This window comes from Emydura macquarii, unplaced genomic scaffold (genome assembly GCF_026122565.2).
Source record: "Emydura macquarii macquarii isolate MOO-44397 ecotype Brisbane River unplaced genomic scaffold, CSIRO-AGI_Emac_v2 contig_968, whole genome shotgun sequence".
Taxonomy (NCBI): Eukaryota; Metazoa; Chordata; order Testudines; family Chelidae; genus Emydura; species Emydura macquarii.
This window is the reverse complement of record NW_027131105.1, coordinates 1,551,025-1,695,203: the sequence shown is the minus strand read 5'-3', so window position 1 is coordinate 1,695,203 and position 144,179 is coordinate 1,551,025. Positions and strand designations below refer to the sequence as shown.

Genomic DNA, 144,179 nt, shown 5'->3' with positions numbered 1-144,179 from the left:
GTGTTGTGACAGGGTGCTCCATTCACCACTAGTCAGGTGCTTCCTCCTGGCTACTTGGGGATTAACTCATCAGGTTGACACCCCTTCCTGCAGTTGCACACCATCACTCTGTTGTTCTCTCTGGTCTGCAGCCCCTCTCTTACCACCTCTTCATGACTCAGCCTTCCAGGCACATCACTCTTTGTTCCCACTACATAGTACATCAAAGTCCCCTTCAGCATTCCTACACAGTCTTCCCACTCATTGCCTCAGGTACCACTCCTCTAGTAGTTGGAAGGGGAACCCAGGCCTGTCCTCTACTCAGGGTTCCAGTCCAGGGACCCTCAACCCAACAGTTCGGAGCTTTAGTCTCTCAGCCCTCACTACTCCTTCCCACCATATCTAGTCCCCTGCCTACTTCCCTACAAGTAGTGACTCCAAACACCACACCACACCACACCACACCACACCACACCACACCACACCACACCACACCACACCACACCACACCACACCACACCACACCACACCACACCACACCACACCACACCACACCACACCACACCACACCACACCACACCACACCACACCCTTCACAGAAAGTTGCCAGCTTCCTGGCTTTATAGGCCCTGTCTATTCCTGCACAGTTGAAGCTGCTTGCAATCAATTCCACACACACCCTCTTCCTCCAAGTGCAGCCTGTGAAATTAATAGGCTTACCTGGCCCCCTTAACCCCTTCCAGTCCTGTGTAGGATGGACACCCCACCACAGGTATAAACTTAATTACTTCAACTTGCAACTTTAAATATGAGGGTCCCTTCAAAACAAAAGCAGCTTCACAGGCCAATTTCCACCAGGCCATAGCAGTTCAAGCTACTGAGGGGCCTGCAATCAACTAGCTTTGCTCACAAAGTAGTGTGCAGCTAGCTGAGGAGGAGATTGTGCTCAAGGCACCCACAAAATGTGCTGACTCAGCCCACCTCCTAGGTAGCCCCTTCAATGGTTCAATGCTGCTTTCACTTGATATCCCTGCTTTTCAGGGATGAATCCCTGTTCAGGTGTAGCAAGGTGCAAACTGGGAGTGAATCAAGATGAATTTTTTCTCCCTACAGTTTTCATGAAAAAGCTGTAGCAACTAACAATGGTGGAAACTGGGGATTAATCAAAGGCAGCTTCTATACAAAGATAAAGAGATTTTTACCATTCAAAATATTTCTATTTATAATTGTTAAGACTCAATGGAACTAATAAAAGATCCCACATAGAATTACTCAAGTTATTATTTTATTATATAAATATTTATTTTTATGCTGTGTAGGGGACTTTTGTTAGAATTAACAAGGGGTTTGTGGATGATCAGCAGCAGTGACAGTTTAATGCAAGCTGGGGAGTTTTGTGTTGATCTGTAAGTATAACAATTAATTAAATGCATAATTCTGTGATAATACATCTAATTTTTCAATCAACCTACAACATTTTTTTTAAAGATTTGCAGACCAAGTAACATTCTTTCCTAAGAAATCTATTTCTCTAAAGTAATTTAGATTCAGACATTGATCATTTCAACAGCACAATGTAAAATAGAAATGAGTTAACAGGACACTGTACTTTAATAGCATCAATGGCTATTAGTCAGGATGGCAGGGATTGCTGTTTGCCAGAGGCTGGGAATGGCCAACATGATGATTACCTGTTCTATTCATTCCCTCTGAAGCACCTGGCATTGGCCACTATCAGAAGACAGGATACTGGGCTAGATGGACCATTAGTCTGAGCCAGTATGGCTGTTCTTATGGAAACATTTTATTTCCTTATTAAAAAATGTTCTTCCTTAGCTGGCCAACATTTTAGGGTTACACTGGCTTTTTTAACCCACAATCGCAGGCCACCACTAGCAGAAAGTATTCCTTGAAGGAGATGGGGTATCATAGCAGCACAAGATGCCTGCAACCTCCATTCTGCTGGGAGTCTGGAGTCAGCTGCTGGAACCCCAAAAAAAGGTAGAGACACATTAAGAAGGGTAATCGCCAGGGAACCCAGGAAATGTGTTGATTCAGTGCCAGTCCAAGGCAGCCTAGCTTGGTGGGCCTCCTCTGGTGTCTCAGTCATAAATTAAAGCTGCCATCCTCTGGCACAACCAGGTGAGGACAAACCTCATCCTGTGCCCTTTTGGATAATGCCACTAAACACATTCACCTTACAACCTTCTTAATTCGACTAATTGCACTTACAGCTATTGTCTTCTCAGTGGAGTTTAATGGATGTAACAGAGGTCGAAATTTGGCACACTAGATACAAATAAAAAAGATACTCAGGACTCATATTGTTAAAGTTCTTCAGTAACGATGTCCAGTGTTATTAACACATCTCAATTACTTCTGCCATACATTTCTCAAAGAAAAAAGCATATCTTTTAAAACAATATTTTGTGTTTTACAGATAATCTAACTAAAATGCAGATAAAAACACAAGCAAAGAATTTCAGATTGCTAAAGAGATGTATTTATCTCAAATAACTACCTGGCAAACTGATAACTTTTAATTAGCCTCAAAAGATATTGCCATTTTTAAAGATCTGTCTGGACAGCACAACATATTGCATTAGGTGCAAAAATATAGCCCTGAATATTATATTGTCAGCCTGGAAACAAGCCATACCCCCATCCACACACACACACACAACCCTGCAAATAAAGGCCAGGAAAATAATCAACATGTTGCAAGTGAAGCTGACAGATAATATTGTAACTGCACCGGCCTACTCATATGTACTACTATCAGTACAATATCTGGATATTTAATATCCAGAGTAGCCTGGATCCTACAGGGCAGATTCTTTCATGCGCATGTAACCCATTGCAGGACTGAGCCATGGTTTATGTAGGTCTCACTAAACATTATTAATAAGTGTACTCCCTGTCAATCCTTTAATTTGCTTTTTATCTACATAAAGAACTACTCATAATGGATGGGATGAAAAGTGGATTGTTTACATTTCTTTTTGACCTCAGCCTATAAACATAGTGAGAAAGAAGTTGACTCACTACAGTGAGACATCATGTATGACTATTGAAAATTCCCCTAAACACGTCATGAACACTGCCACCCACCCTTTTTCTTTATGGCCACTGGCAGCACCTTGATGCAGACAGGATATCTTAGTGTGTCTGGTTTCATAATCTGATTCCCGAAGCAGGTGGGAGTAAAACCAGACCACTTGGAAAGCCATCACCCAAGCGTAAGAGAAAAAGAAAAAAAAAAAAAGCTTTGTGTTTGAGGAGCCCAACACTCAGGCCATAAATCTAGTTAGATGGCACAAGATTGTTAGGCAAGGAGCATAGCTGAGATTTGGTAGCAGGAAGAGAGGATTCGCTGGGAGAGATGAAGGCAGGGATGCTGGGTTGGGGGAGATAGGGATGTTGGGTGGGACTTTTAGACTGGGAGGGATAGCTGAGTGTTAGGCCCCTAGAAGCCTATGAGGGAATTTTTTTCCACAGTGCAAGAGACTGTCTACCCGTCTAGACTAGGAATGCTCCCTCAAAGAAAGAGCCTATGTTTGCAGGGGAGAGGGAGTGGTTCCCTGGACCTGCAGTGCTAGATGAGGAGAAGGACACTTGCCCTTCCTGGAAAAGTTTTGTTTTCCATAACATTCAAGGAAGTGTGCAGCTCTGACGAGTAAAGATGGAGGGCAGGCCACCACCAAATGATGAGTGGGAATGAGAAGGCAGATTGTTATTGCTACCTACTTCCTTCAAAAATTCAGAAGGTAAAGCGGTGCTGAGTTGGAGGCTCAGTGGTGGGGATATATCTGGAGAACGGTCAAGGGTGTTGTAAAGACCAATGGGGCTGCTGAGTTGGATGCTCAAGAATGGCAGGAGGGCAGGGTTGGCAAGGGCAGAGCCTGGGGCAGTGTCAGAACAAGCACCTCAGTCTGATTTTGCCTCTGGTTATACATCTGTTTTTGCACCCTCATCAAAAAATGCATCCGGCTCAGCCCTAATTGAGGGGATACAATTTCTGATAGAGAGTGTGCAGTCAGAAATTGCATCTGGCTTTCCTCTTTCCTCAACTCCTAGTTGAGGTGATATAGCTTCTTACAGATGGGTGGCATTCCCAGTTTATCCTCAGCTATTTTCCAGGGGATACCATTTCTGACATGCTTTGCTGGCTTCCCTCAGAAAGGGCATCCTCTGGTCGTGAGCTGATGATAATCTGTAGACACAGTTTCTGACACACTTCTCTGTCATCTCCCACATGGAAACAGCTTTCCCCAGCTGTCCTCTATTCTTGTCCAGCAGGGGACCACTTTTTGACAGGTGTGTCTCATCAATCAAGAATTGCTATTCCCTTCTGAATAAGCTACTGTTTAGCTTTAAAGTTATACAAATTTAACTTTTTGTGATGAAAGTATATTTTTTAGCAAAACAGCAAGAGTCCTGTGGCACCTTAAAGACTAACACATTTATTTGGGCATAAGCTTTCGTGGGCAGAAACCCACTTCATCAGATTCATGAAGTCGAAACTTCAGTTTGGTAGGTATCTATACACATGCAAGAATGGGTGAGTTACATCACAGTGAGGAGGGCAAGTGATAAGGAGGTAAATTCAATCAGGGTGCATGAGGCCATTCACAACAGTTGATGAGAAGGTGTGAATGTCAAAAGAGGGAACAGTATTTTTTTATAGTGGGCTAGCCACTCCCAGTCTCTATTCAGACCTAGTCTGATAGTGTCAAGTTTGCATATGAGTTCCAGCTCTGCAGTTTCTGCTGGAGTTTGTTTTTGAAGTTTTTTTGTTGAAGTATGGCAACTTTCAAGTCTGTTACTGAGTGTCCAGGGAGACTGAAGTGCTCTGCTCTCTGGAACTTATCTTTTTTAGAACACCTCTAAAATTGAATTATGACCCAGTTGCAAATACTGTAAAAAGAAAAATTCTCTAAGTGATGTCTCCAAGTGGTGTAATTTATTAATATTGTTTGGGAACAATATTCAGGTGAAAAGAAATATGTATCCTACATTAAATAAAGTTTCTTCCCCCTTCCTCCCCCCCCCCAAAATCCACTGCTGTCCCACTTAAGTCTCTGAATTATTCAACATCAAAAAACTGGGGCCCAATTCTCTGCTGATGTAAATGGGCACAGCATCATCTCTAGGATAACTGCAGAGAATTTGGCCCATACTTTCAAAAGCCAGTAACTAAGCGAGGTTGGCCAGGAAAATAGGTGGGTGACTTACACTGTAAGCTGCCTGGGGGGCGGGGGGCAGCTCTTCCTTCCTTCTGTGTTTGGACAGTCCCTGGCAGGATGGGGTCCTGGTCCATGGTGCTACCATAATACAAATCAGAAATGTGTTTGGTGTGGGCAGCTCCCCCAGGGTCACACCTAACCTGCTCTGCATGCTCTGGGGTAGGTGGGTTTATCTTTTTACCCCGAACTAGGCCTGGAGGGAAGCCGGTAACCCCGGGGGAAGGGAGGCGAGGGGGGCTGGGTCAGGGTCCGAACAGGCGGCTGCTCCCCTTTTGCCACGCCCGGGGCTGGGCTGCGCTGAGGCCAGGGCCGCCCCCCCTCCGCGGAGCCCGCCAGCGCCAGCCCGGCCGCGTCAGGGACAGGGTCGGGTCGGGTCGGGACGTGACGGGAGGCGGCCTGAGGTGAGGGCGCCCGCTGGCGAGCATGCTCAGGCGCTCAACCTGACAGGGCCATGCCAGGGAGGGCGGGCGCCGAGAGGCGGGTCTGAGGCGAGGCCCAGCCCGGCGGGGAGGGCGCTGAGGCCCGGAGCGGCGGGCGGGCGCTGCGCAGAGCCCGGCTCCCCGCTGCGGAGGGTGAAGGAGCCGAGCCCGGCAAGGCCATGCCCGGGCCCCCGGCGCTGGGGGCGGCAGGCCCCGGCCCGGACCCGGAGGAGCGCTACGATTTCCTCTTCAAGCTGGTGCTGATCGGCGACGCCAGCGTGGGCAAAACCTGCCTGGTGCAGCGCTTCAAAACCGGGGCCTTCGCCGAGCGCCAGGGCAGCACCATTGGCGTGGACTTCACCATGAAGAGCCTGGAGATCCAGGGCAAGCGGGTCAAGGTGAGCCGGGGCAGAGCCGGAGCCGCGGGGCGGCAGGCGGGAGAGAGGTGGCCGCTCCGGAGGGGGACCACCCCCGCCCTGTACCGCCAGGGACGCCCCTCAGCTGGTTCCCAAAGCCCCTGGCCCCATCTCCGCCGAGGGCCACTCAGCAGCCGTGGATCCGTGCAGCCTGGTTTCCAGCCAAGACTGGCACCCAGAGGTGGGGTTTCCCCCCATAAGTAGGACATGGGCAGGGGAAGGGAGGGAGAGAGTTGTCCAAAAACAAGGGGGGCATCCTGCATTTCATATAGTGGCCTTTGTTTGGTGGGACTCATGTGGTCACCTGCGCAGAGGTGGAGAGAGCACTAGATCCGTGGGGTGGCTGTCGTCACGCAAGCGCTGCTGAGCTGCCCCGTTATTGGTGGGTGGGGAGAGGAAGAGGATATCCTGGCTGGCAGCAAACATCACAGCACTGGCATCTTGCTACTGCCCCGTGCCGGTTCACTCCACCTCTCCCTGGGCAGTGAGGTCCTGACAAACCATTCCTCTGCTTTTTCTAAACATAGCATTTCCAAGAAACAACTGCCACCGCTTCCTGCAGAGATGGCTACGTTTCAGTGCCATGTCTGGGATCCCAGTTAAAAGTGCTCTTGTGTTCAGAAGTGATACTTCTTTTTACTCCAGAGATCTACTGTGTATCGTGTGTGACAAATATAAGTTTACCTTTACTGCTTTTACCACTGAGGAGTCAACTCTGGCACAGTGAACTGGACTGATTTCTGTTCACCCTTCAGCAGCATTAGCTAAATTCTGCAGTCTTCAAGATAGTTAAGGCACAACTGAGCATAATAAAGCATCTCTGTCGGTTCAGGGTTAGTTGTGATAACGCACAAGCTAGAAAAAACAGCTTGAGTTTCAGATCCCAGACGGAGGTTGCAGGGCTGGTCGTTAATTTAAAAATAAAGACTTTTTTCTAAGAGCTTTACATCACTTTGAGACCTCAGTGTACAAGGAACACCACACAAAGCCACTTTGAGAGTCCTTTTTACAAGACAGAATGATTCAGTGGCCTTAGTTCTGGCTTCTGCTCCATCCCCTGTATATCAGCTGTGTGCCACACAAAACTGGCAGATCTACCCACTTGGAAATAGCCCTGTTGTATCCATGACACAGAGATGGTAGACCCAGGGCCCCCACGTGGGGGGGAGGTACACTTCACTGGGGCCCAGAGGCCCTGGCCCAGGTTGCAACCCCCATTACCATGAGGAAAAAATGTTTCATGGCTCATGAAATTTTATGTATGGGATGAGGGATTGTGGTATGTGTGTGGGAGGGGGCCCATGTTACAAGTTTGTACTAGGCCTGAAAAAATTATGCTTGGGCCCTAGGTAGACCTCTCTGGGGCAATTCAGAAAAGGGAAAGCATGGCTACCTCCAACTGTTTAATTCTTTGATGCTGAATAGCCTAAGCACTGGGGCTGCATTAGCTTATTATGTGGACTAACCCAGTCATCCAGTTACCTCCAGAATCTAGGTGGTATGAAGCCATCTTTGCTCATTTCCTTCCCTTTCCCCCCAGGCGCTGAGCAGAGCTCAGTTTGGTCAAAACCTAGAGTAAGGGCCTCTTTAGGGTGAGCATGTTATATAAATATGGTAATTATAGAACAATTGTATTTTGGTCTGTGTTGCTCCAGCTCTTCCTCCAGAGTGGCTTTGGTGAGCAAAGTGGGCAACAATCCTAGCACATAGGAAAAAGGTGGCAAAAGTGAATGCTCAAAATTACTGGGAGGAGAAGAATTAGGAGCTTACAGTCAGGGAGATAGTTCAAAGACTGGGACCTTTACTTCCTTTGCAGGTGTTTTGTCTTTCTGTTTTCAGTTCTGTCTGAACAGCTGGGGTACACAGTTGATGTTTCAAGTCTCCCTGCAAAAAGTATCATTTTGGTTTTTTATCTTATATTAGTTCCTCTTTCTTGTTTTTCACCAAGTTAGGAGGCACAGGAAGTAGGGTTTTCCCCTCTAAGAATGAAACTTGGCTCAGTTTAAATACCAGACACACACAAGTGACAAATGTCTCTCTCATGCCAGGTGTCTCTGCTAGGGACATTGAGAATTGGGCAGCTGCAGCTCAGGGGCTAAACCAGACTTCTTAGATACTGACTGACAATAAGAAAAAGAATCTCTAGTTCAGCACTAATAGGCATTACTGCAGGCAAATTAGTCTACAGTATTTATTTAGTCATGTCTACTAGTAGATCCACCTAGTAGACATACCTTAGTTGCCTCTACATTTTGGTCTGAATTAGAGATCAGATCAGAACATGCCCAGAATTTGATAATGTTTGGATGTGGGTCTTTTGTTTGACCTATTGAGATAGTGATTTATTGTGAAATTTGGATCCAGATCTGGATCTGAAACTTACCTAGAGGTGTTCAGTTCTTGAGAATAGTTCAGGCACCTCTAATCTAAATAGGCTTGTTCAGCATGCTACAGGAGGCTGAGAATAATAGGGAGGCATTTTATTTTCATTTTGTAACCACACTTAAAACTTGGAGTTAAATGGGACACCATCAAGCTCATAGGCCTCACATACTTGACAAACTTGGTTTCAGTGCAGGGAGAAGGGCAGGGAGAATTCCTTATTCTAACTGTATAAGCACAGCATCTCAAAGCCTGTGAGCAAACAAGCTTGTACATGTGCAGAGATGCCTCATGTTAACACATTTCCATTGAGATCATGCACCACATTGCAGTTTTTCTATTTTAAAAAGGTGACCTGAAAGAGGTTTCTGAAAAGGTAGGCTAATTGTATGCCTATGTACAGAATGCCCTAAAACAAAGGGATAGCTAGTACATGCGTTTGAAATAATTGTTGTTAGCTATTCAGATGCTCATGCCAGATGACTCTTGTGCTGCTTTGACTTCACAGCTACTGGGGATTTCTGCTACTGATAGGAGTTTCTCCGTAGGGGTCAGATAAGCGATAGATGGGTTTTTTAGCAAACGGTAGTTATGAGAAGTACTGAAAATTTGTTGTTATAACCTTTGGTTCATAAACTCATCTGTAAAAGGGCTTCTCAGAACTATAGCATGCACTAAAAATTCCTACCAGATATCTGACCCTCTGTGGCCTGCCTTCATTCTCCATCACGGTGGTGGTGGTATCACAACACAGTGGAGTGCAAGCCAATGTGATGTTGGGGTGGGGATTGAAACAAAAAAGTTTTTTGTTTTTTTTTAATGATTAATTCCCCCCTGCTATTTAGGACATTATGTGTCTTAATTACAAGTATTTAGGGTTTCCAGAAATATTTTCAGGTCAGGCTTTTATAGAAGTGCCCCTCCCTGCTGTGCCTTTGCTGGTCAGGGGAGAAAGGAACATATTGCAGAATCCTCATTTTTATTCCTGCAATCAACAAACTTTTAAATGAGGCTCTTTCTGTGACCTAAAGATTCTGTCCCTTTAGGCATCTAGAATGCTATTTTATGTGCTTTTTTCCTCACCGCCTTTTAGGTTTATTCAGCCTTTATAAAAGACAAGAGACATTGTGGGGCTTTGGTGCTTGAGAATGGTCCTGTACTAACAGCCCTGAAAACTTCTTTTTAGAAACAGAGCAGTTATAGCACTGGCAACCCCAGTACAAGCTTCCCCAGTGTGCCTCAGTCCTACTGCCTTCAGTGAATGAGATCGTTAACTCCCCTGCCTATTCAGCCCTTGGCTGCTCTGCTTGATCTGTCAATAAGGCTGCCACTTGTGGTGGTTTTGGTGAGGTTGATCTCTGTCCACTGGGAACTGCACCAGCCAGCCACTTGATGGTAGCCGCTTTTTGGTCACTACTGTCTCAGGCTGGATTTGAACGGACAGTTTAAAGAATAGAGCTGGGTGGAGAGAGGTACTTCAAGTTCATGGAGGATGTTGATATTTCAAAATTTGGTTTCACTGGGATTTGGAATAAAAATAAAACATTTCTAAATTCTTCATGAAAGGGAATGGAGTCTCAGCTATGGGGCTGTCCACTTGGTCGGTTGCTGCAGACCCTGGAAGTCGACCCCTCCCCACCTCAGCCAACTCCAAGGCTAGTAGGATGTCAAGTAGCCAAGCGGGCAAGGTGGCAGGAAACCAACAGAACCATGCTTGACTGGAACTTTGTCAAAAATCAAACAGTTTCTGCTAAATGTTTTGTCTGAATTTTTTCCAACCAGCTCTATTAAAGATGAAAAATATAGGCCCTATGTCTAGCATCAGCAGTGTCATGGAATCCAATTCAGCATGGTTATAAATTATAGTATACAAGACCGAACTGTATTCCGCTAAATGGATTAAAACCCTTCAGGACAGAGAGTGGAATTTTAACAGTATTCACATTGGTCTAACTGCTCCCAATTGAAGTAAATGGTAACACTCTAATCAGTAAAACAGTAGTTTGTTCTGAGTGAGCAGCAGAAAGCATTTGGCAGAGATAACAAAATACAAATCCACAAATCATTATTAGCATGGTAGAAAAATTTCCCTTTGTTTCTGTTCACTTATTACTACACAGGTGGAAATTCCCTTAGGTTACCTAACAGTGACTTATTTTGGCTAGAAATTTACAAAAAACATGGATTAAATCTGACATTAATCTTTGGGATTAGTTGTTAGACTGGACGGTTTAAAAACTACACTCACTTACCGGTTTGTGAGAAAAGCACATAACTTTAAAACGTATATCAGCTGATCTGTATAAACATCTGTTGGATTTCCTTAAGATGCTATGTCCTAAATAGAACCACTCAATTTACTCATTTAAACAGTCTGTGCCAAAATTAAAGCAACAGCAGGGAATAGTTCAGAACAAGTAGTGACCCTCCGATGAGCAGGCAAAGTGCATTTGCCTGTAACTGTCCATTCAACACAAACCCTGAGGTTGGGTACGGCAGCTTTAATTTATAAAATAAGTTTACATTAAGGCACACTAAACAGCATAGGCCCCAATTCTGTTGATGGATCTAATCAGACAGACCTTTGTGCACCCACAGATCTCTATCTTCAGAAATCTACCTGCAGACATTTGAATGAAGGATCAGGAAATTAGTCAGTAAGACTGACAACTGTCCTTGACTTAAAGGGACAACAGTTTATGAATGGCACTTCTAAAAACTTTATCAACTGTTTTTAAAGGTAACAATTAAGATTGTAATAACTGAAAGATTAGAGAATAGTCTTTCCCCCCTCCCCAATTTGCTTACTTTGTTCATTTGATAGCACTTTGTATGTAGTCAGTATTGCTATTTCCTTTCTGTAGTCAGTTTCCCATTTGTCTTTCTTAAAACAACAGAAGAGAGAAACTTTTTTTTTTAAACCAAGGAAATAGCTTTTGTAATGTGAATCCTTTTTTATGGAGTACTGAACTTTTTAATTCACATGTTGAAGAGACCACCAACCATCCTTCAGGAACAATCTCCCCAGAGCCACTTGTCTTGACTTGAAGCCACAGTCCTTCACTTGATAGTTTTTAAGTTTCTGCCTAATCACCCTGTCTAGGGCACTGTCAAATAACGAAATAGCTAATTATTTAATTTAAAAAAACTAAAGATTTTTAGAACACAGAGTTACAATATATATGAATCAATCTGTGACAAAGGCTTCCTTGTCTGCTCTGGCTTTTTCAAATTTTTTATTACTTTCAGTGGCACCCACAATGTGGGGGTCATTTTCCAAACATAAAAGGAGGCACACATTCTGTCCAAGAGCTTACAGTAAAAAAAATAACCACACCAAGCTGATAAAATCTATTGTGTCAATGAGATGGGGAAAATGGGAGTGTGATACAGGTAAAGGAGATAAATATTCTCAATGAGATCTAAAGGATTGGAGTCAGTACGAGGAGTCCTTTCACGTTCTTTTGAAACAATTTCATGGGTTTCTTTGGCTTGATAAATAATTTTAAAAAACTAAATTTTCAACATTATGATTATTGGGTTTGTCTCATATGGATTATTTTATCATCAGTTTATGTATGTATTACATAACGTACTCACAGTTGTGGAGTACACACATGTAGAGCAGGGGTGTCAACCGGTTGGATTCTACCTATATAATATGTGGCCCACATGGCATATATTTAGGTTCTCAGTTTCATTTAAAAAGAAAAAAGGAAGTTTCAGCCTGTGTGGCTGCAGTGACAGTCTTCCAAATGTGACCAAACCATAACAAGTGCAGTGACATCTGCCTGAGCCCTGGTCTAGACTTACCTGGAAATTCGGTGGCAGTCGACAGAAGTTATGCAAGCTACGCAGAGTAACTTGCGTAACTCCTGTCGACTGCTGTGCTTCCCTTCTGCGCACTGTCTTCCTTGCACCGCGCCACTTGAGGGGGTGGATTATCAGAGTCAACTTCCTGATCGATTGAGGAAGACCCTCAGTCAGTGTAGACCCACTCAATCGATCCAAATAAGTCGATCTGACGGTGGCGACTTTGCCGTCGTCAGTATAGACATAGCTTGAATCTTCAGACAGCCTGAAATCATGTGTAGTGGGCGTTGCTTAGCAGCCAGCAGGCCTAATGGGCTGGCTGCAGTTCAACAGTCCACAGTTGTCCTAGGGTGACTTTGCTGGGCAATCTGACGGCCTAGCAACCGAGTAAAAATGTGTCAGCCCCCAACCATCTCAGGGTCTTCCAAATCAAACAAAGGGTAGGGGGATCCAGGCCCTCTCTTTCCACCAGCTTTCAGGCCCTCTGCAGGTCAGCCTCCCCAGGCCACTCCCTACCTCCCCTGTTCTCTTCTCTCTTCAGTATGGGGTGTGATCACAGCATGCTGCTTCTCTCCCAGCAAGGGTTGCTCAAACAGTCTCAATGATTCAGATAGCGGGGGGGCTTTCCATCTCTCTCCTCAATGTCCATTTATTCTGCCTTGTCAGGGAGAAGACAAGAGAAAAAGGGGTTCAGGCCCCTGGCTGGCCTGTCCAGTCTTAGCACAGTCCAGGGCCTTCCCCTGAAGAGTCCTCAGTCCTAGAAGCTACTAACTGGCTTCCTTCCTGCAGATAGCCTCTTCTTCACTCTTCCCCTGCTTGATTGCCAGAGTCCCCATTTAAAAAAGTCTTCCATTTGTAGCATTCTGAGGGGCAAGGCCATTTTGGACCAGTACTGCTCCATCACTCTTTTAGTCTTAGTGAGGGGTCTGTAACCCTCATCACGCTGTGACTTAAGTGTTAATTTTCCTGATCCCAGTCTGATTGGAGTATCAGCTCTAAAGCCCAATGACTACATACATCAATGGCAACATGAAGTTGCAATAGAGAAAGAAATCAAGAGAAGAACAGATGAGACACAAAGATAGGGAAGGAAGAGGAGCAAAGGGCAGAAATAGCAGTGTCCTCCACAGACCCTAAGTTAAGTGCCTATGTTCCCTTTACAATGCAGGGGGGAGAGATAGGCACCTCAGAATGGGATCTAAAAAAGCCAGCAGGGAGCCAGCCACCTGAGCTAACCAATAACAGATACTGAGAAGGGCAGTGTTTCCTAAGCCCCACATGCTCCAGGAGATAGGTGCCTACATGTGGGCTGGAAGGAGGCACCTATATCTGCTTGGGATCCACAGTCTGGAACCCTCTTCTGGAGTCAGGTGCCTAAACCGTTTCTTGCAAGAATGGCAACAAAGCATGCCCAACTTCACATAAAACAAGGGTTGCAATGGGGAGATCTTCCTTATGCTCTGAGATCTGGGATATTCTGATGTGGGGCTCCTCTCAGTCTCTCCTGTTGAAACCATTCCACATGCTATAAATAAATAAATTAAATGTGCATTGGGCCAGAGAGAGAGAGAGAGTGAGAATGACTAGAGGCCAGTGGTTAGGGTACTCACCGGAGAAGTGGGAAACCCATGTTCAGATGGCTTCTCCACCTCTTGCAGAGGGGGAAATTGAACAGGGGTCTCCCACCTCCTGCATGAATGCTCTGACCACTGAGCTAATGGTTATGAGGGAGGCCCTTTCCCACCACCCATCCCTGGCCATTTTGTGTAGAGTTAGGCGTGCTGAGAGATGCCAACTGGATCAGACTCTCAGGCAGGATAGGCCAGGCAATGCCTGTTTTCATGTGGTTTGACGATACTGCTTGGGCTTAAGCATGAGCTAAGTGGCTGGGTACCTTGTATGCATGCCCAACAGCAGAAACTTAGAGGACTTTTATGGCAAAAAGATAGGCACCAAGGGATTTTAGGTCTTTTTAGAATTTTAGGGGTCTTGAATATCTCAGTGGTGCCTACATTTTGGTCTTAGACACCTAAACTGGGAGTTAGGCACCTAAGTCCTTTTGTGGATCTGGGCCTTATTTGCTATATATAGGCATATTCTCCCCTGGATCTCTTTTTATCCCAGACCATAAACAAAGGGAGAACTTGGCCCTCCCTTAGTGAAATTGACACCATTCCTATTAGAACAAACAGGAAATGCAACATTTCCAGCAAAGGGGAATTCAGCCTGGCACCTCTCTTTTCTTTTAGAATGTCACATGACAGGATGAGCCATTCATTTATTTCCCCTCACTGTTCTGTATATTAATATAATTTTTAATTGAAATGCATTAGTGGAAAGGAGGTCTTGCCTGATCAAACCTTGGTTTTGTTCCTGTTGGGGAAGATTAAGTTACAAAACAAAATTGTTTTGGTAAAGCTTTCTCCAAGTACATGTAGGAATTTGCTGGTGTACTGAAATCTATACTATTGTTTGCCACTTGATATGAAAGGGCTTAAACAGAGGCAGCTGTCAGAATCACTTAGGAAGAAGCACCCTTTGCATCCACTACCAATGAAATTATATGGAAGTTTCTATTCTCTGCAGGATTCATAACATGCAAACTCCCCTGCTGTGTTTGTAGTGGTAAACAATTAAATACTTTCTAGAGCTGAAATATTACTGATGCTGTTGCACAAAGTGAACAGGTAGCCACACTATCTCAGACTTCTTTAGGAACACAGAGTGAGAAGGAAGCCACCGCTTAGTAAACTAAATAGGGAGCTGGGGAGGCAAGACAACTTTATTTTCAAGTTTTTTGTGGGTCTTTGTTCAACATTAAACTTTGCTAAGCAGCATATTTCTCAGTACTAAAAAAGCTGTCCAGAACAACTTGAAAAATACTCATTTTGCTATCTAATTTCACAAACTTATCTGGAAATTATTAAGCATTCAAACTTTATGCGGCAATAAAGAACAAGAGAAACTTCTGTTGTTTGTGATGTTAAGTTTGTGTGCGGTATGTGCATTGTTTTTGCAATAGGAGGAGCTGCTGTACAAATAGGTGGTTGTGTGTCAAAGTAGTACACTCTGTTTAGCACATTGTTGCCAAGTGCCAGCCAGTGCTACGGTCTGTGGTGTCCAGAAAGCTCAAAGCAAAAAACAGACCAAAATAACAAATCCATGTAATAAATAGACATTCAGTAGTGAAACTATTATCACAAGACGGGTGGCAAGGGCTGTTCCTCTACTTTGTTCACTGAGAATATCCTCTTACAACACTTCCTGAGAACAATGAGTATTTATCCTTTCTTCTGTACCCTGTACCCACTCAGTCCTGGTGATAATTGTTTAAAAACATGGCCTCCTTAATGCATTCAGTTGAATTGAACCCTTATTCTTCAACTTCTCTATTTTACTGTCTTAGGGCAGATATTTGCTGCCGCTTAAGTTGATCAAACTTATGTCGCTCAGGGGTGTGAAAAAGACATCCCCCTGAGTGACACAAGTTACGACAACCTTAGCACTGTCTACACTGGTGCTATGTCAGCAGAAGATGCTCTCCTGCTGACATAATGTCCGCTGCTCACAAAAGTGGAGTAATTATGCCAACAAGAGAGCACTCTCCCGTCAGCATACAGCGTCTTCCCCAGATGCACTACAGCAGTGCAGCTGTGCCAATGTAGCACTTTTAGTGTAGACCTGCCCTTAATGTGAGTTGTTGCCAACATAATTACAAAAATAAAAATTGTTTAAACAGTTAAGGTTGCTAAGTGACAAATGTACTTTCTTATCACATCATTTACAAAACCCAAACACTTAACAAGGAAATAGTTAAGAACTTCATATCTTATACTGCGGTATGTGAACACATTGTTATGAAATAGAAATATATTTTATCACAACCTTAATGATGACCCATAGATTGTACAGTTCCTTTATTTTGATTTTAGTGTCTACATTTTTTAAGGATACTTTTAAATGAGAAACATTCATTATTAAGAGTAGAATTTTTGGTAAAGAGATTGTAATTGCTGTTTCTTGCCAATGAGGCTGTATATAAAGTTTAATGGGAGAATGTGTAATTGTCAGTTCCTCATAAAATTATGTATATGATTTGCATTTGAGGCTGACTAATGTGTACATATAAAGAGTGTTCATGATTCTTTTTCGATAGGGTTTGAGAAGTGTATTTAGTTGAGACTATTGGAGAAAATTGCATTTGGTTTGGATCAGAATTAAGGTTGTGACGATGTGCATTTTCAATCCTTGATAAAGAACAATGTGAGCAGTGTAAGATTTATCATAAATGATTACTTTCCTTGATTTGAAATGCTTGGGTTTTCTAGTGATGTGGTCTAAACAAAGTAACTATGGTGTTGCCACTTAGCAACCTTAACTTTGTTTTTAATGAAGTTGTTTGGTTTTTAGAATTTCCAGGGTGAGTTTTCATTTAATCTTTCTTTTTCTTTTTTTTTTCTAAATTAAAAGGAGAGAGTTGTGCAGGTCAGAATAATAGTGGCTTTGGCTTTCCTCATTCAGCATATAGCTGACAAGATACAAGATCCCAAGGAAGGTAAATTAGTCACACATCTACGCACAGGCACAGCCTATCATCATTGTAACATTGGTAAAAAGTTAGCAACGTTTAAGAGTCCTGTAGGAGGCTGTCTAAGTCTTTGTATAGGAACGCAGGGGGAATTAGGGAGGTAAGAGGTTCTAGAAGGAAACAATCCAACTTAGGGAGGAGGCTTAGGAGATCTATTGTGTTACTCTTTGAGCTACCAGTGAAGTCAAACTTCGGGTCTGTGCGCCCTGTTGAGGATGGCATAGGAACTGTGACCATTCAGAAGCCTGAACCTGCAAATAATTATACAGGTGAGTGAAGTCACTCATGTGCAGAAGTGTATGCAGGACTGAGCCTATAGTATGAGACTCAAGGCTAAAACTGAGGTTGCCTGGCCCCAAAGCCAATGCCTAACCTACTAAGGTATGTCTACACTGCAGCTGAGAGCAAGGCTCCCAGCCCAGGTAGACAGACTCAGGTGCTAACTCAACCCTCCACCGGTGCAACAACATCCACACTGCTATTTTTAGCATGCTAGTGCATGTCTAGCTCCACACGCTGCCGTGTAGACGTACCTTAAGTCACCTCACAGGTAAATCACTCTTGGATATGCTATCTGATAAGTGCAGCTAATAATTCACACTTCATGGTTATAAGTGGTTCTTCATCTATACAGTAAATCTCAAAGCTCTCCACAAAGATGGGTAAGCATTATTATCCTCATTTTACAATTGGCCGGAAAGTGCTGCAGTTAGAACCCAGGAGAGGCACTGTGGTCTAGTGGGAAAGGTCTGGGTCTTCCTTTTCAGAGATTAAGGTTTTGTTCCCAGAACTGTCACAAACTACCTATGTAACCTACAACTCTCCAGTGATTGCCCCACATACATAGCATCCATCATTTCCAAATCATTCACAGCCATTGCCTGGAGTTCTTCCCCATCCTGGATGTGTTCTAATATAGCTTCTGCCCTTTACCACTCCTCAGAAAATGCTCTCTGACCAAGATTTCTAATAACCTTTGAATTGGAAGGACTAATTTTAACTATCCATACACATATTACTGGATTTTCAACAAACTGTTACCACACAGGAAAAGGACACAGGTATACAGCAGTGATCAAAAAATGCAACCCCAATGTTAATATGAATAAGGAATGGGTTGGAAAATAATACTGATCCATGGTACATCCTGACTGGGATTTGTGTTACATTCTGGTGATGTCATCTCAAAAAGAATAAAACGGAAATGGAAGGGTTCAGAAATAGAAAGACTTCCATGTCTGTGGAGATTGAAAAGATTGAAACTGTTTACCTTAGGGAGGGGACAAAAAAAGAGAAATCACGATAGGAGGTATAAAGTACAATGAATGGTATCAAGGTAAAACTAGACACTCCCACTTATCCCCTCAGAATATAAGGAAAAGGAAACATTCAGTGAAACTGAAAGGCAACCGATTTAAAACTGAAAAGGAAATACTGTGGAAGTCATTGCTACTATATATTGAGTCCAAAAGCTTGGTAGGATTGAAAAAGGATTACAGATTAATACAGAGAATGAGAACATCCACAGTTACTTTAAATTAAAAAGCTGTATGGGATAAACTTTCATGCTTCAGGAGATAAGACAACCAATACGTGACAGGGTTTAAGAAGAAACTTCCTCTATGAGCAGGTATTCTGTACTATCCACAAAGCATTTTACTGTACTTTCTTCTGAAGCATCCCATACTGACTACTTAGACACTGCATACTGGACTAGATGGGCCACTAATGTGATCTGGGATGGCAGTTCCTATGTTACTGAATTTAAGTGAGAGCATTACAGTTTAGAGAGTCCTATTACTACCTGTGTATAACGTCTATTCAGCCTCCTAAATGAAGAAGGTGACTGACATTCAGTTCTGAGACACTCTTTACCTTCCTAGTTGTGTAGAGGGAAGATTTTTTAGGTAAAAGATTTCAATATCCAAGCAAAAGTAGCCTTATTTTTCAAGGGACCAAGCGCTCTGAGCTCCTAATGACTTCCATGTGAGTTGGAAATATTAGCACCCCCCAAAATGAGGTCACTTTTGCATGTGTCTAATTATGGATTTTGGTACTAACTTTAGGCATCCACGTATGAAAATTTTACCCCTGAGTACATAATTCTGATCACAGCTGAGGAACATGGGATTTTTTAAAAAAAAAATTTTTTTTAATTTTTTAAAAAGCACTACAGTTGTGTGTAGCTTTTCTATAAGGCCACTGAACCAACTCCTGTCCTGTTAACCTGCAGAGCTCAGTGTGTGTTTAAATCCTGAACCAGCCACATTTCATTCAGGAGAAAAGCAAGACCAGTTCTGTGTTTGTGAATAGCCAGTATCTCACTGCACGTTTTATTTTGTTTAGTTGCAGATCTGGGACACAGCAGGTCAGGAGAGATTCCGAACCATCACACAGAGCTACTACCGAAGCGCCAATGGAGCAATCCTAGCCTATGACATCAGCAAGAGAAGCTCTTTCCAGTCCATTCCTCGCTGGATTGAGGATGTGAGAAAGTATGCTGGTTCCAACATAGTACAGTTACTGATTGGTGAGTTTGGAAAATTAATCCCTTTCTGGATGAGTGAGGAACTCAAATAAAACTATACAGCATCAAAGCACTGTACAAACACTAACCACTCACACCACCTCTGTGAGGCAGGTAAGAGTTTTATCCTCCTTTTACAGAAGTCAGAACAGACATAATAAAGTTAAATCATTTGTTAAATCACTGTCAGAGACAAGGTTCTAACTCAGGGATTTCTGGGTTCTCCTATTTAGACATCACTGCCTCAGCATACATATTTATTCCCAACTTGCAAGGGGCTAGTTTTGAGATTGCCAGCCTACAATTCTGTCCTTTAAATACTTTACTTTTGGTGGAATACATAGTGTATTTGAATCAGTATTTCTCTTTCTTCAGTCATGGCTTCAGTCCAGTGTATATCATTTACACCACATTGTGTTATTATTTATTACTTGTATTACATAGCATCTGGGATCCCTAGGCATGGACCAGGACCTCATTGTGCTAGGCACAATACAAACACTCAACAAAATAACAGTTCCTATAAGTTTAAAATTTCTGGAGTTCATATTCTGGCAGATAGGTTTCCTTTGCTCTTCACCTTTTATTAACCCTGCTAGAGCATGCATTCTCTGACTTCACTCACTGTTCAGTGACATTCTCGTAGATCTGAATTTCAGAGTCTGACATGTGAAAATGCATGTACCATTGTGCACTTTCAGTTACTGCAGCGGTATGTGCAAGTTCAGTGTTAGGCACACAGTTGCACACCTGATCTTTGAAAAGCCAGTCTGTGTGTGTAATTTCATTTTTCAAGGGCAATGACTGGGTCAGCATGCCTACTATGTAAGCACCAGAAGACTAAACTGTAGTTCTAGAGTCCAAAGAATGAATGTTATTTTAATTGTATATAATGGCATGGGTGAGAGTTCTGCATCCAGCTCCTGCAGGCTGGCCAACAGTTTGCACTCACTCTCACTTTTACCTTCCTTTCCCTTCCCCACCCCTACAACGGTTTTGGCTTTGAGCTCCAGCCCATCTTCCCTGCCCCACGAAAGGCTCGTGGCTGCTGTACTCGAGCCTCATTTCCATGGCTCCTGCTGCTGTCTCTTTTCACCTTCACGCCCCCCCACTGAACATTTGCCTGCACATCAGTAACGATAAAAAAGTTAATCTGTGAACAATTCCACTTTCTTCTGCCAGGAAACAAGTCTGACTTAAGTGACCTTCGAGAAGTTCAGCTGGAGGAGGCTCAGAATCTGGCTGAACACTACGATATCATCTGTGCCATAGAGACGTCTGCGAAAGACTCCAGCAATGTGGAAGAAGCTTTTGTGAAGATGGCAACAGAGCTCATGATGAGGCATGGAGGCCCCATGTTCAGTGAGAAAAACACAGACAGCATCAAACTTGACAGCAAAGACATAGTAGAAGGCTGGGGGTGCGGTTGCTGATACAAGCGAAGTGGTATCCCCAACTTTACTGGAATTTAGAGGGATGTCTCCCCCTAAGACTGAGTAGCACAGTAGCTGTATCCTCCTCCTGTGAGACCAGCATTTTTGTAGAAATTAGACACCAATGCAATCAGGATTTTGTCTTTTACTTTTAAAAAGGGACTTCATTGAGGTTTAGACCTAAAAAAGTTCAACCTTCTTTGACACTGACACTGTATTTGCCCCCATTATTTTCTTTGCCTTCACAGTAAGTTATGAATCTGACTAAGGGAAGCAGCTTTGATTTGTTTGTTGGAGGGAAGGGGAAGATAACTAGACAAGAAACCACCCTTCAGTATGCGATAGCTGGCAAAGGAGGTCACTATTTCTACTTTTAGGTCAGTCAACCTTGACAGGGTTTTTTTAAATTCTCAGCATTCCACCAATGACCAGAGGTACCAGACAGATTAGACAGTGTCTGTGGCAAAGCTGTTTCAAGTATCAAAATGCCCGAGTGTTTTGAACACAGGATCAAGCAGCAGTCATCTGTCCAAGACACTGGACCGCCCTGGAAGCTTTCTCCTCAAAAGTGAAATGTGGCACATGGACCGCTAAATACTGTTGGTACAAGTCCAAGTGGGCTGTCTTCTCTGTGATTTTTAAAAAATCATCTTTCAAATAGTGAAATCAGCCTGCTTGTTTAGCAAGATGTCAGTACATTTCCTGTTTTTTAAATTCACACTTGGAAAAGGAGGGGTTTGATTTATTTCGTTACTTATTTGCACAGTGAATAGTTCCTTTTCCAGGTTGGTGTCATAGAGCTTTTACCTGCACCTTTATTCACTTCATTCCATAACTGAAGAACAGCACCACTGGAAATAAGAACTGGAGAAGCCTTGAACAGACTTTGCTAGCCATGACTGACTTTGGTGTGCTGTAGTATGCCTAACTAGTCACATACAAAGTTAGTTACAATCACATGTGATTAGCATTAGTTTTTGTTGCCAGAGGTTTCATTGCACAAGTGACTGACTGTGACTGTCTCATTCTTTAACTACAGCCTGGGCATTTGATGGGACAGTGAACTTCAAATTAGCTGAGGATTTTATGAAACATGACTTCTTGGCTATAGGAAAATATTGAGATCTCTCTGGTTCCCTCTGTCACAATCACAAGTTGCCAGTTGCTTTTCATTTCTTGCAGATCTTCAGCAAGAAAAATCTTCTTTTACTGTTGACCAAAAGTCTGCGTTAACTAAAATTGATTTAATAACCCAGCTAAGTAGTTGGCTTGAAAGATGTAGCTTTTTATTATGAGCTTGTGTTGTGTCTGCAGTTAGAAAGTGCTGACGCCAGCAACTATCCCTGGATTTACCCTCTCAAGCACCTTACAAACAGGGATTTACAAAAGGAACAGAAGCTGGATTTTTTAAACCTGCAGTTTAAAGCCAAGATTCTCAGAAGTGAATAGTGATTTTGGGTGCCTGACTCTAGATATTTTAAATGAACCTGACTTTCAGAAGTGCTCATCACTCACCCTCAAAAATCAGGTTCCCTTTAAGGTGTTTCAGGTTGCTGCACCTATAAAAAATTGAGACACCCAAAATCAGTAGTTACTTTTGAAAGTCTTAACTTAAAAGGATAGGGTGTATCTGGGTTATTTTTATTACCAGGAATACAATTTATGGCCATTCCACACATAGCATGAAAGTCAGGAAACTAGGAAAGGGCTAATCTCATGGACCCTATTTTAAATGTTGATTCATCAGAAAAATCATCTTCCCGCAGAAAATATTGAACTATTTTCTAGTCTCAGTCTTGATTTTAAACTGAAGTATTTGACTAAAGAATTAGGTAGGTTTTGTAGACTGTTTGTTTGTGATTTAAGATAGATTTGACTTCAAATTTTATAGTTGTAAGAGTAAAGGGGCCTTAAAACATTCAGTTTGAAATATGAAAACTAAACTGTTTTATATGGAAGGGAAGGGTGAGGCACAAGTACAGTTTTTGGTTTTAAAACAGGGCAGTTTTCCAGGATATTCCTGGGTCTCCTGCATCCAAAGATAAGAGGCACTGAGTGCCCAGAAGTAACTAAACTAAACCCCGGAGATGAAGTTTTTCCAAAATTCCCAGCAACTAACTTAATATTGATTAGTAAACAGCAAACCCCAACTCCACTCCCAAAGGGGGTTAAAAGTCAGTTTAATCCAGAAAAGAGGTCTGATTAACAACTAAGATTCAGTCCACTTTTTCTAGTGAAGAGATACTATAGCAAAAATATGTCAGATCCTCTCCTGTTTGTTGATCAGCAAGTATAGTCTGGGTACAGTTATTCCCTCCGTTTCTGAAGTGCTTATAGTAGAATAACTGACAAGTTCTTAAACCATAGAATAATTGCATCTTATCATATGTTTTAGTCTACATCAATAGGCCCCAATCCTACAGTTTGGTGTGCCCACACATGTACCCTTACATCAGTCCACAGTCTCATTATTTGCAGGATTGGTGCCGAATTATATCCTTAAAACCATGCTGGTAAAAATTCATATGCATATAAAAACAAGAGTATTGAAACTACTCAGATCACAGCTGACCTGCTGTAGCTTAGATAATGCATTCTAGGCCTGGATGAGGTATATCTCTCATCAAGAGCCAGAAAGGACCTGGACCCTACCTCCCTTTGCAGTCAGTGAAAGTTTTGCCATTCATTATAAATGGAGGCAGAATCGAGTCCAAAACGTTAAAGAATAAAAATGTGAGTTTCCTTTATTTTGACATATGTTTAGCAACTGAACAGAAATAAGTCAAGCACTTTATTTTTTCTTAAGCCTTTGCCATGTTCACCTGGCATTTCAACTACCGTGCTAAAGTTTGAGAATCTACCTGCAGAGCTTAGTCTGTTTCAGTCAGAAATAGTTATAAAATACAGTACCAGTTGTTTGTTCACTGGACCGTCAAAAGAAGAATACGCTTTAGCGTCTCGGCTTTTCCTGTAAAACTATAGTCTTTTAGTTTAGAGCAGCTATGTCCTCTCACTTTATAGTTAAAAAAGCCAAACAAACCATAATACAAGTGTGCATGCCCTACCTAGCAAAATGTCAGGGAATAAAGAAATGGAGGGAGGAACCTCATTTATCCAAACCAGTTTGGCACATATCAGTCAACGGCACAGTGTTGGGTTCGTAATACACTGCTTCAGCTACCCTAGCAGAGTGTACTATACACATGACTGACTGGACTGCATGGTTCTTTGTATTGAGATATATTTAACCGTGATAACAGAATTTATATCTTTTTCAATAATCCATTTTATAGACTTTACTGTTTAGCTAGCCTTAGATCCATAAATCATATCCATAGCTATGCAATTTAAACAGTAGGATTTAAATCCTGCTTGCTTTATTTTCAGTAATCCCACTGAAACCAAAAGGAGAATCGTGTTTGAGGAGGGTGAGTAGCATTTGGCCCTACATGTATTGTCACAAAACTATTTCTTGGAAATCTCAGGTTAGGAACCTGCAATGATGCACATCAAATGAATGGTTCAGTAGCATATGACCAGAGTTTAAGACATAAATATTTGCTAAGAGCCCTGTTTACTGGCAGTTGCACATTAGCAAGACAATGTACAGCCATTACAATTTTGAGTAGTGCATTAATTGCTTTAGGCAGATCTTCTTACCATTACTTGTGTAGCATTTATCGTTGGTGTTTGGCAGTGCCTGAAGTGTGCTAGGTATAGTAGGGAGTCAAAAAGGGGCATTGGTCCCTGCCACAACCAGTTTACAAGGTGACGTTCAATGGCAAACACCGAACTGAGAATACTTACAGAATTTTGTTCCCTTTGTGTGAACAGTGCTCTTCTCTGTACTGGTATAGATATAACTAACTTTTAAATTCATCTCTTGCTGATGCAGTCCATTGTGATGGGCAGAATTTGTGCAAATATTTATAATTGTGTCATTTACAAATAAATGTGTATTAGCACAGAACCCCGATAATATTTTGTTTTGTAAAACAAATTTAAAATACTTAAGACTGGAGGAAAAAATCCCTTAATTATGATATCAGTTTTACTACACTCAAGGTCATGTCACATTCTGCAGTGTTAACCTCATAAACAGTATCTGACCCAGTTGACGCTCCACTTCATGGAGTTTCACAAGAGCTTTGGCTTTACATCAGTTTTTTTCATTGCCTCAGATGTTCTGTAATGAATGGTACACTATCAGCAAAACTGCATAAGATCAGATTTACTAAAAGAATAGGTTTTATTGTTGTGTAGTGCTGATATAAATTGTTCAAACAGCACTATCCTTTAAACACTATTAAAAAGCTGTTTCCTGATTCTCCCATAACATGTATTGTTCCCACTGAGATCTACACTTCCATTATTTAATGTTATAGTTCAAAAAAATTATATATAATATATATATTCCCAAAGAAAGCTTGTGTACAGTAGTTAAGGTAAAACACACAAGCAGATTTGCATAATGTAAGTCTCGAATTTAAAGAGCATTTATTGGCTAATAAATTACTAAGTAGTTGAAATTATTTAGCTTCCAACACTGTGCCTCCTAGCACTCAGGTGTACATTAACAGATCAGCCTGTACACTGTATCATGGCACATTGTTTAAATAGTGGGCTGGAGGAAAACTCATTGAGAACAATCCACGCTGGAAGATAAAGAGAAGGGTGACTGATATATTCCTAGGTTGAAATGTACAGTTTAGCACCTGTAAGTCCTGTTCTCTGTAGAAACATTCAGGACATTAACAAGATTCAAGACAGGTGAACAAACAGCCACACAAAACATGTAGAGAAATCTAGAGAGAGTTGGAATGATTTTTTTTTTTTTTTTAAATATAGTTCTCATGGAAAATCTAAGGTACTTATATGGGTTCCATTACCATAGTATCTGAATGCCTCACAACCTTTACTGGATTTATACTCAATACCCCTGTGAAGTAGTGAGGTGGTATTACCCCAATTCACAGATGGGGTAACAAGCCCAGAGAGTCTAAGTGGTCTCACAGGCAGTCTATGGTAGAGCACCTGCCCCTCACAGCCATGGTGTAGAAGGCCTGGATGGGGAAAGGGGGCATAGCAAGAATGATAATGCACTCTGGCAATCCTCCAGAGCTCTAAGTTATTCCAGAGCTGACCAGTCTTTAGATTAGACCTTTAGGCTGCTCAGACACACTGCAGGACTGACCAGCATACAACTGTTCCAACTTTGCACAGTGGCCCGCTTTGCAGCCCCTTTCTGAGCTGCTCTGGGTACTCCTCAGCCATAGCCCTGGGTCTAAGCCATTGCTTTTATTGTGCATGAGAGCTTGCCTACACTTACAGCGCTGCAGCAGCACATCTGCACCCTGAGAGCTGGTAGCTATGGCAACAGGAAAAGCCCTCCTGTCAACATAGCCTGGTCTACACAAGGGGTTAGCTCAGTATATCTACGTGGCTCAGGGAAGCAATGTAGTTATACCGACATAAGTTGTAGTATAGACTAAGGCTGAGTCACACAGGCAAGTGATGTTTGGCTATTGTTTCACCAGTGCACATTGAAAGTCGTTGTGAAGTTGATTAGCAGCTATCTGTAAATGGGTTGGGGTGGGGGAGGAGAGTAAAGCTTCTTTCCCAACACCAGTTTTACATGGTTTATGGCACTGTCCATGTCCGACAGCCCTCGTGAAGTACAATTGGACTGGGCACACTCTAAGCTGATAGCTGTCTGTTGTAGGGAGATGTTTTGCCCTTGGTTACACTCCTGCATCATTCCCCTAGAAACCCTTATGAACATATGGGTAAAAATAAGAACTTACTGGAAGATTCTAACTAATGTACCTTGGCATTACACATAGGCCCCTTTGTTCCATCCCTTTGTTTGTCTGGCTGCAGACTAGCCATCCCATCACTCTTTTCGTGTTGCTGGACTGGCACAAGTGTTATCCTGGCCAACATTTCCCCTATTGGTATCATATTCAGTGCAGAGTGCACAGGCCATCCCTTTGGCCCGCACAGTCACAGTATCACCAGGATTTAAGTGACTGCTTTGTAATGTATTTTGAAATACTCAAGGGCAGATTTTCAACATCAAAGAGAGCAATTAAGCTCCCACCTCCTCTTTGTACCTTTGAAGGTCTCCTCCGGGAAAATTGAATCCTATGCAGTCATTTACACCTGTGCAAAGCAAATACAAGACCCTTCCAGGTCAGAGAAAGGTAGCATTTTACACTGACTTTTCACAGGTGTAAATGACTACACAGTGGAGAATCAGACCCCTGGAGGAAAGCTCAGAACTTTTTTTTTTTTCTGTTACTAGACATTGGGGGGTTAAATATCTGCACAACAAGTTGAGTCCTACAGATCCCTCCGTGTAAAGCCATTCAGCTTTTGAATTCTGGCTCCATTTTATTTAATTTAGTTTTTAATAAAAAACAGAACTGATACAGGACTGATACAGAAACAGAACTGATGCAGTCAGTCCTAATTCCCTAAGAAAATCTAGCCAGAGTAAGACAACGCACAAACAAATACTCCATTTCATCCCGGATTCCTCCCTTCTCTGTATATTCCACCCCCACCAAATGTGACAAAAAAATGGGGATGGGGGGGTGGAGGGGGATCTTGCAACATGTGCTGGATGTCAGCAGATTCAAGTCATTTTGCATCAAGTCTGGAGGTGAAATGGTCCAGAGAGACAAATATGTGCAATTGGACCTATTTCCATTGTGTCCTTCCTGCCATAAGCATCTTTTCCTTTATGGCAAAAGGAGATATTTAGATAATTGAAATAATGTCGGAGGTAAAGTTGAAAGCTGGCAGGTCGATGAACAGACACTCCTGAGAAGTAGAGAGGGGGAAACATTCAGGCACTGCATGTAATCATTGGAAGGAAAAAGGTGGCTTGAAGCCTGTCAGTGACCAATCAGGACTTACAATTCTTTCCCATGCACTCAAGTGATTTGTAGGCCTTTGGAAACTTTGTCTGTTTAGATTTTGAAATGTTTCATTTCTGTGCTGACCATCCTGTTGAGGAAAAGCTTTTAGGTGAACCATCAGTCTGCTGTCTGGCTCTTATTTGTTATTGGGTTACTAAGATTACACCTGCTTGAACTCCATAGCTGGAATAAGTTATGGAATCTTCTGAGATTGTAGAAGGTCTTGATGCAGGGTGATTCAAGTGTTCAGATACAGGGTCTATTATGTATTTTAGGATAACCAATCCTTAACTTCTTACTGGAACTGGATCCTTCTGTTTACCAGGCTCTCTTTTAGATTTACTCAAAAATATTGGCTACACACAAAAAAATGGATAGGAAATTTCATTTCCACATGAACACTGTCTTTTATGGTAAAATGAGAATGATCAGTGGGTGCTTGGGAGCTATTATTTCTTTTAAGGGTGACTAGCAAAGGGGAAACACAGGTTTGTGCCCTCTTCAAAGTTGATTTGGCTTTTTAAGAGGGACACACTTCTGTTTTGTACATTAGAAATTCAGATGGTGCTATAATTTGTGTGTGTCACTCATCATGCTAGGCGATGTATGTACGTATACACATACACACAGAGTTCTTGCCTGAAAATGCTGCCTTGTTTTTCCTCTAAAATTTTGTAGGCCACTGGAAAGACAAGCAGGATGACATCACAGCACAGACATGAAACCTGAGCAATCAGATGCAAGGGGATTTTTCTTTGTATGTTTAGGTTTAGTTATTTAACACAAAATTGGAGGAAAATTATTTTCTTCAGGATTCAGCACCCCACCCACTCAGTTACTATTTTTTCCTGCTTGCTTTTTTACACTAGAAATGCAGACATTCTCTACCCTGCAGTTCCATGGAGTGCTTGGAAAACTAGTGGAATTAGGATATGACAAGAGATTACAAGATGAACAATTGGGAAGGAGTCTGTTTGAATTTGGCATTTGTTGAAATCTGTTTAACTCCATGTGTAGTATTAAATATCCCTCACCCCTTCATTTGTGAGGTGAAAACACCTAATACCCACCAACTCCTTTCCCCAAACAACCTCCAGCAAAACCAGAAGTGATCAGACTTGACATTCCTGATATCAAAAATTAAAATAGTTTATGACAATCTTTGAGGCTTCCTTTATATATTGTAAGGAACAAAGTGTAAAAGCCACTTTTTTATTAAAAAAAAAAAAAAAAAAAAAAAAAGCCTTTGCAAGTCACCTTTAAAGCGTGGCAGCTCAGTCAAGTGATTTCCAACATTAGACTACATGCATGCAGCTAACAAAGGACAAAATCCTACAGTTCTCACTCACTCTCAGCTCTCACAGTGGGGGGCTGTGTCCAGTGGCCCATGAACAAGTGTTGGGGTTTTGTGGGAAGAGACCCATCCATCCCCTTTTATCTGGTAAATTATTGCTTTAGGGACCATGGTCCCTGGAGACCCCATCTCTGCCCAAAATTGTAAAAATACATAATGCAGCTCCAATAATTGATACAAAATAATACCCTCCTTTTCTGTTTAAAAACAAACAAACAAAAATCAACCCAAGTCCCCAGCGAAAAACTATGCAAGATAGTTAAGGTTGGAAATGTGTGTATTTCTCTCCTTAGTTACATCTGCTTGATGCACCCAAACATATATTATGCAGGGATACGGAGACACGAATTAATTGAATAATTAATTACACCCCAAAAAACCAACCTCCTGCAGTAAATTATCAGACAGCAGCAATTTCCATCTGCTCTAGAGTAGGTGAAGGTCAGTGTCATTTTTCTGCAGTAGAACAAGAGGCCATAAAAGGTTGCTGCTTTTCTTCCTTTAAGTACAAAAATCTGTCCTTTAATTCTCTTAAACTCATCTGATGTCCTCAGGTGATATGCATTCATCTGAGGACATCATGGGTGCAATTCTGGGCATCTGAAGTTGCAGGAACATGGGTATGAAAAACTGTGCATTGAAACCATGGGTATGCAAACTTTTACTTGCAATTTGAACTGCCGCCCCCCCCCCCCTTTCTTTTTTTTTTTTTTTTTTTTTTTTTTTTAAAGATGAGGCTACAAAGGCCAGTTTTCTTTTTCAGGTGTGTCGATGCCTAAAGATGGAGTAGGTGCATAGTGGAATTTTCAGTGGGAGTCAGGCTCCTAAGCACTTTTGAAAATCCAAGTAGGTGCCTATCTGCCTTTAAAAGTCTGGGCCTAAGAGTATAGTACAAAATGACTTGTGTTAGGAAAGGTTTTGTACTAACGGAACATGATTCTGTTAAAAGACTCTGCGCATCTTAAAGATGAAAGGCAGAGCTTAGAAGACAAGAGCCTCTTGTATTTTGTGTTAGTCATCTCCAGCCCATGTTTATTTCAACCCCTTGTGTATAAATAGGCATTACTTTCTTATTTACATATTTAAATGATATTTGTTGCTTTAACAACAAGAACGGATACACGGAGGAGAATAATGCTGATAAAATACCATCCCTTGTTTAATTTAAGAAACCCTGCCGAGAGGATTGAACATCATAACTGCTCCGTAAATTTGCTATCAGTGGAATAGAGTGAAAAGCCCATTTGAATGACAAATGTGCCAGTTCAAAGCCCTGTACGGATCGTGATTACACCCGTGTAAATCCCAAGTGTAACTCAGCACCTGAGATCAGACTCTAGCCCGCTTGTCATATTTCACAGTTGTGGATTCAGCCTATAGTGAAGAAAAGGGAGACTGCTTATTTGTAACATCTGAAGAGGAGAAAGCTTCTTATTTCATAAATCTAGACTGATAAATGTTGAGACTTCAGAGTTCCTAATTCTGCTCAGTGCTGTCACAGTGCTTTTTTCCTCTTTTGTAATAGTGCCTCACTTGGTGACTGATGGTTAGAAAATCCATAGTGTCCCAGGGATTCACAGCCCCCCAATGGCTGTCCAGCATTGAAAAGAGTCTGGCTTACACATTTGATTGGAGGAAAAAAAGCTCTAATTCATATTGAATTCACTTACTGCATTCCAAAATTACTTAAAGGTTTGGAAAATTCCAGTGTTACAAAGTAGTCTTCATTTACTACGACAGATCTGTTGCCAATTGTCAAGGTTTCCGGGAAGAGACCCAAGCCTCACATTTCTATCACTGGTAACCATTTTGCTTTTATCAATATCATGATAAGAATGTGAAGAGACAAGGGAGCAAGCTTGTGTACTATAGTGATTTTTGATATTTTACCTTCATCTATTTATGAATTTATAATAAAAATAAGTTTATTTTTAAAAATATGAAATCTGCTTTTTTGGGTACGTTTTAGCAAAGCTGATAGTGAATACATGGTTCTGTATGTCGTTAAACAAATTTAATTAAAATATGCAATTGGCTATTAGTATTTTTGTTGTCATTTAATACACACCCCACCGCAAATTTACCATCTGTTGGAAGCTTAAAATCAGTAATTTGAGAAAATACGTGCACTAACCTTCACTTCTTTGCTGATGCTGTGTATGGTCTTCCATTTGTGCAGGAATGGAATTTGCATACACTTCACATGACAGTATTAACTCCATCCCTATACTCACTTGTGCTTCTGTCTGAATTCAAGTGAAGATGGCTAATGCAGAGGATTCTTACTGACCATTTTCACTGGAGGCTCAAGGTAAGAAACTCTAGGTGGACACTTACCTGCTGGAAGTCTGTACTTTGTAGAGTGCCTCTCTGAGGATTACAGTTAATGCACTGATACTTCTAGCTGGCTGGAACTTTGAAGATCATAGTTGGGAGTTTACTTTCTCCAGAAGGGAACTTCTGAAAAAAACCCCTACACAATGTGGATCTCAGCTCAGTCAGCTAATTACATTAATTTGAGGAAGTCCCTCTCACACTGTCTCACCTCAATGCGATTTTAGCTCAACTGGCAGTAGAAGAAAGCTAAAGCAGTTTTAACAACTGATGCTACCTTTTCAAACTACGAGGCTAATTCTGAAAGATATCTAGCACCATCATCCCATATCACTTCAAAGGGAGTACCATATGCCCTTTTAACAGAGCAATGCAATTATCCTACTGTAAAATGGCCTGCCTTTGGTGCTACTGCTATAGTGTTTGAGGCTATTGTAAAATATACTAATAATTTTCTTTTTTAACATGATGCTGGGCATCTCAGGATCAGGACTCATAGACTAAGGTCAGAAGGGACCATTATGATCATCTAGTCTGACCTCCTACACAACGCAGGTCACAGAACTTCACCCATCCAACTCCTATAATAGACCCCCAACCTAAGACTGAGTTACTGAAGTCCTCAAATCATGTCAATACCACCCTTCTGATCACTGTAGTAAGACCATAGGCCCTTCCCACAGGAATAGGAAACCAAGTCAGAACACATTCAAGTTTCCCACCCTTAAAACAGAAGTGAAACTCACACTTTCAAATGCTTCCGTAACAGATGAATTCATTATTATAAGCAACATCTTGACTTTGCAACCTTAACTTTTTTTAAACAATGTTTTGGATGCAATTAGTTATACTTTGCCATTGGTGTGCATAATGCTTTGGAAAATTCTTTGGTACCACACACAACTGTAACAAAACTATGGCTCATAGCAGTAAAGTGTTTCAAGCCTTTGAGAGATTTGATCCAGTTTTAATATATAGTGATTACAAGGTAGTATCTGCAAATGCGTAAGATAATCAAAATAAATACGAGAGCATATATATGATCAACAAACGACTTGTGAAGCCCAGAGCTGTAATATGAAACCATAATGGGTGAAATACCATAGGTCTAACCTCTATACAAGCAAGACTAGAATTGTTGTAACACAATCTTGGCACCTCTGACACGTAGGTCTGTTCTCTGGGTTGGCTTTAGAACCATGTTTGCTGACTCTCACGGGCAATTCTACAATTTCACAGCACAGTAGCAACAAGGGAAGAGCCCATATGTCAGATTTGTACCAAGTTTGTAGCATGAATGTCAATCTGAAACCAGGATATAACAGTTCTCTGTGTACAAGGGAACACCTAACTGCATCTGTGTAACTCGGCTAGTATGACATCCTACCTCCTAGGTCTTTGGAAAATGCATTCCAAAGCGTATTACAGCATGTGAAAAACAGCTACTATCCTCTGACTGTGACATCAGGTGCTGAGACAGCATGTGATGGTTAGCCAGATGTCCCCAGAATGCACTTCATACAAACATCATTGTACAGCATTGAAATTCTGTACAGATAAGACTAGAACCATTACTTGGAAAGTTTAGATTTTTGTTTAAATCAGTAAATGTCAGTGAACATTGATTTCATCTCACTCACTCACTCACTCTCTCTCACACACACACAAAATATTTCCATGGATAATAATCAAAATGTACAGAGGCAAAGCAAGAAAAATGCTGCTTAAGAACTTATTACAGTTTGAATGATATTTACTTTGTGTATTTTGACATGTGACTTGACAATGTGTATTTTAATGGTTATAAAGCTTCAGCGTCTACTGTCAGAATAATTATTGTTTAATCCCCCCAATGTCTGACCTCCTCCCCCATAATTTCCCACAACCGTGAAAATTTAAATCAACAACATTCCTGTTGCTGAGATACTGACCTTCTTGCGTCTTTCCCAATCCTGGAAGAACAGGAGACTCAAACATAATCAAAATTCCTTCCATGCTTTCAGGTGTCCTCCCTTTATATATGCACACACACACAAATGTTTACCCATACAGTGTTTACCCAATGCTACCGCACAGCGTGAGGCTAGAACTTGAATAAGGCAGCCTACTGAAACTGTACAAATGTAATTTAGGATTAAAAAGAAAAAAAACTCCTAAAATGCATGTTGTTTATAACAACATTGCAGGCAATAAAAGGGTTACATCTCTCCTGCAGCAACTCCATGGCATGTAGGGTTTCCCAAGACATTAATTTAAGTTTATAATTTCCAAAATTGCTTACAGACATGATGATACAAAGGCAAAAGATCAGACACTGGGGGGAAGGGGGAATTCAGTACCATACCATGCATGAGAAGTATACACAGATCTAACTATCCCCTCAGGTATGATGTAGCACTGGAGTCTAAACTCTGATACAATATCGCAATTATATTCCTCAACTGTTTGCCTAACTGTAGCATCAACTGGAGAGTCACATCGCCTTCACTGTAAAAGTATTTCATCTGTAGTGTCTACCAGTGAGGTATCTAAACATTAGTGAAATGTTCCATTTATTATCTATTTTAATTAAGTTATCCACACCAACTCTGCTTGCATAAATAGTCCTGGCACAGATGCCCTGGTTCCTAAATCCCTCCTTTTTGTTATTCAAGTTAGAGATTGGCTCTTGATCAGTTCTCGCTGCTCTAAACTTCAAACCACTATTCATCCATCTCAGCCGCCTGGGAAGTCTCAGTGGTGGCAGAACTCTGGTTTTATGGGTCATAGTGGCTGAACACAACTGCACTAAAAAGCTTTGTGCTTGGTGAGTGCCAGAGCTGAAGCATCTAAAGTTGCCTAGGTGTTTCATTTTCTTTGTCTCTGACTGTAATGGTGTCTTGGATCATTTATCTGGCAAACTAAATACTAAGTTCCATGTGTCCTGTGCTCTATCAACCAGAGCAGAACATAGCTGTGAAAGTTTGTAGGTTGAAAAGCTTACTATTTCAATACGAAAGGTGATTATTGTAGAGACAAGGAGTCTCTAGCCATGGCTGGGTGTTAGAGTATGCAGGTGCAAGGCATGTGGGATTGATGTGGATGTTAATTTGGCTTTAACTGGTAATTTTCTTGAATTTATAATATTTCATTAATAGGAGATGCACTTGAGCACTCTTCCCTCTTAAAGTTACCACCGTGAGTTTTGTCCCTCCACCAGTTTTCTCTGTGACTACCAGCAGTTGTCGTTATTTCCACAGGAGGCTTTCATGAATGAGAATCAAAAAGCTCCTTTTATTGGCTTTAGAGAACTTTGTGGCCTTCCTTTGCTTCCCTCCCCATAGAAATGAGAGTGTCTTGCACATTGTCTTGCCCATTCTCTTGCCTTGCACATTGTCTTGCCCATTCTCCCTCCATTCTCCCACCATACTCCAGATACTGTTTAGACTTTGTCTAATTTAGTTCAAAGTTCCTCAAGCTTTGGGCTTCCCCTACATCCCTGAGAAGACCATTCCCCAGTCCAAGAGATGGTTTTCACAGTTTTTCCTGTCATTCAGCCTGCCTAGTTTTTCCTCTGCTCTCTCTTTTGAGCTCTACATTGAGGGACATGAAACAAAGTGTAACCCTCTATTGTAAGCCTCAGTCATTTCGCTAAAAAATCAGGGAGAGACCAATAACACTAGGAGGCTACAAATTCATGCTGATCATTGTACAGTAGAATCCCGTTTATCCGACTCTCCCTTACCCGCCTGTCTGAATTTACCGAACAACCAGGAGTCCAGAGCCATAAGTGGGTGATCTCTCCTGGTGCCACTAGATGGCGCTACAGCACCACATAGCCCCATTCTGCCGTTTATCTGGAGTTCTGATTATCTGATCTGGCCCCAGTCCCAATTAGACGGGATAAGCAGGGTTCTGTATTTTTTATTAAATACTGCAGGTCCAAGACATTGGTACATGGGCTAAGTGGGGCCCCATTTCCCACTCTCACAGGGTTCACTCACCACTGGGGTGCTTCCTTGTGGCCATGTCTCGGGATCAGCTCCACTCCAATCTGACGCACCCTCTTCCACTGGTTGCTCACACCATGTCTGCTCTCACTCTCCAGGACTCACATTGCTCCTTCTTTGTGACTCAACCCTCCAGCCAAGTCACTATGTAATCCCCCCCTTCCAGGCTATCAAAGTCCCACTGGATCAGCTATAGAATCATAGAATATTAGAGTTGGAAGGGACCTCAGGAGGTATCTAGTCCAACCCCCTGCTCAAAGCAGGACTAACCTCAGCTATATCATCCCAACCAGGGCTTTGTCAAGCCTCAGCTTAAAAACCTCTAAGGATGGAGATTCCACCACCTCCCTAGGTAACCCATTCCAGTGCTTCACCACACTCCTAGTAAAAAGCTTTTTCCTAATGTCCAACCTAGACCTCTCGCCTTGCAACTTGAGACCATTGCTCCTTGTTCTGTCATCTGCCACCACCAAGAACAGCCTAGCCCCATCCTCCCTGGAACCCCCTTTCAGGTAGTTAAAGGCCGCTATCAAATCCCCCCTCACTCTTCTCTTTTGCAGACTAAACAAGCCCAGTTCCCTAAGCCTCTCCTCATAAGTCCTGTGCTCCAGCCCCCTAATCATTTTTGTTGCCCTCCGCTGGATTCTCTCCAACTTGTCCACATCCTTTTTGTAGTGGGGGGCCCAAAACTGGACACAATACTCTAAATGCGGCCTCACCAATGCCGAATAGAGGGAAATAATCACTTCCCGTGACCTGCTGGCAATGACCCTCCTAATGCAGCCCAATATGCTATTAGCCTTCTTGACAACCAGGGCACACTGCTGACTCATATCCAGCTTTTTATCCACTGTTACCCCCAGGTCCTTTTCTGCAGAGCTGCTGCCCAGCTCGTTGGTCCCCAGTCTATAGCTGTGCATGGGATTCTTCCTTCCTAAGTGGAGGACTCTGCACTTATCTTTGTTGAACCTCATTAGATTTCTTTTGGCCCAATCCTCCAGTTTGTTTAGGTCACTCTGTATCCTATCCCTACCTTGCAGGGTATCTACCACTCCCCCCAGCTTAGTGTCGTCCGCAAACTTGCTGAGGGTGCAATCTACCCCATCCTCCAGATCATTAATAAAGATGTTGAACAAAACCGGCCCCAGAACCGACCCCTGGGGAACTCCGCTTGTGACCAGTTGCCAGCTAGACATGGAGCCACTGATCACTACTCGTTGAGGCCTATGCTCTAGCCAGTTCTCTATCCATTTTATAGTCCATTCATCCAAGCCATACTTCTTTAACTTGCTGATAAGAATACTGTGAGAGACAGTATCAAAAGCTTTGCTAAAGTCAAGGTATATCACATCCACCGCCTTCCCTACATCCACAGAGCCAGTCACCTCATCATAGAAAGCAATCAGGTTGGTCAGGCATGACTTTCCCTTGGTGAATCCGTGTTGACTGTTCCTGATCACCTTCCTCTCTTCCAAGTGCCTTAAAATGGATTCCTTAAGGACCTGCTCCATGATTTTTCCAGGGATTGCAACCTGACCTAATTTAACCTGCTCTGCCTGCACGGGATTGACTCCCCATCACACCCACTCACTCCAAGCCCAGCTTCAGGTTCTTCCAGTCTTAACCAAAGTCACTCCTACTGGGGTCTGTTTTATTCACCCAGAACACCACAGTCTCAAATGCAGCCAACCCCTCCCCACAACCTGGTTCTGCTCTGATCACCAAGTGACTTACCACAAACAAAGTCACACTTCCTCAGGGCTCTTGGTTACTCTCCATATGCACCTACTCAGGACGTGCTTCAGACAGGCCTCCTGCCACGCCTGGTCACACTCAGGAGCCCTCCAGGCCAAACAATTCTGTATTAGTGCCAGTTCTGTTTGCCCAAAGCCTCCTTCCACTTCCTTTAACGGAGGTGTGTAAAGAAGTCACCTGCAGTACCAACTCAGCACTAACATAGTTAACCCTTTCCATTAACATGGTGGAGGGCCAAGCTAACACGAGACCAAAGCTCTGTCCACAAGTATCTGCCTACATTTGCCTGAACACTATAATTTAAATGTCATTTGCACATGAAACTGAAGTAAACACGTATGCACTTTTGCATGCACAAGAGAGACTCTATTACAAGTTATGAGGTGTTGAAGTCATTGTATATAAACCTACTACTGGACTTGGATACGCTATAGTCCTAGGGTTCCTTTTTTTTAGTAATTCATTTGTATGGCTCATCTTTGTGGGTCAAGATTTGGATTTACATTATGAGAATAAAGTCTCATTCAAATAAAGCACCTCCATGAATGATTGTTTTTCATTTTCCAGATCATGCGTCAGTTTAACAACACAAGTTTTCCGAAGTTGCTACCTGACAAATTAGCAAGAGCATCACTTATAAACCCTCCAAAAATCCATCATGGAAGAAATAATTCTACAGCTCACGTCTAGGCTCTTTCCAGATCATTTTACTGGTGAAAAAAAGGCATCTTTTCAAGAGCATGACCCTTTCATGCTACACAGCAGCAGCATTCCTAGTATTATTTCCGTACCCTAGCTGCTCATTTTTCAAGACAAAACAAGCCTGAACAACTCTTGGCCTTTTTTAATTTTAAATACCTCTTATGCACCAAGCTGGCATCATTTAGATTTATCAATCCCAACCTACAGCAAACCAGTTCAAAAGTGGTAAGTAAACATCTCTAAAGGTCTGTGTATTTACCTAACATTCTGTAATGGGCTCCAACAGTCATTAAAGCTTTGGCTCAGCTCTCATATACTTGAATGCAAATTTTCTCATTCCTTAAAAAACAAAAAAACCTACTAGAGAGCAGACAAAAAAATTCAAACCACAAACTCTGAGGTACTACCAGGTGCTTAACATTACTTGGATTCCAGCCAAGAAAAGTGGGACATTTAGAGAGGAGACTAAATAGTAGCTGAAGTCCCATTGCACGTTTTAAACAATTTCATGATTTTTCTGGGATTTTTTAATCCTTAACGTTACTTACCAGGGTTGGAAGTTTAACTCACTGATGCAGAAAAGCCTGAAGTGCCTCCACCACGAAGAACTGCATGGAGTAAAAGTTTTGCATATTATTACTTTTGCCATCCAATCAGAGAGTACCTTCTGTATCACAGCATTTTCACTTATTTTTCCCTGTTCACACTCCCATTCTGTTTAACGTCTACCTACTACCAACAGTTCTCTCTCAATCACAGAGTTTGTCTGAAATGAATACAAAATAGAGGACAGACCTTTTATAAAAATGGTCCCTCCCATAGGTGGGATTATGTTAATTAGGGGCAGATCATCAGATTGCATCAGGAGCAGATCTACCTTTAAATGCAATCATTCTGAATTAATTCTGGAGAAGGTAAAAAGACTAAGGTTGCTTTTCTTAAAGGGCTTATTGAATTTCATAGAGATGAAACCAAAAGAGTACTATAGACATTATTCTAAAAACCTGCAGAATTTAATAGAGAATGATTGTCTTTCTCCTACCCACACAAAAAAAGGTTAACTTTAGACATAAGGATGCTCAAGTGCATTTCCTATTAATGAAATGCTATCAATTCAAGAAAATTACCAGTTAAAGCCAAATTAACATCCACATCAATCCCACATGCCTTGCACCAGCATACTCTAACACCCAGCTATGGCCAGGGACTCCTTGTCTCTACAACAATCACCTTTCATATTGAATAGTCAGTTTTTGACAATGATGGGTCATTTTCATGTTTAATTAAGGGGACCCGATTTTAAATGAAAAATGAAACCTTAACTACAGAGCTGCCCATATTCTTCTTCCATATTCTACTATTGATTCCTTTGAACACATCCAGTACTGCACATTATTCTATTGTGAAAGCTAAACTGACCATGCCTGTGCAAGTCAAGGCAGGCCAAAGGAAAAAGCAGAATAGCATACTGGGTGGATTGACAATAGTTTTCCTCTATTGCCCTCTAGTGGATAATGAATCTCATCCCATATAAAACCGACACCTAATAAACCCTATGCCCCAGTGAGAGATAGCTCTCCTAGGCAATGATATGTGAGGTATCTAGCTTTAGCAACACTTGTTATATGTTTCTAAACTAATCAAGTTATTGACAAAGGTTTGCTTGATCTCTGCAACTCTGATGATCAGTTGTGTGCTTTAAAAAGAAAGGTAACTCCCCAGTAATCTATGTTCACCCTTGTGGAGGTTGAGCCTGGTGTTGCTAAACTTATGGAATGTTCTAGAAAGCAGTGCCCATTGCAGCCACACAAGGATCTTCTCACAGCTCTAAACAGTGAGAGCTAAGGTTACAATAGAGTCACACCATCCCAGCCATTTCACTTTCTTCTGTTAGGGCTCTGGGGAAGAACACTCTACAACAAAGGTTCCCAAACTTTGCTTATTGTGTACCCCCTTCCAGATCTACCAGCTGCCTGCATACCCCTACCAGAATTCAGGTTTTATAACCCTTTTAATACCCTTTTATAACCCTTTTAATACACAAGCATTGTACAAAATATACAAAATATAATACACAAACAATGTATAGGACTATAATAATAATACATATTTACAGTTTTAGTTTTAATGTACTTTTGACCAACTTAAACAATGGCTTAATAATATTACTCACCATTAATGTGACGATCAGGTTTTTGTTCAAGCACAGGCACATAATGTTTGGTGTGATAGGAGATTGTGTAGGAAAACAATTTACGACTCAAACTAAGGTGCTGACAATATTTTGATTTCATTTCGGTGAGTGATGAAAATCCACTACTTTCACACAGGTAAGTCGTAGCAAGCAGCATCAAAACCTTGACAGCCCTGTCTGACATTTCAGGGAACTCTGCTCGCATTTGGATCCAAAACTCAACCAATTGCTTTTGTTGGAACTCAATCTTGAGTCTGCCATCAGTTCAGATGATTCTCTTATTCTTTTATTGACAAGTCTTGCAGCATGGGTACTACTGAAAAATTTGTGGAAGGACAGCAGACCCATCTGTTTGCGTTTCCCATTGAGTGAAAGTACTCATGTAATTGCCTTGCTAATTCAATGAGATGTTGGCTTGATGTCACCTTTAGCACTGTCCTGCAACTGTAGTTCATTCGTTGTCAGGAATTCATGCATGCCTGGGAAAATTTCAACCTTCTCCTCCATGCAGTGAGACCAGAATTCCAGCTTTTTTATCATTGACTCAGTTTTGTCCTGTACATTGAAGATGGTTGCAGTCAGCCCTTGAAGTCCTAGATTTAGCTCATTCAGGTGAGAGAATATACCTGACAAGTTGCCCAGACGTGAGAGCCAGGCCTTGTCATGCAGACGGTGAGAGAATGGGAATGGGTGGACTGTAAAGAATACCTTGACCTTGGAGTGAAGTTCAAAGAAACATGCTAAGACCTTGCCCCATGACAGGTATTGAACCTCTGCATGGAGCAATAGATTGATATGCTCACTTCCCATCTCATTACAGAGTGGAAAAGATTCTGGAATTCAAGGGGTGACCTTTTATAAAGTTTACCAACTTTATAGCATTGTCCAGCACCTCCTTCAAGTTGGTAAGCATATTTTTGGCAGGAAGTACACCCATATTGCATTGGGAGCAACTGCTCTGACACGTGTCAATACTCCACTATGCCTACCAGTCATTGGCTTTGCTCCATCAGCGCAGATGCCAATACATCATGACCAGATGATATCATGTTGATTTATGAAGCTGTCTAGCAACCAAAAAAATCTGCTTAGCTGCTGTTCTAGTAGGCAGGGACTGGCAAAATAAGATGTCTTCTTCACTTTTGTAAATGTACTGCATGTACAATCTGTTTCCTAGGCCAACAATGGGAAGTGGGGCAGAGGCTGAGGCTGGGAAGAATGTACAAAGCAAGGTAAGACTCTAAAGAAACAGCCCTGATACATACCCTTCCCCATGCTCACACTGCTTCCTAGTAGCGCTTCGTGTCCTTTGGGAATTGGCCAGTTTGCAGATCTCACCCAGTTGGGCATTATTTGCTTTCTAAACCCTAATACTACAACACACTTCTCTGTGCTCCCCCAATTTATCAAGTTGAGCTCTCACCTGTTTCTGAAGCAGCAGGGTCCTAACTCATGGATTTAAGATAGAGACAGACCGGCTCTTTTGTGCATTGTACTTTTCATTTATTTCAGCATTCCCACTTTCTGTTCTTTGTACTGATGGCTGCTAAGTCTGGCAATGGATGCTGTGGAGTAACTGGATTACTTTACCACAGCATGGGCAGCACTTTATTTGAAAGACATCTCTCATTATTCTTCTAACATGATGTCTGGGAAAAGAAAATATATTAAAAACAAAAAAAACCACAACCCCAAAAACCTCTGGTTTGTTCACTTAAGTAGAACTCAAGAGGCAAGTTCTCTTGATCTAATGTTTTACTAAAAATTATCCACAATTTGAAGAAATTCTTCACTTAATGAGTAGACAAGGAGCATCAGCTATTCCTACAACTAGCAGAACTCTGACTTAACAAATGTTGGGAATACAATGAAAGGAATTTTCTATTTGTATCATTTTATCTAGCCAAGGACTTCAAATTGATAACTTTTATTTTTCAGTTTATGAACCAATCCTTCGTGTGTGTGTGGGTGGTGGTGGTGGTGGTGGGGGGGGGGGGGGGGGGGGGGGGGGGGCGGGGGGCGCGCGGGCGCGGCGGCACAGGAAGACATACAAAAACTATTCATGTATTTTTGTTTTAAATATATAAATCCTGAGGTATTCCCTCATTTTGAGCTAGTTTTCCAACTTAAAGAAAGCACAGATTCTACAAAAATAAAGAGAGCACATAATTTGGGATTTAAAATATTGCCAGTTTTATTTCAGTAAAAATGAGTACAGGATACATTATTTTTCAAAAAATACAAAGATGAAGAATAAAACATATTCCTACCCAGAGAAATGAGGAGAAAGTTCTACTTTACAGGAACTCAAATGCTAACTTTCTTCTAGCTGTTTTAATACTAAAATTTTAAATCTGCAAATGCTACTATATCTGCATAATAGCCTGCTTAATACAGGGTTTAAATGCCACAGGAGCAATGTGTGGCAAACACTGCCAATTCCAGTGTGATGAATGCAGGAATCTCAGACAGATGGAAGGAAGAGATTCTGAAGACAGATAATAGGGCAAAACAAAGAAAAAGCACCTCTCAAAGGTTAGCCCCACCAGCTATACAATATCAGTTTCAGTGCTTGCCTTGGAAGTGTCTAGAAATGGTTGAACTCATGGTCGTGATTGTTTCATATGTCTGATATATTAATTTGACTCCTCAGTGGAATAATTAAAAGGAATGCTCCATTGCATGTCGTTACTATGCAGATCTATAAACTAAGGCCCTCTCTCCATTGTAAAGACCATTTGGAGATTATCCTTTGGGATTTCTGCATCTTAGTTTTAGCTATCTGGTTCCCGAACACAGGATTAACTAAACTATATTTTAGTTTAATTTATAGTACTTGGGACACTGCCCAATTGTGGTAAATTGCCAAAGGCTGTCAGTGCCTTTGGTGGCATTTATTGCTTGTACAATACTTCCTTCACACCCTCACCAAGATGAACAGAAGCTACAGAACTCAAAGGATTAATATTTTTTGTTAGATTATCACCTTCATGTGCATTAAGTTAAAAATAGATCCAAATAACCAAATACTAACCATAACTAACAATAACATCTCTCTCTAAGAGACCCCTCCTCAGAGGTGTAAACTGCTCAGGAGCTTTAATGCCAATAAATTCCTTACTTTCAGTTAAAGCTGAATCGACTACAAAAGGTAAAACAGAAAGCTTTGTTAGCAAGTGCATTATGCTAAATATTTTGCTATATCTCTAATATGATTAAATGTTTTCCAAAAAGCTAAAGTGTGAGTTAATATTTTTAGTTGGTTTGGATGAGCTGCATACATTGTTCTTACATAAGCTGTACCTCAGAGTAAAGATGTGAAAACCTCACACACACACACATCACAACAAATATTAAATTAGACTGCTTTCTGTTGTTCTTCATCAACCTCCACACTTTTCTCTTTGCTAAGAGGCCACTTTCCTGTATTAGGAGCTAAAGAATTCTACAACACGCTTCAGTACTAAAATGTGACAGAACTTTATCATAATCCTGCCATTTCAAAATTCCCTAACCATAGTCTTTATGTATAAGTGTTCAATACATTTAGATGGCACAGCATACTGTGAAGGAAGTAGGCATACGCTGTTTGTTACAAAAGAAAGAACCCATAAAGGCAAGCCACAAGCACAGTGTTGCGGTTGTGTTTTTTCCAGTGAAGGAGCAGGAAACATACCGCCCGCTCTACTCAAATCAAAGTGATTAAACCTAGAAAGCTAGATTCTGTTAACATTTGTTAGAGTCTGTTTATGGCAACATTAGAAGTGACTGAATCAGCAATGCTGATGGTACAGAAGTGACTCAAAAAGGCTTGTAAAGAGTAATAAAAACACTGCTTGAAAAGATTGACATCATCAGTCTTCTTTCCCCACCTCTCAATGACTTTACAGCTTTCAAGATTTCATGTTGCAAATGTAAATGAAGATGTGAGGGAAAAAAAAGTTGTCCAGGAGGTCTTTTTCACTGAACATTGTCAGGTTCCTATTTAAAGAGAGCAGATCAAGTGCCTCATCCATTTAAAAAAAAAAAAAAAAAGTTAGTTGCTAATCCTGGGATTTTCATCTATAAGAGTCTCCAGTCCAAATATGTATGAAGTTGCAAGAGAACTTGCACATCCTGCAAATAATTGATGTTTCTATATCACTGGTCCAACAATTGTTTCAGTTAGTTTGGCTATTTTTGCTCATGCAACATATGACATGGCCAAGGCATGCTTTGCAAGTACACCCACAAGTGTTAGAACCAGAGCCAAGTATAAATAATATTTCAGAAGACAGTCTCTTTGCGTTAAAACAATTAAACGTTTTATAAAAATGGTAACAGACTAAATACATTAAATCACTGTTTAAAACAAACAGCCATGGGATCAGTGACCTGTAAAGGCAAACATGATATTTAGACACATGACAAAGTCAGCTGCATATTAAACCTAAGGCAGGTTAACTACCACACTGATTTGAAGTTTCAAGTAAAAAAATAGGCACTGTTTGCCAAGATAGCCATCACATGCATTCTGCAGTTAAATGCAACTGACAGAAGAAGTGCCAGAAACTTAATTAACAAGTTCTTAAATATATGGAAATTCTACTTTCCTCATAACATTATTGTCAGTAAGTAGTTATGACAAACAAAGTCAGTTCTGCTATGCTACGTAGTAGATGCCAGTTCAGGAAAGTGTTTTAAAAGTATTGAGGTTAAACCGTTAAATGTGTTAGAAAAACATGTTTACTTACCAGTAACTAATGTTCTTCGAGATGTGTTGCTCATGTCCATTTCACCTATAGTGGAATGGACATGAGCAATCACTCGAAGAAGCAGCAATATTTTATATTGTGCTTTAAACCCTGGTTTGGTTTTGGATGAGAAGCACTATGTAATCCTTACAGGCAAGGACTGCTGTTTGCCAGAGGCTGGGAATGGCCGACAGGATGAATCACTTGATGGATTACCTGTTCTATTCATTCCCTCTGAAGCACCTGGCATTCGCCACTGTTGGAAGACAGGATCCTGGGCTAAATGGACCATTGACCTGACCCAGGATGGCCATTCTTATGTTCTTAAAAAGTTCTAGGATCTTGATTAGGTGCAAAATTTTCCAGTTGGAAGATAAGATCTACAGCAGCATCAACATCTGATACAATATGGTCTGGCTCTACCAAAGCAGGATCAAATATAAAATCTCTGTGACCATGGAATACAGTCTCAGTTATACTCTTCCTGGTATCAGAGAGCACCTCTGTGTGAGGATTGTAAACCCCAGTACAAACAAGAACAGACCTACAATTGGTGGCAGTAGCAGGTGCTAGTTCATTTTGCCAAGTGTGGTCTATTTCATCATCCTGAGAAACAGTGGCAGATCTGGTGCCAACAGCAACTTTGGCCCGGATACGGGTTTTGGAATCTTTTCTGGAGTTCTTCTCTTCAAGGTAACGATTATAAAGGTTAGCACCATAGATGTCAGTCATTAGGTTGTCCCTGGAAAGCCAAAAATATGGTTTCATCAGCAAAGCACGCTCAAATTAGCAGATTTCAGAGGTGTCAAAAAATTTTTTTGCAGAGTTTTGGTGAACAGATTTCCATCCCCCTACATAAATACATGAAAATATATGGTGATGTATTTGATCATGATCTCAAATCAGTACACAGATAGGAAAAAAATCAGTCCAACAATAGCTATTTTTATTATATTATTTTCATCATTCATGAGACTATAGATATGAATAATTCTTGCTAATGCAGACAGCAAGTCAGAAAAAACATGCATTTATTAACGGTCCTTACCAACAGTATGCACCAACAACCTAAAAATCAAACACCTTTTCCTTAAATACTTACCCAGCCTACTTCAGAAAATAAAACTTTTAATTGGGAAAAAGGAACGTGTATAAATTATGTCAAATTCTTCTACAGAAATTATTACATACAAAAAAGTTAAGAAAATGTTATTGGGTTTCAAAGTCAAGCAGGTTAAAATTGAGAAATGCCAGAATTACGTTTGCCCATACATCTTCCAGCATCTGGAATGAAATGAGACAGGAGTCCTACAGACATCAGCCCCATTCACTACACACAGCCCTCATTCATTCTGTCAGTGGCATCCATCCTGTGCACTGAAGGAGATAGGGAGTCATGTGGAAAAAATATAGTATATGGTCATGCAATTAAAGACAGTGAGGCATACATATAAGGGTTCAGAATTAAGGTTGCAAGGGCCACTTTACTTCTGTAATGTCCTAACTTGAGTTCTTGACTTGCAACCTTAGCTATATTCTTTTAACAATTTTAAGTGTATTTTCCTAGATTAAGAAAAAATACATTTTACTATGTATAATTAACAACTGTCCCATGATGACTGATCAGCAGGGGTTTGAACCTTAAACCTTCAGCATAGACCAGTGGTTTTCAGCTTGTGGTCTGTGGATCTCTGGGGGTCTGCAGACTAAGTCTAGAGATTTCCAAAGTGCTCTGCCCTTCCATTTGAAATGAAAAAAGGTTGAAAACCACTGGCATAGTTCTTTAGTTCAGTTGGTAAAAGTCTAACTACATCAGCTGGCAGAAGGTTGTTACGTTCCATGGACCAGCCACTGCAAGATGACATACAACACACAAACAGGGTTCCCTTATTCAGGTGTTGCCACATTTTATAGACAGCATAGGCAAGCACAAAGATTTGGAAGTGACACAATGTGGTTAAGTGGCTGGGACATGGGCCTGCCATAACCGAGTTCTGGATTAACTTCCCAGCTTGTGCAGACTTTCAGGATATGAGGCCTTGCTCAAATAATAAGGGTTCTGAAGGGCACGGAATTATTAGAATTGGTGTTGGACTCATGGTCTCCTCGTTCCCAGCATAGTGCACCTTTTGATAGGCCAACGGGATTTTGATGGGAGAACGCAGTTGCTGCCACCAATTTGTCTGAATCTCATTGAGGAGGTGCTACCTGGCATGTAGAAGTGACACCAGGTGATGTAAGCACTGCATATTGGAATGTTGAAGAGTTTTGGCATGCTGCCAAAAACATGCCGCACTGAGAAAAAACAGAAGAAAAATGTTGATTTTTGTATATCTTATAATTTGGCCAAATCTCAATGGATTTACAGATGGACAGCAAAAGGCACCTCCCTCATTCCATGACTATCCCTCTCCCAAATTTCAAAGTCTTGCTATAAACCCTGGAGGTGCCATGCCTTTTAAAAAAAAAAAAAAAAAAAAAAAAAACCATTCTGAAGAATTTTTATAATGGTGTTCAGCAACCTTGACATAGGGGTTGCGATCAATCCCCCTGTACTGAGAAATGCGACACCAATTAAACCACAAGGAAAGTGGGAATTATAAATTTCAGAAAGATGTAGCTGTTTACCCTGAAATACTGACAGTGTCCTGGGAGAACCTGATGCACAAAAAAAGGTTAGTTCATAGGGTGTCAGCCATTTTTATTTTGATTTAACATAAAATGTAACTTCTACTGGCAATGTTACATTTTTTATATTCCAAATGCATTGAAAAGGAAAAGAAGGAAAACGTTGGGAGACAAGAAGGTTCATTCTAAGGTCCCCATTTGAGACTAATACAACAATAACTTTCACACCACACAAATTTTCAAATTAAAAAAGATTCTTTTTAAACAAAAGATTAGGACAAATTAAGAATAAGACAGTGGGAGCCACAGAATTTTCCTTGTTGCTATTTGTGTTGTAAACAATTTCCTAACATTCATATTTAATATTATCCCTTACCCAATGGCATAAAGAGTTTGAATAGGCTTCTTCCAGTGTCTTTGCGCTGCCTGCATCCTAATCAAGTACTCTGCATAGTGATAGGTCAGTTCACTAGGCTTGCCCATCAAGGCCTCATATTTCAATTCTTTGCCAGTGATCTTCTTGTAAATATTTTCCAAACAAACCATGAATGTTCCATGCCCGAATCTGGTAAAGAGATTATTACAAATCAAACTGCAGTAAATACACGAAGAAAAAATTAGTTTCAATTTCATGGACTTGGTGATATGAAACAACAACCTGTATTATTAATTCCTTTTTCTTAGTTCCCATATAACCAGTTCATATATCAGTTTTTTTCCATAGTTGTTTCACTGAAATTTAGCATTGGTTAATAAAATGATAAATGAAAGCTCTTTTAATTATTGTCCATCTGGTTTCAGAGAGCACAGTAGTTTTACCCTGGTCTAGTTTTAAAGGTGGAGTGGATTACAAAAGAAACAGTGTCAATAGTTACTTGCATTGAAAGCACACAGATCTATTTCCTAAGATGATGGACTTACTGGGAAAAAGCCAGAAAAATTCTCATAATCTTTCCTTATCTGTTACACTACCAAAATCTGTTGAATTTCAGCAGTAGATAAAGAAGAAATGGAAAGCTGGGATAAGGCAGAAGCAGATTGAATTGCTCCTAGACAGAACATATTAAAATATGATGTACCAAACTTCATTCTGTGGCATACAGACAAAGCACATTTGTACTGTTCTTTTCCTGAAAAAATGCAGGGAGGAGGATTGGGGAGCCTATAATTTCCAAGTTGGCTTTTGGGAGCTACTCCAATTTTTTTCTGTCATCTAATGCCCTTGAACTGAGATAGTATATCAGCAATCAAGCCAGTAAAATAGCAATTTAGATTAGGCATTCTCAATACTGAAAGGCAATTTAGTTGCACTACCAAATTCAAAACTTGAGTTTAGGGATGAACTCCAACCTTTATGCAAAAGGAAATAAACCTCAAATATCAAACATCTTGAGAAGGATCATTGTCCAGTAGCTCCACATACGATTATTCTACCATCACCATTTTGCACAGGACAAGGAAAATTAAGTGGTGTGTTTGAATTGAGTTTGTAACCAAGCTTGTTCACAAGAACTTTACGATAAAGTTCATTAGTCACTGTTCTGAATTAAAATGTGACTTGATACCTATAATTTATCCCGACAGTATACTGAGAGACTGCAGGTCACACAGTATGTCTGAAGAAACTAGATCGCACTATTAGGGTCTGAAGTCACCAAAGCACTAACAGTTGGGAAAACATACTGTTGTATGTGGTTTTCTACCCCCTCACCCCTTTTTTGTGTTTTATGCTGTCTAACTCAGGGAGGAGGGACAGGTAGGAATGGAGTTAATTGGTTGCCAAACTGGTGGTCTGTTTGTGATGTCATAGATGGTGGGGACAAGTGGAACAGAGGGGATATTCTCGGGCTCTCGACCACACCTTCAAAATTGTTGTATGTTGGAAGGTGCACGAGACACTGCCCATTGTGCAGCGGGTTGTCTGCGATTATTATGATCATTGGGAGGGCGTTGGTTGTCAAATTGCTGCTGCAAATAAGAGGGTTGAGGTTGAGATCTTGGAGGAAGTTGGCATTTCCCTGATCTCTTTGGCAGCGGAGTGTATATACCCAGAGATCTAAGTGTAGCTTGGGAATCCTTTCGCAAGAGTAGTGCATTATCGGTACACTCTGAGAACAATTTTTGTCCTTCAAACGGTAGGTCTTCAACCACTGTTTATACCTCCCTGGGGAATCCTGAGAGATGTAACCAGGAGGCTCGTCATATTACTACTGTGACAGCAATGGATTGGGCTGCCATGTTGGCTGAGTCCAAGGAGACTTGAAAAGCTGTGTGGACTATGAGATGGCCTTCTCCTCCTGCTAGGGGCAGGAACTGCTCCTTTTTAGACTCTGGGAAATCTTAACATAACTCCTCCAATTTGAAGTAGTTTATATAACTGTATTTCGCCATGAGGGTCTCATAGTTTGACATTCTAAACTGGAGGGGAGGAGTGGAGTAAGATTTTCTCCTGAATAAATCTAATAATTTCCAATCCCGGTCGGGATGGGTAGATCAGGATTGGGATTGGTGGTTCTTTTCTTGCACCGCATTAACAATGAGGGAGTTTGAAGCAGGGTGTAAAAGTAAGAACTTTGCATTCTTTGCTAGTACATAATATTTTCTATCCGCACATCTGCATATAGGTGGAATAGAGGATGGGGTCTGCCATAAAAGACTGACCGGTTCAAGTACTGCACTATTGGCAGGTACTGCAATTTTTGCTGCTGAGGCGGTATGGAGAATGTCAATCAGCTCATGCTGCTGTTCTTTAACCTCCTCCAGTTGGATGTGCAGAGTGTCTGCCATTCTGTAGAACAAGCTCTGAAATGTCTAAAATCATTGGCCGTGGCACGATGGCCTCATCAGGTGAAGATGTTAAGTGCAGAGCCGGTGGTGCCTCTTCCTCTTGATTGTACTCATGTTCCTCTTCATTCTCCTGCACTGGTTCTTCCTCTTGTGCCTGTGGAGGCTGTACATCTGGAGATCATGAGATTGTTGGGGATGGGATAGACAGAGAACGTTATATCTGCAGTGTTGGTGGGTTACCAAATTGAGGATTATACATAGCCCAAGGATCCCAGTATGGCCATTTCCATGGAAAAGGAATGTCCAGGGAGGACCTTGCCAGGATTCAGTACCCTGAAGTGTTGAAGGATAAGTTTGCAAAGCTGGCACTACTTGCCCCAACGTTGATGGGGCAATAGATTCAGTGTACTCCTCCTCTGCATCACTCAGGAAGGGAGGAGCCATTCCCCGTCAGAGAGAGTGAGGCACAGCTTGACTCAGTTGACTGAGAGACTTGAGGTAAGTCTCATTTAAGGAGTGGAGACTCCAGAATATCAGATACTCTCAGGTCTGATATGTATCTGAACTCCTATGCTGCATACGGCATCAATGGACTGTCACAGTGTTTTTCAACATGGCCAACAGGTGGCACCAGACATTTTTTCGGAGTCGATGGCATAGCAACAGTTGAGGTTGGTGCCAAAGTCTTGGTCGGTGCTGAGGTCTTAGTGGCAGCTTCCATAGTGCCGATATCGGTGCCATCAGCTGTTTTGGAGCCACAAAGGGTCTTGGAACCATGGATGAGGTTGAGGGCTCGTTTCCATCACCACAAATAGAAGTTGGTGCTGATAGCTGATGATGTGCCCTAAAATGGTCTTTTGACCTTGTCTTAGAGGCTGAGGAACTCAGTTTCTTTGCAGTACCGTGCCCCTTCTCAGAAGCCGTTGACACCATGGTTCTAGCCAGGGACGGCATTCTTGGAGTTTGTGCCTAAGGGGTTGAAGAGGGGGCTGCTCTCCTCTTACTCTCATCTTGGTCAGAGGATGTTTTTCTCTTATGTGGGCATGGATAGTGAGGGTCGTTAGTCGATCTTGTCAATCATGAGGGCCTTTCTGGGGAGGAGTGTGAGCCAGGATTGGAGGCTGGACGAAGGGACTTCTTCATCAGGAGCAATTTAAGTCAGATGTCCCTGTCCTTCCTTGCTCTAGATTTCAAATCCAGGTAGTGGGAGCATTTTTGAGGAATGTGTTCTGCTCCCAAACAACAAATGCACTCTGCGTGGCCATCTGTAATCGGGCAGGCAGCCCCACGAGACGCACCTCTGAAATCGGAGAGAATCAGGCATAAGGGTGAGGTAATAGCTTCCTGACTGGGAAGGGAAGGAAGCGGGAAAATTGAAACCTACATTATTTTAAAAACTGTAGGGTCATAGAAATCAAAATAAAGTAGTAGGTAAAAAAATAATATTAATGATCTTTTTTTTTGAAGAAAGTTCTTTATTTTTTCCTAACTAACTCAGGGAGAGTTTACTACAGAACTATCTAAGAAGAAGACGAAAAATGGGCTCGGCCAAGAGTTCCATTCCAGATCGCAGGTGGTAGAGAAGGAATTGAGGACGGCTGGATCACACAGTGCTATATATACTCCCGCGCACTGCGCGAGGCAGGGGAGGTGCGCATGTGCAGTCCAATGGGCACTGCTATTGAAGATCTCCGACTCCAGATGCAAAGGCACTGCCGCACCTACAGTGAAGCACCAATGGGGACATCATGTGAAGAACAACTGTGGTGATTTTTTAAAAATGCAACACAGGTCACAATATAAACCATTTTGTGTTTTTAAAAGTGGTATATAAACCAATGCAAATATTTCTATATAAAAATCCTTTAAAATATAGATTGACATTGTTTTGGGCTGTTACCCTTTCATGTTACTATAATCCAATACTGGATGAATATTGCCAGTGCTAATGTCATTTTCCAAATCAGGAATATTAAAAACAACCTGAAATACTAGCTCTTTCCTGGATCACATACCAGGATTAAATAATATAGAGAGTGGATTTAAAGTATTAACCAACGACCCAGTGCAGCTGTCTCTGAAGTCAAGAACACCACTCCCACTGAATTCACTGGGACCAGGACACAGAATAGTGAGAGAAGTCAGGTTTATAAGGCAATAAATTTTACACCCATAAAATGAAAGTTCTTGTTTGAAAATACACACTTGGTAGTAAGAATTCAGTACTCACAGTTTACTATTCCCTTTTACATTTCATGCCACTTGGTCAGTGAAAGTCGATAGATCTATTTCACCTTTTTTTGGTAAGTTAGTAGCTTTTCAGGTTCTCCTGCATAAGGACATTGCTGCAACTTTTGGGATACAAACAGAGCAGGAGAACATTTGGGGAAAAAAGTGGTTTTCACTGTTGTTAAAAACCATTTGCATAAAAAATTTCCATCAGAAGGTTTTATAAAAAGTTTCAAATAATCCAATTTTCAGGCTGAAACTACATGAACAGCATCTCTTTAAATCTGATAAGTCTCCGATCTTTTTAGATGAACATTCAGGACTTGAATAGTCCTTCTCCTAAATGCAATGATCTTTGATGCCAGGCTGTTCTACAGTGAACTAAGTAGAAATATTTTGCAGTTCAGTTTTATTCCGCTCAAGCAGATATCTGATCATTGAAGTACTACATGCATTACGTTTTTCTACCGTCCTGCAGATTACAAGTCAATGCCTAACAAGCAGCATCACAAGTACTTACACTGGTTTTGGCAGTTTATTCCTTTTAACCTATAGTTAGACAGAACTTCCTACAGATGCACTGACATGACAGAAAAGGGCCAGTTATTTCCCTTTAAAAGCGATTCTACCTAAGGAACATCCAGGACAGACCAACATTCCTGGGTCAATTTGAGGTCTCAAAGCTGGCTGACTTCCTGCTCCTCCTCCTTGAGGTAGACAGCATAAGACACAAAAAAAGGGCGAGGGGGTAGAAAAGCACATAGTACAGTATATTTTCCCAACTATTAGTGCTTTGGTGACTTCAGAGCCTCAATATAAAAGCCTAATATAAAAGCATACCCTATGAAGGGGTCTACTTTCAAAGAATAATAGGTTCAGATAAGAAAAATAATTTACTCTCTAAACAGCAAATATTACTGCAAAGATCTTTACAGTAAGGAGTTAAAAGAGTCCGAGTGTGATACACACACAGAACATCCCTCTCCCAGAAGAGAGTGCTTTCCTAGAGAGGACGGCTTTTAAACATACCAAACTAAATCTGTTCACTTATGTGGCAAACCACCAGCTTCTCCCTAGCGGATCTCATGCTTCAACCCCTTGTAGTGGGCCAGGGAGTCCCCAGTAACCCTGTCTCCCCTTGGAGGTATCTTGCTCCAGCTTCCTTCTGCTGGCTGGAGCCAGGGGTTTTCGCCTTCTGTAGCTGCAGAGAAGCACTGTCTCCTGGCCTGCGGGGGGAAGTTTCTCCTCCAGCTGCTACCAGCCTTCTGGCAGTTTCCTCCTCCTGTGCTCCTCCCCCTCCCTTTAGGGAAGGCAGGGTTTAAGTACACCCAGACTGGCCCTTCATTGGGTCCAGGTGTCCCTAATTGCCCTGCAACAATCTCTCCCTTGCTTGCAGGAACGAGGGCTTTAGGCATTCTTGGGCTCACACTCTGGCCCTGGTATGCCTCTTTGCAGCCCTCTGGCCTGACTTTATCACACTTATCGTAAGTTTCCCTACCCATGTCTGATCAGTATCAAAGTATCTAAATACAGGCTCTCTTCCTCATAGCCTCTTCTTCTACAGTTCCATTCAGCTATTAAACCATAATACTAAATGTGACATCAATTTTCATTGCAACACTTACATCAGACTATGCTGAGAAGGCTGGTGAGGGGTCCTTACACCATCCTTCTACCTTCTATATGGCTATTTTTGGCTCTCTTTGGATAGACTGGAAATTGGTGCCACTTGCAGACTGGTGCACTGCTTTAACATCAGTTGGACACTAAGGAACACTGCATTTGTCCACTGGGAAGCATCTGGGTGGGATGAGGAGAGCAGCAACCTTGCACAGCATTTTGGGGAGGAGGAGAAATGGTTCAGGGCTGAAAAAGGAGTTTTCACTTGGGAAAGCTACCTTTTACAACTGTGAAAAAATTAGTGCAAGAAAAAAATGCATGTTTTTACAAACCCTGCAAGAACAGAATGTGACACTTTGCCCGTTTTGCCAAAGATGTGTTACTTTTGCACAACTCTGCTTGGATCCTTGATGCCTATAGTGAAGGCTACCTGAATGAAAAGTTAGTATGAAACATTGTTTCTTCTTGAATTTTAACTACGACCTTTTATTAGCAATGTGGAGAAGTCCAGAATGGTGAAACCATCTACATTACACTGTGTGCTATAACTGCACCTACCTTGGAGACTGTGCTTCAGCTACCCACATCAAATCCATATTACAAGCAAGCACCGGTATATGTGGGTAACTGGCCTGATGATGTGGCTTTCCAGGACAGCCACTGGTCAGCAGAACATCTATTATCAATTGAAGATTAGTCTCCCATCTGACTGGTTCTCCAAACAAAACAACAGCTGCAAGAACAACAAAACATTTGTGAAATATTAAAAATGAAAGATAGTTATAATCCAATAACTTTCTAAGATGTAACAAACAGCACCACACCCACAGGTCCTGCACATTAAAATCTGATATAAAAGACAAAAGGAAATATCCTAAATAAATATAAACAAACTTCTGTATTTAAAAATGCAGTAAAATGATCAAAGTGCAACATGGGCCAGGGGCCATCTTTTTGTTTTGTAAGGCACCTAGGCACTATGATAATACAAATAATAAATAATAAGATGATTGTGATTCAATCTACCTTAAATTTCACATCTCCTTTGTTACAGCACAATCGGCTAGAGGAAGACAAAAGGAAAGCAGTCCCTTATCATCCTTCTCTCACTCCTAGGAGGCACATGGGTGAAAACTGCACATTCACACAAATAGTTAGCTTACTGTAGCATGTGCACACATTTTGCATACATTTACATAGAAATATTAGGGTTCCCTCTGCCAACCATCCAAATCACCAATGTGGAGTTCAAGCATTTGTAACTGTAAATTAAATTTACAGTGAAGAAGAGATGACATTTAATCTATGCTAGGTCAGTTACAAGACAGATAAACAGAAGACATACCCTCAATTCTGGGAAGTTCCACAGCTGGCGAATGCTGCAATGAGAACAAGTAAAGTTATCTCCCCTAAGTTAAACATCCTCTGGTGCTACCAACAAAAAGAAATACAAAGCATTACTCCCACAACCGTTCCTTGGAAAACTGACAGAAGATGCACTTTACATTCTGAGATAGCTAGTTTTTTTATGTCACTTTGCTTAGAAATTAATATTTCCAAGCACTGAAGTGTGGTCCAGCAGCAAGGACAAGTTGGGACTAACGATTTTTGTGTTCTACATTCACAGCTCTGCTCTATTTGCGAGCCTTCAGGCAAGTCACACAATCTCTGTTCCTCAGTTTGCTCATCTGCAAAATAGGTATATTTACTTTTCTACCAGTGGCGTTGCAAGGTTTTAGTATTTGTACAACACTCTGAGATCTCAGCAGACAATATATTTGAGAACACTTCACATTTCTAAGGAAATCAACAAATGTTTTACATCAACTGCTACATTAGGTATAGCTAGAAGCTAATGGTTTGCTCTTCCTTCTCCATTCCTCCCAGAGATGACACACATAAATCAGCACTACCTTGGACTCTTATCTTTGTATGGTTGCGTGGCAAGCTGAGAGGTGACATGACTGAGTTAAACACAATGAACCTCAACTTGGAATTTCCTGGTTGATGCTAGTCTGTGTAGAAAAGACAGTTACTTACCTACTAACTGTTGTTCTTTGAAATGTGTTGCTCATGTCCATTCCATTATAGGTGTGTGCATGCCTTCGTGTACAGTTACCGGAACTTTTTTTCCCTTTAGCAGTACCCGTAGGGCTGGCTTCAGCGCCCCCTGGAGCCCCACACACATGCCACGATATACGAGGTGCTGCCGGCCCTATGCCCCCTCAGTTCTTTCTTGCTGCCAACTCCGGCAGCAGGAACAGGGGATGGGTCATGGCATGGACATGGGCAACACATCTCGAAGAACAGCAGTTACTAGGTAAGTAACAGTCTTTTCTTCGAGTGCTTCCTCGTGTTCATTTCATTGTAGATGACTCACAAGCAATACCTTGGAGGTAGGCTGGAGTTACGCTGCCTGCAGCACCGCTCTGCCGAAGCCTGCGTGGTCCCACGCCTGCTGGACAATGGCGTAGTGGGATGTGAAGGTGAGAATAGATGACCAGGTGGCAGCCCTGCAGATGTCTTGCACAGGCATTCTTGCTAGGAAGGCTGTAGACGAAGCTTGGGCTCTGGTTGAGTGGACTGTAATTATCCCCAGAAGCGCCACCTTCGCCTGCTCATAGCAGAACTTGATGTAGGAAGTTAACCACGATGAGATGCGCTGGGTGGAAACAGGCAAGCTTTTCATCCGATCAGCCACCACGACAAAGAGTTGTGTATATCTCCCGAACGGTCTCGTGTGCTCGATGTAGAATGCTAACGCTTGTCTAACATCTAGCATGTCTAACATCTAACCTCCTCTCCTCCTTCAAACCATGCGGTTTGGGAAAAAAACACAGGGAGAAAAATGTCTTGGTTATAATGAAATTGGGAAACCATCTTAGGCAGGAAGGCCAGGTGTGGCCACAACTGAACTTTGTCTTTATAGAACACAGTATAAGGAGGCTCCGAGGTCAGTGTCCTAATCTCGGAGACCCTCCTTGCCAAGATAACGGCCACCAGGAAGGCCACCTTCCATGACAGCAGCAGTAAAGAGCATGTAGCCATGGGCTCAAAGGGGGGGGCCTGTGATTTGCGAGAGGACCAGGTTGAGATCCCAGGGAGGCACCAGGTCACGGACCTGCAGATAAAGCCTCTCCACCCCTTTCAGGAACCTAATTGTCATAGGGTGGGAGAAAACTGATCTCCCCTCCAAAGGCCGGTGGAAAGCCGAAATAGCTGCTAGGTGAACTTTCAAGGAGGCCACGGCAAGCTCCTGGTGTTTTAATTGCAACAAGTACTCCAGAATCGCCTTTATCGGCGACAACCCAGACGAAATCCCCTGGGACTCTGCACAACAGGTAAATCGCTTCCATTTAGCCCGATACACGACCTGCATGGAAGGTTTCCTGCTACGCAGCAGGATTTGCTGGACTTGCACCAAACAGGCTCACTCATCTGCGCTCAGCCACGGAGCCTCCATGCCGTGAGATGTAAGGACTCCAGGTCCGGGTATAGCAAGCAGCCGTAGTCCTGGGACAGGAGATCATGCCATCTCGGAAGCTCCAGTGGGGGGGCGATCAATAGGTCCAGCAGCATGCTGAACCAGTGCTGGCGCAGCCAGGCTGGTGCAATTAAGATAACATCTGCCTGGTCCCTCTTGATTTTCAGCAGGACTTTGTGAAGGAGAGGAATGGGCGGAAACGTGTACATGAAGCTCCCCGGTCACTGCAGAAGGAAGGTGTCGGAAAGTGACCCAGACCATGGAGGGAGCAGAACTGCAGGCATTTCTTGTTCCATGCTGATTTGAACAGGTCCACCTGGGGAGAGCCCCACCGTTGGAAATTCATAGAGACCCACACTTGGATGCAGCGACCAGTTGTGATGAGGTAAAAACGACCTGCTGAGGTGGTCCGCCTCATCGTTCCTCACGCCCCAGAAGGTGAGAGGCTATTATGTGAAAATTGTGCCTCATCCCAGGTCCCACAGACAAATGGCTTCCTTTCAGAGGGCTGAGGAACGGGCTCCCTCCTGCCTGTTGATGTAATACATGGCCGCTATATTGTCTGTATCTGCATCACCTTGCCTGCAATAAAGTGGAGGAACACTCCACATGCTAGTCAAATAGCCTGTAACTCTCTCGTGTTGATGTGCAAGCCCCTCTCCTCCCTTGACCAAACCCCATGTGACTGAGGGGACTAGCTCTTTGAACGACACACCCCTCAACACTGCCTGGGGGCTCCGCCACCAATCTAGTGTGGCCAGGATCTGGGGGAGACTGTGACCACCTGATCCAGGGAATGCCTGCTCAGGACATAAACCGAGGCCAGCCATGACTGAAGTGGTCTGAGTCTTAGGCAAACCAGCCTCACCATGTAAGTGCAGGCCGCCATGTGGCCTAACAACTGCAGACAGTGCCTAGTTGTTGTCGGGCAGAGGTGCAGGTGAGCAATGACAGCAGACATCGCCTCAAAGTGTGGCTGCGGTAGGAAAGCTCTGGCTTGGGATGCGTCCAGGACCACCTCGATGAACTCTATCCACTGCACTGGGGTTAGTGTGGACTTCTGCTCATTTATTAGCAGGCCCAGCCGGCAGCAGGTAGCACATATCAGATCTACACTGCTCTGGACCTGGGCCCTGGACCTGCCCCTGATCAACCAGTTGTCCAGGTAGGGGAAAATTTGAACCCCTTTGCGACTCAGGTGTGCCGCCACCACCACCATACATTTTGTAAACACCCTTGGGACTGAGGAAAGGCCAAAGAGCAAAGCTGCAAACTGGTAGTGCAAGCCAACTATCATGAAACGGAGGAAACACCTGTGGCTGGGGAAGATAGAAATGTGGAAGTAAGCGTCCTTTAGATTGAGGGCGGCATACCAGTCTCCGAGATCCAGGGAGGGGATGATGGAGGCAAGGGAGACCCTGGGAAATTTCAGCCTCTTGAGATATTTGTTGAGACGACCCAGATCTAGTAGAGGTCCTAGACCCCCTTTCGCTTTTGGGATGAGGAAGTACCTCAAGTAAAACCCCTTTCCCCTCATGTCCGGTGGAACCCCTTCTACGGCCCCCAGGCTGAGAAGGGTCTCTACTTCTTGCAGGAGGAGTTGCTTGTGAGAGGGGTCCCTGAAGAGGGACAGGGAGTGAGGGTTGCTGGGAGGAGTAGAAGCAAACTGGAGGGCATAGCCTGCCGAAACTATGCCAAGGACCTAGCGGCTGAAGTGACCTTAGCCCATTCGGACAGGAAGGGAGCCAAGCTGTTCAAGAAGGGACGGGAGGGATCCAGGGAACAGGCTGGAACACCGGCCTCGGACACACCTTCAAATGACCTCCTTTGATTACTGGATCGCCTAGACGACCTTTGCTGGGGGGCTGAGGAGTACCCTGGTGTTGGTTGACATCTCCTAGACCCCCTATTTCTGTCCCTCTGTCTGTAGGGCATGAACTGCTGTGGCTGGTACCTCTGCTGTTGCTGGCCCTTAGGACAGAACCGGCGTCTAGAGGTCTGGGGCGTATAAAGACCCAAGGAGTGAAGCATGGCCCTTGAGTCTTTCAGACGATGCAACTTCGCATCCGTCTGGTCTGAAAACAAAGCCGACCTGTTGAAGGGGAGGTCCTGGATGGACTGTTGGACTGCCTGGGAAATCCCCGAGGATTGCAGCCACGAGCACCTGTGCATGCAGATGGTGGAGGCCATGGCTCTGCCCGCCAAGTCTGCTGAGTCCAAAGACGCCTGCAGCACTGCTCTGGCCACGTGATACCCTCTCCTCCAGGATGGTGCTAAAGTCCAGTGGCTAGTCCTGGGGCAAAGCGTCTGCAAAGTGCTTTAAAGAGTCCCAGAAATTGAAACTGTACCTGCACAGGAGAGCCTGCTGATTGGCAATTCAAAACTGCAGGCTTGTCATCGAATAAACCTTTCTCCAGAACAGGTCCAATTTCTTGTTATCTTTGTCTTTTGGCGTGAAACTGCGCTGTCCCTGCCTATCCCACTGATTGCTTCATCTAGCACCAGGGTACTGGGAGAGGGGTGGGTGAAAAGGTACTCGAATCCTTTAGCTGGGACATAATATTTTTTCTCGGCCCCCTTAGAGGTTGGGACTACTGATGAAGGGGTCTGCCACAAGGCCTTCACTATCTTCAATACCTCCTCATGCACGGGGAGGGCAACCCAGGCTGGGGCGGCAGCTGCCAGGACATTAAAGCGACTGTCTGACGCCTCCTTCAGCTCCTCCGCCTCCGACCCCGAGTTGGAAGCCACCCTCTTGAGAAGCTCTTGATGTGCCCTGAAATCATCCAAAGGCGCTGAGTGTCCCTGGGTGACCGCCTCATCTGAGGAGGAGGAGGAGGACTGGACGGGCGAAGTGGGTGGTAGCATCCCTTCCCGCTGACGAGGGGCCCCAACAGACGTCCCTTCCTGGGAGTCTAAATAGTTGTCGGAAGCCGAATGATGACCCTTCTCCGGCACCCATGGTGCACATTGCACCCCAGACGACCTAAGCGACAGCAGACCTGGCCTGACTGGAAACCCCCAGGGTCCCCAATACAGCCATTGGGGTAGCCACTGCCCTCGAGGCCATCCCGGGGCTGCCTGAACCGAAGGATGCTCCAGCATCTGTTGCTGGTGGCGACAACTCACCCGGTGGCCAGCCTCTCGAGAGGACACCAACTCACTGTCAGATGACCAAGGTGGGGCTGCCTCGGAGGCTCCCACTGTACAGTGCCGAGTGGCGGGGGAGCGATGACAGGATCTGTGGGTGCTCCAGCGCTCTGGAGAATGACCTCTCGGCGTTGTTGATCATGACGACGACAAGACCTGGTGCCGGTGCCGCAACCGGTGCCAACATGGGGAGCCATGCTCCAACTGCAAACTGGAGCCCCCGGAGCAGCACCTGGGCACCTATGACTTATGGCATTGCTTCTCTCTTGGTGCTGAGTCAGCCTCCGGTGACTGGGTTCTGCGCTGCACTGCTGTGGGCAAACTCCTTGGTGTCAGGGAGCGGGAATGGTGCCGACTTCCCTCTTGGGAGCGGCCTCCTACAGGCGACTCAGACAGGCGCAGCCTCCTGGAATGAACTTTGCCCGGTGCCGGGGATTGTAACCAGTGCCAGGAGGGCGACCTTGTTCCGTGTCCCGCCAATGCGAGGTGCTCTGGCAACTGTGACCTGGAGCAACTTCTGGGGGAGCAGCACTGTGTCAACCCCTCCACCCAGGGCATCCAGGCTATTGGAGATCTTCCTCCCCACTCCAGGGATGCCTGAGCCAACCAGGAGGTCCCAATGTGGGCTTCCCCTGCGACACCAGCCCCCTCTCTCTGGGTGGAGGCTGGTGACAGCATGGGCAAGGCCAATAAGGTCCGTGCCGCCTGAAACACCTCCAGTGTCGACGGCGCCAGCAGATGCAGAGACACCCTCCCACTCCCAGGAGTCAAGGGTGGCTCTCTGGTTGGAGACATAGGCTCCGGTGGTGGCGAGCGAGTCTCCACTGTCTGGCTTCGGTGTGGCCCCATGCTTAACCCCGCTTTCTTGGACAGTGCAGGGGAGCATCCCTGCTCTGTGCACTGCTTCTTCCTTGACGGAGAGGAAGAAGTCCGGTGCTGAGGCAGGGCTGGTGTTGACGGCACACTCTGCCCCAATGCCACGCTCGGTACCAAAGCAGAACTGGTTGGTTCGATGGCCGGTCTGAGTGCTGCCTCCATTAGTATTAATAAGGCTTTCAAGTGGATCTCTCTGTCTTTTTGAGTCCGAGGTCTGAAAGCCTTACAAATTTTGCATTTGTCCTTATGATGAGCTTCCCACAGGCACTTTAGGCAACTATCATAGGGGTCGCTCAGCGGAAAGGCCTTCCCACAGAAGGCACACGGTTTGAAATCCAGTAACCAGGGCATGCCCACTCCCAGCAAAGTCCCAGCCGGGACTATCCTAAGTGACTAACTACCACTATTAACAAACACTTAAGGTCTAATCTACCTAACTAAAACAAACAACAAACTATTAAGGAAAACAAAAGGGATTGAGCACTTGCGATGCAAGCCGAAACAGTTCCAGCAATCGTCAAAGGCAGAAAGAAGGATCTGAGGCAGGGCATAGGGTCGGCAGTGCCTCATATACCTCAGCATGTGCATGGCGCTCCAGGGGGCACTGAAGCCAGCCCTACTGGTAAAGGGAAAAGAAGTTCCGGTAACTGTGCACGAAGGTGTGCATACACCTACAATGGAATGGACATGAGCAAGCACTCAAAGAAGAATCTTCAGTTTTATCTAAGCATGGTTCTATTGATGGTGATAACATACAGAGGATTGCTCCAATCTCTCAAATCAATATTATTTAGGTCATAGAATCATAGAATATTAGGGTTGGAAGGGACCTCAAGCAGTCATCTAGTCCAACCCCCTGCTCAAGGCAGAGCCAACCCCAACTAAATCATCCCAGCCAGGTCATGTAAATACCTAAACTAAAGAGGCAAAATATACTGAGGTACTTTCCAAAGCATCTCCCACCAGATTCTAGCTCTCTTTTGATAGGCACATTCACTCCTTAGTTGTATTTTGGCCCAGAACTTGAAGTCCATATTTTGGCAGTCATTGAAAATGTATTTTCTTCATAAAAATATTCCAGAATTGCAAGCGCTCCAAAAGAGCACTTGAAGTTTGCATAATTCCTTCCTCATAAACAAATCATTAGTGGCTCCTCTGGAGCTGTTCCTAAACGCATCAATGTGCTTATGAAATATTTGTTTGGAAGAAGCAACGTGGAGGGGGAAGTGGGTGCCTCTGGGCAATAATCTGCATTTCCAAATGAAGCCATTTCATAGTTTATTTTGCCCCCAAGACTTCTCTACACAGTATGAGCAGATATTTGGTCTGCTTATGATCAGCAAGCCCTAGGTAATTTTTAAAATGGTTTTATGTTTGTAGCTCTTATTTTTATCTTTCAAAGAACAAAAAGGGGGGGAAATGATGTTTCCTGCACATTTTTAAAGCAAATTGTAGTGATTGTGAAAGATGCTGGATTGATATTAGACATTCTCTGTAGGTAGTTGGTAATCACAGTGCAAGCTACCTAATGCCATAAATGACCCCAAAACAAACCCAAAGGTTTATGGTGGGTGTTCATTTGCCACATAGTTAATCATGTGGAGTTAATCAGCCTCTGTGGAGACTGCCAACAAGAGTATCAATTAGTGGCATTGGTAGAGATGGTGTTATTTTGTGAAACCTTGCGTGATAGTTCTGATGACAGTTCTGTACTGTAGCAATAAAATGGGTTTATATTCAAAATGCTACCACAATTGGCTTTGCTATAATATCACTAAGAAAAGTGTGCTTTAGTTCCCATTGTACCCTTGTTGCACACTTCTTTGGAACACGTATACTTGGGCTTCCATTAGAAGATTTGCATATTATGGCAATATTATTCTTCAGGCTAATGATTTTGAATTGTGTACATCATGCCTATGAGTAATGTCAAAAATTATGTAATACTCAGTTGCTGCTTTCCCATCTAAAGTTTATAAAAACACTAACGGGTCAAAACTACTATTTAGCTATCTGCTGCAGGCGTTTCCAAGAGACAGGTAAGAGTTAGCTTGTACAAACTGTTTGGGTCACATAGTCACACAGCTTTTTTTTAATCTTTACAGGCTGCTAAAAATACTATATGTGCATTTTTACACTCAGGCAATTCTATCTTGCAATCATTTCCTGATGCTCATATACATGGCTGTTCTCAGTTGTTAAAATCTATTCTGTGATCAGTAAATACTGAGTACAACCTGTATCTGAACAGAAGTTAAAAAAAAAAAAAAAAAAAAAAAAAAAAAGCTTAAATTAATTTTCATTAATACATATCTCCAGATATATCAAACAGATTTGTACATAAGTTGGTAGCACATGTGCATGGTGTCAACAATACAGTGATGGCACCATTCCAAGAGCAGACAAAGGCTATCCTAGGTTGGTTTTTGCGGATTTGTTTTTTATTTTTGGTCAGATACCACATGAACAGCACCTGCTGTTGTAAACAAGTTATCAGTTATCAGACATTACCAGGTTGCACTGGAATAATATTTCATCAATGACAAAAAGTTACAAAATGACAAGCTGCTGAGTAGCCATACTGCATGTTCTCCACTGAAAAGTATAGATCTGGGTAAGCATTTCCAGAGCAGACATCAGGGAAACACCTGATGATCAGCTGCTGAGTTAGTAAATATTTTGACTTCAGGGCATAACCATTCGGTCTGTATTACACATACCTCAAATGAAGCATATGTTGTATCATATTCTGTTAGGCAACTGGTCATTAGAGTTGGGTGGGAAATAGTTTCTCCATTCCAAAAGAATCTGAGATTTCAGAAAATATTCCTGACCCAAACTGTGACGAAAAGGCAAAAATCTTAAAAACTTTCATGAATTGATAATCCAAAGAAAATTTCAGATCAGTTCAATCAAAACGTTTCATTTTGATAGTGTCAAAATGTTTCAGTTTTGACCTTTTAATTATTTTAAAAATTAAAATTTCAAAACAAAAAGTTTTGATCAAAAACAAAACTTTCATTTAGAAATGTTAAAATGGGACTTTTTGACAATTTCAATGCTTTTTGGCCAAAAAAAAATTGAATTGGGAGATTCATCAAAAAACAACCTTTTCCCACTAACAATTTTGGCCCTGGCAAATTTTTTCATTGGAAAAATCCTGACCAGCTCTACTAGCCATAAACTAGGTTTAAAGGAAACTGAAAACAGGACCAATAGGAAGAGAATCAGGGAGAATACACCTGAAAAAGCACATTTTGGAAAACTGTTAGTATAGCTCCAACTTTTACTAAAAAATGTGACTATGTAGATACCCACAGCCTATCAAAATTAAAGAAAGTGTTGAATTTAAAAAATTATATTTTTAAAGGAGTAATGCTTCAAATAATGAAATGTGCAGAGGAAACGTTACATAAAGAAATCTAAAAAAACTTCAAGAAAGGAGAGAAGGGATTTATTTGTGAGAGAGGAATTGCAGACAGTGTTCTGCAAATATTCGAGAATTAGCCTGAAAAGTTTTCTTTAGTCTGAGAAACTACAAAAAATAATATTGTTTTAAAAAAATAAGAGAGATTTCTTTTGAGTGCTTATGAAAGGTAGTGAAGTGAGAGCACTGCAGATTGAAGCAACACTCCATTTACATACGAATACAGTACAAGTTTCCTTACCAAAATGCCTCCATCTCAGAGGCTGTATTATGGCAATAATATTGAAGTAAATTTACAATGGGAATCCATTGCAGCAACTTCAGAAATCTTAGGCAATGGCACTGGCTTAACACTGGATCCCTGTGCTTAGAGAGTTGTGCAGTCAGTCACAGCTAGGGATCTGGCAATCTACCAGGAAAAATAATTCAAGCTTCGGAGCCTAATGCCTGAAGTTCAATGAAAGGGAAATTCAGCAGAACCACAACACACTGTTACGTGTGACAATGTATCGGCTTCATGTTTTAGTTAATAGTGTTGGTAAGCAGGCAATTGCTTCAGAAGGAATGCAACGATTTGCAAAACATTAATGTACAATCAAACACCACAGCTTAGTAGCAGTAACTTGCCACTACTGTCACACTCCCATGGGGAGAGGAAAAAGAAACAGTTACCCCTCCATCTCTCTTAGAAAACTAGTACTTTCCAAAGCAGTGGATATGTCAGGTAATTGCATTAAATCCAAAAAGTTTTGCCTGTTTGCCTCGATATTAGATAAAGACTGCAATACAACACTTTTTTAAAAAGCAATACATTAAAAAAAATGCCACAGACTTTATAGTGGAGAGTCAACATGAGAAGTACTGGCCAAGCTGACTCGTTAGACAGATCTAGTGAATAGCTCTTAAAAGTATTGCAGAGAAACAAGTACACAGGCAGAACTCATGAAGTCAAAGGCAAACACATATTACAAAATAGAATAAACTAAAAATTAATGTTGTGATTTTATACTAAGAAGTAATCTCCAAATGTAGAATGTCAGCCAATTAACTGATACAGAAAGGTTTCAACCTAAACCACGTACTCACCAACACTTTAGGCCGTCTGTCATGATCAACCATATCCAGCAAAGGGTATGTCTCCCGCAGTGTATCAATGGTAATAGGTTGACAAAAACCAAGACTGGGAAAGCACCAGTTAAGGATTCAGAAATACTTATTTTTATAGCTTAACAGATCTAAAAGTGTGTAAGGTCAATAAATTCTACCATATAAAATTTACAATGCTGGCAAAGCAAATCACATATCAAAGAACCTGACTTTTCTTGTATGAAATAGATAGACAAAAAATATTTCATATACAGAACTGGGATTGTCCTATAGATCTGCTGTAAGAATTCTCAGCGTGACAGTAATGATAAAAACAGTTAAACTGTGTTATTCAGGATCCTCAGATGACAGTACAGGGTGAGGAAAGAAATCAACACACTTGCAATATCTTATTTGTCTTTGTTTAAAGAGAAACTTAAATAAGTTAATCAGAAATCAAGGCTACACCAGCTAACTAAGCATTCTAAAATTGTTTGTCATTTGCAAAAACAGTTTGGCTACAAGTATTTAAAATAAACAACTCATTGCTTCTTAGGAAGGAATGAAAAGTAGGAAGAAAGGGAAAGAGAAATGTCTCCTACATTGAAAAAGAGATCTTATAATTTCTGTAGCAGTACCCTTAAATAGACAACTCCCATTAATCTGAACCCTAGTTAACAGAGTCATTTAAACCAAAAACGCCCTATTTAATTTGTGTAAAAGCAGCACATAGTTTCTACACTCAATACTAACTGGACTTCCTTTCATAATTCATGTGACAGCACAGAAGTGATAGAAAACTGTGTTTAATAATTGAAATTGAAATTATCAGAATTTGTTTTTTTCAAAACTATCATCTCAGTCATATGTTAAAGTTATACTTTAAAATAAGACTATCCAGTGTACAGGTATTATCTAATCATACCTGAGGCTTATACTGTATAGGTTTTCAAATTCAGTCTTGTATGATATCCACCATGCTTGGGTTCTTAATGTGACTAGTCTGAATTTTAATAGCTGTCCAAAAGTTTTCCTTGGTAATTAGTTCATATTTGAAAATTTGAAATATAAACTTATGTTGCTTGTCAAAACCAAGATTTAATTCAACCGCAGTGTGACAAAGGGGGAATTTTCTGTACTATTTTTATGAATGATACACATGGCAGTGATTTACATGACCCAAGATTGCTACCCAGTGGGTGCAAAAGGATTAAAAGCTGCTTTTGGGGCAGACTAGAGCAGAAGACATAAGGCATTTGTGTCATGTAACTGTCGGGTGGTATGAGTGGATCATTAAAGGTCTGGCTGAAAACGACCCATTGCAATGGACAATCCAGAAAAACAATGGGAACCCCAGCAACTGAACTGACACCCAACAATGGGAAACTCTGGCGGTGGTACAGATGAACTCAGCGTGGCTCTGCAGAAGAACAAAAGACCAAGAGGTGACAGGTGGCTAGGATCAGTGCTGATTTTTGGAGACACACTGTGGCTCACCTGGAACTGAAAGACAAAGAGACAGAAACAGAGAGAGGAAACCAAGATTTTTCCTTCAGCAGTATGGCTCAAGGGAACCCTGGCTTGGGCAGCATGGACTATGTCTTGACCTTTTACTTCTCAATGCTAACCTAAGGATTTCCCAATGCTGTATTCCAGTTGACTAATATATCTTAGTCTGTTTTGAAAAGGTTGCCTGGTGTCATTGCAAATACTTGCTGAGGTGCATTGATACCTGAAGAGTGTAAAAGTCTCTGACCAAGAATCTATCCCAGTTGCACTCTCTGGGCAAACCTCATGATATGAAACAGGAGTGCTGGAGCCTAAAAGCTAAGTCTCAGAGACCTTGAAGCTACGTGGCCTACCCTTTAGGAAGGGTGGGACCCCTTGAGGGTCTGGGACTCTGAAGGGGGTTCCTCCAAGGGACTGTTTAAAAACTGGGCAAAGCACAGATCCTGTGGATGTGAGACATTCAGTTCAAAAAGTTTTAGCAAAAATTTCAATTTAATAAACAATATTGTGAAAATTGTAAATAATGTAACATGGATAGAGAATGCCAAATTCAACTTCTATTTAGACAGTCATTATGCAAATAGATTAAGACAATTACAGTACAACAATCTGTGACTCAAAGCTTTGCTTTACACCTCGATACCTAATCATCCCCATAACAGACTGAAAAATCTTCCTGGTAACTCAGCAAAAACAGTTATATAATATTCTGAAAACATGGTTCTACTCTGAATAGGGACTGTGTACTAATAACTAATGGGTTTCATGTTTATCTCATTTCAAATGTGCTCAGCTCACAAATAAAGAGAATATTTGGAACTGCAGCCCTGAAAACAACCTGGGATTTGAGATCAAACTTCTTATAGATTCATAGATTTCAAGGCCAGAAAGGATCACTGTGATCAGGCAGTCTGACCTTCTGTATAATACAGGCCATTAAACTTCCTCAAAATAATTCCTAGAGCAGATCTTTCAGGAAAAGATCTAGTCTTGATTTAAAATGGTCAGTGATGGAGAATCCGCTTCAGTAATGACCCTGGGTAAATTGTTCCAATGGTTAAATATTTGTTCTCCATATAGATACTTTTAGACTGTAATCATGTCACCCCTTAACCTTCTCTGTTAAGCTAAATAGATTGAGCTCCTTGATTCTATCACTTAACAAAGAGAAGGTTAAGGGGTGACTTGATTACAGTCTAAAAGTATCTACATGGAGAACAAATATTTGATAATGGGCTCTTCAGTCTAGCAGCAATCCAATGGCTGGAAGTTGAAGCTAGACAAATTCAGACTGGAAAGTAAAATTTTAAAAGAGGTAATTAACCATTGGAACAATTTTCCCAGGGTCATTACTGAAGCGGATTCTCCATCACTGAACCCTCTTCAGTTTATCAAGATCCTTCTCAAATTGTGGGCACCTGATCTGGACACAGTATTCCAGCAGCGGTTGCATCAATGCCAAAAACAGAGGCAAAATAAACTTCCTCTTCCTATTCGAGATTCCCGTTTGTGTATTCAAGGACTCCATTAGCCTTTTTGACCACAGCAGCACACTGGAAGCTCATGTTCAGTTGATTATCCACCACAACACCCAAATCTTTTTCAAAGTCATCACTTCCCAGGGCAGAGGTCTCCATCCTTTGAGCATGGCCTACATTCTTTTTTCCTAGATGTATATATTTACATTTAACCATATTAAAACACATATTATTTGCTTGATCCCAGCTTACTAAGCAATCCAGATCTCTGGATCACTGAACTATCCCTTTCAATATTTACCACTCCCCAATTTGTGTCATCTGCAAAATTTATCAGTGATGATTTTATGTTGCCTTCTAGGTATTGATAAAACTGTTAAATAGCATAGGGCCAACAGCCCCATCCTTGCAGGACTCCACTAGAAAAACACCCACTCAATGACAATTCCCTATTTACAATTACATTTTAAGACCCATCAGTTAGCCATCTTTTAATCCATTTAATGTGCACCATGATCATTTTATATTGTTCTAATTTTTTTAATCAAAATATTGTGTGCTACCAAGTCAAACGCCTTACAAATGTGTAAGTATATTACCCTTTCTAACCAAACTTGTACACACATCAAAAAAGATATCAAGTTAGTCTGATAGGATTTATTGAATAAAATCATGTTCATTGGCATTCATTATATTACTTTCCTTTAATCTTTTATTAATCAAAGTCATATATCAGCCACTCCATTTTTTTTGCCCAGGACAGATGTCAGACTGACAGGCTTATAATTACTTGTGTCATCCTGTTTAACTTATTTAAATATGGGCACATTAGCTTTCTTCCAGTCTTCTGGACCTTGCCCAATGTTCCAAGACTTATTAAAAAGCAACATTAACTGTCCAGCGAGCTCCTAAATCGGCTCTTTTAAAAATCTTGCATTCAAGTTATCTGGACACACTGATTAAAAAATGTCTAACTGTAGCAGCTGCTGTTCAACATCCTCCTGAGATACTAGCAAAATAGAAAGAGTTATCGTATTTTGAAACTGCATAATCTTTTTTCTTATCTAAATAGAGAAAACAGAGTTACTTACCAGTAACTGTTGTTCTTCGAGATGTGTTGCTCATATCCATTCCAATATAGGTGCGCGCGCCCCATGCACAGATTCCCGGAACTTTTTTCCCCTTAGCAAGCCCCGTAGGGTCGGCTCAGGCACCCCCTGGAATACCACACTCATGCTGCGGTACATAGGGCGCCGCTGACCCTGCAGGCCCTCAGTCTCTTCTTTCTGCCGACTCAGACAGCGGGGACGGAGGGTGGGTTTGGAATGGATATGAGCAACACGTCTCGAAGAACAACAGTTACTGGTAAGTAACCCTGTTTTCTATCTTCGAGTGATTGCTCATATCCATTCCAATATAGGTGATCAAATAGCCATACCTTGGAGGTGGGTAGGAGTCAGCGTTGAGCCGCTCTCGCCAGCACGGTTCTGCCGAAGCCTGCGTCCTCTCTCGCCTGCTGCATGATGGCGTAGTGGGATGTGAAGGTGTGGACCGATGACCAGGTCGCTGCTCTGCAGATGTCCTGCAAAGGCACTCGTTCCAGGAAGGCTGCGGACGAGGCCTGGGCTCTGGTTGAGTGTGCTGTTAGAGCTCCTGGGAGCGGCACCTTCGCCCGCTCGTAGCGGGTCCTGATGCAAGCGGTGATCCAGGTGGAGATGCGCTGGGTGGAGACGGGTGAGCCTTTCATCCGGTCCGCCACTGCCACGAACTGCTGCGATGACTTCCAAAACGGACTGGTCCGCTCGATGTAGAAGGCCAAGGCTTGTCTGACGTTCAGCGTATGTCATCTCCGCTCCTCCTCCGAACCGTGTGGTTTAGGAAAGAACATGGGGAGGAAGATATCCTGGTTATAGTGAAACTGGGACACCACCTTAGGCAGAAACGCCTGGTGGGGTCTCAGTCTGACCTTATCTTTGTAGAAAACCGTGTAGGGGGGCTCCGAGGTTAATGCTCTTATCTCGGAGACCCTCCTAGCCGATGTAATGGCCACCAGGAAGGCTACCTTCCAGGACAAGAAAAGCAGCGGGCATGTATCCATGGGCTCGAAGGGGGTCCTGTCAGCATGGCGAGGACCAGGTTCAGATCCCAGGGAGGCACTGGGTCGCAGACCTGCGGATATAGCCTCTCCACCCCTTTAAGGAACCTGACTGACATGGGGTGGGAGAATAGAGACCGCCCTTCCATCGGCTGGTGGAAGGCCGAGATGGCTGCCAGGTGCGCCTTCAAGGAGGCCAGTGATAGACCCTGGACCTTCAAATGGAGGAGATACTCCAAGATCGCCTGTATGGGCGAACAGCTTGGTGGGATACCCCGGGACTCTGCCCAACAGGTAAAACGCTTCCACTTGGCCCGGTACACCACCTGAGTGGAAGGTTTCCTGCTGCCCAGCAGAACCTGCTGGACCTGTATGGAACAGGCTCTCTCTCCCTCTGTCAGCCACAGTGTCTCCATGCTGTCAGGTGGAGGGAGTCCAGGTCTGGATGCAGCAGGTGACCCTGGTCCTGTGAGAGCAGGTCGTAGCGCTTCGGGAGCGGGATCGGCGTGGCAATGGACAGGTTGAGCAGCATGCTGTACCAGTGCTGTCTCGGTCAAGCTGGGGCGATCAGTATGATGTCCACCCTGTTCCTCTTGATTTTCAAGAGGACTTTGGGCAGCAGCGGAATGGGGGGAAATGCATACATGAGGGTCCCCGTCCAGTCTAGAAGGAATGCGTCGGAGAGGGAGCCCGGCTCGCGACCTCGGAGTGAGCAGAACCTCGGGCACTTCCTGTTCCAGGACAACGCAAACAGGTCCAGTTGGGGAACCCCCCACTTGTGGAAAATGGAAGTCACCACCTCCGGGTGCAGTGACCAGTCGTGGCGGGGTAAGAAAGACCTGCTGAAGCGATCCACCTCGTCGTTCCTGACCCCCGGGAGGTGAGAGGCAGATATGTGGAAGTTGTGCCTCAGAGCAAAGTCCCAAAGTCGAATGGCCTCCTGGCAAAGAGTAGAGGAGCGCGCTTCCCCCACCACCTGTTCATATAGAACATGGCTGCTGTGTTGTCTGTGAGGACCTGAACCATTCTGCCCCTCAGGAATCTGAGGAAGACCTTGCAGGCCAAGCGGACTGCTCTGAGCTCCCTGACATTGATATGAAGACACCTCTCGTCTGTCGACCAGAGTCCCTGGGTGCTCAGGTCACTGCTGATGTGGGCCCCCCATCCCACATCTGAGGCGTCCGTAATTAGGGTTACTGATGGAGCCAAGTCTCTGAAGGGGACACCCCTCAGAACTTCCTCCAGGTTCATCCACCAGACCAGAGAAGTCAGTACCTGCGTGGGGACTGTGACTACTCTGTTTAAGGAGTGTCTGGCTGGCACATACACTGAGGCCAGCCATGCCTGGAGAGGCCTGAGTTTGGGGCGAACCAGCCTCACCACATAAGTACAGGCTGCCATGTGTCCCAACAGCTGGAGGCAGTGCCTGGCTGTCGTCGTGGGGGACCTGTGGAGATCGGCGATTATGGCAGCCATCACCTCGAAGTGAGGCTGTGAGAGGAAGGCTCTGGCCTGGGTGGGATCCAGGGTGGTCCCGATGAATTCTATGTGCTGCACCGGGCTGAGCGTGGACTTCTGCTGGTTGATGAGCAGCCCCAGTCTGGTGCATGTCGCGCAGGTGAGTGCTAGGCTGTTCCTCACGTGGGCCCTGAACCTGCCCCGGATCAGCCAGTCGTCCAGGTATGAGAAGATCTGGACCCCTCTGCGGCGCAGGTGGGCCGCCACGACCGCCATACGCTTTGTAAAGACCCTGGGGGCAGACGAGAGGCCAAAGGGCAGGGCCGAGAACTGGTAGTGGCAGCCAGCTACCACAAACCCGAGGAACCTTCTGTGACCGGGGAGGATAGAAATGTGAAAGTATGCGTCCTTTAAATCGAGGGCAGCATATCAATCGCCTGGATCTAGAGCAGGAATGATGGAGGCTAGGGAAACCATGCAGAACCTGAGGCATCTGATGAATTTGTTCAGACGGCAGAGGTCTAGTATCGGCCTCAGGCCCCCTTTGGCTTTGGGGATTAGGAAGTACCATGAATAAAATCCCTTTCCTGTGGAGGGACCTCTTCCACAGCTCCGAGCAGGAGGAGCGAGTTGACCTCCTGTATGAGGAGTTGCTCGTGAGAGGGGTCCCTGAAGAGGGACGGGGTGGGGCAGAGTCCGGGGGGAAGACCATAAGCTGCAGGGCATAGCCTCGAAGGACTATCCCGAGGACCCAGCGGTCCGTAGTGACAGTTTCCCACTCAGCATAGTACGGCCGGAGCCTGTGGGCAAAGGGCTGGAAGAGATCCAGGGGGAAAGGAGGAGTGTCACCCTCGTGTGCACCGTCAAAATTGACGTTTATTATTACTCTGGCCCTTGCCTGGGCCTTGCTGGGACTTGCCTGGGCTGGGCGGGTCTGAGGGGCAGCCTAGGAGGGGGCTAAGGGGTATAGAGCCCTAGGGACCTCAGCGTAGCCCGGAAGTCCTTCAGGGCATGGAGCTTTCCATCCGTTTTATCGGAAAAGAGGCCAGCGCCATCGAATGGTAGATCCTGAATGGCTTGCTGGACCTCTTGGGATAGCCCCGATGCCTGGATCCAGGAGCAGCGTCGCATGACGATGGCCAAAGTCATGGCCCTGCTGGTGGAGTCCGCCGCATCACTGGCAGTCTGTAAGGCCGTTGCCGCCACTGCAGCGCCCTCCTGGGTGACAGTGGCAAAGTCCGCAGCTTGGTCTGGGGGCAACACTGGAGCAAACCTCTGCAGCGAGGACCACAAGTTGAGGTTATACCTCCCAAGGAGCGCCTGGTGGTTTGCGATCCTCAGCTACAGGGCCGCAGTAGAATAGATCTTGCGGCTAAAGAGATCTAATTTTTTACTGTCTTTGTCTTTAGAGGTGTTGCCCTGGCCGCCCTGCCGATCCCGCTGGTTAGCGGCTTTGACTACCAAAGTCCCCGGGGCAGGGTGGGTATACAAAAAGTCAAACCCTTCCTTGGGGACATAGTATTTTTGCTCAGCACCCTTGGAGGTGGGGACCACTGAAGATAGGGTCTGCCAGAGGGCCTTGGCTAATTACATGACCCTCTCATGTGCCGGCAGGGTGACTCTTGATGGCCCTGCCGACCCAGTTACCCCGAAGAGGGGGTCCTCCTCTTCGGACATCTCTTTTAGCTCGAGATTGAGGTTGCTCGCCACCCTTTTAAGAAGGTCCTGGTGAGCCTTGAAGTCGTAGAGGGGAGCCCTGTGGTCCCTGGCAGCCGCATCGTCCGGGGACAAGGAGGACTGCAGGAGGGGCCCCATGGAGGGACCCTCCTTGGGGTCCGAATCCTCGTCAGAGGGGCAGCCCTGGTCCGGCTGACTTGGAGGCGAGAGCACTGGCTGGGCCACTGAGGAGTGGACCGATGTAGTAGTCTGGCCCACCTAGGTACCCCATGGCCCCCAGTATGGCCACTGCCAAGGGCCTTGGGCCCACGCCGGAGCAGGCATCGGTGCCTGTTGGTTCGCCTCTAGATGGTGGCCCCGGGACCCAGAGCCACTGGATCTACGCTTGCGGCTCCTGGGTGGTGAACGGCCTCGAGACAATGATGACGAGGACGACCGCTGGTGCCGACATCTACGGTGCCGTCGGGGGGTCGAGCTGCTGCAGGAGCTGGATGATGCTCGCCTCCTCCGCCTCGAGCTCTTGCGGCGACGCTTCCCACCTCGGGACTGGGAGCGGTGCCGCTGATGTTGCCATGGTGCCGACCGCGAATGTGATCGGCTTTGCAGTGCCAAGGCAGTCGGTGCCGAAGCAGGCAGCGCGGCAGCAGCAGCTGGTGCCGAGGCAGTTGGTGCCGGGGCCATCGGTGCCAAGGCAGGGGGCACAGCGGCAGTTGGCGCAGCGGCAGGCTGCCGGTGCCAAAGCAGCCGGCGCCTTATGTGGTGCGGACTGCATGCTGGGGATCTCAACCGGTGCTGTCTGTGTGTCGGGCTGCGCACCGGGTCGGGGATCGGTGCCGAGCAGGGCTCTGTACCGGGGTATGAGAGCTGGAGCTGCAACCCCTGTGCAAGGTGGAACTGGAGTGGCGTCGCCTCGCGTGTGTACCTCTCAACTGCCCTCAATGCCGTGGCGTCAAGGAGCTTGACGACCCGGAGTCAGAGCTGGGAGGGGAGCCCGCACTCTCGACCCTCCTTGACCGTCTGGGGGAAGACCTCGACTCCTGTCTCCGCCACCCACTGGGGGCACCCAGCGTGGGTTTTCCCCGAGACACCTGTCCCGGCACCCTCGGCCGAGGGGGGGATGGAGGCGTGGGCATGCCCATGAGGGCACATGCCACCGCGAATACCTCCGGTGTCGACGGTCCCTGCAGGGGCGCTCCCCCACCCCCAGGAGTCAGGGGAGGCTCCCTGCAAGGAGATGCCGGTACCGGAGCCCTCTCCACGGCACGTGGCATCTCCTGGGTCACCCCTTGCTGTATCGGTCGCAGGGGGGAGTCCATGTGGGAAGCCTCGGGCCGCTTCTTTTTCTTCGGTACCAAAGGCTTTGGTATCGGTGCTGGCGGAGCGCTCCGCACTGAGGAGATGCTCGGTGCCACCGGAGATCGAGATGGTTTGGAGTCCGGACGGAGCGCGGACTCCATCAGTATTGCCTTCAGCTGGGCGTCCCGCTCTTTCTGGGTCCGGGGCTTGAAGGCCTTACAGATCCGACACTTCTCTTTTCTATGCTGCTCTCCGAGGAATCGGAGGCAGCGGTCATGAGGGTCACTCACAGGGAAAGCCTTTGCGCATGCAGTGCAGGCTTTAAAGCCGGTGGAGCCGGGTATGGCTCAACCGCGAGTCCCTAAGGGCAACTATCTAACTTACTATTAACTACTGAACTATCAACAACTACTTAACTCAAACAATGAACCATACTAGAATGCTAAAGGTGTGCTACTTGCTACAGCAAGAGGCAAACGTTCCAGCAACCGTCACAGGCGGAAAGAAGGAACTGAGGGCCTGCAGGGTCGGCAGCGCCCTATGTACCATGGAATGAGCGCAGTACTCAAGGGGGTGCCTGAGCCGACCCTACAGGGCTTGCTAAGGGGAAAAAAAGTTCCGGGAATCTGTGCACGGGGCGCGCGCACACCTATATTGGAATGGATGTGAGCAATCACTCGAAGATAGAATACGTATTTATTCAACAACTCTGCCATTTCTGCATTACTACTGATAATTTTACCATTTCCATCTATTCTTAGACATCAACACAAGTAATAAATGTTCTGGAGGCCATGTTTGGGGCTCAGTCACATCCATGTAACCCCGGGGGCTTTTAATTTTGCCCCCAGTGACACTCGAGCAAACCCACTGTCTTCAATGTGTCTGCATAGGTATATCTGATTGTCTGTCATTTAAATTTAGTTAATATACACAAAAATAAAACAAAACTGATCTCTCCGTGTCTTGGATGGATTGGCTCTGCAGGTCTAAGAGGAATTAAAAGTAGTAAAAACAGTTTAGCCACTGAATACAGCTGATCGCATTCTGAACAGATGTAGGGAGCAGAACTGTTGAGTAATGTGGTGTCATTACACAGTCACTTTTCTGAGTAAAAAGGCATTTGCAAATAAATTAAATCTGAAAACAGTGATAATAATTTTTCTAGGAATTAAAAGGGATATATAAAATATCTTAATGGGCTTCTCCTCTCCCAGTGGCTGGGCTGCAGCTGGGTGTGGTTTGAGGGACAAGCTGGTGAAATGGGAAATGGAAACAAAACCAAAATATTCTTGTGATGAGAGCTGCCACCTGTTGCCAGCTCTAGGAAGAGCAGGCACTGCTGTTTTAGGGCTCTGATGACATTGAAGTCAGTTGGATTTTTAGATAATCTGGTCTCACCTCATTCCCTCAAACATCCGTAAGGTGACAATAGATCAGTTTCTAAAAACAAAATTTATTTGTAACCAAAGAGAAATTTTGCATCAGTGATATCTCAGAATCACACAGCCAAAATTCTTAACCAGAAACAGGTTTCTGAGTGGGACTGACTCAATGGAAGTAAAGATGCCTGAATGAAACAGAAGAGCATTGCACAACATGTCTAGCAAATTGGAATGATTGTTCAGGAATAGTTTGTGTGAAAAACGGAGCCCCTATAATGTTAAGGATGAGAGAGCTTTTGGTAATCACTGCTTTAATTTATGTATCAAAATACCAAATGCACTGGAGGAAAAAAAAAGCACAATGGACTAATTTCATCTCTATCTACTCTCTCTGCCAGATTTGAACAAGTAAACTACACCCTCATGTACATGTCATATTTCCTAACATTTGTATTAAGTACTAAAAAGAAAACAAATATCCATGCTGAGTGTCCCTCCATAATATCTCATTTTATTAGTAAATTTCACATCTCAAAGTCTGTAAGAAACATTTGGCCTTTACAGTGTTAGGCGTTAGTCATGTTAGGCATTAGACATCTTCATGACATAACAGGTAATGCACAATAGTATGTTACTAAATTTTAATGAGAGAGTTTAGTAGGACATTCGCTGACATAGAAGATAGTGTTACTGTTCATGTATCGTGTGAGTTCACATTAAATATTAACTATGGGTTCCCAGGAAAAGAAAAAATATAGGGGCAGTTTCAAATTTGAAAATGAAGACTTCACACCAAAAAACCTATTTCTGCTTTTAAAAAAAAAATATTCAAGTTAATTAAAATGATTCCATTCATGAACTGGTGTAACCTGAAACAAGTGGCCAAGCAAATTTGTTAGACCAAAGAATTCAGAAACAGGCCCTGCAGCCCTGTAAACTGGTTTCAGACATATTACATCATCCGTTAAATAGCATTATGGCATCTCAAGACTCATCCCTGAAGTAGTCAAAACCCTTAAACTGTGATTTGTCATTTTCATTTACGTTTAAGGAATACTTCATCACCCTTGCCTAAAAGGTGCATAATTAGAGAGTGAAAAAAATTGGAGGATATTACCCCAGAATGTCAATTTCATCACTTTTCAGTGCAGAAGGTGAACATTGTGTTAGGATTCCCTTGCCCTCAAAAATACACCATATACTTTTGCTGAAGTGACAGACGGCCTTTACCTTTCTACATGACAATCTGAACTGGCTAATTGAAAATACATAAAATCAGAAAATGTCCTTTCAAAAGGATACTATTTGGCAATATCAAGAAGCGGTCCTTGCCCAGACACCAGAACACATTTGTTATGGTAACGTTTGAACATCCGTAAAGGACTGTGAGACATCACAACTTGGTCTTGTGAAATCTGTTTGGGATAAAATAGGAATTCAAATCACCTTTATCTTCACTAGAATGAATCACTAATTATGCAAATTGTATATCAGTTTGATAACCAGAAGTCATTACAGAAAATAACGCCACCCCTCACCCCTCTGCACACACACACCTCTGCTAAGGTTCATCATTCCATTTGTTCCCAAATTTCTTGGCCAGAACACTGTACATGATACATGGTGGAAAAAGCATTCCAATTCGTAGTTTACATGTGCACACACCTAGTCTCCCTTTTAGCTTCCAGAATTCCTGTATTCAGCATGAGCACAAATCATATTTTTCCCTCCTGGGTCTGCACAATCATCAGATTGAAGCACCTTTAATAGACAGAAAATGGGAGCCGAACTCAGGAATGCCTTGGTTCTAATCCTCAATCTGTCATCAGATTGCAGCATGGGCCATACCACATCACTACACCACTCTCTGTCTTAGTATCAATATCCTGTCCTTGAATTAGTATCAATATCCTGTCCTTGAATAAGTGGGATAATAATCTATTATTCCGCAGAAAGGCGTTATGATGAACCAATGTTTGTATTAACAGGGCTTTGAAGATGGTCAATTCTAAGGATTATTATAATACTTCAGTTCAGTATAACACCATACTATTTCAGGCTATTATTTTATGTGTGAACACATATATTGCCCATGGCCCCTATTTAAATGAGGATCACTGGAGAGTAAAAAAAAATCTTGTTCTAAACTTTAAACATTTATTTTAGCAGGATTCTAACATCCATAATCTGATTCACAACAAGCATTTTAATCCCTATGGCCAGAACTGCCCAGTGGCTCAACCCCTCCACATGTCATAGACTGGGACAGAAGGGTCTTGTGTAGAAAAGGGAGGTAGGAGCTAGGAGCAAGCTACCATCTTGAATGTTTATGTCACTGCAGGAGATCAGTTTGCATGAGCAGAATTTCATGCCAGCAGGGAATAGAGCTTCTAGTGTGGAACTCGTAGGCACATAATTATTCCCAAAATAGTAATGTATCCTTTGATTTGGAGAAATACTATTAGTAGTAGTTAGCAATAATAATAATGCTTTGCACATCTATGGTTCAAACCCAACCAAAGACAACCAGAAGAGCTAAAATGCATTTAATGCAAGATCTTTCCCTCATTATATTCCTTCCAACACAATTTTAAAACCTTTAAAAGAAGTTTAGGTTACTCACTGGCACATCCAAAATATGAGACAACTGATCAGCTTTCTTCTGGCGAAGGCAGTTCCCAGCATTGGTGACAAATACTACAGGCACCAAGAATTGTCCCTGAGAATTAACTAGCTTTTGAAAGGCCTTTTTTGCAGCAGGAATTGGAGTCTTTCCTCGTACCAGTACCCCGTCAATGTCAAAGAGGAAGCCAAAGGTAGGTACATTGGGCTGTAAAGAGAAAAAATATTTCATTATTTCCATCACCGCACATATTCAATAAATTACGGTATGAACAGCTCAAATCTAAACCAAGAAAAGCTCTTTGAACATCTGGAGTTCTGTGAATGTGTCTTCTCATTCCATGCACTCCTGCTTTAAGCCAGGTGCCACACAGATAAAACGAGTCACTGCAATACTTATTATGGTTATGGGAATACAATTGCCTACATTAGGGGTGCAAAAAGTTTTCCCTATCACAAGTCCCTTTTCACTGTCCAAATAAGTGTGACCTCCCTAGGGATTCTTACAAATAAGTTCCAAAATATTTCAGAACATTGGCCCAAATTCAGCAAAACCGACACAAGAAGATGTAAAGTACATACGCCAGAGCCAGTTACGTTTTTTGAGCCTGAGGGAGATTTACCCCTCTACAGAGAACATAAGTTGCATTTTTCTCTAACTCTGCTCTGAATATTTATCAGTATTTTGCACGTGTCTAATGAGAGACTGGTACTTTCCATTAGCAACAAAATAAATACAATACAAAGCAAACGTGGTTGTCATGGTGGGTGAGTCATGCTGCAAGGGCAGCAGAGTGTTCATTGTACACAACACTTAGATACTAAAGCTTTTCCTTGTGACGTTTACATCACCTGGTTCCCAGGCATGTTAAACTATAGCTTGGCAAATAGGGCTTCTCATTCTCACACCCCACTCTGCAGGTGCTCACCTTCCCGAACACAAGAAATACCATACTATAGGAGAAATTGGGCAATGCAGCCTTTTAAGGTTGCCCAACACTTCCCATTACAGGACCCTGTTTTCCATAGTTTATAACTTTCCCAACCTTCAGCCATTTGGACTGAAGTTTTCCATGCTGGGCGTCTGCCACAGACAGAAATTTTTCAAAAATTTCACCCAAAACGATTCAGCCATTCCAAGGTGGTTGGGGAAAAAAATATGTTGTTCATGTTAAAAAATTCTGGAGACCTGTTCTTTAAACAACTTTAGTGCCTCCCCGCTTTCAAGTAGGGACTTGAAATTTGGCAGAGGGTGGCCTATTGCTCAGGGATGTGCCTTTTGCTGTCCCTTTGAAAATGTGTTCAAATTACAAGCCTTTGAAAAACTGCAGTTCACACATGCTCAGATTTTAGCAGCTAAAATCTGAGAAGTGTCCTCATTGAGCATGCTTCATCCCCTCATGGCTCCTGTGTGAGAAGATTGCACAGCCAGCATCCCCACACACTCCCTCTAGCCCAGAGCTACAGGGATAAAGCCAGACTTCCTCTGAAATGGCTGCTCAGGCTCGGCACTGGAAGTGAGAGCAGGGAAACTGTTTCACCCTGTGCTCTCAGTGACACCAATCCTTCATGCTGGTTCAATTTCAGGGGAAGCCAAAACTGTGTGTCAGTTTTTATTTTGCCTGAATCAGTTTATCGCATTCTTAAATCTACCAGTCCCCAGGTATAAGATAATTGGAAAAAGGCTGCTTAAGAGGTCATTTAGGGGTAATATTCCAGAAAATAAGGAAGAATCCTAAATAGCTGAGATCCCAGGTAAATCAGGATTCAAGACTCTTGCACAAAGTGAAGTCTCAACCTGCTCCACCTCACAGCTACCAGAAACCTCTCTCAATCTCCATGCTACCTACTCTCCCTTTGCTGCCAGTTACTAACTCACACAATCAGTCTGGAACGGGCAAATGGAAAGAGGGCAGGGGTTAGGAAAACAGCTAAAGTAGATGGCAAAGGATGTCAATGCTGGCAAAAGGAGATGGAGAGCTGAGAAGCTGAGGATAACATCTTCCACATTGTGAAATTTAATGAAGAGTGGGGTACTTCTCACTGCTCTAAGCTGTAAGGTTTGTGTAGGAGAATTTTTTGACATTTTTGTATTTAACTTCTTAACCTTAACACACTATTTTGCACAGGGAATATGCTTATTCTTTCATTGATGTGCAAGGCAGATATACATTTTAAAGCTCCTCCATAACAAGAGAACAGATCCATACAGGCTGGAAGATGTACTTTGCTTGTCAAGTAGATTTTTCTTTCAGTGGTTAAGATAAAAATCCTTCTGATTGGCTAAATAAAATTACAAGATTTCCAGAGCCTTAAGAATAAATTTCTTTCAACAATCAGGAAAAAAAAACCTGACAGGCTGAAGCTAGGTCATACTATATATACTCTCCCAAGGCTCAATCCACAGTACCATCTTGTAATAACAACCCTACATTTATACATGCAGGCAGAAGAGTGTGGGAGAGGATTAGGGTGTTGTAATATATTGGCAACACTAAAGTGTTTGTTGCCTTCTCTTCCTCTTGAATCTTCTCCCGAGATATACTATTTCCCCAAAGTGATACCAGGTTTGAAGATATACATTTTTTATAATTCTAAATTATTTTGAAATAATGGAAACTGAAGTAGTTGCTTCTGCAGGGAAAGAGGACCTCTTGCCCCACACCTCATCCTGCCAGTCCTACCATCTAAATTGCACCTAAACATCATCCCACATCTAGTCTGAATGATTACGTCAGGCCTGCTCCCAGATTATCCTACATACTGAAGTGCAGGTAGGTGAAGGAATTCCTTGTCACAGAACAGGCAAGAATTCTTAAGCTAAGTGACAGCAGAATTTATGTAAAAGAAAAGCTCCTGAAACCATGACCACCTCTCTTTTTGCATGACTCAAAAATCGACTCTTCATAACTTCAAAACCTATTTTGTTGTATAAAATTCAAAGTTAATTCAGATCTAGACTAGATTAACTTTCAAAAGTGCTGCAAACAGCTAGCAATAGAATTCTGGAGATTTTGTGGACTTAGGTTCTCTCTGCAGAATTTGCTGTTATCACCAGACTCTAAAGAAAATGAAGTACAGTCTTCTGGGTTTTCACAAATTGATTCCCTGCTATCAAAAACTTGATTCCCTGCTATCAAAAACTGCTGCCTTAGAGGAAAAAATGCCCACTTTAATTTCAATATACTGATAACTGCAACATTTTACAGGGTAAATGCCAACATTTCATTTAAAAACTGGTTTGGCAAAAGCACCCTACTTGAGTAATTACTTCCTTGATTACAAGACATGGTACTAATTTACAGTCTAGGTGTTCTTCAAAGTGCACATTCCCCATGATCATACAAATAAACTTTCTCAAAGCACTTTAATATGCCAGTCAACCACCACACAAGTACTGGAGTGAGATAAAGATAGCAATGTTGAAATCTTTAATACAGCAACATCTCAAAATTTCACAAGTAAAATCTTTGATAAGTGTGCCTAGAGAACAAGATTAAAAAGGAAAAGGGAATGGGGAAAGTCAGTTGTAAAGCAAAGAATTCTGATTTATTCAAAGTTAGATTTTGCTGTATAAGCTGCCTGTTGCTAAATACATAGAAAGAGCATATATAAAAGTACTGAATATCCAAGACTGTAAAACTATAAATTTTATTAGTTTAATTTTTCTTTCCAAAACACGAGAACTCTCTCCTGACAATGCTTGATTTCAAGAGCATGATCAATGTCTACTTCATCAAGCAATACTATGAGAACAAAGAGGGGAAATACATACCATGATATTCAAAAAGCACATGAGAAAATTTAGGTACAGTACTTAGTCTCTTTCTTTTGTTTGTAAGATCAAGTGAGCTATGCAAAAACAGACTGCAGTCATAAGACTGGCACACAGAAGCCTGCTTTATTAGCAAATAAATCCTTAATCTATTTGTCAGATTGTTTGCCAAATCTCATGATGGGTTTTTTGGAAGCTTTAGATAATCACTGCCTTATGACAGGTAGAACTATAGCAGCCCACCAGTGGATGAAAAAGGCTATGTCTTCAGTTGGGAAGGCTCACCAAGTGTGGCAGATATTGGCAAGGGAAAAGCAAATTACATTTTTTACGTAAGGAACCCACTTAAATAAATTAGGCTAACGACTTAAAAAGTGAATTAAATAGCAGCTGAAGCACTGGTTTTCTCTGAGTAAGATGATGACAATGGGAGCACAGTTGACTAAACTCAACCTACTTAAAGTTATGGTTGCCAAAGGAGTTGCTTTGGGCCATTTTATACAGCATTTAAAAACCACTGTTTCCACTGAAGACTCAAATTAGTTGCTAACACTGGTGAAAGCAATGGTTCAGTCTGTAACACTCCTTCCTCAACCCTAATTCTGCTCCAAAACATTTAGGATTAGACACTTGAATAGTTTTTTGGCTGAAGGTTACTTCTGGCTACACACCCAAATATAGCTTCTCTTCATGCTTTCTTCAGCTCATCAACTAATAAGTTCTAACAAATTTACTTACATTCTGGTTTTGACAACTCATTTAAAGATAGTAATTTCAAAGAGGCATTGGTTTCTCTTGCTTTGTTTTGAGGGGCTTCTAAAGACAGAATTAGTGAATAGAAAGTAGACAGCAATTCGATTTTTGTCTCTCTCTCTCTCTCTCTATTGGTTTTCTAGATCCCTTAGCCTCATGCACAATGGCAGGATTCTTAAATCTCCCACCACAGCACTAACATTAGTACAGTTCCACCAGTGATAGCAATAGCAGGAGTAAAGACAGCAGCAAATGGCCACTGGCATTTTTACCACTATGTTGCTTAAACCTTTTCTGAGCAGAAGCAGATGACAATAGTAGAAATGCCAACGGTTGAGCTACCCGGGTGTTTCGACTTCCCACTTAGGGAGCTGTGTGATTGACCATGCAATGCTGGGAGATTTCATGAAAAATGCCTGTGCAGACATTGTTGTGATTGCAAAACTATCTACTAGCTTTTCTAAACTCTATAAACTTCTTCTTCCCTATCCATCTACTCAGCTCTCTTGACCACTCACTATCCGCTTCTAATACTAACTGACCTGCTCTGTCTCCACCCCAATATAGTGAAAAAGAAAATAACCACTTGCTTTGTACTTCCCCATCCCACCTAAGTCACTGAACCATTACCTCTCACTACTGCTTTTAGACTTTCGCTCTCTCTTTAGCTTAAGAGTGTCTGTGTTAAGCACACTGTATAAAAGTAAGATTATATAAGCAAATAGAAGGAAAAAATAAGAAAAAATGTAAATGAATGTTTTGGAAGGCACAGCAAAGCTATTGTCTTGAAATGTATGGCGATTGTAGGGTCAAAATTTGAAAATCCCTTGATTTATACAGAACATCAATACCTTGTAGAGCAGCATTCCAGAGTCACAAGTGTGATTTTATACAATCTATAAAAAAGGGAATAAGGACAACCCAAGGAATTACAGACCAGTCAGTTTAACATCAGTACCTGGAAAGATAATGGAGCAAATAATTAAGCAATCAATTTGCAAACACATAGAAGATAATACAGTGATAAGTAACAGTCAGCATGGATTTGTCAAGAACAAATCACGTCAAACCAGCATACTAGCTTTTTTGACAGGATAACAAATCCTGTGGATAGGGAGGAAATTGTAACTGTGGTATATCTTTACTTTAGTAAAGTTTTTGATACTGTCTCGCGTGACCTTTTCATAAACAAACTAGAGAAATCCTATAAGCCAGTTGGTGCAATACTGGTTGGAAAACCATTCCTAGAGAGTAGTTATCAATGATTTACTGGTCAAGATGGAAGGGCATATCACGTGGGGTCCGGCAGGGATCAGTATTGGGTCTGTTCAATATTTTCATCAATGATTTAGATAATGGCATAGAGAGTACACTTCTAAAGTTTGTGGATGATACCAAGCTGAGAGGGGTTGCAAGTGCTTTGGACAATAGAATTAAAATTCAAAAATGATCTGGATAAACTGGATAAATGGTCTGAAATAAACAGGATGAAATTTAATAAGGACAAATGCAAAGTACTCCACTTAGGAAGGAACAATCAGTTGCACCCAGACAAAATGGGAAATGACTGCCTAGGAAGGAATACTGTGGAAAGGGATTTGGGGTCATAGTGGATCACAAGCTAAATAGGAGTCAACAGTGTCACACTGTGGCAAAAAAAAAAAGCAAACATTCTGGGATATATTAGCAGGAGTGATGTAAGGAAGACACAGGAAGTGATTCTTCCATTCTACTCTGTGCTGATTAGGCCTCAACTGGATAATCGTGTCCAGTTCTGGGTGCCACATTTCAGGAAAGATGTGGACAAATTGGAGAAAGTCCAGAGAAGAGCAAGAAAAATTATTAAAGGTCTAGAAAACATGACCTATGAGGGAAGATTGAAAAAACTGAGTTTGTTTAGTCTGCAAAAAAAGACTGAGGGAGGACATGATAACAGTTCTCAAGTACATAAAAGCTTGTTACAAGAAGCAGGGAGAAAAACTGTTCTCATTAACCTTTGAGGATAGGTCAAGAGGAAATGGACTTAAACTGCAACACCATGGTTTAGGCTGAACATTAGGAAAAGCTTCCTAACTGTCAGGGTAGCTAAGAAATGAAATAAATTGCCTAGGGAGGTTGGGGAATCTTCATCCTTTGAGATTTTTAAGTGTAGGTTGGACTGACACCTGTCAGGGATGGTCTAGATCAGTGGTTCCCAACCCTTGGCCAAAAGTTGCCCACGAGGGCTTTCAAAATGGCCCATGCTTCCCTCCCACTGGCTGTAGAAGGGAGCTGCTGTTGCCTGAGGACCAGGTGGAGCACATTGCCACGGTGCTGAAAGACGGTACAGGCTCCTTGCTACAGCCCAGGGGAGGGGAGATCAGTGCTCCCCTCCCCTGGGCTGTAGCAGGGAGCACAGCAAAGTGCTGTGGGACTCTAGGTGCTGGAGTCCCTGCTGGAGCCAGAGGGAGGGGAGATCAGCGCTCCCCTCCCCTGGCTTCAGCAGAGAGCAAAGCGCTCCGCCAGGGTCCCTAGGCGCTGGGTCCCTGCTGGAGCCAGAGCAAGGAAAGCACAGATCTCCTGTCCCTCTGGCTATAGAAGGGAGCTACTGCCTAGGGACCCAGATAGAGTGCAGGGTTCTCTGCTGCAGCCAGGGGGACAGAAGATCCTCCTTGCTGAACTCCTTCCCGCTGGCTGCATTGCTGGGGGGGAGGGGGTAGAGGGAGGGCGAGTGGTGTCCTCCTGGCAGAGACTGGTGCCCTTCAGGGTTATAAAAATCATATTTGTGGCCCTCGAGCCAAAAAGGTTGGAAATCACTGGTCTAGATAATGCTTGGTCCTGCCTTGAGTGCAGGGGACTGGACTAGAAGACCTCTCGAGGTCCCTTGCAGTCCATTGATTCTATAAGTTGCAATTAAGTTCTCATTATAAGTCTGATTTTGCTGCCCTCCATCACCAACTAAAAAAAAAGAGAACAGCAGCCTCAAAACTGAGAGCTGGATCAAGGTAGATTTTCTTCTTCAGATATCTGAAGCGACTAGAACAAGAGCATTCCAAATCGTAACGCTTCAGAAATAGAGATGTTTGAATTTCAAAAATGACTTTTTAAACCAATTTTCAGCATGACAGAAAAAGGAGAGAGGTAACTTAATTCATTGTATTAATCTTGTTGAGATCTAGCGCACAGAACAAAAATTAGCTAATCTAAAGTCTAATTTTGTAAGTCAATATTTTAAATAGGAGCTTGAGTTTGGTCCATCGGGCTCTGGTGAGCTACTTTTGCTGGTCAGCTCCAGAGACCAGATCAGGAAAAAGGCGGGCAACAGGAGGCGGCGCTCTTCATTCCCTATACACAGCCTGCTTCCCCAGTCCCATCCCACCCCAAATCTCTAACTCCTCAATGTTTCCCCTTCTTTCCTCCAGCAAATGAGAAAACAATTCCTATGAATGTTTATCAAGGAACATATACTCTCATGGCACAATTTAAATATTAAATAATTACAAACAGAAATCCACCGGAAGGCCACATTTATAGCTTAGGTATCAGAAGCAGAAGGAAATGTTTAAAAAAAAATAATAATAATAATAATTCTGCCGTGGTGCTCATCCATGTCATCTCCTCTTCCCTTAACGATTGCCCCTTTCTTCTCCATGACCTCTAAGAGTCTCAGTTGGGCAAACCACTGTCACCCACCTTGTTTCCTTAGTACATGTGGAAAACGTACACCCATCCTCAACCTTCCCTGCCAGTCAGTTTACAAACTACACTTTATAAAATATCTGAGTTGCTCCAATTTTCCGGTATCTATCTTATCACCTTTCCAACTATTTTCAAATCTAGAGTGACAACATTTTTTCAGTTTTGTCTTTCAGTCTCTTCACATATGCTTTTTTAAAAATTTAACTATTTACATTCTCTAAATATTGTGTTGTGGTACATTTTAAAAGCCAATTTAATCAGATTATTAAGTGTTTTAAATATAAAGACTTTTATGTGTATCCATGAATTAAGTGGCCACCACTGTGCCCCTATACTAACTTACTGACAAACATGCACCTATACAGCACCAGATGAGTTCAGATGCAAGTTCCAAGACCAACATCAAGGAGAGCTGAAGAAAAAACTAACAATCTTGTCTGGAGATGATGACAGGCAGAAGTCTACTCACATGCCCTTACCCATTACGATAAAAAATAAAAACCCTAATACTTTGCTCTTCTGGCCAAGAATAAAACACCAAACACATCATTTCTCACCTTCGGTGTATACAGTTTTGCAAGATGGCAGGCTTTCAAATATTTTGAAAAAGGACAATGTTGGACCAGTGCTCAAGAAACATGTCTGTTTTTAGTTTTTTTAAAGCATCTATGTGTAATGGTAACAACTAAATCTGCACCACTGAAACTGTGTTTATGTAACAGATGTATCTAAGATGATGGCCAGACAGCATGTATTTTGAGCAAAAAAAATATTTTGTTTTGTATTTTGTTCAGCATTCTAGAACAAATTCAACTACAACTCACAGTAGATTTTTGCAGACTTAACTTCCATTTATTACATTTAAACCATAATGAATTTGTACAAAAATCTGCGACTATTCACTCATGCACCACCATGCTAATAGTTACTAGGAGCACAGAGGGAGCGCGAGACAGGGAGCCAACCCCATTGTTGTGCTGTCAGAATAATTATGATTCCCACCATAGAAGCATGCTTATGTACGATTCCTATCACCTCTAGCATGGCATTACTGTTTGGCATCCTATTTGAAGACCAGACTGTGAAAGTTTGCAAATAAGGCTCTCTCAAGTACTTATGCTTCACTTCCACATATCTGTGTTTGAACAAGAATACATCTCTCAGTTTTATAAGCCTTTCTGTGTGTCTTTGAGTAGAAGTATTTTGCTTTGCAGTTCTTATTCCCTGGATGTTTATGGAGCGCATCAAAATATGACAGAAGTATAACAGAAAAGGTTTTCATTACCATGTAATTAAACATTTCATTATTTTCCATCAATTTCCACGGTTTACAAAAATGATTAGAATATTCCTGTTGCTTGAAAAATTAAATTCTTACTTTAGCAGAAGAGATGATTAATAGTTTTGCTAATCCAAAACGGATACCATCACTATCAACAGGGCGCCAGCAAACAGGATTTTCGTTATTCTTGCCTATCACCTACTCCGGTTACCTTCAGTCTACTATGGGCATCATTACAGCGTCCAGCAGTATCTACCGTGAGGCACCATCCCAAAGCTTCATCAACATACATCGTGCCTGACAACGGCAGCATTCATTATTACAGGAGCTTTTATCCCCAGGAATGAACTGCTCGTCCCCAGGGCAGCACCCGCATGGCAAAGAGGGAAGAAACCCTCCAGACACGTGCACCCCAGGAGCATCTCTGTCCTCGGGACGCTGCGAGACAGGCACAGACACGGACGGGCCCACTTCGGATTCGAACTGCTTCGGTTCTACTCCGGTTCCCCTCCGAGCCACGGTAAAGCGCAGCCAGCCGGGTGGGACAGAGCTGGCCCGAGCTGCTGGCCCGGGCACCCTCCGGCCACCCCTCATCTGCGCGGGGAGCGCCCGACACAGCGCCCGCCCACTCGCTCGCTCGCCCGCCCCCCCACGGACCGGTCCCGGCTCCCCCGGGCCGCCCAGCCGAGGGATGCAGCGAGCCCCGGGGTGCGGAGGAGGCCGTGACGCCTCGCCCGGCTCTGCTCCAGGGGCGCCCCCGAACGCCGCTTCCCGGTTACCTGGGTGCCGCCGCTGCTCTCCCCCGGGGGCGGCGCGGCGAGGCCGGCGGCGGCGCTGCACAGCCCGCGGAGTGCCGGGGGCCCGGCCGACCGCCCCCGGAGGCAGCGGCGGAGCGGCGGCAGCGCCCTCCGCATGGCCCCCGAGAGCGTGTGCGGGGGCCCGCCGGCCGCCCGTGCCGAAGAGTCGCCGGCACAGCGGCTCGAGCCCTGTCCCCGAGCCCGAGCCCAGCCCACGAGCACGCACGCCAGCGCTCAGGGGCGAGGCCTGTCCATCTGGACACGCCCCCTTGCGTTGACCACCCGGCGGGGCTCACCACCCACCCCGCCCACGCCGCGGAGTGCTCGCCTCTTAACCCCAGCCCAGCGCAACCGGGCTCCTGCGCCGGGCAGAGCCCCGCCCCACAGCTGACGAGGGTCGCCCCTCAGTGCAGCTAGCTCAGGTGGGCTGCTCCTGTGACTGACAGGCGGCTGTAGCCCTCTGGGTCACAGGATATTAGGGAGACAAGGTGGGTGAAGTAACAGCTTTTAGGGGACTAGCTGCTGCTGGTGAGCGAGAACGAGCAGCTCTTCTTCAGGTCGGGAGAGGGACTCCCAGCCTCACACCAACATGCAGGCACCTATTGCAAACAACGAGGCAAGGATGAATAGCCTGTTAACACCCTTGCAGTCAGAGGACAAAAAAGGATTAAGGCAGGTCTACACTTAAAACACTTGCAGGGTAGCCACAGGGCTGTAGCGCTCAACTGAAGATGCTCTTGTCAGCGTAGTTATCCACCTCTGTAAGAAACAGTAGTTATGTTGATGGGAGAAACTCTCCCAGCAACATGGCGCTGTCTACACAGTGGGTTAGATAGGTGGATTTTTCACACACCCCAAGTAACGTAGTTATACCAATATAAGTCTATAGTGTAGACCTGGCTGTAGGGGGTTACTGATTGTTGTAGCAAGCCATAAATCCAGTGCCTTCAATCCATGATTTTTAGTGTCTAGCAAAGTAATGAATTTAAGGTCCCAGTGAAATTAAAAGTAACTGTCCATGGGGACCAGGACACACCAACTCAAAGCAGCACCAGACCCTGCCAGAACAACAGATGCAAAACCTGCAGACATATCAAAACTGCTACTATGATCAACACCTTCTACAACACACTTTTCATGATTCACAAGTCCTACACATGCCCATCACAACGTATGGTGTTCAAATGCACTAAATGCCCCAATAACTATGTGGATGAAACAAGATAATCAGTACATGCTTGAATGAACTCACACAGGACAATTATAAAAGACAAACGCCCCATCACCAGTGGGAGAATGCTTTCCATAAACCGATCCCTCTATATCTGACCTATCAATCCTCATCCTCAAAGGAAACCTGCACAACACTTTCAAAAGGCGAGCCTGGGAGCAAGACATTGGATTTAAACAGTAAATTTAAACTAAATCTATTCCACCTTGCATTTTGCTGTGATGCTGGGAGTACCTTTCCCAGACCTGAAGAAGAGCTCTGTGTGGCTCGAAAGGTTGTCTCACACACAGAAGTTAGTCCAATAAAATCTATTACCTCACCCACCTTGTCTCTCTGGCACACAGATGTCATGCAGCTCTGCCTGCTTCACGCTGTCAGTGGCACCCATGCTGCCCGGGGTCACTGGCTATGGGGCCACTGCATTTCAAACATGAGATCAAGATGCCTGGTGCAGACTCATCACCATGACATCTGTATATGTGTGAAAGCATGAAAGAGGTTCTCCACTCTCAGCTCCTGCACAGATCAGGTGCAGGACAGACCTGTTTGACCTAGGCGACAGAACAAAACCAGACTTGTGTACAGGTGGTAATCTCCTTGATAAACCACAGACATTCTGTACTTGCTTCAGTGGTAATATAGTGCCTATAGTGGTAAGCATTATACAATAGATGCAACAAAGCACAGGACTTATGAGGCTTCCATGGAGTACTGTGTGCCGATAAGACTCTGGGTGCTGTCCAGTGCTCCAGCTACACTGGTGAAAAAGGCAATAGTGCAATTGTCAAATGAAGATGTACCCTAAGACTTTGGCTACACTAGCTAACTTCATAGCTGTTCTTGCCACTAGCAGTTGCATCACTGTAAGCTGTAACCCAAACAGGATGCAGGCATTTTTACTACACTGGTATCTGCAGATAAATACCACCTATGGAGTTTGCAGCCTAAGAAAACATTCAGCATAAAAGAACAAAGCTGGTGCCAGCCACAGCTGGTATCTGAGCACCTGGGAACTGATATTCTGCTCAAGTCACTTCTGAACAGGGATCTGCTCCTCAACAGGGGTTCAAGCAGCAGCCACTATTTGCATTTTACCATCACACTCTTACATCACGCCTTTTTATACATCTATTTAGTCCTTTCCCTGTTGCACTGCATGGTGGAGCTTACTGTATATATTTTTTTACTTTGCCTTTTCTGCCACTTCCTCTCAGCCTAATTGTTTAATCATTTTGACATGTGTTGGTGCTTCCCTCTCCTTCCCATTTTGCTGCCATCTCACTTCACTTTAACATGTTTTCATAGATTTTTGCCTCTTCAGTTTTATCCTTCCCAACCATTTTATATTTTCTTTTCCTTTTACCTGTGTTACCATTTTTCTTTCATTTCCTAGCATCTTTCCCCTTCTGTTTCTTTCTATTCTCTCCTTCCTCTATTATTAAATAGGTATACTATCACAGTACTGCCAACACTAAAGTTCAAAAGTCTGAATTAGACAACCCCCAAAACCATGCAATTTTTAAAAAAGTGGTTTTGGTCCCACTGTCCACCTCCAGCACGTGACACAATTACACCTTCTGTAAACTTATATTGAGGCAATGGTGGCCCCTGATGCAGGAGTTCTCACTAGAAAATAACCAGAATCAGGGCCCCATTATGCCAGAACAAACGCAGAATGCCCCTGCCCTGAAGAGTTTACAATCTAGTGCAAAGCATGATGGTGAGTTTGTGACATGGAAGCTGGAACTGGGTCTCACCAAACTCACTTCATATAGGGGCTATCGAACATCCGTTAAATGGGAACAACTGTTCAACTCTGCTGAGCTGAGAATTCAAATTGGTGACCTACAGGTGAAAAGCTCTGTAGCTCACTGTCAATATCCCAAGGTATCTGATCAACTACAAGTGCTAGTTTTATACTGTCAAGAATGAGGCTTGCTATCCAGAAAGATAAGCTTATTAAGTAAAGTTCTGACTTTTTGGAGCTTAGACAGGTAGAGTCTTGCACTCTCTGAATTCACAGGCGAGACCTCCAATACATTGCTCTCCCTCCCAAACCATTAAGTCTGCAAAGCCAGATTCTTAAAGGAACAGGTCATATTAAACAAATATAAATAATAAAAATGCAACAGTAAAACAAATACTAGTTGTGCAGCCTCCAAATTGATAAATAAAATGTTTGCAATACAAAATAATTCAAACAATCACTCCAGGGTCCTTCACTATAATGCATAGTATTTTTTTTTCACTCCCACATGGGTCATCATCTTTGACTCTACAACCTGAATTCCCTGGGTTAGACAATCTATGCTGTGTACACATGTAGACACATGCTGTGCAAAAATTTCTTCCCACCCCCTCCGCCTTTTATTTTTTTGCTTGCCATTGAATTAGTGACCCATTCTCTTAATAAAGAAAAGCATAAATAGGAAGGACTGGTCCATTTTCACCAAATTCTTCATACTCTTAAAAATACCTCCAACTTCTCCATAAGAGTTCTCCTGAAAGGCATGGACATTGAATTAAGCAACCTTGATAAGTGGGGGATAGCAACTGGGCTGTGACTGTTCTAGCATGCTTGAGATCAACAGAATGGTAGCAGAGAAAGGGATGATGAGACAAGAAAGGGAATGGTGGTCTGAAGTAAGGGAACAAAGGAAGGAGGGTCAGGTTAGATAATAGACAAGAGTAATAGATGGGGGAATGGTAAGTATTTGGAGCATGTTGGGTGGAAACATGAAGTGCAAAGGCACCACCCGGTGCTGATCACAATAGTAAAGTTGACTGAGCAGCAAAACTAATCATAATTTAAAGAGACTGGAGACAGGAAAGGAAACTAGCCATCTGGAAGAGGTGGAAGGCGGTAAGTGATGATAGCTGGTAAACAGTCAAGGAACAGTTCATAGCATGTACTACTAAAGAATCTACAGTATGGCCTGCAGTCATACCTGCAATGCACTTCACAACATTCACAGGTGGAAGTTCTGGCAGAGCCAAAAGGAAAAAGCTGGTGTGAGCAGCACTAAAAGGGTATTTGTGGGTTCTAGACTGAGAAATTCACAATAGCTCAGGTCATAAGATTACTCCATTTCTGTTTGGTATCATTAGTCAGTAGAAGATTAATATGCTAACTGATGGAAGGAAAGTGTTAATGCAGATGAAGGATGTCACATCAGTACCCCGCTGGCAAGAAGAACATGAACAACAAATAATGGTGCAGAAATCCTATTAAGGACTTCTAGCTCTCTCATTCTTATTGGTATAGTAATGAAGGCAAGGGAAGGTAAAGCGTCATAGTGGAGCCATAGAAGCATGCTAAATAAATTTGCTAAGCAAAGTCTCTAGAGAGAAGGAAGCAAAAAAAAAATGAGACCAATTTTAAGTTGTCAAGGACTTTAAAGTGGAACTGAGTTAAGGAGGGGATAGAGAGTTTAAGGCATTATATACACACACAAGCAGGCAAAAGAGTGAGTATCCTAGGAGGCCAATTGATTAGCATGCAAGAGGGGAGAGTCTCTCAGAATGTCATTTATCTTCTGTATCTGCATTTCAGAAGGGAATGCAAAACTACTTTCCACCCCCAACTTCCCCATGTTATACTTAACGCAAACAAAAATGTTATGGTAATTTTTTGTTCAACAAAAATTGATGGGCTTGAACTTTAATTTTATACTTTATCATGTGAGATATAGCCATGTGGTACCATGACTGGCCAACACTAATGTAATTTTATCTAATTAAGTCAGCAGACATCTTAAGGGAAGGCATGTGCGCAATACAATAATTTAGAACACACATTTGGCACCAGACTATCTGCAGGGTTTCATGATCAAAGGCATAACCAGAAAGCATTCTAGACTAGGGAAGACCAATTAGAGGGCCCAATTTTGGAACGTGTGTCAACAGTTCCATTGGCCTCACTGGAACTACTCACATAAATAAGGGTTGTGGGATGAGGCCCAGAACTACTGTGAATGATCAGAAATACACCTGAGGAGGTAGGCGAATTTGCTGAAGGTTTTGAATCCTAAGTGTAGGAATACGGGGGCTACAGGATCTTTCCAGACATAATCTGGAATAATTTTAACAATCAGTTTATTTTGGCAAGTCCTTCTGGTCTCTCTTCCTTCTTCCCAGGATAGTAGGATTTGGGGACTGGGACTGACAAGGCTATCATAAGCTGTCTGCTATTTTACCAAACTCTATGAGCCCCATTAATGGCTCCTTAATGCTGAGAGGAGAAACTGGCTCTTTTAGTACCCCCCTCTCACATTTCCCTTAGCTCAGGTTCAGGAATCTTAGTTGATCGAATGTTGCTGGTCCATAAATATGGGTGCTATAGCACTTCTGTACTCAGCATGCTCTCTTAAAGGGCCTATTTGTAAGCGGTATCCTGAGATTCATTCTTGCTAGCCAAGGAGGCTTCAACACAGGAGCCCTGAGGAAACTGTATTGGCATCTGTCTTGTGTAGTAAAGGAGACAACAGCTCCTATCTGCAAAGCAACAAAAACCTAAAGAAAATAGGTTATCAGCCAAAATTGACAGCATCATACCTTCCTTAGTTATCTGCTCAGGCATATTTAAATATTAATGTAGGCCACTCCTCAAGAGTCAAACAGGTATTGCTAATCACCCTGCCCTTCCTGTATCACTAAGTGGAAGACAGGTCCCAGCATGGAAGAGATTGATAACCATGACTAAAGAATTGCAGTAGCTATAACCTTCATACGGCCTAACAATCAAACAATGTGCAATGGTTGCATTCTGTAATGTCACAAACAGGAACCTACTTAGGAGGTTCATTTCTCCAGAAGATGAGCAGCTTTTCACAGACTCCTAAGGCCCCTTAAATGATGTACTCTTTGCTCTCCACCTCATGGCTATGTTCAGTGGGATGTTAATACTATGTTTTTTGCATAAATTGAACTCTTATGAGCAAAAACTGTGCAAAGGCCTGAAAGAGCTGTGAATGTCTTTAAATGGACATGAAAGGGCTATATTATTTAATGTTATAACATGAATACTTATGGTGCTCATGTCTCCCATTCATTAACCTTCTACAAATATTACCATGACTTTCCAAACAGTGTTCTTTGCAGAGAAAAGAGGGGGAACCAAATTAAACAAACTTGCTGAACAAACTGGTTTAGTCAAATCTTGGTCATGAGCCTAGAGTCAGTCAAATGAACTCAATAAAGTAAGACATTAATGCAACAGACTACCTAGAATTATGTTCTATAATTGCATATAGTATCTGTTTAACACATTAAAACTAAGTGAGCTTTCTTCAGTTGCCAAGTGGAAATAACACTTTTCTGCAGCTGTTCTTCTTCTCATGATCCATTTTCAAATTTCTTCTGAGAAAACATCTTTTCTCTTTACCTCTTATTTGCTCTCATTTTACCTTAATATACTGCATTTCCAAGTGTTTGGGGATAAAAATCATTGCATATAGCAATTTTCATGAAATACTTGAGTCATGTTGCCAAAACACATGGAAGCCTGTTACATAAACCAGGTTATGATGTAACAAACACGACTCTGAAAATACCTGAGGTCCTTATAGGCTTCATTGACCCTATTTAATGCAGTTTTAGACTAGAGTATAGCATGGACATTGCACAGGATCTTGGTGGTAGGTTTTAGTGGAAATGGACAAAAAAAAATTATTTTTTTTTAAATCAGGTGTTCATGTTGCCTTTATTGCCATTGAGCATAAGATGGTGTTGAGAAGTTGCAGACCCTCTGTTTTAATAGCTCCATTTTCAGAGAATCCAGAAGTTAGCACTGAGCAATTGTTCATCTGCTCCAAGGGCTCTCTCAAGCAGGTACTGCGGTTCTCTGTCAATCAGCCTGTTCAACACATATGAGGCTGCCAGGAAAATTAATGAGGTGGTACAGGCTGACGGGCTTTCAATATGCAGGTCATGCACAGCTTTACATTTTTTTCAATGGACTGATATGGTAACAGCTGATGGTTCTTACCTCAGTGCCTGACCAGGATCAGAATTAAGATTAGGGCAAAATGACAAAAACTCAATCCAAATAAAACTGAGCTTATGCTGGCTGGCTAGGGAAAAGACTCAAGAAATACTGGTAGTATTATCAACTCCTTTGATTGAGAAGGATGTGTACTTGTTACTCAGGTTTCCAATTTATGTGTTGCTGGATTCTCTGCTTCTACTCAGATTCTCTACTCTTCTTGTAGGTCCAGAAACAGCAGTAGTGACCCTGAGTGCTTTTATTTTTTTAAAACAGCATCTATACTGGAACCTCATTACAGTAATCCACACCTTTGCCACCTTCGGACAGATTGTTGCAATGCCATATACAGGGGCTACTTTTTAATACTGTCTGGAAACTTTAGCTAGCACAGAATCTGCCTGTTTGTTGAACACTACATTTCTCAACACTATGCTCTGTGAACAGGAGTAACTTCCAATTAGTCTCCATTCCTATATATTTTAAGATATTCATGTTTTATAGATTTTTAAAACTAAATAGTTTGGGTACCTTAGAGATTGTTTCTTGTCATATGTTACAGCAGCCAAGAGCAGCTGGTGATGAGAAAGTTAATAGCCCTCTGGCTAAGGGACTTCCCTTCTCTGGTGGAAAGAACACATTCTTTTAAGTCAGACTGAAAACAATACAGAAAAAAATTAGTTTGTATAAAATGCTTTATTAAAAATATCCAAGTAACTTATTACAAAGGTGAAAAAAATATTTACAATAATTGCTGAAATATCCAGCACTCTAGCAATCCATCCAGGAACAGTCATGAATCATAAAAGGAGAAGAACTTTAGACATACTACAGGAAAATTGCACTGTTTGGGCAGAGAATTGAGCGTTTAGTTTTAGACTGATTTTTCTAAAATTTACAAAATAGACACGGAAACCATCTTCAAACTCCATCTCAGACAAACAGGTTATAGGCTGTCCTAACAGTTTAAAATTAGCAGACCTAGATCTAAAGGTCACCATAGGAGGGCAAGTATAAGGTAGAATTAACAGTCAAAATGTGGAGGAATGAAAAGCATTTGCCAGTCATTTCACTCCTACGGCATCTCCTCTGGCTTCAGAAGGAAATTCTTTTGTTTGCTTTTCTATCCAAGAGTGGTCACTATGGAAGTGATCATTAGAGAAAGGGAAAACAGGGAAGTAGGGGAAATGAATGGAAGCCAAGAAAAAAAAAGGGGGTACTGAAAACATGAAAGATTTTGGTCATTTTGTTGGTCATTTTTTGAGACTGAAGGACAACAAATACATCCCTTAGGGTGGAGATAGATGAGAAAACATACCTATATGGGAGTAGGCTACCTAAAAAATGGAATGTTTTAGGGAAATATGCTATAGGAGGATCACTTTTTATTCCCAGCATTAGCAGAGAAGAACACCATTGCTGCTGAGTCTATATTTAAGGGATCAAAGTTTGACTGCTGTCAGGATGGATTATAAAAAACAAACCATGCCATTAAGTGATGAGACACTAAAATCCTAGGAGCCTTTTAGCTTCTTCACTTTGTGCCATGAGAGTTTCACTGGCATACTTCTGGAGAAGCTCCATCTTCTTTCTCCGGACCAGCGCTTCTTCAATCTGTAAATATAAAATATAAAAACATTCAGCCTTCAATTCAAATCACTAAAACCCAGAGATTCCAGATCAGGCAGAAAAGAAAGCAATGTGTGAAGGCTAGAAGAAGTTGTCCTATTATCAGAAAGTGGTACTATGCAGGGGCAGAAGTAGTATTCATACTGCTCCCAACATTCAGCTAAAAAAATAATGGTGATCAGCAAAGGCTACCATTGAAATGGAAGTGACTGATGACTTTAGAGCTTGCTACTGCACATTAGTATTTAAAAAATTTCTGTGGACTGACTCATTTTCCATCACATTTTGAATATGATGATCTGCTCAAAACTCGGGTGGATAAAATAATTCAAGTGAGCCATTTTCCCATTACAGGGCTTTGCAATAAGATTTGAATGCACAAACATGACAGCTGTAAAAGAAGGCTAAATCCATACAACAATAGGTTTATTAATTTGTACTGTTTGCTCTTTATCTGAAAGTCTGGAAAGCAAGACTAATTAATTTTTTTAATGAAAAACTGTCTGCATATTTTGCAGTCTTAATAATATCATCTCTACATTCTCCACATAATTACAGGATTAAACATCCACACTTGAACTCTGTATCTATGCTCAAACACATGCAACATTTTTTAAAGAGATAGCAAAATCTGGATCTGCAAAATCTGGATTTGAACTTCCAAACATGAGAATATTCAGATTCCAGATTTTGGTTTGGACCAACCTATAGTGTTGTACCAGTATTGTGCAGAAACACCAATTGTATGTAAAAAATATGGACTTTTCATTATTTAAAAGGTTGCTAAGGAGAAAATGCTCAACAAGTTCTGCATTTGTCCTAAGGATGTAAATCAACAGGTAAAATTCTGCTTGTTTTTACAATGAGTGTTGTCATTTATTCCCTCCCCCCACCCCCCACCCCCCACCCACCTTCTAATTGTTTTCTCTGAAAGTCAAGAAGAAGTGGAGTTGCAGCCACACTGATTTAGATCCTTAGGATAAGGCTTTATTATTGATCATGCCTTTTTCGGGAACCGTTACATCGTAAGAGGTTCAAAATTTAATGTAAAACTGGCATTTCTATACAAACATCACAAGTTAACTTAAAATATGCTCCTCATTCCTTTTGAAATCTACAAAGTTATCCACAATACACTGTAAAATTAATTTTATGCCTATTAAGAAATATTAGATATTGGTCTGAATGAGATTGTATATTGTACATGCCTTGTTTTAAAAGTTCATTCAATTCCAGAGGATGAACACCATTATAAATTACAGACACACTGATTTTGATTAAAAGTAACCCTCTCTTCAGCTCTAGCTCTAGAGCATGGCAAACCCCATGTAAATAAGGAATGGATGGTTTAGTAATTAGAAACAGATTATTATATTCCAGTGAGTAACACTGACAATGGAAGAGGGTCTGGTCCATTAACGATTGCATATATCTCCCCAAGAGACAACTTTTCTACTTTACAAATGGAATCCCCCTATAATTCTCCTTGCCTACATCATCAACAGTAGTTCAGCATCAGATACCTTGTCCTGACTGTTTCACACAATGCTGTGCTCGCTGAATTAATAGTAATGGTACTCAAACTACAGCATATCTCTCCCCTATAATTTTGCCATCTCATTTTAGCATTTTAGCTGTTCATATCAACAGCTTCATGTGGATATATATTATTGTTTTTTCTTTTCCCTAATGCTCTGGTGCCAAGCATTAGGGGGCATCTGTGTAAAGTAGAGGCACATCTAGTGCTAGGTAAACGTAAACTGGGTGAGAAATTTCAAGGGTTGTTTCAGGTAAATTGGTAAAATTAAGCTAAGTGTATATCCTAGAAGGTGTTTCAAAAGTGAATGCAAAGAGTGACTGATGAATGGTCATTTGATTCTCTAGACAAGCAAAGCAATCAAAAATAGAGGGATTAAAGGTTAACAAGGAAAAAAATCAGATGCTAAAACGCCAACCCAAAAACGTAGTTAGTTATTGGTAGGAAACCAGGGCTATTTTTTGAGTAACCCAACACAATGTATATTCTAATTTATATAGCACTTTATAAATTGTTTGAGACTTTCAGATGAGAGCACTCGAAACTACAAATGTCATATATAACACTCCTAGAAGGTAAACATCCCCATTTCAGAGATGAGTAAACAGAGGCGAAGACCTTAAGTGATTTCCACAGTGAGCCAATACTCAGGAAGAGACCCAAGGAGTCCTGCCCCTCAACCAGTAGAAAACACTTTCTATAGGATGTCTGCCATGAATTAGGTCCTGCATTGCAATAGCCTGCAAATGTCCCCGTGTGCCTTTGTCTCCCCATTATTTCTTACCTCTTGCTGTGATGGCACTGGGACATGAGCAATAAATTTCTGCTGGCCTTCTTCACCTTCTTTTTCTTTGCCACTTTCCTCATCAGACTGCAAAATTAAAGAAGTTTAAACAAGTTTACTTTGCAGTTTCCATTAACAGGTCACTACATCTAAACCTCACTGATCTGCACTAGTGGAGGCAACCCCAAAGCAAATGAGAAATTTGCGAACCACAAAGTGCCAGGGGCATGACCACTGTAAGAGACACTGCACTCCATGTAGCAATGGGGAAGTACCACACCACCGAGACTTAAAATCCTGGAACAGAGCTGCTTACATTCCTCTGTACTAGGGCCACCTCTCATGATGGTCTTACTTTCCCCACATTGCTCAGCCGGGGCTGCCATGAGTGCAGAGGAACTAGTTAATTCAGGCAGAGGATTAGGGGTCTTTACAGAGACAGCCATGCTATTTTTCTGTACAGTGATTGCTCAAGAGCTGTCACCACCACCCTCCTCACTCCCCACAGCTGGGCTCAATGTAGCCATGGGAGATAGCATATGTAGAGCAAGGTAGGGGAGGAACAGCTTAGCAAACTCTGAAAGCTAAACTAGTTCCTATGACAGGCCCAGCAGAGCTGCATGCAAGCAATAAGAACATGTTCCTGCAATGCTGCTGACCTTACAAGAATAGGAGACAGCAGTAGCCCTATCTCAGGGCTTCAGTGAGTGCGGGGTGGGGTTGGGAGTGGCTTGCACTCTCTGCAATGCCTTGCAGGAAGCGTGATGTCACAGCAGTACCCCTGCTCATTAACACCAGCAGAACCTTGCTAATCTGTGCTTCACAGAAGAGCAAAGCTGGAGACCAGCTTTCAGGGAGGTTTTGCAGTACATCAAAGTCAAGTTCTACTGTACACAAAACAACTTAAATTCAACTACAGACACTAAGTATTCTACATACTGAGCACTATTGTATCTGTGCTGGTAAACAACAACTTTCCAGATAGAGACCCTTAGTCTCAAATGCCGTCTACGTCAATATCCCCAGTTACTAAGAGTTCACCACAAATAAAAACCTCAAAATTAGTCATCTTATTTGGTTTCGTTCCAACCACTGGAAAAAGCCTTCCCAGGCTGATTTTGCTCACACTTTAAACATGATTTAGAACTGTGGTCCCCAAACTTTTCCTCTCATGCCCCCTACCACCCCACAATTACCAATGACAGAATGAGTCCATGCCCCACCAGGCTGGGAGTAGAGTTGCAGCAGGGTGTCATGGCTGAGAGCAGGGATGAGACAAACTCCCTCCCTATCCCCTCGTGGGGACTGGTCCAGACACTGCTGATGCCCCCCAGACGTTCCTCGGTGCCCCACAGTTTGAGGACCACTGACTTAGAATCAAAAGCCCCATTCTAGCATTAATTTGTATCAACCACAAACACTCATACACTAAAACATGCAGAGAGTACAGAGAGTAGCAAAATTCTCCTAAGAATAATGTAGTCATTTTGCTTCCAAGTAATTAATGATGAAGACATCTAAAGGATACTCATGCTACCCAGCCTAACATTAATTGCTATCAAGACTTCACAGTCTCAGTCACCGTGGTACCTCATCATCGATGGCATAGATGTTTATTTCCTCTTCTTCCTCCTCCTTGTCACCTCCTGCAAGTCGTGCCTCTCTCTCTACTTTCCATTTTTCCACTGCTTCTGCTATGACTGGTTGGAAAAATACAGTGGTGATAATACATTACTTTTAAACCTAGTTATATCAGATAAGATAGTCAGTTCTAGAGCTCTTGTATTCAGACTTTTACCATGCTCCTGTAATGACACTCCTGATCAGATCCACAGGGATTGAACCTGAGACCTCTCAATCTAAAAACACGAGCTTCTACTGGTTGAACTAAAGAAGTAGGTCTATTAATTCAAAGGTAGAGGCAGATCCAAAACAAGTAAAGATAGTTATCCACCAGATAAAGTCACACTTAGTGTGAACTGCACTGTAACCAGGCTAAACCTTGGACATGCTCATAGACTGATTACAGAATATGGTTAATGGCCTAAACTCCACACTACAATTGTGTTGTAATCAGATCAAGGGAACACCTTTCTAAATGGATTCCATACCACAGCTGTACTTGTAGTGCAAGCAGGCACAGGAAAACAAGCCACTTGATGGCAGTTAATGTACCAAAAGACTGACAAATACAAATTTTCTCTTACTTAAATAATTACTAGATGGCTAAACCATGTTCTGCTTGACTCATTTATTTTCTCCATTTTATAGTCCATGCCAAATGAAATGTATTTTTATTTGAGGTAACTGGAATTGGTTGCAGAGACTTTATGTTGTGGATAACTGCTTTTGGGCTACTATATCTGGGATACAGAAACCTGCAAGTGCTAATACATCCTTACCATAACGATAGCTGTGCTACTTCAAGTTATAAGTAGTGTAAACGTTGCTATACTCCTCTTTTCTTCATGCCTTTACCCGATATTGCAGCCTTCACGTTACTGTCCACATCTATCTCAAATGAGCCTGCAAGTATCCTGCAAGGACTACCACGTATGTAATGACAGCCCATCTCAACTATTTAAGGTTAGTCAGTCTCCTAGCAAAGAAGACAGCAATGTCTCCAGAAAGCCCACAGAGATTTGCTAATAGCTTTCTTATCATGCAATTAGAGTTACAATACCTAGAAGGCAGCAATTTTTCATCTCTGACAGTGACTGCGGAATTATTAGCCCTTCTTTACTCATTTAAAGAAACAAAGGTACGGGTGGAAAACTGATCAGGATCATATAGCTGTAGGGCTGTGTGACAGCATAAGTGATGAAAAAGAAAGCTATTGCTAACCAAGAAAGTGCAAGTAGTGTATATAACCTTTTAATTCTAAACCTCACATGAGCAGACCATAAAAAAGCCTGGATAATGTCTCACATAATTGGTGACCTTTAAGATTCTTTTAATAGAAAAATAAAGATGTCATGTGCTATTACTTTGGGGCAGTCCTTTCACATTTATTTCTCCCAGTATATTTGAAGCACCCGCCCCAACAATTCTAGGACATTACATAAGCTTTTGAAACAGAAACAAAGGTTACAAATCCAAAACATGATTTGCCCGAACCAGCAACTGCCCACCAAAATAAACACCTTCTTCATAGAACCCCATAACCCTTAGTCCCCAACTACTCAAAAGAAGCTAGAGAAAATAGATACTCCTTACTGCATGATCCAGAGGCCAACAAATTCCACCTCAGATGAACAATTAAATTCCCTGCCTCCTCCCTTCCAAACCAAGAGGCTGTTTGCTTGAGCATCTCCATTTATTACAAATGGCGTAGTATCACTTGGGGAGAAAGTTTCTTAGGTAGTCATGTGAATCCAGTCAACTACCCCTCCAGTCTGTGCCAATGATGCCAAGATAACACTAGAAGTTTTTAATGTTTGCAGCAGCCCCTATATCCTCAGATCTTGTTTACACTCTAATATTTCACCCCTTCCTCTCTACTTGAGCTCCCAGCTCCTTCATTTTGCCAACTGCTACGTTCCACTCACTTTAGGCTCCACCCATTGCTACTCTCATATCTCTACAAAAGTCTGAACCACTTCTTCCCACTGTGCTCTCACTATTCCCTGCACAAAGGGTCCAATTCCATTCCTGCCAAATGCTTCTACCCACCCTTTTCTATCCCTCTGTCAATGGCAGCCCATTCTCACACCATTACTGCTGCCTTTGCCCACTCCCCTGGGGCACCCAGTACCCTCCTCTCACCACCCCAACCACTGATGGATCATTCCCCCTCTCCCTTAGATCAGCTTGATCTATTCTTGATCTACTTCTGCCCCTCCACATTCTTCCCAGCACCCAGGAGGAAGCCAAATTATGATCTGACAGGTTTGCAGCAAGACGTGTGATTTGAGGCACTAGCACTATATCCTGTAATAAGCAGGAAGCTAGGCTGTAGCCTGCAGTATTTAGAGGCTCTCTTTTAACATGGTTTTCTATATACCTCTCACTGCTGCACAGCTTTCGGCATTTCTGTGCAACTGAAATTGCAGGGAGTGAAAGGGGACCGGACTCTGCAGCTGAATTCAGGTGCTGTGTACTGTGTAACACATGGGGCCTGTTCAAACATGTTACTACAGAATGTTTGCGTCTTCTATCTGCAGAAAAACAGATAGAAGTTGATGAGTACACAGCCTGGATTAGCATTTATGGTAAGATCAGGTCACAGAGTGTCTATCCAAAAAAATTGCTCTGCAGGAAAAACAAACCTGCAGTTAGAAGTGGGGGAGGAGGGGAAGCCAAGAAAAAAAGGCTACCATAAGGGACTTGAAAAAAGGCTGAGTTTAACTCAAATCCCCAATGCACCACCTGTGGCTTTGTCTCTACATATTCAAAAAGAATCTGAAGTAAAGCAAAAAGGGATTAAATCAATGGAATAATATCAAGTCTACATACTAACTAGAACTACACAGGTATTCAATTCAAGAGGGTAGAACCTGAGACTTTTACTGGTTGCTATGCAGAATAGCTAACTCAAGTCAACCAAATGTTTTTTCCATAAATACTAAAGTCACAGTGGTGAGAAAAGCCTGTTGGAAGGCAGTATTTCATAACTATTTATAGAGCTTCCCCCCATAATCAATTACAGCAGCATAGTTATTTCCTCTGTGGCTCATCTAATTCACTTTAGGCTCATTCCTTACATAATATATGAATTAAAATTATTAGTTTCCCCAGTATCCTTGTGATTACAGACATAACAGAATTTAGAGTATGCATAGATTAACTGGAGTCAGATGGTAATTCACACAAATAGTTTCTACTCCTTTATGCAGCAAGCCATTTTGGGTCAATAAATAACCTAACCAGTCTTACCAATGCACATTTCTGAACGCTAAAAGTTTAGGCTAGATTCCAATGGACTTTTTTTTTTTTTTTTTTTTTTTTGCAGGATGTTCTACTGAACTCATCTATACCCCACTATAGTAATACTAGCACTCAGGTCTAGTATAGTACTTTTCCAGTGGACCTCAAAGTGCTACACAAAAGCAAGGAAATCAGAATCTTCACTTTGCAGACACAGAACAGAGGTACAGAGAGGCTAACATGCCCAAAGCCTGTGTTAGTGGCAGTGCCTGGTATAGTACCTAGATGTTGTGACTCTGAGTCCTGTGTCCTTTTCTCTGGCACCCACTGGCTCCAGTGGAAGCTATAAGCCAGCTGGCTTCCAAAAAAAATGAGTTCCTGCAGCTGGACACTTGTGTTTGGAAGCAGATGAAGGAATGAGAGATTTCATCCCCTCTTTAAAGGAAAGGATACTAGGTTTCTTGAATTTGGTTTTCATATAACTGATTCAAAGGTTGCTGAATCAAGTTTTACATTGAGATTTCTGCAAGACACATCCAGAAAGAGTGACAGGAAGATGCCTGCCTCCCTTGCCTACTCTTATTTTTAATGGAAGCATAGTGTTAAAGGGGACAATAACAAAAATTCCTATTAAAGAACATTACAGTGCACTAAGTTAAAAACTTACCAAAGGAAAGAGTATTGCTTATTCACTGTAGGTAGAACTATGTAGAACAAAGATCTATAAACTACTGAAGAAAAGGCAATGACGCACCATTTTAAAGAGTAAAGGCTAAAACACCCCTTCTGCTCTAGTAGCCTGTAACTTGAAGATGGTTATAGGTGGTAAGCTGGAGACACCAGAAGAGAGCCTTAAAAGCACTGCATCCAAAATATATAGGACATTTTTGACATACCTTTCTTTTCGTGTTCCTGTTCCAATGGCTCCAAAACACCATCATCTTCATCCCTGTAGCCGTAATACTCTGCATCAATAGCCTTCATGAGCTCAGCTCGAGTCTTCCTTGGAGGAGGGAGAGCTGAAGAAACAAGTGACCATCACAGTCAACCACACACAAAAAAAGTGAGATTCTACCAATCTTAACAGCTGGTCCTGCCCTCGTGGATCACATCAACCCTGTAGCATTAGTCTAGCAAGGCAGATTAATTTAAACCAAAATGATCACCACACATAGCTCTTGGAGCACTGGTGACAGCTGTTAGGTTCTTCCCTGGACTGCACTGACTGTCCACTCTCTGCTCACCATCCTAATCCCTCACATTCCCATCAGCTTCCATTTTCTGGCAGTTTTCTTTAGGTTGATGCCAACCTTCATGCTGCCAACCCGTGCTCCTAGAAAGTAGTTTTTTGTTTTGTTTTGTTTTGTTGTTGTTGGGGTTTTTGTTGTTGTTGTTTTGTTTTTGCCAGGGGAGAAGGGAGTGGAGTTTCTAAAAGCTCTACTTCAGCAGTGGCTGACAATATCTAAAAATGGATAGGGAAATCCCATATGGCCCTCTGCAGGTATGTCTACACTGCAAGAATACACCTGCAGCTGGTCCATGTCAGCTGACTCAGATGCAGGGGCTCAGTCTGTGGGGCTATAAAATTGTAGTGTAGAGATTCGGGCTCGGGCTAGACAGCAGGCTCTGGGACTCTGCATAAGGGAGAATCCCAGAGCCTGTGCTCCAGCTCAAACCCAAACCTCTACAGTATAGCCCTGCAGCTAGAGCCCCACAAGTCCAAGTCAGCTGACACAGGACAGTTGCAGGTGTTTTGCAGTGTAGATATGCCCCCATGGGATTCTGGAGCAATGCTTCCTGAGGAAAAAGTGTAAAATGGTTCCATTTTTCAGCTCTTAGGCCCACGTGCCTCTTGACCATATTATGTAACATGTATGCATGAATTTGGGTAGGACCAGCCAAATGATCAGAAGGTCCACTAGACACACATTACAGAGATAGCCATTTATCACCTGCCTCTTAAAAAAAAAGAGTGTCTGAGATAGAAGGCTAACTAGGCCATTAATCAGAAACAGGATACAGACTGCTATACTGCTATTGATCAATGGCTTATCTAATTCACAAGAAAAAGAAATCCAATTAATTATCCAAATAGGAAAAAAATCCTTTCCCTTAGAATATTTACCTTCTCCTTTGACTACAAAAATAGTTAGCTTCACTAAGCATTATAGTGAATGCAAAGAAGCAGCTTCTCATGAAGATGTAGTCAATATGAAACTTGTAGTGGAGGGTTGAACACAGGGAGATTCATTTTAACGGACCGTGTCAAAGTTTTAACCAAAGGTTAGTTTTATGAGCTTTCAGGTGTGCCATCCTGCCGTAGAAAGATAGTGTGTTCCTACTTCATACTAAAATACAGGAGTTAGAGCATGAATGCAAAGTAAGGTAGGGAAGAGAAGATAGATATGCAGTTTTCCCCTTTATCCATATTTATCCATATGCACACATACACATATATATATTCATATTCAGTATTCGAGCTTCAGGAGTGAAGCAAAACTATTTTATCTAATTCCAGTCAATATAATCATGACTGTGATAAAATAGGCATGTAAATAAATGGGTTTCTTCTCAGTCAAGGAAAGAGCTTTTAATGGATGACAACTTAGTTATACTGTGGTAAATGTTTAACTAGACTGATTGCTAGCCTAACATGTGTGCCAAGAGATTCTTTTCCCCACTTCCTTTCCTAGGATTCACCGTATATTTCAGATGACACATTCTGTATGACAGGAGAGATGCTAGTGAAATTACTCTGATGTTATCCTGGCTGGAAAAAAACACAATTCTGAAGCAAGGGAAACATCACATCTGTGATAGTCACATATCAGTACAGAAATAAGTAATTCTGAAAAGTAGCTTAAGTTACTTACGTTCCTTTTCAAAGAGCTCTCTGACACCCGGTAAATCTTTAGCAGCTCCAAAATATTTGTAACCTCTGTTTCCTGGAACTTCTTTTCCTTCATGATCTAGCATTTTAGGACCAACTCTCTTTAAAAAGAAGAGATAAAAATCATGACTCCTGTCAACTGTCATATTTCTTTCCCTATGTCAATTAGCCTTACCCATGCTCTGGTTTACTAAGCTAAAAAAACTACCGTCTACCCTTGTCAGATGATTCAGGAGTAACAGCCCACTTAGCAGACGTTTTTAAAAGAAAATCTCCTTTCTTTTTTTGTGTACCAAGCAGTTAGAAGGACTGTGTGCAAAGCATGGAGTACTGTGACCCATAGTAGATCCACCTCGTCACCCCACATGCTGGATTTTACATTATAGGGACAAGATAGGATTATAGTGCCATACATAGAAGTTTAATAGTTGGCACCCTATGTGGTTAAAATATTACCAGTCCAAGTTTCAATAGAAGGGCCTAATAAATCAGCCCACATTACATTTTTATTTTTCATCATGAGAGATTTTTTGTGTCAGAGACCTTAAAGACAAAAGTCAAATGTTTCATTGTTTCATGATCAGTCAGGGCATTTACTCTCTGCTAACCACCTTTACACACTGACTGACATGTAATTACAGGACAGTGGAGCTACAGAAAATTACAGGACGCACATAGAGTTTGTGCGTCTCTTCAGATACTGAACAAAAAGTACTAATATCTTTATCTTAACAAGAACCTAAGGCTGAAAGAAATGAAAGAAATTTCATCAGTCATTTGCAGAACCTGAGAGAGGGAGAGAAAGATAGGACATCAATATTTAATGTAACAAGCCATTCAATATGTTTAGAAGTTGAACAAGATTTATTAACCATTGAAATACCAGCCACTCAGAAAAAATACCCAAGGGTGTTTACTACATCTCTGTTGTGCGTATTATGAAATGCTGGTCATCAGATATTCAGTAGATTAAATTTTCTAGTCTTGGGTCGATAGGCTCACTTTGCTAGCCATTCACAGTTAACTGCAGAGATATTGTTTGCAAACACAGTTGTTTTATACTTACTGCATAATCAGGACCTCCCAGCTCCTTTATCCGGACCTCCCAGTGTCCCTTCTCTCTTAGGAGTTTGTTAATTTCATCATTCAAGTCTCGAATTCTGAATTCACCTAAACCAGCTTCAAGATAAAACAAACAATCAAGAAGCTCTTACAGAAACTGTACATTAACCACTTTGGAAAGACTCATTTCTCTCTGTTCCCCTAGGGGGAATGTCCCCCAAAAATTCTTGTGGAGGCTCAGCACTTCTCTTGCTTTAGCCAGAGGCCTCGCCTCATAACCAGCAGTTTTGGGGCATGAAAGACTTAACTTGAGCACACCACCTCTCCTCAGAGAGAAAAAGAGTTGGACCAGGTACTGACCCCTCCTATATTTTTTCTATAGGAAACTCATTTTTATCCACTCTGCTAGGAAGCAGTATCTTAAACAGGGACCAAAAGTGTCTGCTCACTGATCGATGACCAGTATTTAGAATATGTTGTTCCTAAAAGCACTGGCCTCTCCATTTCTAGTCCTGGCAGGTCACAAAGTGGATAAAGCATGAGTGTCATTTAACTTCATTTTCTTAAATATTTGTGGTAGAATACTGACACCTAAACTTCAATAGTTTCACAAAACTAAATGAATGAATCCTTGAGACGAGCTTCAACAACACAGTTCAGTGGATAAAATATTGGACTTTTCTCCCCTATTTAATTGGGCTATTGTAGCTCCTCCTGAAAGCAGAAACAGGAACTGTTCATATCAGTAGTTGACATAGCATCTCAGATTTCCTATACAGATAACCCAAGTGGCAATATAGTTTTTTTAATTTGTTAATTTTAAGGTAAATATTTACCAACAAATACTGAAAAAAAAAGTATAAGAGTTAAGCTAAGCAACACACAAGAACGTTAAAAATCAGGTTATCCTAACTGCCATCTTACTTTATTCCTTCCTACTTGGGTCTAGCCATAGATGTTCTTAAAAGCATCCACTAAAATCAGGTCAGAATTGACATGAGGGAAGGAGGTAAGATGGCAAACAGAATGATGCAGTTTTAACATCAAACCATTATGGCTAGAAACAAGTGCTACGGACCACTGAAGAGGTGGAGTTCCTTCTAGCTCTGGTATCAGATATTGAGCATTACAACAGTCACCAGACCCATTGTCCAGCAGCCAACATGTTGCAGCAGTCAGTTAACTGACATTGGAACTGAAGTTTCACACAAGTCAACTGTCATTAGAAGATGCTCACCATTTTGAATCTGTGCCACTTTCTTGGAAATTTCCCCAATAATCTATTTAAATAAAAACAATTATGCAAAAATGAGTTTCTTGATGAGTCAGAAGTCAAGCTAGTTTCAACTATTAAATCATTCTATATGCTTAAGAGAACTCATATTTGAAATATCAATAAGATGTTAATAAAAATTTAATTTGGACACAAACACTGTATTTATGATTAAAGATCTAAAGAACTATCCATACTGGGAAATGCATTATCCATTATTCTTTCCCGAATAGGCATATCCATGTTTGTGCTAACAATAACCTGCAGTCTACTCTAACTTTCTGGCCATTAAAATTAAAAAAAAAAAAAAAAAAATCACACTCTCTTAGCTCAGACCTCGGTCAATCCTTAATTTAACTATTTACACAAGAGCTAAGGAGAACAATTCTAGCAACAAAAAAATATTAGATTTAGTACAGTGTTCAGTACAATTACCTCATTTTAATTGTATAAATATTTTGCTACAATTATGCATATTTTCATAATTTGATTACCAGTCCATCCTCTACAGCAGTGGTTCTCAACCGGTGGTACGCGTACCACCAGTGGTACTTCGAAGAAGTCTGGGTGGGCGAGCCGTACCGCGCCGCCGAATCTGCCACTGAAAGTCCCCGCCCCGCCGCGAAACCCCCCCGCCGCCGAAAGTCCCCCCCCCCACCCCCCGCAAAACTGAAAAGAGGCAAACGGCTGCAGGGTTTTGGCAGAGGGCATTGTTCCCCCCAGTAACCCCGCCGCCGCCAAAAGTCCCCCCCCCCTTTTTTCCCCCCAAGTGGTACTCGGGTCAGGTACAGTCAGGTCAAGTGGTACTTGACCTGACTGTACCTGACCCGAATGGTACTCGGGGGGGGGAAAAAAAGGTTGAGAACCGCTGCTCTACAGAATTAGAAAAGCCTGATGTTCGCAGCCTATATATGTGATGCATACCTGACGTCTCCATTTCTCAGCTTTAGGCAATTCATTACATTCTGATGCAAGAAAAGGTCTTCGCTCCTGTTTGGCAGAAAGACATGTACATTGTAATGCTTCAAACCACCTGTCACACTGGTTAGATTGGAGGGAGGAGGGGGAGGGAAGGGGGGGGGGGCGGCATTTGTCATATTGGTTAACACCAGTGTGTCAAAATCATAATAATTCATGTAAGATATGCCATGTCAGGTACTATTAGAAAGGATGTAATGTGCTAAGTAAGATGACAAGACTTACGTTCATGTGTTATATCTGTAATGGAAGTTATGGACATATTTGATGTACCTGTGTTTCAAACTATGTTGTATAAAACACACCCAAGAAAGGATGGCGGCAGGACTTTAGCCTGCTTAATGGCCCATTAAGACAGTCACGGAGGCAAGGGGCCCAGGAAGAAACTAAAGACATACCTGAAGAGTTACCAGGATTGGCCCATGTGACTCTGGACTCCATTTTGGTTCTTGTAACATTCCACAAGACAGCATGGCCAAGGCCAGGGGGTATATAAGACCAAGACACAGAAACCATTTTGTCTTTGTTCCTGTTCAGCTACAGACATATAGCTGCCTCTGGATCAATTCTTTTTACAACTGAACTGAAGGACTTAGACCCATCCAGGTACTGGATGTGTACCAGAAGAACTATACAAGCCTGCAACTCCACAATTCTTCTAGAAACCTGATGTATATGGACTTTCAATCATTTGTATGTATCTGATTTGCTTTGACCCTTTAACATTTCTCTTATGGTTTATTTGTTTCTTTTTGCAATAAACCTTTAGTTTAGTTACTAAAGGATTGGCTGGCAGCGTGGTATTTTAGGTAAGATCCGAACTTATATTGAATGGTACTGTGGCTGACCCCTTGGGGTCAGAGGGAACCTATTTAGTAAAGAACACAGAGTTTAAATAACTGGTCTCTTTACTGGACCTAGTGCTGATTTGGGAGCCAGGAGCTGAAATGCAGTAAAGGGGGCTGTGTGTATTTGTATACTGGCTTCTGTGGGGATTCAAAAGCGCAGTTTGTGGCTGGTTGGGAAGTCTGGCTTCAGTGCCACCCACCAGTGCTGAGAGAATCTGCTCCCTTTTTACAGCCTGCCCTGACCTTGGCATTTTCAGGTGGGTACCCTGGGCACAGGACGGGTCACACCACCTAATACTGAAGTTGAGACATTCCCAAAGCAACTGATATTTCACACTTTGAGTGTAACATGGCCTAGTTGTTGCTGGATTAGTTGCAGGCAAATCAGCCATTCATGCCTTCTTACTCCAGTTTCCCATCCCCATCTTTAAAGATTTAATACAACAGCTCTGATGAAAGAAATGCTATTTAATCACGGAACACAGCAACCAATTAAAGCCCAGCATGTACAAAATAGAGCCTGTCATCTTTCCATTCAAACCCTTTTTCCTCCATTATCCAAACCTTATGGTCTCCATTCTCCAACTCCAGCAACACTCCAGTCAGTGTGGCTCAAGTAGAGTATCACTTTTGACTCCTCTGCCTACATCTAGTCTACTGGTAGATTCCATTGCTTCTCTCTACATCTATAAAGTGTATCTCTTCCTTTCTATTGCTACTGCTAATATTCCAGTCCATGCTCCAGTTTTCTGCATTAACAACTGGCCTCTTACCTGTCCAGTTCATCCAAAAAGCTGCTGCAAACATTTTCCTTTCCTGCCAGTAGCCACTTCACCATCTTTTTTACATCCTTCCATTGACTTCTGTTATTCCATACATACCTTCCTCGCCTTCAAATCTCCTTACTTACATATTTGCCCCATAGTTCTTCCTACTTCCAATACTCCTTCCAGGCCTTACTTTCACATCTTTTATGTCTCCCTTTATGTTTGGAACAGCCTCCCAATTAGTGTGTACCCTCCTCAACACACACACACACACACACACACACACACACACACACACACACACACACACACACACACACACACACACACACACACACACACACACACACCCCCCCCCCCCCCCCCCCCCCCCCCCCCCCCCCCCGGGAAACTCTTGAAAAGCCACCTGCTCTAAGTTTTATCTGCAATAACCACTGTTTCCTATTGCATTACTCTATATTCCCCTCCTAGAAGTTTATTGGGGATTCTTGGGGAAAAGATGCAAAATTATAACTACAGAATAAAGCCCTTTACTAGGTTGTGTGTGTCCTCCTGACAAAATTACTCTGAATAAGAAACTTTTCCTCGTTTTGAAAAATAAACATTGATGCAAAACCTTCCATGGCTTTGCTCCTGCAATCCACTTGAAGTGGGTGGACTCCTGCATCCACACACAGCTCCAGTGGAGTCAATGCATAGCTCCACCTGAGGAGTCAGTTAAGAACCAGGGCCTAAAATTATGGGTTCTTTTTTTAGTTTCAGGATCTGTAACATAACAAAGCCACTGAAGTCAACCATTTTTCAAGCCATGTGCCAATCTAACTTGATTTGAGGGTTAAATGTTTCTCTTACTGTGAATGGTTAAATTTAAGCATATATGTGATATGAGACACCACGTGGCTAAATAATGGCACAGCATGCTGCCTCATGTTCAAGCCTGGAGTTTGGAATAGCCCTGAAAGTGGAATGCTTAGTGGTTGCTTCTTTGGTAGTGCAATATTAGGGAAGTGAAAAGATTATAAAAGGGCTGTTTTAGCTTTCCTGACCTGACTGGGAAACAAGCCAAACAAAGCCCATGATCAAAACCAATGACAATGAATGAATGTACAGTCAGTTAGCAGAAGGAAACTTCAGTCACTACATTTATATTTTTAGAATTGCCCTCTGAATTACCTTCCTTGTATCTCCTTGTTATTCTTCCAATATGAAGGTATATTGCTTCTACCACGGAATGCCAACTTGGCTTTGGTCATATGGACTATCTACAGTATTAAAAGTTGATTTAAGCATGATTCACTGTATATCTCTCCAGCAGAGTTTTTCCAGCCCTTGCCCAGCAATAACTGTTACTTGTGGGTTTTGTTACCATACTACTTTGCAAATCTTCTCCCAATTTAAGCCCCTTTCCTGGGGACCACCACCTAGCCCTTGTGCAACAGTTATACCTGTCATATACCCTCTGCTCGCAGTTGTGAAGCAGTACTGCATGTGGCTTTGCATTATGTGCCGATGGGTGAGGACTAATTTCTTGGAGATTCATTTAAAAACAACATAAAAGACCTATTTCTCTCCAGCTTACCTTAACTTTTCCTTCCTCAAGTTGAGCTTGGCGAAATCTCGCCAACGCTGTCCTGAAAGGAAGAAAGGAAATCAATTTACTTTCAAACCTCTTCATTCCAATAGCAGTGAGCTTCTAAACCAAGGTTTTCAAAGGATTTAACTGGTTAAATTCTCCATGGATGCACCTATATTACCTATAAGCTTTCAAAAAAGAAAACGATAGCTACTGTTTCCATTGAGAACATTCCAACATTTAAGAAGCCACCTGTCAAAGTAGTCAACATCAGTTACTAGTGCAGTCACCCAGCCATTAATTTTGTGTAGCTTAGTATTAGAAGTGCCAACAACCAGCTGGGGGGGCCAGTGAGACAAGGATATCAAGGTTGTTAATTTTAAAGAAACATTTCTCTCTCAACAGCTCAGGTACAGTCCACTTATATTCTGTGGCTGATTAATATACATACCTTTTTCTATTTTAAAAAATAGGTATGTCAAAAAATTTCTTCAAGTATCTCTTCCGCCCTTGCCACCTCCAACAAGGGTTTTTTCAAATGTTTGTTCTCCATTGTCCCTCAAAACCAAAGTTACAGTGCCCCTGATTCTAGCCAAGAGGAATGCAGGTTGCTTCAGAATGGTGTTCCTCTAGTGAACTAAAGAGGACAGAGTGCTTGAGACAGTTGAAATAGCTCCTAAAGGTAGGGGGCCTAAATACCATAATGCTGCAGTCCTCCCATTGCAAGAGTGAGGGATTGAACCAAGCCTTGGTTGCACAGCAGCGTAACTCCAGCCTACATTAGTTTCTTGTTAATTAAAAACCCAAGAACAAAATACTTTCCTCATTTTTGCAATGAGATAAGAAACTCTCACAGGCCAAAAGCACTTAGCAATACTAACCAGTATCGCAAAGAATAAAAGGTGTTGCAAACTGACACACTGCATCAATTCATAATATATTAGAATCTAGGTAAGCACATGCCTCCAGTGGGGGTTTGCAATTCTGTAATCAATTCATGCTTACAGTGCTGAAGACAACTTGACAGATAAGAGGCACAGGTGCCATGTTAATGCAAGAAGATACTTCAAACCAAGGGCTCACCTTTTGAATGCTCAATGCTAATCTTGTATGTTCATCTCTGGCCAGCCACAACAACAACATGGCTGTTCCAGTAAGGACCATTAAAAGCACTATCACACCTGAGTCTGACATCTAAGTTAAGTAACACCTCTAGAATCCAGAGGCTAAACAGCATCACTAATTTATGATGTCCATAATTGTCGTAACACGCAATTGATTAAGTAGGGAGGAAGCATTACAGAAGTCCTAGTGCTTCAAGTGCCATCACAAATTATACTTTGCAAGTATGTTTATCATGGATTATTATTATGTATTAACCAGGGCTCCTCGAATTTAAGTCAGTGTGGATAGAATATCAATGCCTTTTAAGCATGGAGCAGATTATCAGTCCAGTTAATACATCAAAATACATCTCTGAAAGATTCATTTGCATACACACACACACAAAAACAACCTTTGAAATAAAAGTAAGTACTTGATTTAGACTGTAAGCAGGTGCTGGAAGCACTGTACAGGCTGACAGAACTTAATAGCTAAATAAGACATCTAGGAGCTCAGTTACCATGGTGATGAGCAACAAATACCAATGGGAAGTGCACTATGACAGACACTTTGAATGACAGTTAATACACCCAAGCTCAGAGCTGTACTTACATAGCCTTTTCCGCATTTCGAGCCTAAAGGGGGAAAAAAAGAGAAATTGCTTAATATGCCAGCTAATATTTCAAAGTTTGGCCTCAATCTGGTACAAAAATGATGAACACATATATATGCTTTCAAATAGTGAAAACGGGAACAAAATGCCCAGCTCTGTCCAAAAGCTGAAACTAACACATCCCCCAATCTCCCATCCCAGGCCTTACTCTTATGGATATTATTGTAGCACCTAGGATGGGGCCAGGACCACATTGTGCACTGTACAAACGCAGAAAACACAGTCCCTGTCCCAAAGATGCAATAATCTAAGCATGAAGACTGGAGAACAGATGGTCCCAGGGGAGCCCAAGGAAACAATGAGACGCTGCTCTCAGAACTCGGCTTAACTCTCGCAGAGAGTGAACAAAACGGACTTCCCCGGAGGCTCATGCACGTGCCCTGGGAGCTGCTGGCAAAGGGCAGGCAGCAATGAACCCAGTGGGACCGTGGGCGGGCACGATGCCAGGGAAGTACGTTTGTACAGGACCTAACACAAGGGTCCTGGCCCGCCCGTGTGTGTCCATGGCGGAACAGGGCCGCCGCCGCCGCCCCGCAAACCGGCGCCAATCACTGCACAAATGCCATCGCCCCAGACGCAGCTTGGAGAGACGCGAGGGCGCGCGGCCGGCCGGACAGAACACAAGGAGCCCGAGCGACGGCACGCGGCTTCCCCGGCACGGGCGGAGCTGCCTCGAGGGAAGGCCGAGGCCTGTCTGGCGGAGGGGACCGCGGGGAGCCGGGCGGGGGCGAGCCGTGGGGATCCGAGGCCCAGGAGGGGTGTCACTCACCATGTTCCCCGCTGCCTCACGTCAAGGCCCCGCCAGCGGCACCTTCGCGCCAGCCGCTTCCCACGCGCCGCGCGGAGCCGGAGAACAAGAACCGCCGCTTCAACGAGAGAAGGGTCGAGGACAGCGGTCAGCGAGCGCACGCGCGCCGCAATGCCCCGGAAGAAGACTGAGGATGAGGCAGAGGCCAGCAGCGGACGCAGAAAGTCAGCTACGGAGAGTGGGGCGAGCCAAACCCTCCATGGAACTTCCTCTCCAGACTACGCCCAGCCGCTCGCTGGAGCGTGCCACGCTTGCGTCACTTCCGGCTCTGCGTCCCGTGTGCATACTCTTGCGCATGCGCGAGTTCTGTCTCCGCGCCAGTGTAACTCTGAAGGGTATGCGCAATGGAGCTCTGCTCCTGTGTGGACTGCTGGAGGGCGCATGCGCAGTAAATGCGCTGAGTGAGGCGGTTTTATTTTTAAAAGCCCTTTAATTATCTTCCTTCCTCTTTCCCAGGGCGGCCCGCCCAGGCTGAAGGTCTCTTGTGCTGCGCCAGAGTCTTGCCCAGCGGTGGCAGGCCTGGCACGTGCCATCTTTCACCAGCAGCTTTCACCAGGCCCAGATCCTCAGGGGGAGTTCGGTGCCTAATTCCTATGGAGGAGATTGGTCGACAAACATCCTCCACTACCCACAGGCACTGAAAACGTTCTTGGGACGCCCCAAAACTGGGCAGTAAAACTGAGGCAAGTTAACTTTGTTATCCAGCCTTCTCAATAGCAGCGGAGTGCAAAACCCTTCGTACATGAACAGCGCCTCATCATCTAACAAGTACTTTCAGGGTTCTACTAAAATAATGACTATGAACCAAGTACTGTGGGTTTCCCTGTTCAGTGACCCTGCCTGATTCCAAAGCACATTTGCTTTATGTGCTCTCTTTATAATTGCCAGCTCCACAAACTCTGGCAGTCAAATAGGGTTCTATTCACCTTGCTCACCTTCTCCAGTAGTACTTGACTACAGATCAAATTATGCCTTCTATATAACCTCCATTGTTGTTATGCAACCCCATTATTAATTTTATTATTACAGTAGTTCCCAGAGACCCCAACCAGGATTGGTATCTCACTGCATACTGTCTGCAGATTATGCCTATCTGAAGCCTGGCACGTGCCTACAGTTAAGCTAAATATACCTTGCTAAGTAAATCATGCTCAGTATAATTTAAGATGTTCACAGGTGAAAGACTGCAGTGCATGGAGTTAATATTCCCAGATGTTAGGCCAAAGAGTATCCAGGTTTTAACATGTCACAGCAGTTCCTCTGCTAAATCAGCAAAACTCCATTGACTTCAGCTAAAATCAGTGGAGACCTATGCCAATTTATACCAGCTGAAGATCTGGTCCATAATTTAGCTGTACTTTGATACCTGCTTTTAGACGACACAATTACCTTCCATGGAGTCAAGAGACTAAGACAAAGCTAATGAAGGGTACTCCGAGACTGGTGAGGACCATGTACACACATAGATAGATGGCTATATGTGTGGGGAACTTTAACGTTGCATTTGCATTTTTGCGTTTAAAGTGTAACCATAACAATGAATTTCCTGGCTCTCAGACACTTATGCTTTTTCAGACTACAATTAAATTTCAAGCTCTTCAAGCACAATCGTCAAAGGAAAGATTGTGTCTTCTTGTGTTTGTATAGCAACTAGCACAAAGGGGGCCCAATCCTGACTGGAGACTTAGGTACTACCATGTTACAAATAAAATAATATGTTTATTATGGGTTTTTCCCCTGATGTTATTACATTGATATTATACGCTGACAACTTAACAAATTTTGCTCTAGGAATGCTGTTGTACACTTAAGCTTTCGTCTAAAGAGCTTTCTAAAGTCTTAAGTGTGACTTGTACACAGTTCTGTGCTCTTGCTGCTGAATTCTGTCATGAGTATAACCCAAAACACATGCCCAGACATGTCAACATGCTAAATGCAGCACCTGAGTCAGCAGCAGTGGAATCAGATTTTGAAAACAGTATCTCACTGTATTAAGAATTGCAGGAATGGAAGAGAACACTCAGTTGAATCATGATTTATATACATGTGCCACTAGATGGATGTTTGCTGTCACTACAGCAAGAGCAACAAACCACAACGCTGTAATAAACCCACTCACTTGCTGATCTACCACAACTGATTATATTTTATTTCAGCATTATGTCTAAGGCTCCAGTTCAGCAAAGCATATGCTTATCCTTAAGCACATGCTTAAGTCCATCCCTATTCAACAGAGCACATAAGCACATCAGAGAGTCAGCATTGTGTCAATTTCCCAGGTCAGAGGCAATCTGTTACTGAAGGTGCTGTCTTCAAATGAGATGCAAATCTGAGGTTCTGACCATCTGTGGTCATAACAGGTTCTTAGTACTTGGGAAAGTTTAGCTTCTAGCGAAATTCCAATATAAGTGATGACATTGTGCTACCTACATGTCTAATGGATTCGACACAGGCTGGGAGAGGGACGCTGTGGATTTTATCCTTTACTGAGTGACCTTGGGCACGTCAGATAAAATTTCTGGGGGGAAATTTCAAAGGCACAGATGGTAGTTAGGTGCCTAATTCTCATTGAAAGTCAACAGGAGTTAGGTGCCTAACTTCCATTTGTGCTTTGAAAATCTCCCTCTCTGTGCCTCAATATCCTCATTTGTAAAATAGAGATAACACTAGCTCATCTTTGTGAAGTGCTTTGATTAAAGGTGTTATAGGAGTACAAAAAACTCAACAACCCTATTTTAAAAGAAAAATGCTTACTTACCTGTGCAGTAACTGCTGTTCTTCAAAATCATTGTGCACATATACATTCCACTGCAGGTGTATGTGAGCCCAATGCACTCAGGTCACAGACTTTTGCCAGCAGAACCAGGAGACAGTGCATTCGCTCCCACTTTCTTGTGCATTCATCCAAGGACATAAAAGGGGCATGTCTACCACATGGGTTTCCGTTCCTTTGCACTGCTGTGTATCTAATGTCCGAAGTAGTGGGGAAGGTGGCAGGGCTGTGAAATGTACATGTGCACAACACATCTCGAAGAACAACAGTTACCTCAGAGGTAAGTAACGTTTTTTTCTTCTTCAAGTGATTATGCACATATACATCCCACTGCAAGTGATTCTCAAGCAGTTCCCTTGTAGGTAGAGGGACTGCAGCTCACCTGAACAGATTGTTACACCAATTTGTGGAAGTTTACATCATCACAAGAGGCTTGAGAGATGGCATAATGTCTGGAAAAGGTACGTACAGATTACTACATGCGGTTTTGCACATCTGATATTGGGATATTGCTCAGAAAGGCTGATGAAGCAAACCGAGCCCTGGTGGAGTGAGCTGTTATTCTCAGTGGAGGAGAGACTTTAGCAAGATTGTAGCAGAGCTTCTGGAGTCAGAAATCTAATGTGAGATTCACTGAGCTCACACTGATTGACCGTTAATTCTCTCAGTGTAGGCAAGAAAAAAAGTTTGGGAGAGGCTCTGAAGGACTTAATGCAGTCCAGGTGGAATGCCAAAGCTCTGTGAATATCTGAAGTATGAAGTCTTTCTTCAGCTTTGGAAGAACGGGGCTTCGGAAAAACAACTGAAAATGAATAGTTTGGTTCAAATGCAAAGGTGACATTACTTTTGACATAAATTTAATAGCTGCCTGATGACAAATATGCTGTTTTGGACTTGGTTGCTTAATGTTCCATGAACTAATCAATCATCCAGATAAGGAAATACATGAATGCCTAAACAGTGCAGGTGGGCCACTCCCCCGCCATGCACTTCTGAATGACCCGTAACCCTGCTATGAAGTATATAGGGTGATCTAAAAGATCTTTAAGGTGATATGGGTTCCTTCCTTTCAGATTCTGAAGAAGAAATGTAAATTTCTTCAGAAAAGAAAGGAGCAGTCCATGTCAGGGTCTGAGGTGGTCTGGGCATGGGAGAACCCCAGGGATTCAAAGAAAGCAAGGATCAAGGCAGTTGGAATACTGAGATGATCGGTGCTGGCAGTGTCAGCATGATGGGGTGGAGAAAAAGTGCTTCCTGTGGAGACAACATTGAAGGAGCTGGCAGTGCCAAGTGTGTCAGTTGTGCCAAAGATGCTCCTCACACAGGCAAAGACACTCTAGTTACCCTGACTAGAGTCAGACGTAGCAATGGAGAGTCTTGTAGGGGGAGGCACAAAAGATCTCTTGCACACAAGAAAACTTGCGGAGTGGAGGGCATCAAAACAGATAAGCTTTCATCCATCAGTGCTGATGTTGCCAAGATAGACTGGATCAGGTGGAATTATGAAGGACCCAGTAAAGGTGAAGACACTGTTCTTGAAGGCCCCAAAAGAAGATATGCACCACCTATAATATCTAAAGTATTCTTCTTCTCACCTAACAAAATATCTCAGCCTAGAACTCCCTTCAGACCTATATTGCAAATCTCGAGTTTGCAATTGTATTTTTTAGCTAGAAAGCTGCTTGAAATGTAGCTAAACAGTTGGATTTACAGGTATTGTATCGTATTTCCAAAAGTAAGGGACTTCAGATATGAATCTCATTTACTGTTATGATGGCAGAGCTCCAAAATGAGGCGAAAGTGGATTTAGCAAAAACCCATAACTTCTTCATCTGCTGCTGTTGGTAACAGGATGATCTGGAACCAATTTAGGGAACATAATTCATTTCAGATCACTGCTGGAGTAGTTTACACCTTGGAGCCTCTTTAGATATATAACTGAAATTGAGTTGTCTGGCTACATGCATTTTAAAACATTTATCATCTAAGTCAGAGATCAAAATGCAAATTCTAACTCACAGGGACATCATTTTGAGGTCAATATTACAATGGTTGGATTACATTGTGATCTAAGTGTCTTTTTTTTTTTTGGGCTCTCAGATAAAATGGAAAATATTCTTACTGTTAATATTTAGTAATAGCTTGGAATGTAACCTTTTTTGTTTTTTTATGCTGAATACTGTGGATGCCAGACACCTAAAAGTTATATACAGTTATGTAGCCTTGCCATTTTATTAGGTAGGGTTTGTTATGAAACTGGAAAAATATGTAATTAATATTTTTCTATTGTCTAAGTATTCTCTCTCTGCTCTCTCTCTTTGCTGGAGGACTTTGGCAACATCTTTGGAAGAAATGAATAATGATGTCACATGAGGCTGTAGTAGGAGGAGGTGGACCTGCAACTCATGTTTGAGCCACCAAATAAAGCAAAAAATGAGCACTTGATAGGCCAAAATTCCCTCCTCCTCCCCCTAAATCATTTAAGGGTGTCTTTATACATCATAAAGCAGCAGTAAAAAGCACTATTTTGTTAACCTTTGCATTTTACATTTAACTGTTGTCCTGTATCCCTGAGTCTATCCAATCAATCTTACCCAGTCTGTAGTTTCTCAAAAGATCTACACACACACCAGCACCTAAGCTCTACATAACGTTTGTGAACTATCTAACCCCCACACAACAGACCCTCCTACTGCCCAACCTCTGATACAGTCCATGGATCAAAACTTCTGCATTTTACCCTCTACACAGGGTCCAAATATTTCACTGCATGCTGAAGACTCCAATTCATCCCTTCCTTCCTCAGTATACAGCCGAGAAACCATATTGGGGTAGATTCAGATGCAATAAGGAGAGAGGCTATTGAGAATCTGGTTATGGCTCCCTCATCTCACATGTCCGAATCCCAGAGCAGGTTAGACTTGCACAGGAGCACCTCAGAACTCCACTCCATGTGCCCCTTTCCCTTCTACTCTGTAACTGGATAAGGGGAGGCAGATGGCACAGGAGGCAGGGGAGCTGCCTCTGCAGCAGACTGGAGAATCCAGCCCACTTATATCTAGCTCACCCATGGTACACATACAAGCTAGATTGGCCAGTGTTCACAGAGCATAAGAATTTGCAAATTCTAACTCCCAGGGACATCATTTTGAGGTCTATATACCAATTGTTGGATTACACCGTGATCTACACAAGTCCTTTTTTTTTCCCCAAGCTCTCACAGATAAAATGGAAAATATTCTTCACGTTAGTATTTAGTAATAGCTTGGAATATAACCTTTTTGCTTTTTCTATGCTGAATACTTTTATGCTGTAGAATTGTGCTTCATAATCTAAGCTTTTATTTTTTCCATGAAGAAACCTTCCAAACATGAACAAAGTGCAAGTCAATGCAGTTGTCTTCCTGCAGTTCCAGGCACCTTGATGCAATATCCAAGAGGGATATGAAATTCCCTCATTCCTCTGAATGGGGTGTTAAAGCTGAAACATAAATGATGAAATTTTAAAGGCCAACATTGTTAACTATTTAACTTCTGATCATTTTTCAGAGGCATCCAACTATAGTGCTGTCCTTATCCTTCATTGCTGATTGCAGTGGCAAATATTGGGGTGAGGATAGGGGGAGCAGCTGGACGCAAGGTTGGGGAGACGTAGTTCAAGCCACTCTCCTCCCTCACCCTACCTCCCAAAAAAATCCACTGAAGTCACAAGAGATATGATTAGTCTATTCTTTCTGTGGTCTCATGCTGCAAGACTCCTTGGTTTCTGTGGCACTGGTGCAGCAGACTAGAAATTTGGTAGCAGACAAATTCAAAAAGGGAGGATTTACTGAATTAAATATGAAAATGATATAACAGCTTAGTTTAGAAAAAACCTCATGCAAAAGTACCACATTCACTGAAACTAAGACGTTATCACTTCTATGGTAGAACCTCAGACTTATGAACACCTTGGGAATGGAGGTTAGTATCCCTGAAATGCTAGTAACCCTGAACAAATCGTTATGGTGGTTCTTTCAAACATTTACAACTGAACCTTGATTTAATACAGCTTTGAAACTTTACTAAGATGAAGAAAAATGCTGCTTTTAACCATCTTAATTGTTTATGTTTAACACAGTACTGTATTTGTGTTTTAATTTTTTTAGTCTATGCTGCTCCTTGACTGTACACTTCCGCTTCCAAGTAAGTTGTGTGGTTGACCTGTCAGTTCGTAACTCTTGAGTTTGCAATTCTCAGGTTCTACTGTATGTGGAAAAGAGACAGTTCTCCTAACACATGTACAGAATATATCACATTAGAATTTATAATCTATGATGTGAAGAGTTTCTAAAGCTATCATAACACTTTGATGGCAAATGATACTGAGCCAGTTCAATGTTTATGGAACCTTAAATGCAAAATTCTTGACTTGGAAATTTTTTTTTTGGAACTACAAAATTCCAGTGAGGTTTTCTGTAATTCCAGCCTTAACTCACTCTTCCGAAAGATTTTGATCTAGAAATACATTGTTTACTTTCAGGGAATTATTTTTTATTCCTTCTTAAATAAAACCAAACTTCTTAGGTGTCTTTCTTACACTGTTTACAGTGCTGATTTTCTTGTAAAATAACTTTCAGGAAAGAAAGTCGTCTTAGTTTTCAGACACATACAAAAATGAAGCAGGTGACGCAAAATGACGTGTCAGTAAAGACAAAGCGCTGGGCTACACTTAACTTTGAGATATCCAAGGATCACCAGCGACAGCTTCTCTCTTCAAGCCCATAGACACTCCTGCTCAATCCAAAGGGAGCAGGTTTAATTATTCTCCCATTACTATCATGGAATATATCAGATTTTCAACCCAGTGCAGCACGTAACTTCCTGAGGAGGCATTATTAAGTCTTCACCATGACTGCAAAACTTTAAAGCTCCTTAAGACATAGCTATTGGTTTGACAAAGCTACCAGGATCTACAAGTGTTGCCTATGGAACTAAAAAGGCCTGTAGGCACAGCCAGGCCCTTACAGTATTCATTGGTCCTGTCTTGTAAGAAATATGAGGTGTCCATAATGACCAGAATGAAGTTTACCATCTGCCAATACTGTAAATTCCGTATCAGTAGGCAAGTAACTTCTAGTTGCAGAACTGCACACCTTATAAGACACAGGTGATACCTGTGGACCATGCAAGACCTGGTAAGTCCTGCTGACCTCAAAATTAGTAGCACTGGCTTTCTAAGTTTCTTTAACAGAAGCTATTGAGTTTTCAGTCCTAGAAACTAAATCAGTTGTGTCCAAAGGCTCTAAATTCATTGATACAATTTGTTTTTTGAAGCTTAATTCTGCAAGGTGTACTGTAATTAGTTCTCTTATACTATGAATGAGAAGACATTCACTTCAAGTGGTAATATTTTGCCCCCTTTTCAACTATAACAATTTATTAATCATGTTCATGGTTTGTTTTAAGCATCTAGTTTCTCAGAAGTGACTCTTACCTGATCATCCTTTTCTGGGGCCGGCTGCAATGGTGCTGGTGCAGATGAGATGGGCTCTTCCTCAGTGTGCATATCAGAGATGCAGTCTCCATTAGGAAGAGAATATTTGCACCATCCAAATAAGAACAGAAGGGGATATACATATATACTAGAAGAAAAAGGCTAAGCTATGACAGTTTCCTGGTGGCCTCCCTTTGCCCGGCTCTGCTGTAGAACTTTTGTCATTTGCAATTTTCATCTATAGCATATATAAGTCTATGGCTGGATTGTCTAGAAAAATCCACTACTGTTTGGGAAGTCCACATTCAGATGGATTTCTCTGTGGCTTTAGTTTGACATCAGGTTTTATTTCCCTGGAATATGAAGCACTCATAAATGGACAGATGGTAACTTGAACCTGGGTTTCCAACTTTCTGCCCCTTGCTGACTTAAGTCATTACAACAGCATTGTATAACCTGCAAAGAATGTGCTTATTCTGGCCACATTCTAATTTAACCAGAGCTATTTAGGACATTTCTGAACTAGAACATTTGTTTGGAGACATGCCTCTGACCAAAACTATTTTCTTTGAACCAGATGAGGTCTCATTAAGTTCCCCAAACACGGGGAGTTGAGTCTCATCACATGAAGCCTTTCACAGGTGATGTGGCATCCCCTTCATTGTTTTCCAGTGGTCAGCCAAGCAACATATCCTGACCTGATTTGATACTATCACTTCCAGTTTGAGAAGCTGACTGGGTGGATCTTTCCTGAAGAGAAACCAGGCAGCCTTGCTACTTATGTGAAGCTGAGCCCTTGGCACTACTTTGATAAGAGACCATTCATTCTAACAGGCATCAAACTAACAGATTTCTGGGGGAGGATGAGACAATCAGGGTCCAAATGGTTTAAACCCCAAAATGAGCAGTTGATCTGATTGCATGCTGTATTATTGTACTATCAAAGTACATTGAATAAGCTTTTATGAAAGCATGTCATGTTCTGAACTTGGTCATTAGTAAATATATATAGTTATGAATCTATGCATATAAAAATTGTGCTCATAACCCATACTACATCTTCAATTACACCTCGCAGCAGTCCCAAGCCAGCTATTTACATGAAACCAGTTCCAAGTAACCATCCACTGTCCAGCCCAAGAAAAAACAATGATGGACCATTAGAGTTAATGGGAAGACAGACATCCCGGCTATCAAGTCAAGAGGGAATCTTCCCCACTCTCTCTACAAAAAAAAAGTGGACTAGGTTGAGACTTTGTGAGCAAGGCTACTGCTACAGACAATTGAACGATAGCAACCCAGCATAACCCATACTACATCTTCAATTACACTTCACAGTAGGCAATAGGTCTATTATTGGTGACCCCCCATTGTCTGAATGTCATGGAGTACCGAATCGATCTCCCATTTGTGATCATGTGGGAATCTGTAGCAGAGACTGTGACAGTTGTCATGTTGTGTATTCCCAGCAAGTAGACTGCTGATATTAGGATCTTGTGGATGATGCACCAGTTCCATAGTTTTAGTGGTTTTACACACACGGACTGAGACCTGGCGCCGCCCTGATGGTTTACATAATATATTACATATTGTCCATCATGACCCTCCTGTGTGTCTATGATCAGTGGAAGGAAATGAGCGCACGTGTTTCTGACTACTCTGAGTTAGAGAAGGTTGATGTGGAAGGCATGTCTCTGCTGGAGAGCATTTGCCTTGTATTGTGCGACGATTGAGATGCACACTTCATCCTATGAAGGATGTATCAGTGGCTACAAGTAGAGATGGAGAAGACCGAACAAACTCGATTCCTCTACAGCCGTTTACTGAGTTCTTTCATCAGTCCAAAGATTACTAGACTTTGGTAGGCATCGATAGTAGTTTGCTTATGTTGTGTCTCTTCAGCCTGTAAACCAAACTGAACCATGCTTGGTGGCATCCCATGCACAGTCTGGAATGAGCAATAACCAATGTGCCGCCCTTGGCCATGTGCCCGAGCTGGAGGCAATGTCTGGCTGAAATTTGGGGGTGGAATTGTACTGACTGTCTATCAGTGAGGAGGAATTGAGAAATGTGATGTGGGAGGAGCGCCTTCACCTGAATGAAATCAAGGTCAGTTCCTATGAATTCTAGACTGGCATACTCTGTATTCGTAATGGTCTTGATCTAGTGTAAATCTGAGGTAACATCTGTGGCTTGGTATGATCAAGATGTGAAAACATGTATCTTGAAGGTCAAGGGCCGAGAACCAGTCTCCTTTTTCTAACACTGGAATGAGAGTTGATAATGTGACCATCTTGAACTTCTGAGCCAGGACAACCTTGTTGAGCACTCTGAGGTCCAGTATGGGTCTCCAGCTCCCAATTTTCTTTGATATCAGGAAGTAATGAGCGGAAGCCTCTGCCTCTTAGATGAGTGGGCACTGGCTTGATGGCTCCTATGCTGAGGTGGTTTAATCTCCTGCTGTAACAGGTCCCTGAAGAGGGATGGAGAAGGGTGTTGGGGGGAGGAATGAGAAATGGATGGAATATCCACGTCAGATCATCTCTAGCACACATTTGTTGGAGGTTATCTATTCCCAGGTGCTGCAGAACGGGGCGAGATGGTCTCCAAAGGGATGGGTGGGGATTACCAGCATGAAGTGAGGAGAGAGTTCTATGGCCACCTCACCAACCCATTAAAAATTGCCTTCAAGATGGAGCATTGAGAGAAAGTTGACTGAGATCCTGACATCTTCCACTTGGCGACCCTGGGTTTTTAACTCTGGGTTTCGTATCTCTGTGCATATTGAGGTGGATGCTCATCCTAATTTTGTGATCAAGGCTTGAATGGTGGTTGAGGGCTGTACTTTTTTATGCCCAGGTGTATAGATACTGAGGGATCAAAGAGTGGCCCTCAAATCTTAATGTATGGAGATAGGCATCAGTCTTCAGCAAATAATTTCATCCTTTCAAAGGGGAGGTCCTTCACCATCATTTGTACCTCCTTGAGAAAGCAGGAGAAACGAAGCCACAAAGCCTGTCTCATCACAATGGCAGTCGAAATAGAATGAGCCATCATGTCAGCTGCATCAAGTGCAGACTGGAAAGATGTTTTCACTGCCAGCTGGGCCTAGTTAATCAAGGCTTTAAATTGGTTTGTGAGATAATTGAGGAACTGTTCAATAAAAGAACTAAGTTTCACTTACTTCTGCTAGTCATACTTAGCCCAGGCTTGATAGTTCACCACTCTGTATTGCAGGGTGGCCAAGGAGTAGATCTTCCTGCCAAGCAGGTCCAGGCACTTCCAGTCCTGTCATAAGGTGGGAACTTAGAGTGGTGTTGGTGGTCTTTAGCCTTAACCACATCCACAATGATTGAATTGGGAGGCAGGTGTGAGAACAGGAATTCCACATCCTTTGCTTGCACATAGTATTTCTCTTCTGCCCTCTTACAAGTTGGTGGGACAGGTCTGCCATATGACCTTGAGGGGGGCCAGTAGACCCTCATTAAGAGGGAGGCCACTCTGGAGGAGGAATGTAGAATGTCCACCAGCTTGTGGCACAACTCCAACACCTCTTGTAAAGGTATATGGAGTGCCTCTGCCACCCTCTATGCAAGTCCTGAAACAATTTAAAGTCAACAGGCAGAAATGGCATCACCATCTCAGCTGGTGACAGAACAAGTGGGCTGGAGAAGGGCCTTCCTCCTTGAACTTTGACCTTCAGTTCCTCCCTTGCCTGCTCAGGGAGTTCAAAAGCCCTCAAGGCAGCAGAAGGAGGGTAGTTCCTCAGCTAGTGGTAGATCACATAGTAGGTAACAGAGGCCTGTTACTTTTGGGCCTGACAGGTCCCACTACAGCTATTGTTGCAGGAAAGGGCCTGCTCATTGGTACTATGGTTGCCCAAACCAGGGAGGCTGTGGTTCAGAGGGGTGGTGAGCCTAGATCCACTGTGGATACTGGCTCATAGGGTAGGAAAGAAGGGCATTGGGAAGGTAGGTCCTCTTACTCACTTTCTAATTCTGACAACAAAAAGGGTAATACATGGCAAGAGATCATTGATGAGCCAAGGGCTCTAGGCCCCACTACTGAGCAGAGTCCAGTACATGGACATCAAAAGATTCATTGGGCACCCAAGTCTGTTGGTACCACGGGAGGCTTTTGTGGGAGATGTGGACCTGATAGCAAGGTCTGTTGGTGCCTGGTGTATCGCTGGCTGTATTTGATCTTGATGTGTATATCAAGAGCGCCGGGGGAAGGGGGGGCTGGCAGCGGCGGAGCAGGCACATCTCCTGTTTCCTCACACCCGTGATGCTTCTTTGCTTGTGCCCTTCAGGCATTCTGACCTATCAGTTCAGTACAATGGATGCCCTGGGTACCAAATTTAGATGGCTTCAGTGCCATTGATACTGATTATACTGACTGAGCTGGGGATAGTTTCCAGTTGAAGGGGGCTTGCTATGGGGACTCATGCAGGCCTTATATGAGTAGCTCTCAGGTGTCTGAGCTCACCTCCCTTTCAAGGGGAGGGGTGCAGTGAGGGCTCCCACTGAGTGGAGCTTTGTGGTGAGCTAGCCCTCCCCCCTTGTCCTGATCCCCCACAGGGGGATCAGGGGAAGAGTCTTTTTTTTAAAAAAAAGGCAACAGCTAAAATAAATAAAAAAGGAAACTAAAATTAGCAATTTTAAGAGAGAGTTAATGATCTGTGAATGGACACCTCAAGCTCAGTCTCTAGCCAGGGAAAAGAAATTGAGGAGGGGTGGGGAGCAGTGCATGCCCCTGAAGAACTGACTGCTACTAAAGCTCTCCCATCAGCAATACAGGGGACAGGGTGTCACACACCTATAGGTTTGCATTTAGCAGCTCTTGGTGACAGAAGCTTAAAACTACATGTTGGGGCACTTAAAGGTTGAATATTAATTCTTCCAAAACATCTAGTAGTGACATGCATGCCTTTGAAGAGTTAAGCCATGCTAGCATCTGACAGCTTACCAGGCTACTTGACAGGAGTTAGTATTGCAGCATTTATGAGTTCATGATTCACAAAGTGGCAGTGAAGAGGCCAGCTTTATTCTGCCCAATCACAAATCAAGAAAGGCACATACCTATTAAAACATCAGTTTGTCACAGTGCAAAGGTTGACCAGAATGTAGAAGTCTGAACCAATGTTTTGCCCAAGTCAGTGTATGCAGAGAAATGAAGGCCTGTAACTAGTGCTGTATTTTGTGATTTTATGAAATTCTGAATGTTATGAGACTGTACTTTAGACCACAAGACTTGTACAAAAGAAAAGTCCAAACTGTAAGCTTTTTAACACCTCCACAGTCCCCTCTTTAATATGGCGGTTTGCACTATGTACATGAAGAACAAAAGCTAAACAAAAAGGAACTTTAGCCAAACTCCCCTTCCTCCTCCAGCTTTATTGATAGTTTAAAATTACATTTCTATGTTCTAGGACTTCAATTGCTTTTACCATTTTACTTTAAAAACTGATTACAAGCAAATGAAACTCAGTTGGTCTAAGTGATATAGTATACAAAAATAACATCTTGATTTCTGTGAAAATGCTTTTCTTTGCAACTCTTGAATAGCTCCAAATTGTATATGTTATGAGCACTCGTGTTCTGGGTTTTAGATTTAGTTTGAAATACTTATTCAAAAGCTTCCCATTACCTTCTGTATCACTGACATTAACATTCACTGACTGAATTGTTACTTTGTTTTTATTATTCCTGATTTCTCTCTCTCTCTCTCATGGCCATTAACAGACACATGCATCTGTTTCTTTTGTTTACTCCCACTCATCTATATGCTCTAGGAAGGGCCTGATAAAGACGTTACTTGATGTTATTAACAGCTACTGAGGTCAGACAATCCAAGGCCATTATTGTAATAAAATTAAAGTTAGTTACTTGTGGAAGTTCAGATACTTCCAGGATTTATTCTTCCTCCTACAAAAGGATCTCCCCCATGGAACCTGGAGAGTGTTTGCTGGTCTGACTCAACTCTTCCCACTCAATCCCTATTCACCAGTGGCACGGAAAGGGGGTTCTTTAACAAAGCATTATACATAACACCTCTACCAAACTAAACATAAACATTTTTGTAGTTAAATGCAGAAAGTCGATTTTTCCACCCCTTTCCTCCTTTTACACGGCAAGTAAAGCTCACTGGCCTGGGAGTAGCCTCTATCTGCCAACCTTTGGCCAGTGAAGAGGATTCAGAGAAAAAATAATACAACCATCAATCAGAAAAAGGAGGGGCGACAAAGGAAATAATTAAGCTGTAGCTTCAATCGTGCATTCCCGTGCAAGGTGCCCTGACTCGCCACAGCGATAGCAGTTGACTTCACTTGTCTTGCTGCAGTTGATGGCTACATGCCCAGTTTCACCACACCTGAAGGAAAGAAATATTAATATTTTGTTACTGATCATATACAAGTGGACTTGCTAGACTCTTCAATAGCAACAAGAACTACTCCTCACTGCCATCAACAGTACAGCCTCATGTACTACTAATTAACTCTGCATTTGAAGCTTCTGCTGTGTAACTGTTCTAATATAGTCTGAAATACTTCAATATTAGGCAAGCTCAATTCTATACCAGAGCAATGTGTGCAATTTCTAGTATCTTCACAGATATCACAATCTGTTGCACTACTGTACATGCTGAACCCTGCTTAAGTCAAATGCAACAGAAATAAACTTGTATACATCAAGCTACACATTTCAACATGACAGATTTACTGCCTTTAAGTCAAAGTTCTTTGAAAAGTTCACAAGAGTCATGGGACCCAGAACACCAAACACCTTCCCCTCTGGCTGGCTTGCTACTTTTTAAAATGTCATTTAAAGCTTTTGCTGCTGCTAAACTCAAGATGCTATTCTGAGCATCCAGGAATGCATTTCAATAAACCTTGTTCCTTGGTTCTATAAAATGGACATGTTGCCAATATTACTCAGATGTTTGATCAGACCTCACTTATTACAATCTTCAATAAGTATCCTAACAAGTAGTTCTCTAATACCTGAAAGAGGACAGCTTTTAACAGTAATAAAAAAAATCCTACAGAACTTGTGAGTGCACCTTTGAAAATGTGGGCCTGGTCAATTCAAGCCTGCCAGTGAATAGTAGTAATGCAGATAAGTATACACTCAAAACTAATAGATTGATTGAACAAGCTGAACTTTTATAAAATTCAAATTTAATGTATATCTTACCCTTGATTTAACTGCACGATATTCATATTTATATCATGCCTTACCTATAGCACTTAACTTTGGTGCAGTCTTTTTGAATGTGTCCAAATTCTCCACAAGAATAGCACTTCTGCTCATCTGCATGGTCACAGTCACGAGCCAGATGGCCAGGTTTGCCACAGTTGTAGCAGCACTGCTCTCTCTCTCTCTTCGGTTCCTTGCAGTCCTTAGCAATATGGCCACCTCTGCCGCAGTTATAGCAGGCTTCCACAATAAGAAAACAAGCCAAACAAGACTATAAAACCTTGATAAAGTTAAATAGCGTACCATACATTTAACAGAAACCAATCAATTTATTTTCAATTAACTGTGACAAATGTGTTCAGCTTTCCCCTTACCTCCCACCATATACTAGAGTAAATAAAACATAGAAAATTTAGTAATCCTTACCATCCTCCTGAAGATCACAGTCCTTAGCAAGATGGCCAGACTCACCACAGCGGTAACAGATGTCTGGGAGAGATGAAGACATGAACTGGAAGCCTATTTTAGGTGGGGAACAAGAAAAGCATGTATATTTTTGATTCCTAAATAACCATCAAAATTCCACAATGTAAACACAAGGATTCAGACATTAGCAAAGTGAGAATCTGTAATCTAAAATCCTTCCCACAGAAGTCCAAGCAACCTCACCAGTCTTCTCAAAGATTTAATATCAGAGGGATGCAGCAAGGCCTCATTAAGACTTTGCAAGTGTACTCTGGTGTACTACAAGCATGAAAGATTACCAAATTAAAATTGGAATTATCTTTGACAAAACATTACCAAAATATATTTAGTGTACTATCCTTGATTTGGGTTTGCTCGGTCACTAAAGCAATATTTGTAAACAGGTCATTAGTGTCACATTGCAGTTAGTGAGATTTTACTGTCTGTTCTGATACATGTACGTTAAAAACCTCTTGCAGAGGTAAATCCACCTCTGCCACGGCTTCGCATCCCACGGCCACGACCAATTCCAGCTGGGCATTCCCGAGCCCAATGGCCAGTACGTCCACACTTGAAGCACTCGTTGCTGCTCATCACTGCGGTTTGGTTTCCTACATAAAAAGGAAATTAAAGATTTATCAAAGAGAAGTTTGGCTTTTCTAAAAGGCTATTAAACATGGCAATAATGCTACAATTTTATACTAAACTATTTATATATTTGGTCATGAAAAAGCAAATTACAACCAAAAACGTGTAAAGTAGTCCTGAAACTTAACTGCTATTGTGTGTTCCTGCTCCTTTGCCTAGTTAGGCTACGTAGTTGCTCATTCAGAGGTACAATATATATGTGATATATTCTAGGATAGGCTAAAGGGGCCTCAAGTAATTCAGAGCTAATCACAAAATGCTAGAGTAGCCACAGCTTTAAGTGGGTAATGGTTACTCTTCAATACACCAGAAATGAATTACATGGAAGTATTTTAAGTGAGACAAACACAAGTCTACCCAATTCAGATTACTGGAAGTGCCAACAAGACCCTGTTGTACCATAAAGTATAAAATGTCCCATGCTAGAAAGCCAGAGTGCCTATACAATTCAAGAAGTACACTGCAAATTGATTACAAGGATTTACTTTTTAAAAAGTTTAAAGTAGATACTGAAATTGGTTTTTTGAAAGTAAGCCTATTGTAAGTTAATAGGAAGTTGACAGCATGTGAGCCTCTAACTGAATATAAAAGTCATTTAAATACATAAATGTAATACATGCTTGCTGTCAAATTTTAAAGCAAGTCAAATCACTAACCTAGTGGAAATCACTGGCTAAGCACCAGGGACCAGTTTATGTGCTCAACCATCTTCTGACACAGCAATAGCCTCTTCTGCAGTTGCAGAAAGAATATTTTCTTCATTTCAGTTTATTCAACTAGTTCAATTCAATGACTAGGTTATTCAAAGTTAAGAAGTCAACTGGGAGTTAAGGCAGGAATGCTCATTTTCCTCCTCCAATCTACATATAAAAAATTAGGTGTGAGGATGAGACCTACTAGTTCTAAAATCTTGAAGCACATGGTGACCAGAAGTTCAATTGACTTAACTACAGACACTTCCTTTGTTTAGTGGAATTTTAAAGATAAAATAATGTTTTGTCATCAAAACATATCAGGACTTTTAACAAACAAGTTTAATAAAAAATTAAAACGCTGCTTGAGCATTTAAGGACGTTCCCACCCAAACAAAGCTCAACACCAGCCACAGATAAAAAAAATTATTCTTCATCCAGTAAAGAAATGCATTATTTGACATTTATATCACAGTAAGGAGATTTAAAAAAGAATCTGAAGTGTATTAAAAGCTATATAATTGTTTGAATAATTGTGTATGGATATAGTATCCTGATTAGCAAACAACCACCACATTTAGTGACAAGGTAATATTTAACTGCAAGTCAATGTTTTAATAGCTACCAATGAATGAGAATCAACCTTTAGGGAAAATAACTAAAAAAATTGCAAAACTATTAAAATTGGTATTTGGTAATCAAGGTTTGTGATTTTAAAAAAATCAAAATCAATCCACCCAGGTTTATGTAAAAGGAGCTGTTACAGAATCTTCAGGAACATAATGTGTTTAAAGAGATATCAATTAAGAACCGACTTATGTAGATCTTAAGATTTCTAAAATTCTGTGTTTTTTGCATTTTCAGCTTTAACAAAATTGTCAGTTTCACTTTTGAATCTAATGTATTACACAGTGCTACCATGATAGAATTCTAAGTACTGTAGGGGAATTTGTTTTCGTTTTCATGGCTGAATAGTGAAATTGATACAGCTGCCTAGCTCCTGGCCTTGAGGGGGAAGGAGAAGCTCGCCTAGCAGGACCCTGGGGTGGGGGGGGTGGGGGGGGGCGCGGCAGCAGAGCGGCAGAAGCCCCAGGAGGCTTCCCCTAGCTTGCGCTGGAGATTGGGGGAGCCTACCAGGAGCCCAGAAGCTTGTTAGGGAAATGAGACTCCCCCGCTCTCTCAGCTCCCCACATTGCCCCTCTCAATCAGTGGACATCCTCCTGGTGAGGACACACACCATCGACCCAAGGAGGATAATGGCAACATGCACTGCAGTGGCCATAAGTTAACTTAATATAGGTTAACTTATCTTTCTAGTATAGACAAGGCCTGTGTCTTAGCTTGGCAGAAGCTTGCTTAGGCCAAAAGTAAGTTTTGGACCTGTGAGTGTCCTTTAACTGCACATTAATATCAAGGGCTGAGCAGCTATTTTTATTCCACCTGCTTTTATATGGCAGTTCGATTGTTTAGTTGACATTACAGTTTCAAGTACCTCTATTCTTTTCTGAAGTCGAACTTTTTTACAGCAATACATGAACAGATTTCTTAAAATAAGCAACAATGCTGTTCTCCCAGCTTTTTCCTGGGACAGGAAATGAAGTAGTAGTCAGTGAGCATGGCTATACTGGCCATTTTTATGATTAGGAAGATTCTGTAACAAGTAGCCATTTTATGTCTAGTAGTTACATTTTGATTCAATTAAGTTTTTACTAAAATGAAATGCACCTAGAACTTGGTCTTAACTGCTTAGATTTGAATGCATGAGGGGCAAGGTGTTTATCTGGCTGGTCTTTTTGCACCCATCTCAGACCACTACAGCAATAATGCTGTAACAAGCAAACCTATATATGTCCGGACCTCAAATGGACACCAGAACTGGTAATGTATTTCACTTTAATATTGTTAAATGGCTAGTCTAATCAAGAACCTGAATTTTAATTGGTATTTAAGTTTGGGGGTTTTTTTGTGTGTTTTTAAACTAAGAGGGGAGGAAAAAATTGCAGTTTCTTTCCCAAAACAGATCCCCACCTCACCCCTCTTCTGCTTCAGAAAGCATAAAGCTTTCCAAAAATCCATCAGTACTGTGCCATGGTCTACAAGAGGGATCCAAAGAACCACAGAACTTTCCTCTGAGTGCTGCACATGCTGCCATGTTAAATCCACTTTTATTAAACTTTCCACTACAGCAAAGTCCTTTTTACAAGCAAAGGTTAGCATGTAAAACCCACATGATTAATTTAGGAACAAGAAATTGCTCAGCATTCATAAAATCCTTGCTAGATAAATAATTTAGAGCGATACTTGGAGGTGTGCTCAACGCACAGCTTCTTCTCCCAAGAATAGAGCAGGCAGAGTATAGATAGGCTGGGTACTGAAATGGACGATAACCCTTGCTGTTTTAGAGAACAGGATACTTACATGTTTCAGACTCCTTCCACACTCTATAGAGCAGATGGGAAACTGCAACATGAAGGCCAAGTTAATTTAGGAATGTTGTGCAGTCTCCCTATCGGCTCTATATTGAGTGGTAGGATTACACACTTCCTGTCCAGCTTCCCCCCCAGACCAGCTCCACCTCCAAGCCCATTCAGCCCCCAGTTCTACTCTGCCTCCCACTGCAGCTCTGCCTTCATTCCCTCTCTGCCCCCAGCTTCAGCTCCTTCCCCATTCCACCTCCCAGATCCTCCTGGAGTCCAAGTTTGGCTGCTGAGGAAGTCTTGGCTGTACAATAACAGAAATGGGGGGAGGGGGACGGCCACAGAACAGATAGCATCCGTTACAGGGGGTGGCACATATGCAAAAGTTTGAGCACCAATGACTTAGAGCATGCTAATCTGCATGTTCAAAGATAAGCTATAGATGCTGCAGATGAATTAAGGTATTTCTCTGCACCAAAATTCAAATGTCCACGTGTAAGTTTGGGTCAGATTCAGAGCTTCCACTGTGATGCCCACACACTTATAACAATCTATAGCCTATAACTAGAAGCTTGAAAGAAAACAAGGACAAGCATTTTAGTAATAACATCACAATAAAAAGAATGTTTCCAACTTTTAATGGAAACTGTTTCAGAATTCAGAGAACTGCACTGCTAGAAACAAGGACCACTGCCTCAGTCCTAAAACTATGCAAACGAGTCAGCAGTTCAAATATGGCGTATTGCTGTCCCTTGAAACTGTCCATAGACAGACTGCTTGAAAAAAAAATATATGAGCCATATCTGAACAAAAACTTAATTCAGCAGAGTTAATGATTTTATCCAATTTAGGTTACAATATGTAACCATATTTCCCTTAGTGGCTGTTTGCAGGCTGTTTGTTTATCTGCAGCAATAAATTCTTTGTAAAGAGGCATCTGACTTTTGCTGAATGATGCAAACTAGTCAATTTCTTATTAGTCAGCATCACCTTTATTTTGAAGTGACTCAAAGTCTCAGTTAAAGGTGACCCACAACAACAAAAACATTTATGATGCATCAAGGCCTGAATATGGTTTAAAAAAAAGTTACCTTTGTATTCCAGGGCAGACCTGAACCTTAAGGTCCACTGGCGTACCAGTGAAGTCAGAGCCCCAAGAAACTGCGAGCTGAACAGAGGTAGGGAGAGGGGATTTTTAGTTACTGTTTAAACCTTTGACATTTACCCCAATAACAAATTTGCATTAGAGCTAAGGATGTTTCAAATTTAACAGACATCCTGTCTCCTTCAGAGAAGATAACTTGTAGTACACACTTGACATGGCCTCCCCAACATGAGCCCCTTTGCCCTTTAAGCCTTGTTTTCATGTCCATTAAACTCAACTTTCAGGATGCATTAGAAATTTTGAAGATTAACGCAATCAAGTAATTAAGTTTGATTTTTAACATACTATTCAGAGGAGTTTGATTTTTACCTCAGGTACATGAATGAGTACAAGTAAGATTTGGGGGGAGTGAAGGTGTGGGGAGATGAAGCCAGGGCAACCAAGGACTTGAACCCACAAAGCTCAAAAGCTTGACAAGACAAAGAAGATGTAACGAGCCACGTACCCAATGGGCCTCAAAGCTCTATGGACAATGAGAGCTAGGGAAAACTGGGTATGAAGAGCTTAAATTTTCTGCAGCATAGGAGAGGGGGAAGGAAGGAAGGCATGGACCCTGCAGAACACTTGAACTCCACAGCAGAGTGCTTGATCTCTTACAATTGATCAGAGTTAAGGCTGTTATTTCAATGTCCAAATGTCAGTGTGATTTTACAACAGATTTATCAACAGTAAAGAGCTGAATAACTTCATTTTCATATCTCTGAATGTGGGATTTTTTTTTTTTAAACAAATTCTGTTGTATGCATTTAGCCTCTCGCATCACAATGCCTTGCATCTTGTAGATCAGACAATCTCTAGAACTTTGTAGTTCATATCAAAGGTTAGACAGTTTATAAAAAAATAGACTAAACCAGGGGCAACAAGAACTTCCAGTCAGATTACTTTCAGCTTTATTTACTACTCTATTATAGCTCTAGAATCAAGACTTTCCAAACTTAATTTAGGTTTGGAAGTGTGAATAAAGGCATAAGTTGTCCTTGTAGGACAATGATTAAAAAGATTTGATTTCCAGATACTGTAAAGATAAACAATTTACAGAAAGGAGCTTCAGAGAACCCATTGGAAAGCAAGTATCAGTAATAAGACTAAAAACGCTGTCATTTAATAGGTTTAAAGAGCTATAAAGATCAATTGTCTTTTGAATGCGTTAAATAAGTCTTACAGCCAGTTCGCTTAATCCTTACAAAAAAAGTGTTAGTCCAGTGTCTATGGGTTGTTAAAAGTTTCATAAGCCACTGTTTTGATCATAAGACTGCATGCACCTGCTCTCACCTTTCACAGTGAGAGCATGGTCTAACAAGCTTTTGCTGTTTTTTGTAATAGATAACTGAATGCTTCTGCCATAAGCAGAGTTAGACCAAAAAAAGGAATAGATACCTCATAACAGAAAGCTGAATTCAACACTGGGGAGAGTAGATATATTATTCACGCTATTGCAAGTTTTTATGTATGAGTAAAACTGAGCTAGAAGGTATTTTCTACAACATAACTGAAGACTGACATTTTAGTACTTTCAGTTCACTGTCCATTATAAATCTAATCCTCAGTTATGAAATCTGACCTGCATCATTGCCTTCATTGGATATTTACAACAGTAGATGCATAAGAAAAAAAAAAAAAAAAGAGCAAAATGAAGGCAAGCCACCTTGCTGAATGACTTGCGAGCAGAGCACTAGTTTCAAGGAGTTACCTGTCTGTCTAAGACAAGAGGGGGGAGGGGGGGGAAAATCTAGTCTACATCCACATACAGGGTAGAAAAAAAAATGCCCTACTCCATGCACCTCCCACCTCCAGTTCATAGGGCTCTCCATTCCCCAGTTTGTTTTAATATCATAGCAAGTACTCCAACATTTCTTACATACATTTACATCAAAAATGCTGATCAGCCTTGACCCAAGCATAAGCTAGCTATATTCTAGAGCCAACACGATGCCCCCTTTCCCCTGCTCCTATGGTACTGCAATGCAAGCAATCCCTGGAGCTAACTTCATTCTGTGCCCATATAGTTTCAAGGTATCTAAGGATATGGACATGTAGCACATTGCAGCTATCTGTTCAAAGGAGAACAGTCAGGAGGTCTGCAGGGAGATGTTAGCATTGGTACTACCTCAGAATCCAGAAGCACCCATAATGGACTTCGTTGACCAGAGGCAAGTACAACCCTCCCAGCTACAGCCATTATCTTCACCATGCTTGCTAAATATTTCCCTCATTTATCAGCATTACCAGCATCTTATACCAGATGAGCTTCAACCTTTAACCAGGCACTAGAGCAGTCAGGAGACAGCAAATCCGAGGTACAATGAAAGACAGACCAGAATACTGTCCAAAGCCCAAATCTATCCTTCCTAAACATAAGCCATATACACAGCACGGAATTCCACAGCATTTTAGATCTAAGGACAAATCTTTTTGCAAAAGTGCGGTTCAAAAAGCCATTTTGGTTATCAGAAGTGACTCACCAAACAGTAATCATAACTACTCAAGCAGGGTCCAGACACAAAAGACAACACTATCAAAAGCAGGACAAACTTGAGAATCAGCAACAATACTTCACATTCTATTGTTAGATCAACCTACAAAGCTAGCATCTATATGCCACAACCAGAGCATGAACCAGCTTGACAGGGACAAAGGTGGTCAGATACCAGTCAACCTGCTCTGCAGCTACCTTTCCTCCCAGGAGGGAGGGTAGGGACAACATGATTCCTAGCACAATTTGCCAGCATTAACATGGTTCTAGAGCATGGCCTAAACACCAGTTATTTGAGGAAAGGTGCCATCCATGAAAATAATGCCATCACATCATAGGAATTAACATATTCTTTGTTAATAACTGTCAGGCTGATACAATAACTGTTACTGGAACCCTAATGGTTCCCCAATTAATTTAACTGGTATACCATGTGACCTGTAAATATGATACAGGAAGAGGATTTTAGAACCAGTGAGTTTCTTCCTCTTCGGCTATTGCTAGTAGAGCGCCTTAAGGCTAGGATTCTCAATTGTGGGCCACAGATCACCAGTAATTTACTAAGGCCTTATGCTATAAGTTCCACATGCTAAGGTGACAGGACTCACACAAGCACACAAATAACTACAACTCTTATGTTATTTATTCTGCACCACACACTTCCGGATACCAGATAATCAACAGTGGAGTAAGTGAAAATGGACTGGGATGCCTTCAAAACTAAGTCTAACAAGAATTCAAGTGAAATAATTGTAAATCAGAAGTGCAACCTTTATCACGGCATTATTCCATTAGGTTGCAGGGCTCACAGACAGAGTGGGACAGCTCAGATGTAAATAGCTGCATCACCCGGACCCGCCAGTCTCAGGCTGAGCCGAGCACATGGAGAGGCCACATGGTGCCATCACGCCAGTCTACCATCCCGGCCATTACCACCTTCCCGACTCGGCCTCAGCCTCAGCAAAGGAGGGAAGAGCAGCAGGGCAGATGGCAGCTTAGTTAACCCAGCGCAGAGCACGAATTCAGGCCTAGACTCCCTTCTCAACCGGCTCACATGGCCCAGGCGGGCCCCTGCGGCAATAGGCCCAACGCAGCCTGCTGACCCTTAGTCCCGCAGGAGAAGTGTGCTCATGCCGCCCGCCCCGCACCCGACCGCGGGGGAAAGCGGAGGTCCAGCCACCAGCCACCGCGAACCTCTTGTGTCCCCACGTCCCAGGCAGCCCCCTGCCCCTCCAGTGCGACTCATCCACGCCTCGGCCCGGTGGGGGGACGGGAGGCCACTTCGGCCCCAGCCCCTTTCGCCGCCGGGCTCCCGAGCAGTGACGGCTTCTTCTCACCGCCGCCCAGAGACTGACTCAGCCCGACCGCTGCGCCCCAGCCACCCGAAGGGCGCCCTCACGTCCATTCCAGCTCCCGGCCGCCTCCTCGTCCAGGGACGCGGGTAGGCGCGACCGGGGCTCGGGTGGTTTCCCGCGCGCTAGGCCCGAGTGCGCCACCGCCACCCGCCTCCCCCACACAGGCCGTGGCCGGAGCCAGGCCCCCGCCCCCGCTCGCTCCCCGAGCCGCCCTGGCGGTTACCTGCAGGCTCCCGACTCTCCAGCAATAGGTAGCGCGTCTAGACGACGATGGACCCTCTCTCGCTGCTGCTAGTAGCTAGGTCGGTCCCGACGACTCCCCACTGCCTGCGCTGCGCCACACGCGGTTTGCACACGGCCCTGCTCTAGACGCACTTCTTACTCCCCCCGCCGCTCCCTATCACGCTGCGCACGGCTCATTATCCCGTTCGCATAACCAATGGGCGCCCGCTGCTGCCTCCCTGTAGCCAATCAGCGCTGGGAGAGAGGACGACCAATGAGCGCCGTCGAAAAGGGGGAGGTGCCCGCCTACCGGGTGTCTCTCTCTCTCTCTCCCTCTCGTCCACTCCTGCTCCGGCCTATTCGCTGCTTGCCTTACAATGTTGCGCTGCGCTCGCTGCGCCGTGAGGGCGCGGGAGGGCAGCTAGGGCGGAGGCCGGTGGGTTGCCAACGCCCTAATGTCACGGGGCGATTGGCGACCCCAAGGGCGCCGCAGTGTACGGAGGTTGCCCTTGGTGCCCGCAGCGCCTCCCTGCCCCGCCTGTTGTGACTCACGAGCTAGGAAGCTGCGGCTCCCCTCCCCCCATGCCGGAGGCAGCCCAGGCGCAGTGTGCAGCGTCTCAGTCCCCTCCCCGCCCGGCCCGCTGGGTCTCGCTCACGTCACGCGGCGGCGGGGGGAGGAGGAGACGCTCGGCCGCCCCTGTGACTGAGGTGATGCGGCAGAACAGCGCCCGCCTCCCGAATCCCGCCAAAAATCCTGAGCGGGGATTGCGAGTCACACGGTGCGCGGGGGAAGCCAGTGACTTGGTGGCCCCCGAGGGGGTTATTTCCCGCCGGGGCCAGCACGGCTCAAGGCTCCCGGGCAGCAGGGACCCTATGCCATGGGCCTGCGGGGAGCTGCCATTCTGCCTCTGACCCCTGTCCCTTCCACCACCTCCCTCTGCAGCCTCTTGCCGCCCCCCTCCTCCCCGGCCCCACAGTTTGTCTCACTGACAGTCTCCTACCCCTCATGTTTTCATTCTGCCACCCCTCGGTCTCCTGCAGCCTCTCCGTTTCCTTCAGTGCTCCCCACATTCCCATCCCATCTCCTCAATGGGCACTTTCCCCATAGCCCCTTCTGCACCCCACATTGCCCTGCCCTCCTCAGTCAGCTGCACCCCTTGCTCTGCACTCCTGCAGCATCTCTCCATGCACTGATTCTCCTGCACAAACTCTGGGTCCTCCGGCACCCCACAGTACGATTGCCACCTGTCCAGGCTTTTCGCTGTCCCAGGAAGCCTGGAAGGGTGCTCAGCCCACACTGCCAACTGTCCAGTTTTATGGGCACCTCAAGATCATGCTGGATGGCCTGTTTTTTTGCATCTCAGTGTAGCAACCCTCTTCCATATAAATCAATTCTCCAGCACCTCTCAC

The 144,179-nt window shown here is 42.8% G+C and overlaps 4 protein-coding genes and 1 long non-coding RNA gene across 7 annotated transcripts; 2 read left to right on the top strand and 3 right to left on the bottom strand.

Annotated features, from left to right (window-relative positions):
• Positions 1-5,612: 5,612 nt before the first annotated feature.
• RAB43 (RAB43, member RAS oncogene family) lies at positions 5,613-22,142 on the top strand. Of its 2 annotated transcripts, none has more exons than XM_067543780.1 (3): positions 5,613-6,042; positions 19,196-19,373; positions 20,553-22,142. In XM_067543780.1, the coding sequence occupies exons 1-3, from the start codon at positions 5,824-5,826 to the stop codon at positions 20,801-20,803; spliced, it is 648 nt and encodes a 215-aa protein (XP_067399881.1). In that variant the 5' UTR covers positions 5,613-5,823; the 3' UTR covers positions 20,804-22,142. The 2 variants fall into 2 exon arrangements, with proteins under 2 accessions (XP_067399881.1, XP_067399880.1); XM_067543779.1 differs by having other exon boundaries at positions 19,190-19,373.
• A 22,585-nt stretch (positions 22,143-44,727) lies between these two features.
• Positions 44,728-89,996, bottom strand: LOC137150457 (haloacid dehalogenase-like hydrolase domain-containing 5). Its single transcript, XM_067544416.1, has 8 exons — positions 89,862-89,996; positions 79,596-79,802; positions 78,275-78,387; positions 66,075-66,168; positions 55,397-55,430; positions 54,610-54,784; positions 47,792-47,980; positions 44,728-45,529 (listed from the first exon to the last, which is right to left on the bottom strand). The coding sequence occupies exons 1-8, from the start codon at positions 89,994-89,996 to the stop codon at positions 45,112-45,114; spliced, it is 1,365 nt and encodes a 454-aa protein (XP_067400517.1). The 3' UTR covers positions 44,728-45,111.
• A 7,774-nt stretch (positions 89,997-97,770) lies between these two features.
• ISY1 (ISY1 splicing factor homolog) lies at positions 97,771-118,008 on the bottom strand. Its single transcript, XM_067543778.1, has 11 exons — positions 117,847-118,008; positions 117,017-117,039; positions 115,307-115,358; positions 112,059-112,124; positions 111,099-111,141; positions 109,866-109,978; positions 108,783-108,900; positions 106,806-106,928; positions 102,634-102,743; positions 101,044-101,130; positions 97,771-98,707 (listed from the first exon to the last, which is right to left on the bottom strand). Exons 1-11 carry the CDS (start codon positions 117,847-117,849, stop codon positions 98,600-98,602), a joined length of 846 nt encoding a protein of 281 aa, XP_067399879.1. The 5' UTR covers positions 117,850-118,008; the 3' UTR covers positions 97,771-98,599.
• A 1-nt stretch (position 118,009) lies between these two features.
• On the top strand, positions 118,010-120,557 carry LOC137150093 (uncharacterized). The gene is made up of 2 exons (XR_010918908.1): positions 118,010-118,220; positions 118,342-120,557. It is a non-coding gene; the product is annotated as an uncharacterized lncRNA (long non-coding RNA).
• A 10,857-nt stretch (positions 120,558-131,414) lies between these two features.
• CNBP (CCHC-type zinc finger nucleic acid binding protein) lies at positions 131,415-143,316 on the bottom strand. Of its 2 annotated transcripts, none has more exons than XM_067543777.1 (5): positions 142,771-143,316; positions 134,289-134,408; positions 133,759-133,851; positions 133,374-133,572; positions 131,415-132,505 (listed from the first exon to the last, which is right to left on the bottom strand). In XM_067543777.1, the coding sequence occupies exons 2-5, from the start codon at positions 134,389-134,391 to the stop codon at positions 132,388-132,390; spliced, it is 513 nt and encodes a 170-aa protein (XP_067399878.1). In that variant the 5' UTR covers positions 134,392-134,408; positions 142,771-143,316; the 3' UTR covers positions 131,415-132,387. The 2 variants fall into 2 exon arrangements, with proteins under 2 accessions (XP_067399878.1, XP_067399877.1); XM_067543776.1 differs by having other exon boundaries at positions 133,374-133,576; positions 133,760-133,851; positions 142,771-143,315.
• Between the last annotated feature and the right edge of the window lie 863 nt (positions 143,317-144,179).

Coding starts and splice junctions, on each gene's coding strand:
- RAB43 (XM_067543779.1), top strand. CDS start 5,824: ATGCCCGGGCCCCCGGCGCTGGGGGCGGCAGGCCCCGGCCCGGACCCG. Junction 6,043..19,189: donor TCCAGGGCAAGCGGGTCAAG/GTGAGCCGGGGC, acceptor TATTTTGTTTAG/TTGCAGATCTGGGACACAGC. Junction 19,374..20,552: donor CATAGTACAGTTACTGATTG/GTGAGTTTGGAA, acceptor TTCTTCTGCCAG/GAAACAAGTCTGACTTAAGT.
- LOC137150457 (XM_067544416.1), bottom strand. CDS start 89,996: ATGCGGAGGGCGCTGCCGCCGCTCCGCCGCTGCCTCCGGGGGCGGTCG. Junction 66,169..78,274: donor CTTCTTGATATTGCCAAATA/GTATCCTTTTGA, acceptor GTGCTTTCCCAG/TCTTGGTTTTTGTCAACCTA. Junction 45,530..47,791: donor CAAACTCTTTATGCCATTGG/GTAAGGGATAAT, acceptor TTGGCTTTCCAG/GGACAACCTAATGACTGACA.
- ISY1 (XM_067543778.1), bottom strand. Junction 111,142..112,058: donor CTGAGAAATGGAGACGTCAG/GTATGCATCACA, acceptor TTATTTAAATAG/ATTATTGGGGAAATTTCCAA. Junction 108,901..109,865: donor TGGGAGGTCCTGATTATGCA/GTAAGTATAAAA, acceptor TTCTTTTTAAAG/AGAGTTGGTCCTAAAATGCT.
- CNBP (XM_067543776.1), bottom strand. CDS start 134,391: ATGAGCAGCAACGAGTGCTTCAAGTGTGGACGTACTGGCCATTGGGCT. Junction 133,852..134,288: donor GATGCGAAGCCGTGGCAGAG/GTGGATTTACCT, acceptor CACCTAAAATAG/GCTTCCAGTTCATGTCTTCA. Junction 132,506..133,373: donor ACCAAAGTTAAGTGCTATAG/GTAAGGCATGAT, acceptor TCTTTCCTTCAG/GTGTGGTGAAACTGGGCATG.